Source organism: Fundulus heteroclitus, chromosome 2, assembly GCF_011125445.2.
Source record: "Fundulus heteroclitus isolate FHET01 chromosome 2, MU-UCD_Fhet_4.1, whole genome shotgun sequence".
Classification (NCBI taxonomy): domain Eukaryota; kingdom Metazoa; phylum Chordata; class Actinopteri; order Cyprinodontiformes; family Fundulidae; genus Fundulus; species Fundulus heteroclitus.
The window spans coordinates 29,499,715-29,626,262 of NC_046362.1; the positions used below are offsets into that span (position 1 = coordinate 29,499,715).

At 38.8% G+C, this 126,548-nt stretch overlaps 1 protein-coding gene across 1 annotated transcript; it reads right to left on the reverse strand.

The window, feature by feature from the left end:
- Positions 1-14,820: 14,820 nt before the first annotated feature.
- On the reverse strand, positions 14,821-91,566 carry syt9b (synaptotagmin IXb). The gene is made up of 8 exons (XM_012867638.3): positions 90,952-91,566; positions 63,085-63,260; positions 61,436-61,653; positions 58,933-59,473; positions 28,080-28,200; positions 26,446-26,617; positions 26,229-26,358; positions 14,821-15,716 (listed from the first exon to the last, which is right to left on the reverse strand). The coding sequence occupies exons 1-8, from the start codon at positions 91,097-91,099 to the stop codon at positions 15,633-15,635; spliced, it is 1,590 nt and encodes a 529-aa protein (XP_012723092.2). The 5' UTR covers positions 91,100-91,566; the 3' UTR covers positions 14,821-15,632.
- Between the last annotated feature and the right edge of the window lie 34,982 nt (positions 91,567-126,548).

The window sequence follows — 126,548 nt, forward strand, 5'->3', positions numbered from 1 at the left end:
ATACATTATGTTTTTTCTTTTATCAGATAATGATGAAAGTTGACCTTTAAATGCATAAAATAATGTAAAAAACACTATTAGGTTCCTGCAACATAAAAGTGGCAGGAGAATGTCTGTTATCTTTTTTGACTGCAGATGTTTGAAGCTTCCGTGTTTCTGTTTGGTGCCGGTTCCTTTTGAACATAAGACGCCGTTTGGCCTTTTTTTCCCACAGAGATCACAAACAAGTCAGTAACTCATTGCTCACTGACAGGAAGAAGAAAATAGATCTCGATAGTGGTACCATTAGCATGCCTGAGCAATTACAGTATGTGAATCAGTGTGTGCGTACACATGTTTGTGTGCATCGCAGCTGATGCTCAGAGTCCCACTGGGGGATGAAGTACTTGCACACTAAGTGACCTCGTTTGCAGCTCTTTCAACTCACTCCTGCTTCACATTTTCTCACTGGTGGGATAATCCGAGTACCACCTCCAAGCCCCTTTTTATCCTGGTTTTCTGAGAGAAAAAACCCCACAGACTCTGTGGGATAACAATCTCCATCTAGACGAGAACGTAAAAATGGAGCATCATCTTCCTATCCTCCTGTATTTAGCTCGTCGTCAGGGCAGGCTATGTTTGTTCGTTCATAATTAGTAGCTTCTTCCATGTTTTCAAAGGAAAATTTTAGTTACTTTTCAGAGTACTGAATGTGTATCTTGCCAAAATATAGCAGTCAGAGCAGTCTCATTTTGTAGAATAGAGGACGGTCTCACGGACTAGTTGACTTAACTGCTACTATCAGCAGTATAATAATTTGGTGCAGTTCCACCGACCCTACTTGTTTTGGCTCGCCCAACTCGGCTCCTCCCCGCTCGGTATAGCTTCGCCCGTTTTGACCGGCCTAGGAATGCCTGGAAGAGGGAATCGCCTCTTGAGGGTGGCTGTTTTCAGTCATGGAGTTACAATTTACAGCTTTATATGATATATTTTGCCTCAGCCATGACGGGAGTGAGGAATTAATAGAATGCTTTAGACAAAACTTAGAGAAAATTTGAGAAAACTTGATAAATCCACGTATCTGATATAGCACGTTTGTATAGAAAGCTGACGTATCCTTTTCTTTTCCTTCAGGCGTATTTTGGTTTGTCCCACTCTGTTCATATTGGTTCTTAATATTAATGCTGTCGCTTTTCAGTTATCCTGTACGGAAGTGTTTTACTGCTAGATGAGAAAAATTAATTTAGGAGCAGTATCTTGTTAAAATGTGATAATGTTCTCATTTTAACGAGATATGTATCTCGTTCAAACATGATACTAACTTGAAACAGCTATCATAGTTAACAACTACATACACCTGCAATGCTATGGTACCGTCTGTGGCTTTGTTTACACGATGAAAACAGAAAGTTTACGATGTGTATGTACTGTCCATTCACACACGACAAGGTTTAACTGTTGCTTAACTTTCATCTATAGCTGTGGGTATATTCAGAAGAGTTTGCAGTCAAAACAGTTCTCCATTAGCCACCATTGATTTCTTCTTCTGGGGATTTTAACATGGATTTTCAATGATCACAGCACTACTAGTGGTGCGGCATGGGAATTACACAGATTAAGTGCTGTGTCCGTGTATACAGGGCCTATGACTGGAAATGTACCTATACCTTTATGAATTTTAAGGAAATTTGCTGACAAAATTATATAGTGAAAAGGATAAGCAGCTTGACTTTTTTGTTTTTTTTTTAAAACATGTCATGTATTTAGTCATACATTCTGCCGTAAGATTAATAAAGATTAGTTTAAAACACTCTATTTGAGTTGTTTTTTTCTCTCTTTGATATAACTATAATTTCATTGTGCTTGTAGATTGACATTTCAGCTACAGCAAGCATGTATGATGAGAGCTTGGCCACCTACATTACCACCTATGGTGACAAAATTGCCACCCAGAGATTTTGCTCTGAGTACCAAGGAAAGGGTGAGAGAGATGTGCAGCGACAGACATTGCTTCAAAAACTCAAAAGAAAGATGAGAATTTACAAAGGTTCAGAGGAAGATAGACAAGAAGAAGCTGATGCAATGCATAAACACCCAAAATCATATTTAATGAATAACAAACTGGCTGTGAGAAAGACAAGATGGGTTGAGTTAGGATGGATTCATGAAAGAAAGCAGCTGTGCAGGAAAAATGAAGAAGGAACAGGGAGAGTGAATTTGCCAAAGGAAGCAAAAAAAACAAAAAACAGATTTTTTAAGTGTTGCAAAGGAACTATTCTTTCCGAACGGGAGACCTAAAAAGGGAAACTGGAGGATTGCACTTTTTGATATTTCAGGTTTTCAGAAAGATAAAATTTTAGAAGAAGACATGACAGTGGGAAAACATTATTCCTTGCTCAAAATGGGAATGCTAAGATTTCATCTTTGCACAAAGGAAAGAATCAATAACCACAGAAATCATCAATATTCCAGATGAAAATGTGGAGAACGATAAACTTGAAGATGACAATGATTTCTCTCAGACATCTAACTCCTCTGAGGTTATGATAGGCCGTTACACTGGGTAACCTCTGGCATGGCAACTCGATGACACCCATTTTATCAAGTGATAAAGGGGCATCTGTGAGTTTAATTCTGCCATCAACATCCCCAAATGTAGTGAATCCAGTCAACCTGTCTGTCACAAACCGCAACCATGCACCATCTACATTTACTCCCGCTGAGGAGCTGGCATCTGCTATTTTGCTCCCAGCTTCTGTGTTGTCTGCTTGGTCAAGTGATGAAGAAAACGCTGAGATTCCTAGTAATCCACCATATACCCTTAACTTGGCAAATCCAAACAATCATTGGGTTACAACTGACACTGTGCAAGCTACTTCCACTGTCAGAGAGCAGCCCCCCCCCCCCCCCCCCCCCCCCCAGGCTACACAGACCTAGTGGGAGTCCTTCATCCAGTGAAGCTCACAGCAACAAAGAGCTGTCAGGGTTTGATATTGTTAATGTCAACATTAAACTTCATAGGATAAAGCTAATGGATGAACTAATAACACAGTTCAAAGATCCCAGCTTGCTCACCTGCTCTTTGAAATGTATTATGATTGATGAAACTGGAGCAGATGCAGATGGGGTCTCCAGAGATGCGTATTCTGCTTTCTGCACCGTGTTTTTTAAGATGTCTCACTCATTGGCAGGAGGAAGAATGGAAATCAGTTGGAAGAATCCTTGTGAAAGGTTTTCAGGACCATGGACATTTCCCCGTCCGCCATGCAACGACTTTTACAGTGGCTTTAGTTTTTGGGAAGCACTCACCTGACATTCTATTTGAGTCACTTCTCTTGTACATCTGTTCAGAAGAGAGGCATCTTTGCTAGAGGATCTTCTTGGTGAAGAACATGAGGATCTGTTTGATCCATTAGATCCTATGGAAACAAAAAGTATCCCAAAAAGAGAAAACTTGAAAGCTATGCTTTTAAATAGTGCCCATAAGCTAGTCAGTTAACAGTAAAAATATAAAATGTCAGAGGTGGCAAGAACAACATTTGCACATGCCTTTAAAAGCCAACAGAAGATTCAAGAAATATATGAAAACATGAAACCCACAGCAATAACGGTTCTGAAGTTACTGGATGCAAGTCCAACAACACAAGCTGAAAGCCAGAGTATAAGGTACTTACAGCAGTATGTCGGTTTCTGTGATTTACCACTGGCTCAGATGTACTTTGTGTTAACAAAATTCAAGTTCTCGTCACATCTTTAAATGAAGTAGTACAACGACCAGTTGCACATACACGCGGTTCAGTCCTGGAGCGACCTTGGGCATACTTGTCTTTCCCAGAGCTGCGTATAGAGTTCAATAATATATCGAGCAGCAACAGCTGTTATGTCATGGACATTGCATATGATTGCAGATAAAGTTCCTGTTAGAATCTTTTCATGGAAAAAGGTGCAATTTGTTCTAGAAAATCTAAACTGTTTTGGTGCAGGTTATACCACTTTGTAACATATTTCAGAAGAAAGCTTACCATTTGAATCAGAAAAATAAAGGGATTTTGTCGGGCACATATGGCAGTGAGCCACAATAGAATCAGCTTTTCTTTTTGCTGACAAAAAAGATTTAGAGCAAAAATACTGGTTCGAAATATTACTCCAACATTGTGAAAGAGAAGTTTTCACAATGTCAAATTATTGCTGTTGATATGACATTTCTTTAAGTTTAACATTTTGAAGCATATTTGTTAAACTACACTTATTTTAATTTTCTTTCCACAGAGCATTGTTTTTCTTTTTTATTCTTCTAGGTTGATTGTAAAATATATAAATGCATTGAGCACAATAGTTCCCTGATTTATAACAAAGACTTTTGTCAGTTGTATGTGAAAGGACTTTCTCATGTTCAATTTTGAGATCCCTGTATCCCCCTTTTAAATACAAGCACATCATGTTCTAGTTAGTTCATCTTATGGAGGTAGAGAACTTCCTTTCCAAAGAATATTTCAGAGCACTTGTTAAAGGTACTTTTGATGTATGTTCTTTTGCGAGTTGATGTAACATTGCGTAATACTGTTGTGTTTGTAAGGAAAAAATGAGTCCGTTTGATCACAAAAAATAACACTTTGTTTTGTAATGGATTTTTAGATTGTTCATTAAAAACTGGCATGTTTAACATAAGCATAGGCACTTTATTTTTCAACTAACTAACCGTTACTAAGTTGGGTCTCAGTGTTCAGTTATAGAGAACTATGAGAGTCTTGCTGTTGAATGTATATATTTAATATGAGGAGCAGTGCACGGTGTTTGTTTATAGAACATATGTAATTTAAATATTTTGTGTCCTGTATGATAGATTACAAGGTAAATGTGAATTTAAATATCTTGTTACTGTTCTAATATATGTACCAGCATATATTTGCTGTCATACACAACAAGAATCCCACAAAATATAAACACCTAGCAGCAAAATTCTCAAAGTTATGTACATCATGATGAAACCTATAGGTACATGGGAGTCGAAGAAAACAGGGGTCTGTTTCTTTTTTCCCCTCCATCTGTATTTCTTTGACCGCATGTCCTTTATTGGTTGTGGGGTCTGCAGCTTCCTATTTTTGACTGTATGGGAAAGTGACAGGGTTATTCTGGACAGGCTCACAAGGTCATTTGCTCCACAAACTTTTCTAATTTTTTACAAGCAAATATCACAAGTCTCACAGTCTCTTAAAATAAGTATAACTCAATTGCTTCATCTAGTGTGGATGGTGCATAAAGAAGGTTTTCTGCCATCAGAAGGCATGATAGTTCGAACACAGTCTCATCACATGTGAATGGTCCTCTCTGAAGACACTGGGCTTTGCAAGAAGTCACCAGCAAAGTAATCGGGATCCTTCAGTTTTTGAAAGAGGTTCATCCAGTACTGTGCATTATGTTTCCTTACGAAAGCCCATCAGCTTTCTATGGGTGCTGGATCCTACAATGAAGCACTTTTCAGAATAGCTGTCATCATGATCAATACGTAAAAATCTTTGAATGTCTTTGATTGTACCATTCTCTGTCCCCCATGTCTGTATGAATTCTGGCTGCGGTACTTCCACCAGCCAGGAGCTTTGCCACATGCACCTTACCAGCAGGAGGCCCCAAGTATTATTGATCAGTTCTGATAATAACTTTCGAATGTACAGCAATGATGATGGATTATCAGTTTTTGCTTTTCTGTTTATTAAAGCATATAAGTAGCTGACTGGGTTGATCACTGGAGCTGATGTAAACAGCAGTCATTCAACTTGCTCGTGAATGCTAATCACAACATTAGAAAGTACTGTATTCATCACTTTGTTTTGACAATAAAATGTGAATAAATTCAGCTATATCTATCCTAACCTTTCATTGTGTAGAAGACAGATACACTTAATTAGCCTTACAAGTGTCAGTTTAGATTTAATTTACTTAAACTCCCTTAAAACTCACAAAAGTATAGGTACATTTGCAGTCATAGGCCCTGTTTACGCACAGTACTTAAGCGGTGTAATTTCCATGCAGCACCAGTAGTAGCGCTGTGATCCTTGAAATTCCATGTTTGTTGCCTGCAAACTCTTCTGAATATATACCCACAGCTATAGCTGAAAGTCACCTAAAGCAACAGTTAAACCTTGTCGTGTGTGGATGAACAGTAAAAACTCAAACTTTCTGATTCCGTCGTGTAAACAGAGCCATAGACGGCACCACAGCACTGCAGGTGTATCCAGTAATCGATCTAATTTCAAGTACGCTACGTGCTTAAAATGCATGACTTACCTTGTCGCTTTTCAGTGCAGAAATACATTTCTCCAACAAATGACAACTTTTTAAAAATCAAGGGCATCCCTGTGACTCTCCATCTTCTCCGCTCTTTAGAAGAAATGACCAAAAACAGATGATTAACTTACCTCGGCTTTGTGTACTATACAGAAGGCTGAATGAAAAAACCAGGCCAACCTGGAGCTCTCACTTTGATTGGTTGAATTTGTTGCCCTGACAACACTACATCACTCTACCCCTTCTGCTAACAGCTGGGCTGTTGTACAACTTGTAAGGAGTGATTTAGATGTTGTACACGTTGAGCAACAGATTTTAAAATTTGTGTGCATCGGCCTAATTTAGGTTTAGTTTAACAAAAATACAAATAATTATTAGTTTGCATGCTTGTTTTGCTTTGAATAAATACATGTTTTCTTTCATATCTGTTGCATCTTTTCATTAACTTTACATTCAGTGATTGTATGATTTTTTTTTTCTGCTGGTGAAAGTTTTACACTAAAGCCTAAATTGACTGAGTTTTTCACCATCCATCCACCCACCCACTCATCTTTTGTCTATACCCACTTATGTGTGCAGGGTCACGGGGGACTTTCTCCAACAATCACTGGGTGAGAGGCGGGTACACCCTGGCCAGGTCACCAAGCCATCACAGGACAGGCAACTATGTACACACACACACACACACACACTTAAATCTAAGAACAATGTAGTTTTTCTCATACAAATAAATATTTTTCTCTGCAATTTATTTTCTATGCAATCTATAAAAAAATATGTTATCATTTGCAGCAAAAACAGGCACTCTCCACAGGAGGATAATTTATTGTACCTTTTATGAGATTAATTTCAGTATATTTAAATAGCATCAATTCAAAATATCATTTCAAGGCAGAATAACTAAATAAGCTGGTAAAGCCAGCTTTGAGGTTGTTTGCTTCATCCCTATTTTTGTCTGTATCAAATTTACCACCAGCTTTCAGAAGACAGTAAATAATTTACTCCAACACAAACAGATCTTAGAGAATCTGATACCTTTTGACCTGGTTGTGTATTTCATAAATGCACACAGAAAATACTTGTTGTAACCAAGCCTAAACTGAGATGTCCTTCTAACAGTTGCATCATTTTAAGCAACAAATCTGTCTTTGTGAGGCATTTCTAATTGAGACAAACACACAACTCTGATTTGGATGTTTTGGTGGTGTAACAGTTAATTGGATTTGAATATGTTTGAGCAAAGCTTGCAAGATACAAAAAAAAAACATATTTTGCGTGTACAAAAAATGACATCTGCTAAAGTAACAGGGTTAAACATGAAATTGGTAGAGTTGCTACAAAATATTTAAGGTTTAAGGGTTTTTTTTAGGCGTCAGAAATTGCCGTCCATATTCAGTGTAGCTGTCAACTTGACTTCTGCACGAGAATTTTACCAAACCAGGATTTCCTCCACTACTTTCTAATGAACATGTTGAACACAAAATGTTGTGCTATCCCAATGTTCCCATTCACAACATAAATTAACTCTAGGTTTTGATGTTTGGTTGGCCAATGAAAGCTCTTAACCCTTTATTAAACAAGCAAACAGACCATGTGATTTTTAGCTGTATGCATGCACAAACACAAGTGGTCCTTTGTCTCATAAAATTATATCCAGTATGTTACATAAATCCAAGTTTTGATCAAATGTTATTTATAATCATGCATAGAATCATATTCCTCATGTTAGTAAATGGTCGACTCGAACTACACACGTCTCTTAGGAAATGAAGATGTTATTTATTGAAATAGGAACCGGGAGATGATCGGCTCAGAGCATCCGTGTGTGGGAGAGGATTCAAATTGAGCCCTTGTGGAACACCTACATGTCTGCATAAGCAGAATGAACAACAAACCAAAGCTCAACCAGAACAGTTAATGATAAGGGTCTCAACATTCCTGTATGCTCTGCTTTTTTTTATACAATTTGCAATGTTTTCAAAATGACCCATTTTATGTGAGAACAGGTTTCAACAAAATACCAGTAAAATAGCATACGCTTCATCACGGAGTTACACTTTTGTTCATAAGAGGGGATTATTTTTTTCCTCTTGGTTGTTCCATTGAGTTCAGTAACGACAATTTGTGAGAAAATGCAGGCCTAAGAATCATTGCCTAATTCAAAAGCTCTTACAACAAAAGGGAAGCCAAACACGGCCTTTTAGTGCTATAAGTCAATTTGTCTTAATGAAGTATGTGAAACATTTTATAAACATCTCAGGCATCGTTAATTATAATGGAGGTCTTAGTTCTCCATCCTCTGGTTTTGACCAGCTCCCTTATCGCTCTATTTTTGTTGGGTCAATTAATTCTTACCAAAAAAATACCCCTGAACCAAAGGGATAAGCCAGTGGTATGTCTGTACACAACTGATAGTTAAGCAGAAAACCCATTTTAAATTGTATCTTTTTTTACTGCAGCCTGTGATCAAAGCACGATCTACACATTTTAATTTCATGAGCCTTTTCCAGGAACCTGGGTGGCTCTCTGAGGCCCTTCTTTACTCTCCATTTAACACTCCATTTACCAGAGTAAAAACAAATTATCTGTGCACAAATTTACACCAGGAAATGGCCCAGATAGGGACGTAGTATTACCCTGAACCTCCAGGGTGTGACGTTCTGAAAAGAAGGTGCCAACAATTCCAATTAGTTGAAATGTAGTCACCTCAATTTATAATTTCCTACAAATATTTTTTTTTTTTATGATGGGTTTTACTGTGTAATTTTTAAATAACGGACTTCTTTTCTAGATCCTCTGTGGACACAAAGTCAACTCTATTTGTGGGTTTTAAACTATTTATATTGGAATATTTGGCAGTTTTGATGTCTGAAGCCACAAATAGAAAAACAGAACCCCCAGGAATCAGCTTCAAACAGATTTTAAGTTTGAACGAAAAGCAAAACTGCCCGTGTGTTTGTGCACTGCACAATACTGCTTCAGGATTAGCATCTCTGGTCGGTCACAAGGACAGTTTAAGTGACACCAGCACCACAAACAGGACTCTCCCGAACACTCTGAAAAACTTCTTCTCTTGCTTTGAGCAAAGAGGCCCAGTGAGAAAGAGGAAGAGGAGCCATTACAGCTCTGATACAACACCAGGTCACATCCACCCTGCAGAGATTCCAGGATGAGAAGGAGTGGAGGAGTAACAGTAACAAGCAAGCTGACATGGATTAATCTGAGCAGGCTTACTCTTAGTGAAGATAACATCCCTGGGGAGGAGCGGGCCAAGTCTAGAGTGTGAGCTGGAGAACTTAGGTGGGGTCAGAGGGCCGGTAGGCCTTTACCAGGAGAGTTTGAGTTGCCGATCGTGGAACTGGAGATTAGGAGGGTTATTGTCAGCAAACTGCAGGTGAGGAGCCAGGTGAGTCTATCAGGAGACGTCAAAACATGGAAAGCGGGTTAGAAAGCAGAACAGAATATAGAGCCTGAGTAGTGTAGCTGATGATACTGATGAACAGGTGCGTGGGGGAATCCAGTACCTGACAGCTGCTCCACCCTCTGGTGAACACCTGGAAGAACACAAAACAACACAATCCTCGACCCTGACAATCTGCTGGGTTTCCTTAGATAACTTTTGACCAATTTCTCTCCATGATTTGATTGAATTCACTTTGTAAAGTGCCTTGAGATGGCATATGTTGTGAATTGGCGCTATATAAATAAAATTGATTTGAAGTGAACCCTCAACATCAGAAAACTTTTTGAAAGATTTTGTCATTATCCCAGTGTGTGTGTGTGTTTGTGTAAGTGTGATGTCTCTCTGTATCAGAATATCTTTGTTGTTGGGCGTTGTTCTAGCCCCTGATGGGGATCTTCTCATTAACCTGCTGGAATTATAAGCAGACGGCTGTTCTTTGCTTGGTAAACAACCTGCTCTACTCGGTTAGAGGCGAAGTGTGAGTATGTGGCATTTCATGGCTTAGAAAACTTGTTAGTTCTTTCCTAGTTCTCCCTTTGAGAGTAACAAACAACCCACGGTCAGTCTCTACAGCTCCTTCATCTCCAGTGTTTACCTGCCTCACTATGTCTCAAGCCTTTATTGCTGACACTTAAACAACTTTTGAATAAAACTTCCAATTCATTTGGGTTGCTTATGTCATATCAGAATTATCTCTGTATCTTTTAATAAAACTCATTCTGCTCTGAGCACTCATAGCATCCATATTAAACAACCACAGACTAACAGCACAAAATACCAACTGAGCAACAGACAAGTTTCCTGATGGTACTTTGCAGCTTCTCAAAATTCCTTTTATAAATAATTCAGAGGGATAAATTAGGTGGACATCATACTCATCCTGACGGTGCTTAAGAGTTAAATAATTTCTGCTGTCCGCTGTTGAGTTGAATGATTTAAAAAGTGCATTTAGGCTATGTCTGAATACCCTTAACAATAGCTCCTAGCTCCTGTCCCATAACCTTTCATTGGGTCAAAAGTTGTGTTATAACTTTAAAAAGGTAAGAATCTTAAGACAGTTGGCATGTCTGCATTATGTGGAAGAAAATGAACATTCATTTGATATATATATATATATATATATATATATATATATATATATATATATATATATATGCTCAAAAAGATAAAGGGAACACATAAACAACACAATGTAACACTAAGTCAGTCACACTTCTGTGAAATCAAACTGTCCACTTAAGAAGCAACACTGATTGACAATCACTTTCACCTGCTGTTGTGCAAATGGAATAGACAAGAGGTGGAAATTAGAGGCAATTAGCAGACAATGAAGGTGTGGTTCTGCAGGTGGTGACACCACAGATCACTTCTCAGGTCCTATGCTTTCTGGTTGATGTTTTGGTCACTTTTGAATGTTGACGGTGATTTCACTCCAGTGGTAGCAGGAGGCAGAGTCTACAACCCATACAAGTGGCTCAGGTAGTGCTGCTCATCCAGAATGGTGCATCAATGCCAGCTGTGGCAAGAAGGTTTTCTGTGTCTGTCAACGTAGTGTCCGGAGCATGGAGGGGCTACCAGGAGACAGAACAGTACATCAGGAGACGTGGAGGCCATAGGAGGGCAAAAACCCTGCAGCAGGACCGCTACCTCCACCTCTGTGCAAGGAGGAACAGGAGGAGCACTGCCAGAGCCCTGCAGAAGGACCTCCAGCAGGCCACAAATGTGCATGTTTGCTCAAACGTATGTGAGTCAGTAATGGTGTGGGGAGGCATTTCTTTGGGGGGGGGGCACAGCCCTCTATGTGCTTGCCAGAGGTAGTCTGACTGCCATTAGGTACAGAGAGGAGATCCTCAGACCCATTGTTAGACCATATGCTGGTGCGGTTGGCCCTGGGTTCCTCCTAATGTAGACATGGTAGACCTCATGTAGCTGGAGTGTTTCAGCAGTTCCGGCAACATGAAGGTATTGATGCTATGGACCGGCCCGCCCCATCACCTGAGGGATGTCCTGGGAGGAGATTCCTTTAGGAGACCATCCGCCACCTCATCAGGAGCATGCCCAGGCGTTGTAAGGAGGTCATACAGGCACGTGGAGGCCACACACGCTACTGAGCCTCATTTTGACTTAAGGACATTACATCAAAGTTGTATCCACCTGTAGTGTGTTTTTCCACTTTAATTTTGAGTGTGGCTCCAAATCCAGACCTCAGTGGGTTAATAATTTTGATTTCCATTGATCATTTTTGTGTGATTTTGTTATCAGCACATTCAACTATGTAAAGAACAAAGTATTTTATACAAATATTTCATTCATTCAGTGTGTTATTTTTGTGTTCCCTTTATTTTTTGAGCAGTGCATATATAAAATGTAATTGCTGCCATTATTTTCTGTCTAAAAAGTAGTATTTCTCCAAAGAACAACATGGGAAAATTTCTTAAAGGGCTCATTTATTGTCGTAAACTGTGATTTCATTTTGCTGCAGTTTTTTCGTCAAGGCCATTTCACAAGCCCCACATAGCAGACAATGAAAGCGCTATTACAGGTCAAACTCCAAAGTGTCACCTCAGCAAACTGAAGAGCAAACCCATTTATGTCTTTGAGCACAAATCATTTCTATGGACTAAAAAGATGATTCACATGAAAAATAAAAATACAAATAGAAAAATGCATGTGTGATTTCTTTTTGTACTTTTTCCTGTATTCTTTTTCATACTTTACATTGTCTCACAAAAAGTTGTTTTTATAGGTTCCAACTCTCTCAGGGTGACCTTTCTATTTAAAGTCACTGAAATGCTCTCGTCATGCAGCAACATGAGCATTCAGTCTTTATTTTTCTTTTTTTTCTCAGGTTTGCTGACCTGCTCTGCAAATGATGTATTGACTTTTTAGTGATTCTCCAGATTTTACCACAGTAAAATTGTGCACTGTAAGAAGTAATGTGGTATAATTGCACAAATAACAGACAGTTGTTGTTCTAGCTCATAGTAAAAAGGAAATAGTTTTTTGGTAATGAAAATTGTGCATACATTTTTTGGTGAGCTCACGTATTTCAAAGAGGTGTCTACTTCCTTTCTGGGCCCTGAACTACAAAGCAGGATTAGTGATTTAACGAGGTCAGTTTGGGATTTTCAGCATCACAAAGCCGGTTCACTTCTTACCTGGGTCAGTCACCATGGAAACATGTACTGGAAACTCAGCCTTCCTTGGATTCAAATTCCAGATTAAAGATGAAGACCATGAAAGCACCATCTCTCATCCAAATAATGCTCCTAGGTCTCGTTTTTTTCCCCTCCTAAATGAGCGACAGGGGACACTGATTAACAACCCGTTCTACTATGTCGCTGACCAGATTCTAGAAGTTTAAGTGACATGATATCATGCTCAGATAAGTGTTTTTTTTGTTGTTTTTTTAGAATTTTTTTGGGCAGTGTACAGTACAAGAAGGGAAATAAAATATTTTAAATATACTTATATATGTTTTAGGGCTGGACAATAATTCAATAACAATATATATCGATCGATAGACATACTGTATATTGATGATACAAAAAAGGGTCAATAAAAAGTTACGTTTTCATTCCTTTTACATTCTAGCCGTGTAGGTTAATACTACAGTCATTACATCCGCCCAACCAATCACAAACACAGACCCAGGAACTAAGTTCCGCCCCCTTCAGAGAGCTCAGAGAGCACCTGTTCTTTTTTGCTTTTTAAAAACTTGCAGTTTAGGTAAAAAGTTGGTTGACTAAAGGGTTGAGTTTGATTTCAGTGTTTGTGTGTTCTGTGTCTAAAACAAGGACACTAAGAATGAGCTCTTGATCCAGTATAACTAAGAATCTTTTTAGGCACAAAAATTTAGCCCCATGGAAAAAGCATTTTTTCCATGTGCTAAATGCCGGATATGGCACTTGTATTTATAATGATACTGTCACTTTAAGACTGTTGGTAGAGCAGAGTGTGGGGAATTAGTGAGATGGATTTTTTTATTATTATTATTTTCTGGCTGGAATTTAGAAGCAGAATCTATCTAAAATATAACACAGAAGCCCTTTTGTTGTATTTAGAAGAGAAGGAAAATGGGAAGGAAGGGGAATCGTATTAAAAGTGTATAACCATAACCTTCATGCAAGTCATAAAACCTGCTTGAGGTGAAAGATTAACAATTTTGAACACTTTATGCATAATTATGTCTGCATTATTTTTGCAAAAATGTTGGCACATGACTAGGTTAAAATAAAGCAAAATGGCACAGTGAGCAATATGCAGCACTTTGTACAGCTGACAAACTGACTGCGCTTCTCCACAGTAAGGTAAAAACTGATGATGAAGGTGCATGAAGGTAAATTTTAAGGGAACATCCTGGTATAGATGTACTAATAGCAGTTGCATTGTGATCAGTACCTCTGATTTACTCCTTATATTCCCTCACAGGGCCCTAAGATCCACTGACCAGCTGCCTTCAGTTGTTCCAAATACTAGGTAATATTTGCTTTTAGTTTCTATTTTTCCATGTTCTATTTTGTTTCTACGTTTTATTCCTACTTGCTTTTATTCTGTTTTTCCCCTGTATTTTAATCATGGAAAGCATTTTGCATTGTCTCTGTACTGCAATGTGCTATACAAATAAATTTGCCTTGCCTTGCCTTGCTATGAGGAAACCTGGGGGAGATTGGGCTTTTTCAGTTTTAGCTCCCAAATTTTGAAATATTAGACAGGCGCTGTCACTTCCTGTCTTTGACTCTTTTTTTTGTCTCTGTTCTGTTTTCTAAAAGTTTTATGTCATTCATTTATCTCTTCCATTGATCTTATAGGGAGTTTGGACAAACTCAGTTTTTGGAACTGCTTTATGAATTAATTTGACTGGGCTTGGAATACAGCAGACAGAAACGGTTAGGTAAGTACAAAAATGTCAGCAGTGGTGTTCTTCGCACTGAAGTGAGCTTTTTCCTCATATGCCACAATTCAGAGACATTAGTCTTAAAGCTCCTGCAGACTGTGGGGGGATATAGAACCAGTGTAAACAGGTTCTTATTTTTGACACAAAAAGATCAAGTAAGATGACTATGGACTTTGCTCCAGAGGAACAACTGAGGACAACTTTAAAAATTTTATTTGCTTTATTTTGACAACATCCTGTTAACAAAGAAAGACAATTTAACATGCACAAAATAAAACACTACTATTTGTCTCTGCCAATTTGCTCAGTCTTTTAGCAAAACATCTTCATAAGAATTGCTCTGCAGGAAGGTCTTCCTTTTACTGAGGTAAAAGCAAAGTTTGCAGTAAAATCCCCTTTGTTCATTTCAGCCATTGTAGTACAAATAACATACAGGGCATGTTAAACTTTGACAACGTCTCACAACAGATAAAGAAGGATAAAGAAATACAAAACTTCAGTTATCTAAACAACTCTTATTAAATTCTAACTTTTTTTTAAAATAAAGCAGACAGTTTGTCTGAAATACCCAGCCACTCACACAAATCAACAGTTGAAGCGCAAACACATTTGCCTAAAAAGAAATTATTTTAGTCAACAAACATCAATAAGCTAAGGAAAAGGAAGAAAAACAAAACACTAGATTCATTAATTAACTTTATCTTGTTAATACTATCAGTAACAGATTGGTAAGACAAATAAGAGCATTGTGGTGGTTCAGTTGGAATGTTAAGTGGTTCTCGGTTTGTGATGACACAAAGGATGTAGAGGAGTGGGATAAGCCTTTTCAGTAGTTTTAGCACATTAAAACTTACTTCAACCTAATAAATCAGTTTTAGTACCGGCCTACCGCTGATGATGCTACTGTTAGTCACGCCGTAATGTCTGGATTATCAGGATTATCATCTGATCACTAGTCCCACATTTTCCATCCTGTGACATTGGATCTTTTTGTGCTTGTGCATGTGGTCATGGTGACGGTGGCGGTGGTGTCTTCAGGGAGTTGGTGGATCCTCCTTGGCTTCCAATCACTGTCGCTCCTTGTCCGACCCACTGGAGTGCAAGAAAGAAAAACAGATCTTTGAAGGATGTGAAACTTTTGAAGTGATATGACAAAAATGCATTCAGATCACTTGGGTGAGTATGTTAGAATGTAAAAAGGCTTCCTCCATATTTTAATAAGACACTTAGGCTTTCATGCTATTGTTTATACTAAAGAGCAGACTCCCCATATCTTACACATTTGCTTGAACAAAGAGTCGGCCCACTGCATAAGCAAACTAAACGTCTATTTAGCAGAGGTGGGTAGAGTAGCCAAAAATTGAACTCAAGTAAGATCAGAACTACTTTAATAATTGTTGTACGCAGGTACAAAGTAGTCAGCCAAGAAATTACTTAAGTAAGTAAAAAAAGAATTCAGTTAGAAGGCTACTCAAGTACTGAGTAACTAATCATAACAGCTGATCGTTTTAATAATTAAAACTTGTGTAATTGGACAGACAAAAATTTAAGGTTATGTGCAAATTCTGGTAATTTAAAGACAAAAAGGAAAACATTAAAGAATAACATAATTGCAAAATAAATTCAGGCAGAATTAAAACTTGAAAGCAACACTTACAACAGTTAATGTATATACGGTAAGTATTTTCAATGACAAAATTTACTGTTTACTGTACGTTCGTTTGACCTCCAAATGGCTCAATGAGCTCAGAAGACAGAAAATAACAAAGCTTGTGTACAAATAAAAAGTCTCACTTTAACATAAACTTTAGGTTTGCCTCTATGGTGCATTTTGGTTAAACAAGTACTGTATATTATTTATTCATAAAGTTACTCGCAGTAGGTAGAGTAGGTAGAAATTTTACTCAAGTAGCAATACTTGAGAAATAATATGACTCAAGTAAAAGTAAAAAGTACAGTGCAGTAAAACTACTCCTAAAAGTACATATTCAAAAAGTTACTCAAGTAAATATAACTGAGTAAATGCAACAAGTTACTACCCACATCTGCTACTTAGTATAGCAGAGTAATGTAGGGAGCCATCAACAGAGCTTGGCCTCTAAGACATACAATACAGTTGGCTAATATTGTTTATCATTTAATTTATTTTGGTAATATAATTATTTTCTGTGTCATGATAAGGACATCCTTCTAATGAAAATCATTAGAATAATTTAAGCCCAAAATTATTCAAATGCATGGCAGATATTTTAGATTTTGAATTATTGTAATTTGACCAATAAGTTCATTCTTGATTTTCTAATTTTGCATGTTTGCACTGCCATTTTGACAACTTATCTTTGGTGATGAACGCTATGTTAATTTACCAGGAAGGTCCCCTTTTCCATCACCCTAATCTTTAGCTCCCTCCACAGAATCTCTAGCAGTATGTTGGCTGGGTCACTCCTTAACCTTAATGTTAATTCCAGTCAGAGGATACACCTAGATAAAATGTAAAGTTTACTTTGAATCTAAATTTGACAGTGATACAAATTAGGGATACAAGTTATCAGTTAATGAGTTTATCTAAAGTTGACTGATCTTATTGATCAACTAATGTTTAATTGATAAACAGTAATTTTCTTAAAAACCTGATCGTTCTCTTCTATCAGTTCTTTCATCCATTCACCCATCCATCCATCCATCCATTTTCTAACATGTCTAACCCTTGTGGGGTCACGAGGGGTGCTGGTGCTTATCTCCAGCTGTCAATGGGCAAGAGGCGGGGTCCACCCTTGACAGGTCGCCAGTCTATCGCAGGTGGGTCTTTCCATTTAATTCAATTTTATTTATTTAACACCAATTCACAACATGTCATCTCAAGGCACTGAACAAATTCAAATTCAATCATAGAGCAACAGTGGACAGTCGTCTGCATTTTTGATGGCTTTGCAAAAATGCCTCATGCTGACCCAGTATGAAGTGACAGTTGAGAGGAAAACTCCCCTTCAACAGAGAGGAAAACCTCCTGCAGAATCAGAACCAGGCTCAGTGTGAACCCTGGGTTGTCAGCATTTTGGAAAACTAATAAATCAGTCCAAATTCCTAGAAACAACAGCTGCACCATCCAAAGGGGGATGGATGCTGTCTCTCCGGACCAGACCAGGTTTTCCCCAGAAAGGGGGGCTTTTAGCTAGAAAAATCTAGTATTTCCTTTATAAATACATATTCTGGCAAAGTCTAATAACCTCACATCAAAAATGAAAGCGTTCTCATAATTTAGAATTAGTAGTTTATAAATAACATAGGTGTCAGTGCACCCACTGGGTGATGCCATGTTGTGTTGCTATTTCTGATTTTAGAAGCCAAAAGGGGACAAACTTGCCAGCCATACACGTTTTCCCTATCTGTCTATATGATACATATAGAACATGAAAAAGTGCTGTCGTGGAGTACCAGTCCTTTGCAAACAATAAAAGATAGGGCACTGTACTGGTAAAAAAAAAAAACTAAAATTTAGCGTTGATTTATATAATATGGACAAGGCTTTTAACTAGAAAAATCTAGTATTTCCTATATAAATACATATTCTGGCAAAGTCTAATAACCTCACATCAAAAATGAAAGCATTCTCATAATTTAGAATTAGTAGTTTATAAATACGTGTCAGTGCACCCAGTGGGTGATGCCATGTTGTGTTGCTATTTCTGATTTTAGAAGCCAAAAGGGGACAAACTTGCCAGCCATACACGTTTTCCCTATCTGTCTATATGATACATATAGAACATGAAAAAGTGCTGTCGTGGAGTACCAGTCCTTTGCAAACAATAAAAGATAGGGCACTGTACTGGTAAAAAAAACAACTAAAATTTAGCGTTGATTTATATAATATGGACAAAGAAGGATTCTTTGGGTCTAACAAGGCCCTTTATTGTGATGATCTGTCTTGGATGAACCCGGACACAGCACACACACACACAGAGCTGGTTTCGAGGGTTTATTGCAACAGCAGGAAGTGGATGATGAAAGCCAGAGTCAGTTTACCATACGAGGTTGTAGGATGCAGGAACTTGCAGGCGGGAACCAGGAACAGACTAAGGTGTGTAAATACAGCAGGATGAGCAGGTGGAGCGAGTCCCTGATAATCGCAGCCTGACAGGTGTTCCTAATTAGGGCTGCACTGGAGAAGGAGCCAGGAAATGTTTCAGAGGTCATCTGGGGATGTAGTTTTTGGGAGTATTTTTAGTTTTCTAAGAAGAACGGGTGTTTTAGAGAGAATATAATAGATTGTCTGATCCATACTCCATTCTGGAAGGTGGCAGTAATGCACCTATAAGTTGTTTGCCAACCGCCATTAAAAAAAGAGAAGAAGAAGAAGAAGGAGCCAGGAAGTGTTTAGAGTGCAGCCTTCAGGCTGCATCATGACACTTGTGGGAGAGAACTAATAGCTGTGGTTTGTGGTTTGTAGTGACAACTTGCTCAATGAGGTACTCACTGGCAGCATATAATCAAGAAAGCACTGTCCACCTTCTTACACTTTGTGGTTTACAAAACTAGTTTTTGAAGACTTTTTGAAGGTCTTTGAAGACTCTTAGAGGTGTTCCTAGATTTTAAGATAACAAAGGCTCCAATAAATATTCCTGGGGTAGCATAATGGTAGTTTATCTAGTAGACATTTATGTTAATAGGCACCAATTTGGCCTGTGTTTGGCACTACAGAGATTCACGTATGAAAATAAAATGTTTCCATATTTGTGAGCAATTAGGACAAAGGGAGTAGAAGTCCCACTTCCAAAGAAAACAAAGCCTAATGATGCCTTCATATCATCATTATGATTTTTGCAACAACTTGAAGAACTGACTCTATTTACATACACAACATTTTTTTCATGCAAAGCTAATTATCATCTGACTGTAAATCCTTTTAGTTTTACTTAGCCTGTAACTGTCATTTGAACTAATGTTTTGGTTTCTGTCTCTGTTTTCATAAATATAATTTCCAGCCACAACCCGGTGCTCGGAATAAACCTGACCCTGAAAAACATATATTAGCCACTTTCTCATCAGCAACCAGCAGAGGCTGTAGCATTTAGAGCTTGCTGCTTTGAACAGACACAGTATAAAGGTTTACTCTGGTTTTCCTTCAGTGCATCTTCACTCTAAGGTTCATCCTTAGAAGCTGAATATCTTTTGTGTTTATTGACTACATAAACATAAAGTCTGAAACTTTTCTAAAGATCATTTAATGCTCCATGCTGACCTCATCCATTTCACAAGAAAATAAAAACATGAAAAAGTTCTAAGCCATGAAAGCTGCTCTTCAGAATTGTTTTAGGATTTTGATCTGGTCCCGTCTGATCTGAATTTAACCTGCCGAGGAAAAGGCTGCGCACCCTGGTAATGGATTCCAACCTGAGCGAGCCCCCCGAGACCACAAAGCCAGAGAATGAAGCTCAAAGTTGGCCTGTGAACACACCAACTTCTCTTTGAGCACCGAGTCCCTGCAGTGAACCTCCTTGTGATTCAGCCACTCATTCATGTGACAAAAAGTGAACGAAACTGAGCTTCTCTGCTGTCTGTATATTCTTCACCCAGTAGAATCAGGACCGGTTGAATTTACTCAGGGGGATTCTGCGGTTTTCTTGGTAATGCTTTTGGTGGGTGCATGTGTTTACACAAGTGGCTGAAAAGATCAAGCTGATGAATTAATAATGTTCCCAGAGAGGAGTTCAAAGCTGCTGTTAATGGCCTAACAGACACACAGTATGTATGAGTTTGAAGGTGTATGTGATTTTATGCAATGCACTACATATAACATAGGCAATGGTATATATACACATCAGAGTGCCTTGCAAAAGCATTTGTACCTTGCATTTTCTTTGATTTTGCCACAGCAAACTTCAATACCTTTTAGGGGATTTTATGTAATCAACCAAAACCAGGTAGAACACGATTGTGAAGTGGAAGGAAAATGTTGTAGATATATCTAAACTTTTTTCAAACAAAAATTGGAACAGTACTGCATGTCATCTGTATTCAACCTTCTTTCCTGTACAACCCCGAAATAAGATCCAGTGCAAGTCAGTTTCTTTCAAAGTCACCTAATTTGCAAAAAGCATAGATTCATGTGGGACAGAAAACTGACCATCCCAGCCTGTGCAGGATGCATGTTCCAGCAGGAACAGGGAAGCTCGTTGAAGTTGATGGGAAGGTGAATGGAGCAAAATGCAGTATAATCCTCTAAGAAAACCTCTTAGAATGTGCCAATGACTTAAAATGGGGCAGATATTCACCTCCATCTAATTGAGAAATTTCGTTAAGACAGAGCAAAAGATATTTAGAGATTTTCCCTTTCCAGTCTATGGGGGAGTTTCCATATTTTGTACGAAAGGAAGAGCAAAGAGTTCATGCTTTATATGTACAAAGCTGGGAGAGACGTACCCTAAAATAACCGTAGCTGTGATAGCAGTGAAACGTGGTGTTGGTATTGACAGGGGGGTGGGGGGGGCATTACAGATGCACGCTTAAAAACTAACATGAAGAAACCATGAATCCTTTTATCTGCCACTTTCTCACAATATTATACACCATGAAATGCACTGAATTCTGTGTCAGTAATGTGACAAAATGTAAATATTCAAGGACTATAAATACTTTGGCAAGGCACTGTATGTATGTGTCGAACAGAAAGAGAACCTTTCTGCTCGCAGAGCTTGAAAAAATATCCAGATCATCCATTCACCACTCAAATCAAATCTGTGGGTAAACAGAGTGACAGCTAATGCCTCATCCTGAATGAAACAACGCTCACTAAACACTGATGTGTTAATCAGGGGAAGTGGGTGGATATTTAGAGTCCGGGGGTAAGGGAATCTTAAACAATGTTGTAAGGGGTTTAAAAAATAATACAAACAGGCACCCTGTTGTTTGTAAAGCAAAAAAATAGCTAATTTTTGTACTGAGTCTGACTTGAGGTTGATCAGTCTGAACTGTTAGTCACAGGGTGTATATGAAAGATGTTCTAGTCACTGTTTCTGATATGTAAAGCCTGTGTGGGCCAAAGTGGTGATTGGTGACCAATTGCCCTAAAACTGATGAGAGAATGACGAAAGTTCAACAATAGTACAGATTTAATCTACCAGCACAGACGGTTGATGTAGACACAATTTTTTTCTCTCATTTAAAGGATGACATTTTTCAGTGAATGTGGGCCTTTAACGAAGATGCAGGCATTTTAAATCTTCTTAAAATAAAAAGAATATTTGCTGACTTGGTACTACACGTACAAATTGCCCGCTATGTACCATGTTTATTGCTGTTTCATTGTAAAAAGGACTAAACACATTTAATGAGTCATTAAAAAACAGACTTCAGCAAAAGCATCCATTAAACTTGGCTTCATAACATGTATTTTTTAAACTATATCATTTTGTCCCAGGAGGCAAATGTTTGGACACTTATATTGTAAAGTTTTGGGCTCTAGAAGAAAATCCTCAAAACAAATGCAGAAATTGTAAAACATGCTGAAATACCTTTTACCATGGATGATTGTAGATGGCAATAAGTCGACAGTAGTAACATGCATATATGCAAAAAAATGCTCAGAATCTAACTGATTATTTTCAAGACAATTATTACTAATTATTGATCGTTTACAGTTTTCTCACATTAACGTTTTAAACAACTGACCAACGTTGATCTGCACTGGACAAAAAAAGCAACATTTGTGCAATGGTTGGTCCACAAAGCGATAGTGACTCTGGCTGAAATATTGACTCTGTCACATTCTTTCCCAAATATCTATTTGTCAAATTAACACAAAGGTACCAAAACTATAAAGCAGGCTTTATTTAGAAGCACAATTTGTCTAATTTTCTGCTCCTTCTGCTGCTTTGGTTTTGTACTGTGTGTATTTATTACATTCACATGATTTAACACGCTACATGCAGACGAACACCCACCTATCAAGTGCATCAAACTTAGGCAATTTTGAACTATTTTTTAATTAGGTTACAGTTTTCCATGCTTCAGTGAGAGTGAGACAAAATATATCCACACAAAGATTCAGATTCGGGCTCTCCATGAAAATGAAAGAGCACCATGAAATGGAGGTTTTAATGCACTTCTGCAGATTGTAAAAGACCATATGTATAAGATTTAAAAATGTATTTATCTGGCTTAAATGTATTAAGAATTAAAAATTATTTTATTTAGTGTTTTTTTTATTTGTTTGTCAGGTCACCAGCACTGCAGCTGGATTTTGTTTTTATGGCAAAATTACCAGCAGCTTTCAGTTAGATGGCATTTTTTAACACGACCTGTGTGACCCAAACAGCTTTGGTATCTCAGAATTTAGTACCACTGGCACAGAAATAGTTGTAGACTTTGCTGTAAATCAGGACTGGGCAATTCCAATCCTAATGGGAAGGTTTTTCTTTTCTGAGATGGTTTTTCTCTGAGCACTTTTTGGTGATAAGGTATAGTGGACGTTTTTTTTTTGGCTTCGAGTTCCCAGGGTATGACCTTATCTATTAGTTGTCCCACATGCCAATTATTGTGACGCGCTCACGTAACACCAGTGTGCCTGCACGCTCCTTGTTAGTTTACTCTTGCTGGCTGCGCACGCGCACTTCTAGTGTTTATGTATCCAGTTAGCTTCGGTTTCAGCCGTTCATTTTAGCTCCGCTGCTCTCATTGTACTTTGAAAATGGCTGAAAGTCACAAAAAGCAACCTGTTTTCAAGTTTATGAGAAGGAGAGAAAGGCCTCAGAAGAAAGAAATAAGGTTGTTTTTGGGGAGATTTTTTTTTTATGTGATCCCCCTGAGGAGCAGAAGAGCAGGTTAGATGGTCTTGTGCATATGCAGTTATTCAAAAAGGGACTTTGGTGTTTCTTACTTACATTTCCGGAAATAAATTGTCCACTCTACCTTCAACTGAGGAGTTTAGTGACCCATTTCATTTAGGTGTACATCGATACACATTTCAAATGTACTGTCCCTTAAGGATCAGAATTGCTCACCTCTGCCCTACTGTAAATGCATGCATTACACCTCATTTAAATCAAGGCACACTATGTCAGCCCAAAGAGGAAGCATTTGCTTCATAGATTTATTTCAGGTCTTATGTTTGTAGTTTTAGAAATATACTGAGACATGAACACTGACTTTCCACACATTTAGCATCTGCATAAATCTTTGTGAATTTACCCATGAGCTTTGTAAATCTTGACTTTGTAAAAGTTATTGCCAACATGTGCATGTGGATGCCAGGCACATGCAATGAATGAAGCGTCTAAATCTTTCTGGTCAGTTGTTGGGTTTTTACTGCAAAATGCGTTGTTGCAAAATGGGCTGATGGTTAATGGGAACTGCTTCCCAGCACTTTGCTGCTCTTTTAATGGAAAACAAGCTCAACTTTCCCCAGGAAAATACCGTAGTTGGTCTTTGGTGTTATAGTGTTCATATATCTGTGTCCCATGGATCAAAAAGTAATGCAACTTTAAAACTTTCATTCTCGCAAACTGGATTTCAAATAGTAATGTTAGAAATGCTTCTTAAGTAAATGTTTTAAATATTTTAAATGCACACAGTAATTATAAATGTTCCAACTGCATGAAGCTGTTAGGGCTTGCATTTTTCAAAGACATGATTGCTGGGCCTTAGCATCATTTTGCAGCAGACACATGACCCGTCAGACATCTAGATGGTGGAACGGTGTAAACAGGTTATAATCATTAAATCTGTCATTTTTTCAGAAAACGATGCCATGATTGTTGTGAATACAATTTGAAAGTTCATTAGGAGAAGAATAACATTCCATGAGTCCCTCACCTTTCTCATAATGAGCAGACCTGCTGTGGATGAATAAAAGACCAGCTAATGATGCCCGGAGAGGGTTTGCATCAAGAGACTTTGTTAAACAAGGCCAAATGACCCATAAGTTGTCATAATAGCGAGGCACATTGTAGCGCAGCAAGTCGAACATACCAGGGAGCCTTTAATGGATCTGAGCTAAGGCTTTAAATTCTTTAGTAAGAAGAATTTCAGAGATGATGCTGCCTGATGGAGAGCATCACATTCACTAGGACAGCGATCCGTTTTGGGGTGTTTTAGCTTCTGACCCCTTCAGCTGAATACCAATATATTAAGCTTTGACAATTCAACATGAATTTACATGAATCAGTCCAGCATCTGTTTTAGCATGCCCTGTTTTTTTTAATGAGTGTGGGCTGGGAAGTCAGAAATAGAAACGGCTCTGTGAATGTATCTCTCTCTCTCTCTCTCTCTCTCTCTCTCTCTCTCTCTCTCTCTCTCTCTCTCTCTCTCTCTCTCTCTCTCTCTCTCTCTCTCTCTCTCTCTCTCTCTCTCAAAAAACAGAGCCCCAGTTGTGGCAAATACAGCAAAAAAATAAATAAATAAAGTATACATGAGGGTTATGCAGTTTGCTTGCTATGGACTCGATTTTTATCCTATTTGGGTTTTTGTTTAACTCTTAATCAAAATGGAAAATACACAATCAGCGAATAATGAATGTGTTAATTCAGAAATTATACATCAAATTGACTTCTGTAATGAAATGCCTCTGCTATCAATTCACAATGTTAATAAAATCATTACAATATGGATGATATTAATATTATTATTAATGGAAAATCAGTTTTATAACATTTGTGATTATTACTAACGCAGAATAATTACTCAGTTGAGACAATATCTCACTGTTAGTGCTTCAATACATGAATTTTTCAGTCGTGGAAATGGAATTGTCACTTTATGGCACTGACAATGAATGCTTCTTTTAATCAATGCAATGATTTCCTCTTGTATCATCCTGAGTAAAATGTCTGAATTCATCAACAAAATAAATCCCTTAACATAAAACATGGATTGCCATCTGCAATTGGTCATGTCCAATAATGATTAATACCTCAAATAGGTGTAGATGATTACTGTAAGCAGGGATTCTTACTCAATCAGGCTTTTATGTATCAATACCATGACATCAATCAGAGGCTACAGGCTGCTTGACATAAAATCAATGAGATTTGAAGACCATTGGTCATGCTAAAAACAATGTTAAATTATAAAAATTCATACAAGTTAAAGCTCAAACGAAACGAAAAGGTTTAAAATACTGGACTCTAAAAATTGTTGTCATAGCGGGAACATTTGAGGGAGATTATGTACTTGGTGCACAGCTAGGTTTAACACCGTAAAGTTTTAATTACTCACTGAGGATTTTGTGACGTCAAAGAACACAGAGTGGAGAAAAAAAGGTTTTGGAAACGCAAGAGGCAGAATATGGGGAACAGGAGTAAAATTAGCCATACATATTATAACATTTTAAAGAGAAAGTCAAGTCTTTTTGAACCTTTTTTTTCTACAGTAGTAGTGTTATCTATCTTTCAGTTTATTAATGACAAAATCCTTCTGTTTAGTACTGATTAGAATGCTTGCCAAAACATTTATGTTAGTGTCAATAAACTGCCATTTTACTATTGCCATGATGCACAAACAGGGCTATGCTGTAGTTGTAGTCTAAACTTCGTGATCATTTTTGGTACAGAAAAGTCATTTTAGAGCATCTAAAGATGTTTTTGCATCAAAGGCCTGAGAAGGTCCTACCTCGATGAGAGGGTGCCAGTGTGCAATAGGTTTTCTGGGATACGATAGCATCTCATTCCAGTGGTCTCGCCCCAGGGTTTCAGCTTCATTACCAACCCTGCACACTCCAATCACTTCATTGTGTCCAACCCTGTGGGATAGGAAGGAAAAACACAGTGAGATTTCACAGTTTTGTTTTTAGTGAATGTGACTGAAAGAGAGCTCTAAATGTACAAACCGATCATAATCCATGACTGCAATAAGCAGGCTGATTTGGTCGATATTCTCGGGAGGAACATCAAACACAATGGCTTCATTGTACACCGGATTCAGTGTATTACGCTTGGTTGAAGTCTTTCTTTTCTTTAGCCTCCTTCCTTCACACATCAAGGACACTTTCACATATGGATCTGGAAAGAGATTACATAAAACATAATACTATATTTTAGATGAAGGGGTTTTACAGTGTAGGCATTTATCTCTATTACTTAAAAAAAGAGTACTGACTGATAGGTTACTATTAATATTGTTTTTTTTTAAGTAATTTAATCAATGCTATGAATAGTTCCTTGCAAAGTATTCATATCACCTGAATCCTTTTATGTTTTGTCACATTATAGTCACAACCTGCAGTGTGATCAATCAACACAAAGAAGTGAAGACCTGTGAGGGGAAGGCAAATAAATGAACATAATATATGGATTTCAAAATGTTTGGAAAATGAAAACCTAAAAAGTGTGGTTTGTACTGTACAAGTATCCAGCCTACTTCACTTTAATATCTATATAAAAATTCACTGCATGTGCTTTCAAAAGTCACTTTGAAAGCACACGGCTTTCAAAGAACAATAATCATTGGCCCCTTTTCCAGGGATATGAAATTAGGTGTATCTGCAAAGGTGTTTTGTCGTTCAGGCTGTGCGTCCACATGGGTGTGATCTTTTGGGAGAATCTACCTGTCAATGATCATTTTCGAAACCAGGTCTCAGAGTGGATACATTTCAAAATGGAGGTTTCATTTCCCCATGTGTACACACAAGCCACATCTTTTCTTAAACAATGACGTCATAGCTTTGCCTATTTCTCTATCCTGCGTGCGTCTCACTCTCACAAATAACAACAAAGATGGCACCAACCATCGTTAGTAGAGTCTTCCTTTCTAAAGAGCCCCCTCTAAACAGCCTGTCCACAAATGTCCACAAATACAGAAACATGACATATTAAACAAGACTATACTGAGGCAGACTGACCCTGACCACATAGATAGAGCGACAATGACGGGCTGTAATCAAAGCACGTTTATGTGTTGGAATAACCTAATCAAAGTCCATATACAAATCTATCTGGGAATCTGAGACACGACTTGAAAATGTCTATTAACAGACTATTCTATTATCCATCCAGTCTGACCTAGCTTGAGCTGTTTTGCAGAAGAACGGGAAACGTTTGTCTTTAAATGTGCAAGACTGGAAGATGTAGATGCTGCAGATGCAATTCCAACAAAAGATAGTTCCATAAAGTATTGTCTAACAAAACCTTTTTTTCAGATATTTATTTGTTAAATATGTAAAAAAAATAAAAAAAATAAAAAATCCATGTATAGTTTTTCTTCCACTTCACAATTACGCATAATTTTGTGTTACCATTTCACATAACATCCCAGTGAAATGTCTGTAATGTGACAAAATGTGGAAACGTTCAAAGGGGATTAACATCAAATCCTTGTATGTATGGTGTATTTAAAGCATGCTGAAATTTACTAAACTCAGGCTGGAAAAATGAACATGACTTTCCTTATTGTCTACAGTAAATTGACATCAGTTATTCTACACCAGCTCTCAAAGGAAAAACTAAACTATGGTTCAGGGCCCACCTGAGGCTCCAGTGATGTCCATGGCTTTTAGATTTCTGGCTTTGATTATGGTGATGGTGAGTCTGCCAGCCGTGGGGAGATAGCACAGCGAGAACATCAGCTCTCCGAGATCCACGTTATCCTATAAAGAAACATATTAAGATTTTATATTAGCACAACCTTCGCTGCTTGCATACAAAGGCTACATTCCTATATCAAAGTTTAATTCTTTTTGAAAGTCGTTACTGCAGACACAGATGGTGCATACTTCAATTTTGCATTTGAAGATTGAAATCTTGATGCAATAACATTTGATCGCTGACAGAATATATAACATAAAACATGTCTAAAGCTTAAATCTTATTACGGATGAAATTGATTGGGTTGAGGGTGAATCTTTGGTAATTAAATTAAATTAAGGTTGAGGTGAATTCAAATAAAAGCTATTTCTAACATGATGAAGTGATGACACGTGTTTACACCTCAGGCATGGATCACACCTAATACACCTTGGATTGAATACCTTGGAGACCTTTCATAATCGCACCTTCCTTGTGTGTCTTTGGCTTCTTTTTTATTTTTTTTATTTTAAAGTTAAATTGTCCTCTCATCATCTCAGGGTTCACTACTGTTGCTGTAACTCTAAACAAGCCTGTGCTCGAACTTGTTGACTCCATCGCGTTTTAACTACTCCTGTTTTCCTACGAGAGCATTCACAGCTAATCTACATTCACACACATGCCAGGCCCCCTATTCCCAATTAGCACTTCTGAAAATAACGTGTGATGGTGTGAAGGTGAGCTGTGCATTCATAAGGCACGAATACTGCCAAGTTCTAGTTTCACACTTTCATAAACATATTGGGCTCATACCGAGCTGCTTCATTTTCTGAAAGAAAATTTTACCACCTTTAAAATTGACATTGTAGAGATGTTTTCATCCTATTGATGTACTTTATAACAGTTCCTTTTGAATAAACCTATTCAAAGTAAAACATATGAATGGTTTATTGTAACATTTTTTCTTTTAATATAACAAGTGTCATATTTAATCAAAATCAGGTTAATACAACTATCCAGTAAAATATTTTACAATGCTCAAGATGAATTTTGGTGATTCCTTTTGGTGATTGGATTTATGACTTGAATAAACAGCTTACAAGCTCCTTAGCAACAGAATAAGGCTTTACAAATCAGCGAAGGATGTGAAATATTTCTGCCGGATCTTGGTACAGTTTTCTGCAGTACATTGAGACCGTAGGGTCTTAATGTAGTGATGATCTCGGCACTAGTGCTGGTCTGATTACTATCATACACACCTGTGAAGCTCCGCCCCGTCCTCATCTACGCTCATCAGATCCACCTGCTCCATCAGCTATATAACCTGCCCTGAGACCAGACACTAGTGCCAGATTATTTCGAGCTATTGGTAAAACTAATCCAGCGTTCTGTTCCGGACTTCCTGCTCGCCTGTTTCCTGACCTGTTCTGCCTCCTGATTCTCTGAGCTTGCCTAACCCGTCGGATCTGAAAGCCTGCCTGTTACAGGACCTAGATCTGTGCCGACTCTGCTTTGGATTTCCCTCTGGATTCTCTCTGGACCTCGGATCATCCGGTTTGGACACTGTACCTCACCTAGGATTACGGATTTTGGAAATTCCCCCTGAATATCCTGCTTGTCATAGTTATCACGGTTTTAACCCTTTGCCTGACCAAATAATAGAAACACTTTTCGGGGTATGGCTTTCATTGCTGCTAAAACAAAAATGGTCTCACTGCGCCGCTGCGGGAAAGCAATCATGACAGGATCAGATGTACTGCATAGTCAGTATGCACTGCATTACCTCCATACACACATCCAAATCACATTCCGGCGTTTGGTTTACAAGCTGAGAATAAAAGAAACAAATAACTTTTCAGTAACTGCTTAAATGCAAAAGATATTTGATTGGCAATCAAAAAGAATGCCTGGCATTATGTTTAGGAAGGAGGAGGAAGAGAAAGAAGACTCAGCAGTTATTCACAAGGTTTATAATCATGTAAAAATATAGTCGCAATGGACTAATAGAAAATTAGGCTTCAGGGCCATGACGTTATTGGCCATAGAAAACACACATTTTGGCTTCTGTGTGCTTAATTCCTGCTAAATGCGGGTATGTGCACAAAGCTCCAGTTTAAACTTATTGCAGAATTTGCTAAGCTTAGCAGTGGGTAACCTTGGTTTGTATCGTCACAGGGTGCTTTAAATCACAGTGGCTTTTACTCATTAAAGAGTTGCATGGAACTTTATAGAGGTGCTCCGAAGATTTTGAGGAAACATCCAAATGCAGATGTAATATCCACGGTGATAGCATTGCAGTGGGGTGGTGAGAAATTCAACAGGGAAAAGCCTTCACAGCAACTCAGCTCCATTCACATGTTCATGGAGGTACTAAGACTGGCAGTGATTTAAAAACTGTGTTAAAAGTATAGCCGTTTTAGATTTCTAGTGTCTTTTTATATGAACAGACTCAATAAATAACAAAATCAAGAAATAACAAAAAAGTTGACATAGAAAGCTATTCTGTACATCCACACTGTTGCATTCTGTGCTAGAAACCACAAACAATGAAATCATTTTCACACGTCCTTCCCACATCTGTCTTGATTTGTCTGGTTTCAAACTTAAAATTTAAGATAAGGAAGTTGACTGAAAGTAAATGGATAACTTGTCAACACTGCAACTATTTTGTTGAATGCTCTAGTCTAGCACTACTTTAGCCATGATTGGGATCTTCTGTTGAATTTTATTCCTAGTCATATAAACACTGTTACCCCATTATGGGGCTGTGTGGATCTCATGTTGCTTTTCATTGGAATCCCACAGATAGTGTAGATTTGTTGACACACATAGTAAATGGGTTTAGAAATATAGAGCTGCTTCTTGTGCTGATTAAGTTTAACTGCCATTATTTGAGAGAAACAAACACACTCACACACGCACATAAAAAATGTTCTGAGTCTTCCACTCAATACTGCTTAAAATCAAATTAATTAAAATGAGTTAATTCATCATGGATGACAGCATCTGCACGCCCGGGAACACAGAGAATATGCTCACACTTACATGCATTCACACAAACAATCATCAGCCAAGATCTCTGACACTGAGTGATGAGTGGATTCATTACAAGTGTTGCTGAGGAAGAATCCACCTCTGACGCTCTGTCATCACTGTTGCTCTGAGCGCCGACTGGTAATCATGTACGGCTGGCTTATGATGCCTCAGAGGTGTAGCACACATGAATCCTGGCAGAGGCACAAGAATTTGCAACCTGATCCACGCAGGCAGGCAAGCAAAGAGATGCAGGACAAATAAGCCCCTTTAGCACTCCAAAGATAATGTGATCTCCTTCCTCCTTCATTCTCTTGCACACAGAGACTATAGAGCTAGGTTTACAGAATATAGAGTGTCGGTCACTACTGTTATGAGCACTCAAATCAAGCCTGCGGTTAGGATTATGGTCACTTGTGCTCTTCCAATGATATTAGCCCGTATCTCTAAAGCACCCCAATAAAGAAGAGAGAGTAGGGGCAGTCCATCTTCTGCAATTATAAGACAAACATCTCCTTTCCCTCAGGAGCTGCCAGGTTTTATATACAAGCTTCTTGCAGAGTTAGATCAACTCCATCAATGGTCTGAGTCTGGTCTCATTAATCCTCCCCTCCTGCTGTAGAAATGTATCTCTGTATATTGACGCAGATATTATGAATAACATTGGGTTTATCTGTGTCTTTCAAAAATACCTGTGTGCTATAATATTCCTTATAAATAGGAATTATTTCAGTAACGCCTCCCAACCCCTGCTAAGAGAAAAAGTTGAGATAGGAGTTTTCTTTTAGCCAGTTTTCCAACATAAAACAATTCTCGTTTTTGCTGTACAGAGCTAGATGCCTGGAGATAAAAGGGACAAAATAAACCTGTAGCCTCACAACATAGGAATTGCTTGTTTACTGGAACAAACAGCAAAGTGTTGTCAAGAAGGTTCTCAATCAACTTAATGAGAGTGGCAGGAAGACCACAGAGAGGTAAAAATGCAGAAGCCATAAGTGTTTATTTCGAATGTTTATTTTCTTCAATGTGGCAGCAGGGTTGAATAAAGTAGAATATAAAAGTTGTGCTATGGTTTTTATTTTTAGTCACAGTAATGAACGATTGGGGGACCAGGGGCCTCACATATAAAGGCCCCTGGTGTATGATTTTTAACTGTACACATGGTGTAAAGATAGATGAAAAGGTGTGCGTGCATGGCTTCAAGTGGGGGAGTGGTGACCTAGAGGTTCTGAGTTCAACTCCTACAGACTGCTAGCCTCGTGAGACCATCCTGATCTCGCGAGGTTTCAAGGTTTCACTCGCAGATCAGTCTGGATACTCTCCGTTAAAGAAAATTTGGAGCCGTTCACCAAACGAACGTCCAATCAGCGTTGGCTTTGAGGCGGGTTGAGGTGTGACGCAACGGGAAGCGCGACAGTTCAGTCTAAAGAACATGGCGGCTTCAGCCGATGAAACTAGCGTTAGCGTGGCTATCGAGCAAGTTTTATCGGAATTACAGAGTATTTCTCTGCTGAGCTAACGAGCCTTTACTTGCAGCAGCAAGAGTAGCTTGGCTTGTGGTTGTGTTTTCGTCGTCGCTCGTAACAGAGCGACGACGAATCTGATTGGTTTATTTGGCCCGTCTATCACCAACATAGGCCAATCAGCTGACCAGTATTTTCGCGCCTTCCCAAAATTACTTCAACGGAAGGTTTCCAGATGGATATGCGGAGCAAATCTATCTGGCGGAGTCAGGTAAACAGACTGCCACTCTGGGTCCCTGAGCAAGACCCTTAACCCCAGATTGCTCCCTGGGCATCGCACACTAGCTCACCAAGGGGATGAGTTAAATGCAGAGAACAAGTTTCTTTGGAATGTATGTTGCAATCACAATAAAGATTATTATTTCATTTTGTCATTCCAATCAACACTGAATAGAAACCACAGAAGGGAAATCACGCTTCACCCTTGACATGCCTCAATTTAAATATGCAAATAAACATTGATATTCCCGGTACATGTGATTTGTGATCCCTTCTGCATGATCAGAAATCAGATCAGTGCAACAAAAGGAGACTTCTGGATGTCCTCAAATGCATGTAGAAATACAGAGGAGACTAGTGCAATTAACCCTCAAATGACTGGTACCCCTGGCAGAATTAAATTAACATTTTAATAAGTCAACCGAAATGTTGGGTGAGGTACTCTTCAATATATATATATATATATATATATATATATATATATATATATATATATATATATATATATATATATATATATGTATATGTATATATATGTATAAATATATATCCACTGGTATGTTGAAAATGTATCTTTGAGTAAAGATTCTCGATTAGTCATTATTTTGGGACAGAAAATCTGCTTGGTCTCTAAATACATGCTCTTGGGTTTTTTTTTACAATATAAATGAAAATAAGAAGAGGGCCATTCTTTTACGTTTTTCTTTTCTGCACCTTCTTGTGCATGCTTTGTTAAACACTTTGCTAAAATTGTCTACATACGGCTGTATAATTTGCTCATTATGTATGTATATATTTTTTTCACATCTGTAAGAGTTTTTGAGCATACCCTCTTAGTGTCGCCAGCTGTAGAAATTGGCATAACTGAGTTCTTGCTTGGAAAAGGGTGTATACAATGTTTGTGTGTGTACCCGGTACATAACACGCCGGGAAACATTTAAACACATAAAAGCCTGCAACCTTTCCTCAGCGGTGTGCAACCTTAATTACATTTGATTAGAAACCACCCCCTAATCTTGTTGAACAAGTCACCGTATGCAAGTTTCATAGCATGTAGATTAATAAGTGATGGAGCTATTTCTACATGTGCAGACTTTATGCGTCAGTTACTAAATTTAAAGATAATTTTCTTTCCAGATAGAATCCTTTTTCCTCCTGCAGAGTGCAATGAGAGAAAAAAATACTGTCCCAACAGGGAACCTGTGTAGGATGATAACCACTAATGAATGCATGTTCAACCTAAACCTAACTCCAACACCTTCACAGGTAATTAAACCATCAATGTATTTATTTTCCTTGTAATTATTTTTCATAATCAATCATGGAGATAATTTTTCACAAACATGCTAAAATATAATAATTTATTTACATTATTATGTATTTTCTTAAGACAGTTGAAGTTAGGGCTGGACAATAATTATATATATATATATATATATATATATATATATATATATATATATCAATAGACATATATCGATGATACAAAAAAGGGTCAATAAAAAGTTACGTTTTCATTCCTTTTGCATTCTAGCCATGTAGGTTAATACTACAGTCATTACATCCTCCCAACCAACCACAAACGCACACCCAGGAACTAAACTCCGCCCCCTTTAGAGGGTTCAGAGAGCATGCGTTCTTTTTTACTTTTTAAAAAACTGGTAAAAAGTTGGTTAAATAAAGGGTTGAGTTTGAATTCAGTGTTTGTGTCTTTATCTAAAAATAGGTGGCTAAGAAACAGCATAAAATAGTCAGGGCTGCACTTAAAATATATGTTTTGAATTTGTAGATAATTATCGATATCGATCAATATGATTTCTATTTTATCGACATTCTTTTTTTCTATATCCATCCCTATTTAAAGTTACACAGAATGTTTTAATTGTGTTCCAGTTGACTTAGTTTTGAACAATTTGTCAGATTATGACACCTGATTAATCCAAAACAGCTCTGAGTGACTTTTTGCTGGTAGATAATATGCATTAAATTCACATATCCCCATTTATTTAAACCAGACTACATTTAGATGATACAAAATTGTTTAAAACAATTGATTTCATTTCTGAACTCACACATGGTCGGTATGAAATGTCCCAGAGCACATGGAGTTTGAAGAAATCCAAACTACTAAAACATAAAATGGTGAATGATTAAAATCAGTTAAATCTGCTTTGGAAAAACTGACTTGAAATAGCAAAAAGAGGGATGACAGAGGAACTAAACGCCACTGATCATTTTCTGCAAAACCTCAATTCAAATTCTCTATTTGGTATTTCATTTTGGCAATTATGAGAAAAACTTAAAGGAGCATAGCCTAAGTTCTAGGATTTTTGCAGATGTCTGATCCCTTTTGGCGACAAGTTGAAACGACACCAATGTTGTGCACGTGCATGGGAGAAGAGGAAAAGCATATGTCGCTGCAACTGCACAGCTTTTGTTTAGAGGCGTAATGTCTTCTGGTGTAAGAAAGTTACAAAAATCGTAACGGCCCACGTTCTCTCGCTAATGCATCGATTATGGCGTAGACTCAACAAAGTAGCCGGGTGAACGAGAACGCGCAGTACATCAAACGCATGTGCACGCCCAGAGGATTTGGCCTGAATCATTCTCTCATAAACTTGTTAATCCAGCCTATACAGGCAACTAAATAAAGGGAAACTCATTTTACACGTCAAGCAATTGTAAGGGCATGTATGGGAAAGAAAAGAAATAACATTTACCTTCAACACTTGCACTATGCACCTTTAAGCACAAGGTGCTGTCATTTACAGAATGGGTGGGGCAGATCAAGGGGGAAATGTGCCAACTTGTAATTGGACCAGTTACATCCTTTTTGATAATTATGGATTTCTGTTGGGCTAGAAAAGTCTCAGCTCTGGGCTTGGATCTTAAAACGGTTATGGTATTTTGTAAACCAGAACCATGGATTAAAAGAATATAAGAACTGTCATACATTATCAGATTCAAAAGCATATAGTCTCTTAATAGGTAATGTGGAATAGTTGGTCATTAATTTAATGTTACAAGCAACGAGTTAATAAGTTACAATACTTTCTAATTTATGATACAAGCAACATTTTTCATATGCCTACTTCCAGTTGAATATATTTCCTCTCACGATGATGGATCCTGAGGAAGTCAGTAATGTGTAAGTATTCCGAAAGGATGCTCTGTTTGTGTCATTTGCTCTGTAGGGTACAAGCTAAAAAAGTTAATGTTGGAAGATTCTGAGTACAGCAGTCACTCGGGTCAATTGTTAAAACTTTAAATGGGTTTAAAGATCTTGTTCTCTCTGAGGTTGTCAACAGTACAGTGGATGTATCTGCCTGAATGAACATGCTGGAAGTAAATAAATCACTGCCTTGACTGCACTTTAGCAGTAATAAATACACCATGGCAGAATCAGGCTAAGCTAAAGGATCCTTCCTAACTGCCTGTGAAGAATAGCGAGACTGTCATTTTGTTCAAACTGCCAGTTTTTTGCAGTGTAAAGAAACTAAATAGTTGTTCTTAAAACGTTTTACTGGCCCAGTTTTATGTATTATGTAGAAAGGCTCTCTCTCATGCAAACTTAATTATTTAGGAGTGTACACAAGTTTGAGAGTAGGTAATAGTAAGGTGATCTCTGAAGGGTCGCAATCACTTTTTGGATTCTGTAATTCAGTTTGCATACATGCTTTAAATGTTTCTCTGTATGCTCAAAGCACTTGAAAAATCTATATAGTAGTGTCATGAAAATTACCCAGCAAACTGTGTACTTGTCATCAAAGACTTTTCCTGCAGTTTGGCATGGTAGCCAAAGGCTTGGCAATTATTCACCTGCAACTAAACAGTTTGCCATTGTCATTGCAATGGCTGAAAATAGAAAAATGAATACATGTGGCCTGCCTCTTGTCTTGTCAGGAGAGAGAAAGACTTCAAGCTTTGGCTAAATGCGGGTGTATAAATGATGCATCTTAAAAAGGTTTAGGTATGTGAATGAAAAGAACAGCTGTCATGGTGTGTAACATCTGATTATATTTTTTTCCCAGAAAGAATTTAGGTCATTCTAAAGCTGAATATTATTTCCTAGTCTTACCAACACACCAACGCTTCCCACCAGTATCAGGCACTTAATCCAAGTGGGGGTTAAAATAGTTCACCGCAACATAGAATAGTCCTATGAAAACAGGAAATCACAAAGATTAGTAAGGATGAAGTAAGGAAGCCATTGAAAAGGATGAAGACTAGAAAGGTAGCTGGTCCTCAAGGTATACCTGTGGAGATACAGAAGTGTCTAGAAGAGACAGCAGTATTGGGCTGTTTGATGAGAGCTTAGAGAGCGAGAAGATACCTGAGGAATGGAACAGAAGTGTGCTGGTACCGGATTTCAAGAACATGGGAGCTGTGGATATTGGTGGCAACTACAGAGGAATGAAATTGATCAGTCGTACAATGAAGTTATGGAAAAGAGTAGTGGGAGCTAGACTGTCGTCACAAATGAACATCTGTGAGCAGCAGCATGGTTTCATGCCAAGAAAAAGTACTACAGATACAGTATTTGCTTTGATGTTGACGGAAGACAGAGGGGATCAGAAGGAGTTGCATTGTGCTCTAGTAAATCCAGAGAATGTTTATGACAGGGTGCCGATAGAGGAGACATGGTATTGTATGAGGAAGTCTGGAGTAGCAGAGAAGTGTGTTGAAGTGGTGCAGGACATGTCTGAGAGCTGTAAGACAGTGGTGAGGTAGGTGTGACAGATGAGTTCAGGGTGGAAGTGGGGCTACATCAAGCAGCTGCCCTCTTGTTTACTGTGGTGATGGACCGGTGAAGTTAAACGGGAATCTCCATGGAGGTTTACAGTTGACATTTAGAGGAAAATCTAGAAAGATGGAGGTTTACCCTAGAAAAGAGGGGAATTAAGTTTAGCCATTTAGCAGAACAGAAGAAATTTGTGACACGCCACGGCAAAAGTGGGAACAAGTCGGCAGAGCACAAACGGGAAATATGTGAAAAAATTTAATTCCTAGCAGAGTAGACTATTAAGATGGATAGCCCATGATTCATATTTTAAAAACACATATAATATAAAACATTCGGCGAGTGGGCCAGGGGTCCGAAGACATATTGGGAACTGATTAAAAAAGGGAAGGTAATAAGCTTTGAAGAAGTAAAGAGAAAATTTGGCCTTAACAATAAAATTATCTTTAGGTATTTGCAGGTAAGGGACGTTATTGAGGAATCAATAAAAAAGATCAACTTTGAACAATTAGAGTAAGGGATAATTAAGATGTTTATTGGAGCAAATTAATCAAATTTGGGCAAAACAGTAATTTCAAAATTGTATTCAGGAGTGGAGAACTTGAAAGGAAGCAACACATTATATGTAAAAGAACGATGGGAAAAAGAGACAGGAGGGAGGTGGACGGAGGAGACATGGGAGGAGATATTTAGGCAACATTGGAAAACATCAAGTTCCCCCTCGTGGAGAGAATTTGGCTGAAAGAGAATATAATACCAAGACACAAGATGTTGGAGAAGTTGTGAAAAAGAAAGATTCAGCCACTTTCATATATTTTGGGATCGCATTCGTATTGCTACATATTGGCTTCAATACGGTGGCCCTGAGGTGCAAAGCGCTACAACTTTAAGGAAAGCACTCCAACATTAATGAAAGCGCTACAACAATAAGGAAAGCACTCCAACATTAACAAAAATATTACAACATTAACAAAAGCACTTCAACAAAAGCACTTCAACATTCAAAATTGCTGATTGGACTACAGCTCGAAAGTTATTCTGGCTTTACTGTGTTTTTTAAAAACATGAATGTTCTCGGTGATCCAAACCGTAAGATGCAGTCTAAAACGCCACTTAGTCTGTTTATAAGTTTCGCTTTTATTAATTATGCTTTTATTTTTTTTTAAACTACGTGCGCTGTGTTTCTGTACCTCAACGCTCTGGTCTGCTCCTCTCCCCTCCCTTCCCTCGGACCCAGGGGCTTTTATCAGCGGCAGCCTTATCACTACGTAATGTCTTTCCACTCCTACCAAAATGTCCTAATTAAAATCAATAGGAAAGTCCGTAGCTGTGTTTCATGCTATTTTCTTTTTAACGACACAGAACCAGTGGCGCTTCGGTGGGCGTGCTGCCTTGGCTTGAATTCAGGTGCGCAAAATTACGTTACATATAATTTAGGTGTGCACTTTTAAGGGTCATTTCAAGAAACTTGTAACATCAGGAGTGAAAGGTTGACAACCTCAGAGGATAAATATATTTTCAGGATTATGTTGGTGGCTGGTAAGAAAGCTATAATTCGGAATTGGCTGAAAACAATAAAAAAAAAAAGTGAGTTTAAAAAAAAAGAAAAAAATCAATTTCTGAGAAAATAGGGATTTTTTTTATTGCAAAATATGCTAGCTTTAAATTATTGTTTCAAAGGTTTTAAAACAGTAAACTTTGTTTAAATTCTGGATGTTTCCAGCTTAAAATCCTCCCACGGCTCATTTCTATACCGCGTTTGTGTGACTCCGCGAAGGCTTTTGTTATGTGTGTCAGCCAACAAGATGCGTGCTTGAAAAAAGCAGAGGGGTGCACATTAGGGCTGTTGTAAACGAATATTTTAGTAATCGAGTAATCTATCGATTATTCTTACGATTAATCGAGTAATCAGATAAAAAAAATTATAAAATGAACTATTGGCAAATCTGCAATAACACCAGTTAGTCCAGATCAGTCCAATATCTCCTTTTTGAGCATCCCTAACAGTTAAATGTTTGTAGTTTAGAAAGTTTACTTGTAACAGTAGTTTGCTTTAACCTGAAGAAAAGTTATACTAAGATATTAAATTATATTCAAATAATAAAGTGGCAGGCTCACAAATATGCTTATAAAAATGTCTATACTCCAGCTTTTAGTTTATGTATTTATCTTCAGTGAGTAATACACATACACGTAAAAGAACTAAGTAAACAACTCATTTAACTCTTTAACATTTTATTGATAATAACAACGCAATAACATTAAACCTCCAGTAAAGTTTCAAATCAGTAGTACAGCAAATCTCTTGCTTTTTTGTTCTAAAGTTCAAACAGAAAAGATAAATAAAGAAAATACTTGATTTAAAAATAAAACAAGTTTAGACAAAATAGTAAATACTGCATTTTATACAATATATTTTAAGTCTAAGGTGCAACAAATTCCTTGCTTTTTTCAGTGCTAACACAAAAGAGTAAAAAAATATTCATTAGCTTTAAATAGAAAAGTTAAGGCAAACCAGAGAATACTGCCTTTTATACATTCAAATTATAAGTTTCAAATCTGAGGTAGAACAGATTTCCTGCTTTCTTAACTGCAAAAACAGAGGAGAAATAAAAAAAGAATTAATAGAAAAGATTACTAAGGCAAAATAGTAAACACTGGCTTTACAAAAACAACTTGAACCTCAACAAAATCAACTTGGATGTTCTTAAAGATGGAATAAAAAAATATCTTAAATCCAACATATACTGAATGTTATTCAATATGCATTTCTTAAATGCTCCAACACACAGGTGTGCATGTGTTTAACTGTTAAAGAAGCCTTAAAGAAGACTATGGTTGCTGTGAAGGAAAGTGAGCATGTCGACATGTTGTGAACTGAGGCTTGCCCTGCGCTTCGATGCGATGTTCCCTGCTGCGGAAAAAAGCCGTTCTGATGGTGTTGATGTTGCTGGTATACACAGAAAGAACTTTGCAAGTTTTGACAGTGTTGGGTACCGTGCTGCATTTGATTTCCACCATAGAAGTGGGTTCTCCCTCTTGGACAGTGTATGCTCTCCAAAGTACATCAAGACTTCCTTTTGAACATCTTGGTTCAAATGCTGTTCCTCATCCTCCTCATCACTTGTGCTGGATTCTGAAGAACCCAGTAGATTGCTGAAAAATGTGTTGGTGTTCTGCTGATGCTCTACAGGCTTGTCTTGGGCATCAGTGGAGACCTCATTTTCACCTGAATTTTTCTGTCTCATTTTCTTTTTGACATCAAGGACCAATGTTTGAACCATGCTTTGGATCTTAAAGGCTTCATCTGGGGGCAAGAACTTAAGTTTCTTAAATCTGGGATCTAAAGCAGCAGTAAGTACAACAGTATTTGAGGATTGAGGCTGACACATAAATAGTCCTTCCCATCTTGTTGTGATCTGTGCCATCACTTCAGCTTGGTATGACTGAGCTGGTGCAGTCTCAAAAACTTGGGTCTGTATGGACTTCTTGAGGCTTTGCACAAGTTGTGGAAGTGCAGAAAGAGTAACGTAGTCTTGCCCACTCAGAAACACCGTTGCTTCTTCAAATGGCTGAAGAGCCTTGCTTATCTCCTCTATAATATTCCACTGCTCTGGCTTAAGATCAAGGTAGTGTTTTCCTCGTGGTGTCAATGCTGGGTCAGATAGTGCAGCAGTTATCGGCCATCTTTGCTCCAGCAGCCTACACAGCATGTGGAAAGTACTGTTCCAACGAGTGCTTACATCTTGTATGAGCATGTGTGATGCTGTGCCCATTTGCTGTTGCTTATCCTTCAGCTTTGTGCAAGCCAGTTCACTTTTTTTAAAATGTTCAACAAGACATCTTGCAGCTGCCACACACTTTGAGATGCTCTGGTTGCTCTTCAGAGCATTCTGTACCACCAAGTTCAGGGTGTGCCCTGCACATCGCACAGATGCCCACTTATGCTTTTCTGCCAAAATCTTCACTGCTGCTACAATATTGGCACCATTGTCGTGGACGACAGCTCTGACTTTCTCAGGTGGAACATCAAACTTTGCAATAACCTCCTCAAGCCACTCTGCAATGTTTGCTGCTGTGTGTCTTTCTTCAAGTGGCATTGTTGTCAGGGTGTGGGACTTCATTTTCCAGTCCTCTCCAAGAAAGTGGCATGTCACTCCAAGATATGCCTCTGTGGCAACACTTGTCCAAATGTCTGCTGTGAGAGCAATGCTGTCTGTCTCTTTTAGGATGTTTTTCAATTTGTCTTTGATTTCTTCATACTTTTTCTCCATCATTTTTACAAAGTAGGTTCTGGAAGGAGGGGTATAATTTGGATTGAAGGTGGAGATCATCTTCTGGAATCCTTCATCTTCCACCACGGACAGCGGTCGCATGTCTGTGATGATCATATTTAAAATGCTGTTTGTGAACTCAGCTGCTTGAACAACCGAACATCCTGGAACCCTTTGAACAAAGCTGTCCAACGTATGACTCTTCGGTTCACTGAAAAGAAGCACAATGTAATGATTATTTGTTTATTCCTTGTTATGAATTAAATATATTTCAAGTGCACTAATTTGGATATTATAACATTTAATATTATTAAGTTGGAATCTGCACTGACAGCTCATCTGCCATGATAGCAGCTTTAGTTTCAGTTTTATTTTATTTATGGATTTAAGGCTTTCATTTATGTGTGAGTTTTGAGGATGCTTTAATTAAAAGCATTATTTTTAACCATCACAGAAAAATCTAAATGCAGTGAAATGGTTTTTTATGTATTGGAAAACAGAATGTAATCTATATGTTAGGAAAAAAATAAACTCTTACTCAAAATGTAAAGGTTTGAGTTTGTACAGAGTTCTGCAGCCTTAACTAGTCATGATAAAATGCAAAAATGTTGCTATTTTTATTAAAACGATGCTATTATTTATTCTTGATTGCTTAGGTATAAACAAATATAGAATTACTACAAAAAATATTAATCAAAATTTCTAATTCATACATAACAGTAGCGAGAAGAAAAGATTGTAACTTTTCAGGTTGGAAAGACACCATTAAATAAATGCTTTTCAGCTTATGCCTGTAATCTGTTGCTGCGTATTTTTATTAACAAACTTACATTAAGTCCTGCATAATTTCTCTCAGTTCCACCCTCACATACAATTTACACTACACCCGGTTAAGTAACCGCTATGTTTAAGCGGTAGATGTAACGTTAGCAAAATAATGTGCCTCAATTTACATCTATAACATGGCAGATTATCACACAACGTAGTTAGCAAAGAGAACATAAACGTTACCTGTTGGCAACCGTGTACGAGTTGGATGCATGTAGCGGGTGTTTTCTCTTCAGATGCTGCAACATTGATGTCGTGCTGTTGTGGTACGCCAATTCTGCTTTGCAGTGGATGCATTGCGCTGTGTTGTCCTTTCTGTTTAGTCTAAAATGTTCCCAAACTTTTGACATTTTTTGTCGCTTTCGGGGTTCTCCTTCTGAGCATTCTCCGGTTCCCTCCATAGCTACAAACTTAGCACAGGCGCTAACGGAAGTGGTAGCGTTGTGCAACACAAAAACCCTCCGGCTAGACCAGTGTGCTGCGTATTTAACAGCATTGCTTATTACAATACAATAAATTTAGCGAAGCTTCGAGGCAGATAAATTTCCTCGAGGATTTTTTGTAATCGAGTTACTCGAGTTACTCGATGAATCGTTTCAGCCCTAGTGCACATGCAGCTATATATACCTGTTTAAAAAAGAAAATTAGTTTCTGTGTGTGACTGGCAGCTTTGATTTGCCCCAACTCTGCTGCCTTCCCCAGCCAACCTGATTGAACACACCTGCTCACAATCACCTCCTCCTCCTGTGTGTATTTAGTCAGTCTGTTCCCTTCCTTCCATGCCAGTTCGTCTTTGTTTCTACCAGGAAGTGTTCCAGCTTTTCTTTCCAGCCTCTAGGGACTTTTTGGACCCGTGTTGTTATCGACTCTGCCTCAGCCCAGTGTTTTCTGATACCTCTGCCCTCTTGACTGATTCCCTGTATACCGACCTTTGGACATAACCTGGTGAAGATTGTCAGTCATCCAGGTCATGATCAATCCAAAAAAAAAGAGGTTAAAAAACTAAAACAACTGGACTTCTGTTCTGAAGCTGGAGATGTTTCACTTCCCATCCAGGAAGCTTTCTCAGTTCAAAGTGTTTGGAGTGGTGTGGAGATCCAAGCTTTATAGACCTGCCGACGAGGCCTCGTTAAAGCTTAGATTCGCATGTAGATTAACCTGGAACTGATCGCCCCTTAGACTTGGATCTCCGCACTACTCCAGACATTTTGAATTGAGAACTGCAATTAAACCACAAATTTTTTGGAAACTGTCATTTGAGTCCTGCCTGCTCAGTTTCTTGTCACACTGTGACTTGTGAAGAAGACGGACCAAGCTGAGCGGATCTCTTAGAGCGGAACTGTGGCATACACGTTGACCAGGATGCGGGACTCGTTTCATATTCTGTATCAGGAGAGCTGAAAAGGAACAACCTGATGAAGCAACTCCATAACATTGCCGAACATTCAAAAGAGAGTGGCAGAACATGGGACTCATCGGACATGGGGTGAGTTTGACAAGTTTTAAAAAAATATATATTATGATGTATCGTACTGAAATTAAAGCCGTGTATCATTCAACCTTCCATTTTTCATATCCAAACATTAGTTAAGTGTCAGATTATATTTTAATGTAACACAAGACGTAAAAATATATATTCTTCTGTTTCAACCATAGACATAGCTTAATAGTACGGAAAACGTGCAGTATGGGTGTGAACATCCCGATTCATACCTGAATTCTCAGCATACTCCATTGATCACCAACCCCTAAACTATGGTCTTTGAGCTAAAAACGCATAATATTATCTTAAGAAGAACTCAAAAAAAAAAAAAAAAACGCTAACATAAATATTGTAATGCAGAGCTGTAAATTATCTTTACATGAACAAAATAGTGCTGTAAATTGACCTGGACCATCTACTGACATGGTCCAGGTCTTGAAGGGTTGGGAGATGTTCCTGCAAGGTATGCAATGTAATTCAAATTAACAGCTTTTCTTAACAAAACAGTGATTCTAAAGAAACTCTAAGGCCTGTTTTCATACTAATCTTTGCAGAGTGCCAACATTCAAATTGTCATATCTTCTTAAATTTTTTTTGTTGATATCTAAAAGTTTGACATCACCGGAAAGCTTAGATTCTTTCAGAATCTGTAAATGAATTAAAACGGCCCCGGTGAGACTTGTTCTTGGTTTTGCTGTGACCGGTCACATTTTTGTGAATGAGGGGAACCAAAGTGTAGCTGCTAGGTTAAATGGAGCAAAGATGGGGCAAATAAGGTGGAAGATTTAAAGTATTAAGGACCAACAGTCCAGAGCAATGGCAAATGTAGAAAAGCGATGAAAAAATTTGTTCAAGATTGGAACAGCTGGAGAAAAGTGTCAGGTGTGTTGTTTGATAAAACAGGATCAGCGAGAATGAATGGACATGACACAAGCAATGTTGTATGGTTCAGAGGCAGGGGCACTAATAAAGTATTGAGGTACTCTCTGGGAGTGATGAGAATAGGTAGGATCAGAAATGAGCACATCAGAGGGACAGCTCATGGTAGATGTATTGGAGATAAAGCCAGAAAAGAAACTGAGATGGTTTGGACATATACGGATAGGGAGTACATCAATTGAAGGATGCTGAGGCTGGAACTGCCAGGCATGAGGCTTAGAGGAAGAAAGCAGAGACTTATGGATGGAGTTAAAGAGGACATGAAGGTAGTTGGTATGAGAGCAGAAGATGGGGTTAGATGGAGACAGATGACTTGCTGCTCCCAGAAAAGTAGAAGCCAAAAGAACAAGAATAAATTTGCAGACATGAGCCAAGATTCATGAAAACTATCGACTGAAGCTTGTGTGGAAGGATATGCAGAACATTTGACCCAGATCATAAACCACACAAGCAATGTTATGAAACACTGAGAAAATGCAAACTTCCAAAGTTCTCAAATGTTTCTGCCGTTTAGCAAATAAAACTGATGTTGTTATGACCAAAAGCAGGAAAAGTTTGTCTGAGTTAATGTCAAACAGGAATAAAAAGGAGTTTAGAAGTCCTTTTTTAATACTAAATTTAATACATTGCTACAAAAGGCAACAGAAAATCCAAATCCATCCAACTAGAAAGTCCTGTTTGCTTTTCTGTTTTAATTCAGTAAACAAATGCATGAATTACATGTATTACTCCTGAAAACCAGGGAAATAAATGAAAGGAAATTAGACAGAGCTTTTGTTTCAGCCACAACCAAGTTGGTGGAAAGTGCTTTTTAGTTTTATACTTGCTTAATTGAAATTCTTTTTTTTTTTAATCACAACTACTACATCTTTCCCATCCACTATTCTGTTGATGAGTGAACAGAAGTTTGTTGTCTCTATTAAATAAATAACTTAACCTATTTGGATTTTTTTGTACCACGTTTTACTTTTTTCACAACAAGGAAACGAGGTTTTAATGGCTTGAGAGAGAGGTAGACTACATTTTACAGCAGTAATAGTTTCAGTAAATGATGTGATTTGATTTAATAATAAGATATTTATTTCACATCATCTCCAGTTTCACCTTCCAGCACAGTTTATATGACAACGCATTTTTGGGTGTGACACTACATAAAAATAGATGGCATTTTTGAGTTCTTGTTTTATTTACACAATACATAAATTCCACAATAAAAATGTTTTGCCTGTAATTTGAGGAGAAAATGATGATATGTCTAAACTAAACACAAATGTGTAGAACAGCTGTTTTACACATGTGGTTTAAAACTGGAAACTCTTTTGGTTTATGAGGTCTCTTACAATTCAAGACGAAGCTTGTACTAGAAAAAATATGTAAGTATCATTTAGTGTCATTGGTCAATGTTTTATTTAAAATATTACTTTTACAATTTGCATCTGAAATGACTCTCAGAGCAAAAGCTCAGATTTTACAAGAATTATGCATGGATTTTCTTCAACTTAATACTTATAGAGCATCTTTATTATAAGAACACTGCCTTAGTTTTAGATTTTTAATTTCAGAACTTTGCAGGCAATGATAAAGTTATATTCCTGCTTGTTAATTGCATGCTGATTTATGTTTAAATGAGATCCAGTTGATGCGGATGTTCTCACCAACTGCTCACTTTAGAGCTGCAAACTGTGATAATATTACAGTTGCTTCAAATCTCACACGTTAGGTTTTTGTCCTTAAAATGTTTTACAATGTTTTCTAAAATGAAAATGAAGATAAAGGACCAGAATTAGGAGTATTATACAATCTCATCAATGAATCAACTGCCCCTATTCACTCCAGCAGTTGTATTCTTCACCTATCAGTGAGTACAAATTACTTAGCAAGTGTTTAATAATAGCAGGAAAAAAAAGAAAAAAGGATTCTCCTCTGCAGAATTAGCATTGCTCACAGAGATAACTGCTCATGTTGACCCCATTTATTAAGGTCCTTATTAGAGGCCAACAATCGTGGAGTCAATAAAATTGACCCGTCCTGCAGGATTTCTCTGTCTATGACTTCTGCACTACGTTTTTATCACAAATGAATAAATGGCTCAAAAGGCTGGCAAGAAAAAAAGCAAGAAAGATCAAGCTGATGTTATTAACTTAACTGAATGCCCTAACCCATCCTAGTTGTTTACATACTGGAATTGTAAAATAAAGATAATATGCATCATGTCCTCTAGAGAAATGTTAGTTTGAAACTTTTGTTTTTTATTTTTTTGAAAAAGGTGTATACGCTACTACCTCTGTGTATGTTGGGTTTCATAAACAGAGGAACGAAATTCCAAAAATTCTAAATTTTACATCAACATTTTACTTTTTGAAATGGCAATAGTGGTTCAGTAGTAATTCTAGACTGCCGTTTTTACATCAGTTCCATAGATCTCCAAGACATTATGAAAGGCAACATCTTATATTAAAGCTATAGTTGGTAATCCTGTTCAGAAACATTTTTGTTATACTTGTTAAAAATCACCCTTCTATCCTGAAAGTTGTCAATTCATTATGTATTCACAAAAGGTTAAAAAAAAATCATTCTATGTGGGACTGCAGGCCTGTAATAACTCTAACCACTCACTGCCGTTCGGTCCAAAGGGCATTGATTTTTCAGTTTTGCTATATGTTATATACTCTGAACGCAACGTCACTCAGAAACAGCCGCCCTCGCTTCATCAATCCAGATGCCTAGGACACGCAAAACAGTTTTTTTTTAATGAATGGAAAACTTCTGCTATTTTCTTTTATACAACACAATATTACATGCTTCAAGGGCTGAAGCACTTGATGGCTATAGAAAAACAATAAGCTATTTGGGAACTGATTGACCGGTCCCAGCATAATTTATGTTCAATGATACCAGGTTGAGGCGGTGAGGGGGGGCGGAAACTATTCCTGTCAGTTCTGCGCTGAGCGCGAGGGATAAACATTGTGGAGAAAATGCAGAAATACAGACTGTAAAGCGCTCTTTTTAAAGGAGGAAGAGGAATGAGGGGTCTCTGCTGAAGCCCCCAATGCTGAAAAACCCTAAACGCTCCCCTTTAAAAGTACGCACCGACATTACCGTGTGACTAAATTGAGTATGTGCACCTGGATTCAAGCGCGAGGTGACGCAGCAGCCCCACATCGTGCCAAATCCACACAAGACTCTGGCGCTCTTTATTTTCTTGGTGCTCCAAAAGAGGAATGTCCCGTTTGGCACACATCATGACTTTGTTCAACACCATCTTCACATGCTGATGGTTTCTCGACAAATGTGACATTTTCAACATCTTATATTTGTATTGTTCATGGAAATATAACAACGCTAACTCAAGCACACACACATAACTGAAGCACACAACAACACAAGAACTTCATGCGACTAGTCTCCAAGGTTAACCCCCTGCATAAATGCTGTCTCTTCATTTGTGCTTTTCTCGTGCAAGGTTTTTTGAGAACTGGAACGGGAAGCTTGCAGTTTTCATGTTTGAAAACGGCAAGCATAAATTTAATTTTATTCAGCTTAATTAAATTTTATTTTTTGATAATTTTTTCGACTTTAAGTGACATGCCTAAAAAGAGGGGAAATTTTTTTTTTACAAAGGAAAGCCACTTCATTGGGTGGGCCCTGATACAAAGTGGGTGGGCCCTGATACAAAGTGGGTGGGCCTGCCCCCCCCCCCCCCCCCCCCCCTCCATGGCTACGCTGCTGAACAAGACGTGTACTTATATCACTGGAGAGATCAAGTTATAGAGCTGTGAATGATTTAATAAATCGATGAGGATTATTTTCTAAGTGGCGGATATGTGTGGCTTCCCGAAGAATATTTAATTAAAGTTTCACTAATTAACAGCATGTGGATTAACACTGAGGTGTTACTTCGGCAACATCATTTCCATAATGACTTACCATAAACTTGAGGTTGCAGTTTATTAAAACTCACATAAGACGTGCACCAATTCTCACCCACAACCACAGCATGTTCAGACACAGCGGGGTATGCTGTACTGTTACTGAGTGACAGAACTCCTCAGAGTATCACTTACTTCTGAAAGATTAAACTTGTTGCTTTTCTTCTGTAGATCTAATCTCAAAATATGTCTGCATGATAGTCTAGTGAACGCGGTCAAGAATGGTTGGAAGCTTTTTCTGTCAGAAGTAACATACATGCACGCATACATATTGGAGAGTGGACTAATCAGGGTCGCAGCCTGATATCCCAAGGGGGGTAACCTAGTTCTGCTTAGGGACTGAGAAAGAGTGGCAGAAGAAACTTAATATTTTTGTCTTCAGACCTCCCTTACAGATGAAAACTGTCAAAACTCTTGGCTAAATTTCCAACTCTGTTCAAAAACACAGCAACAATAATCATCAGCAACACTCAGCATCAGCTTTAAAATTTTGTCAAGAGCTACTTTTAAAGTTAATTCAAATACTTAATCTCCAAAATTAAGGGGGAGGCACGGTTTCTATTACAGAAACAAGTTTTTACATCAGCGCTCAGGAGCAACTAATAAGAGCTACTTTTCTGCTTGTACGTGATTATCGAGATGTTGTGTATATGTGCGATTCAACCAGTTCGTGAATCTGCTGTTGCTCTGTGCTCTAAGATTTATCACTGGTTGTAGCCACCTCATGCACCACTGTGTACTTAATGCAAAAGCTGTCTTGTCTTCCTTGAATGTAAGGTGATATACACATTGGATGACTCTGGTTTCCAAGGCTCTTTATGCACGTTTCTTTGAAGCACTGAAAGCCATTATGCCTCGCGATCAAACGACATTTTGTGTTTCTCTGCATCTGGTGTTCGAACTGAGAGGAGAAATAAAGCTTTCAGTTTTTCTGCCACCTCTGCTTGGAATGCCCTCCAATCTGAACTGAAACTGTCAGAACTGGTTTCACTGAAAGCCTCCCGCTCTACATTAAGAAACCGCGAGTGGAAATCCATGGAACAGTGGCTGTGTTTTAAATCTTAAATTGCTACTGCTTCGAATTTCATGTTATTACTGTAACAGTACTTGCTTGCACTATACTTTAATGGTTATTTTGTTATTGTCTGTCTTGGCCACTATGACATGTGCTCCTATCTTTCTTGGCAGACCCTTTTGAAAGTGGTCTTTATCTTATTGGGTCATTTATCTGGTTAAAAAAAAAGATTTGATGATATTTCATGAATAAACATAATAATGGCACAGATGTACATTGTATATGGTGACTCAGAATTGTGAAGCACTCGCTCAAGTGTTTTTTTTTTTACGGTCAGTGGCCAACACTCCAAGACACAGTGTCCAGTGGTAGTTTTCAAACCTGTTTTATTCAGAAGGGTCGATGAATACTGATAAAACTATCCAAAGTTGGAGTCCAGTAATTAGTCCCATCTCTGTGCACTTCAGCGCACCACATCAAATTTGTGTTAAAGGTGTCAGGCTGTTAAAAGCTTACATGTTTTAATTCAAGAGATCGTTAAGGCCATTTTCAAATCAGTGAATTCACTTTGAATTTATCAGCTTTTTTATGTCTGAATAATTCATAAACCTAAGAAAAGTGGGTAGACTTTTTTTTAAAACATTAAACCAGATAAAATATTCTTCTGAAAATGGCCAGGTGCTGGACCGAAAACAAGCAAACAGTAGGCAAAATCCAAAGAAAAATCTTGGAAGCCCTTTAGAAAGTCTAAAGAAGTGTTATTTAATAAAGTTTATAGCTACAACGTTTTTCATCAAAATGATAAATTTTTCAAAAATAATACAGCCACAGAACATCTAGAGTGGAGCAGTATACTAATTTTACTGAAAATGTAATATAGTGTATAAATAATTGTTTTAGAAATTTTGACAGGTCCAAAATATACAAATATTTACCTCTGGTTAGGATGCAAATGTTGAAACGACAGGATTCTGCGCCATAAAAATAGTAGGTTGAATTCAAGTTAGATTAAGGTGACCAGATGTCTGAAATCAAATCTGGGGACATTTCTTGCTCGTGGATGAAAAGCAATAGATCTCATCAAGATGAAATTGGGAAATTTATTTACATATTTAAACAACAAAAATCAATTGTAAAAGCCAGGAATGTGCCTTTCCACACTTTTTAGTACATTCTAAGATTAATAAAATGAATAAATATTGTTATTAATAGAAACTAGAACCGTCTCTGGGTTGGGGGAAAGTGGTGGGGTGGGAGTGGAGGGGTCAAGGGTGGTTAGCAGGGCTTTCCAATTTTGTGGGGACCAAAGAGCTCTTCCACCCCCTAAGGGGAGAAGGACATTAGGAAAAGAAAAAACAAAAGAGTAAATACAAACATTTTATTCTATGCCTGTGACTGTCTGTGGAGACAGAGTTCCCCCACCTCTTCAAAAAAGTGCAACAAATACTCATTCTGTTCACATCTACATACCTATGGGAAATTGTTTTTATCTGCATTAACATCGAAAACAAGTAGCGGTCAAGGCTGCAGGTAAAGGATGATATATGTTTCTTACTGTCAACTGACCGCATCAGGGGACTGTGTATCTCAAAGAAGCAGATTCATTTCTCCCACTAATGGGCTATAAGCACAGCTCCACTACTTCCTGAACTTCAGCATCTCCTTTGTTTCCTGTCTTTCATTACTGGACAAGCTGATTTATCCAGGTGTGTCTGTCTGGTTACTGAGGTCAGACACACCTAGATTAATCAGTCTGTCCAGTAATGAAAGGCGATAAACAAAGGAGCTGCTGAAGTTCAGGAAGAAGTGGAGTTGTGCTTAGAGCCCATTCGGGACAAGAGAATCGGTTGCGGTGATGTGATGTGAAAAAGGCACAGACTTGGAACTCCCCTTGATATGAATGCAAGTGATTTGTGTGTGTGTGTAGTGCAGCATGAGCATGTATAAACTTACATAAAGTGTGTATAACCACATTATGTGTATGGTAGTAGTTGATGTGCAAGTATATTGTTTGCTCCTATAAGGTGAGTTAACTCCGGTCAGTGAGTCAGCTAACATGAGATCATTTCTGGTTCCTTCAAGGCCCTATGTGTCTGAAGAGCCATTAGCCACGGTAATCAGGCATTGTGGCCTGAGAGGTCTGAATAAAATAAGAGGAGAAGAGGATATATTATGTGCAGAACTGACATTTTTAAAAGACAAGAAGAAATTACAACTAAACTGCCTCTTCATTCTGCCACAGCTAGGGAAGTGCAGTGAAACTCAGAAAGAGGTTATATCCTCGGGCAATTGGACTACTGAATTCAAACCTGAGTATAAAACCAGTCTGTTTTACATAGCATACTTTGCACACTCTTGTATCAGTCTTACACTATTCTAAAACAGAGACATTATATAATCAAAATCACCTCCAAAAACATTAGAATGTACAAGATGGAAACTAATTATTATTATTATAATTATTTTATTATCTTATCTGACTACTAAAAATGTAATTACCACAATATTTGGAGCTACAAGCAAAAACAACATAATACATGACCATTAAACTGGTGGTTATCTCTTTCTCCATCATTCTAAGATCATGCAGATCTTGTCTCATTCAGTTTTCCTGTTACTGACTAATTTTTTCACAAACTTTCATATATCCAAACTGAGCAGTAAAAAAGCACACCTAAGCCTGAAAGTCTATGCTCATAAATCACAACCATAAATCAGCAAAACAACTTGTAATAACTCTACTTATAATAACTATCCTAAAATATAAACTGAAGGTCACCAATTAGTTCTAAAATATCTTTAGGCGAACCATTGTTGATTCCCTGGAGAACCAGCGTACCAGATTAGCGCCTTACAAAAAGTTTTCAATCATTCTGTAACATTTTATCTGAATGCCTTTTACTCATGCGAGCAGCAACTCGTGGTCTTGTCTTACTTTTTGTTGATTATTTTTTAACCTGGACACAAACCAAACATTTATCACAGGATCAGCCCGATCCAAATAAAATGAATCGATTAACACACTTACCATAACACAGCAGCTCCCCATCAGTTGCCACCAGTTGTGACAACGAACTTCCACTTCTTTTTATTTGTCTGTTTTAAAAGTAGTGCACTCTTCTTCTTCTTTGTGTTTTAATGGCAGTTGACATCCAAAAGCATCATTACCACCATCTAGTGGTGCGCTCTGTTCCTCATCTTCATATTATCAGCAGCTCAACCAGCTACCGTAACACCTGTTTCTGCGTGCAACAGCTCTACTGTAATAACAGTCTACACGCAACATTTTCCCCCTCATTCATAAAACGGTAAAATCGGGGACATTTCCGGAGACAGCTTCTGCCGGGGACAGGCGGTCCAAAAGGGGGACTGTCCACGGAAATCGGGGATGTCTGGTCACCCAAAGTTAGATGGAGCCCAGGCATTGCCAGATCATAGTAGCTAAGTGATAGCGTTGAGAAATAGTCTCTTCTCAGCGTTACATTTCTCAGATTCAAGTGGGCCAAAAAAGAAACAGTATGAGGGTGAACACCAGTGAAGCTTTTGAGCGTTGGTGTTGACTTAAGGAAGCAAAGATGCTCAGAAGCCACGCAGAGGTTGCCACTTTCCTTCTGGACAGGTAAGTTAAACGTTTGCTAATACTAACCATTATGGTACCAGACCTGGTAGCCAACAGGGTAACATTACAGTTGAAAGCTGGAACAATAAGGGGCGAGTGCGCCACCTATTGGCTTGGAGGAGTTAAACTTGTAGCTGTCTGCTTTAAAAATATAGTGAACAATCTTTTTTTAGCTTTGAGTTCCAGGGAGATCACCTTATCTATTGGTTGTCCCACATGCCAATCATGGCAATCATTGTGTCATGCTCAGATAACAGCAATATGTTAACGCCAATGTGCATGCATGCTCCCTGCTAGGCTCTGCTTTCTGTGCATGCCTACTAACACTAGTAGTGTTTATGTATCCATTTAGCTTCGATGTTAGCCGTTCATTGTAGCTCCGCTGCTCTCATTGTATACTTTGAAAATGGCTGAGTCGCAAGAAGCAAACTGTCTTACAAGTTTATCAGAGGGAGAGAAAGGCCTCAGTAGAAAGGAAATAAGACCAGATTGTATTTGGGAGTTTTTTTGGAATAATTACAATAGTAATTCTTAGTTTTCAGAAAGAAGACAGGTCTTTTACATCTGACTGATGTCATGTATGTGATGGATACATGCATGATTAATAGGAGATTATATTTAGGGGTTCTGAATCCTATGATTTTTGCACAGGCGACAGAATCTGCATATTTCACGTATTAGATGTCTCAAAAGAGGGCCTAACCCAATTTACACTGACCTCCTTTAGCTAGGGATGCGGTTTGAATCAGGAGGGGATGAAAACAACATTTGTGAACAAACAAGATGCGTCTGTAAGCAGGGAGGTGGGGGTATTTTCCCACAGGGTTTTTGCATTAGTTACCATGGCACAAACAGGTTGGAGCTTGTTTAGTGCTTACCCAGCTAATGATCATTGTGTTGCTTTCAACTTAATTAGTTGACGAGGAAGCAGCTGTGCTGTCTGTGGAAATCCTCATCCACAAATATCTGGCTAACAAGTGGCCTCAGTGACAAGGAGCCAGATGTATTTCCTTAGCAGATTTTTGCAGAAAATATGCATCCATATGGATTCTTTTTGTTCGGTTGATAAAGGACTGCATGGATTTTTTTTTTTTTGTGCAGAAGCCATGGAAAGATATCAGTTGTGGAAGTGCAAAAACCAGCACATTAGAGATGTCATTTTACTTCAAACAAAAGTGAAATACTCATGAAAGAAGTGGAGAGAATTAACCGTTTTGTTTGATGGTGTCGGCTATGCCATTACAAAGAGGACAAATGGAAAGCCCAACAATCAAGACTGAATAATGGCAATTTGCTGAGAGCTTGTCCCTCCCACTCGCTGTAATGATAGTTCATTTCTGTCCCAGTTTTTATGGGCTAATCAGTTTTGCCTGCATCTACATTTATCAGTGATTTAATGCAACACACATCAAGCAAGCTCAGTGACATAAATCAAACACACCCACACACTATGTGTATTGTTTCTGCTAAATGTAAAGTGCTGAGAGAAGACTTCGTTGAGTTCTGAGTAAAACTTTTACAGTTTACAAGTGGATCTAAGGGAATTCAATGAGGGACACTAAGCCCTGATAAATACTGACTAGCTACAATGAATACACACTATTGCGCTCTAAAAATTTTTTTTGCATTTATAACAATGCTGTTCATTGCTTTTAGTAGATAAAAAATCTAAGTTTAAAAAAATTGTTATTTAGAAATGAGCATTTCCAACGAGACATAAAGAAAACTGTTAGAAAACACCATACAACTAAAGGGAAAATGAATCCACCCCCATGTAATTTAGCTGGATTTGTTTTTGTCCATGCTTTTGAATTATGGTCTCGACATGCACCCTAAACTAAAGAAAATACTTCATCAGCTACTGTTTCTGATCATACATCATGCTTCAGTCAAACAATAAGTAAAGATAAAAATGTCTGGAAAAAAGATAATGTCCTGTGTGTGTGTGTGAAGTGGCTCTAGCAATAAATAAAAACTAAAGAAGAAGCAGGAGAGGAGGTGGATTCTCATGTGGAAGGTAACATGAAAGACCATGTCTGAATGAGAACAATCAGATAATGGATATTAGTATTATTAGTAATCAAAGCATTTCCTTTAATGTCCTTTAAAGCACTTTATATTGCCTTGAGTATGAAGAATGCCAATTAAATAAACTCGCCTTGCCCGTAGCAACTTATCTGAGAAGTAACTTTACATATGCAACAGAAGACTATAATTGTTGTTTTTTTTTTAAATAAGAACCTTATTAACAGTGACAGAGATAAAAAAAAGAAGAAATATCAGATGCTAACAAATGTCCACTTGTTCTTGTTTGCATGTTTGCTTATGTGTTAGCAGTACTGCAGAACAGCGGGTAAAACCGGGAAGTTTGAAAAGTGACGCTTTTATGATAGTTCAGTAATGAGACAACTACTAAAATGCTCCCATTGCCATTGCAGCACTTCATTCTTAACTTCAAATTTAGCTTTTTTTTGGCATGGTGTGTTTAAAGAATTTTTGAGGGTCTCTTCTTGGAATGTTCTTTCTTAGTTTTTCCACAAATGTCTTTGATTTGTGTCAGTGTGTTTATATGTGCCGTCTGATCCAGTTTCTTACCAAATTTCATTATGGTCGTATAATAAAAATGAAAACTCTAGATTCTTGATCTTACAGACAATGTAGTATTTAAAGAAAAATATTTATCATTTGGTCTCTTTTGTCTCTATAGTTTCTTAAAATGCAATAACCTACTCTGATCTAAGGCTTGCATGACTTCAGACAAACAAGAAACCTAAACATATCCACCAGATATTTTAGGTTATGTATGTATAATTATTATACCCATATATGTTTTATATGTTTAGGGCAGTTTAAACCGGAGTGCTGGTAGAAAGTATGTGAAAGGTGTTGTTGCTGACTAAAAACATTCTTTCGTATTGTTCAGGTGTGGTTTGTTTAATGAGCTGATGCCCTGGATAATTCACCCCTCAACATTTGCCTTAAGTGACTCTGGCTGGTATGTTTTTTTTTGTTTTGTTTTTTTTTGTCATTCAAATGAGATGAAAAATGGATGCGGGAGTTGCTAACCTTCGGAAAGCGCCAGCTCTTGTAAACAACCGCGGTGTTTCCTAGCAACATTGGGTTTGTGTATTGCGTGCAGTACAAATCCTGTCAGGAATCTGATCAGAAATGCCGTGCTAATAAATTTGGAGATCACTAATGCCGGGAATGCCTACAACTCATTGCAATTTATTCTCATTTAGTCCCTTTCTCTAGCATACGCGTGTAACACTTTCTATGTAGACTGCTGCATTTTTTGCTACATATAACTTGTTGTTTTACTATACCACTGAATGTATCACTGATATCAATTATTGACAAGGAGATAAAGAATGTGTGGAATTATGTTTTTTAACTAATTTACTACATCTTCTTTTAATTAGTTCTTAGATTGTTTTTAGTCTCCTTTCTTTTTCCGCCCCTAGATTTTTGAGAGGTGAATACAAAAGTGATACTGAAAAGCGGATGTATAAAAGCTGTGGCCTCTTTTCAGGGGCTTTCTCACTGCATTTCCTTTTCTCCTGCTGTTTTGTCCAATTTCTCTCTAACCCTTTCTTTCTCTTCTTCTAATATTCCTCTGCCTCTTCTCTTTGACCTCAGAACCTTCTCGTCTGGGTTGTGCAAGTAAGTGTCCCAGCTAATCCAGGAGCCCTTCTGTCCTGTTTTTAGATGTTAAGGCTGGATGGAAATGCATAAAAACCACAAATTGTCCCTATCTGAGCATAGGGACATAGAAATCAAAACAGTGTGTTCTGGCTGAGCTGAAGATCAAAATGTGCATACTGCAATATCAGCTAAGCAGAAAGAAGATGCCACAGACATATCTACCTAAAGGTGTGTATCTTTTTGGAAACACAAGACCAATATACATGAGTATGTGATGGGGGTATAGGAACATGTCAGGAAAATGTCAACATGTTGGGAGGGTATACTTTGCCGGTTTACTGTTTAACAGGATTTCTGTGAGAGGGTTGTACTCGAAGGAAATACACTTAAAAGAACCGTGAACATCATTTTCAAAGGCATTTGGTCATAAGCCGAAATAGAGACTTAATTGTTTAAAAATGACAAGAAAAACATTTGGTTATCCTTGAAAGACTATGTAGAAGATACACTAAATACATTTGTTTTTAACTGTATATCCAAATAATTTGTCATTTTAAATTGCAATATTCAATAGGAAACAGCTAATATTGAAGTTGTCCATTTTGGCCTACGGGGTTTAAAAATTATCCTCATATCAGCAAATGGAGCTCTTTTGATCACCATGTACAAGCAGCGAAAACACAGAAACACTGATTGGTTTAGCGGTGCATATTGTTGGCTTCTCATCTTTGTTTATTGTTTACAAACAGAAAATCTCTGTTGCAGCTAATAGATCCTCGGCCCTGACTTGGATCTATCTGATCCGAGCATCTGTCCTTCTAAATGACCCATTATGCATCCCACTCATACATTTTTTTTGTTCAAAAATAGCTACATATGCAGAAGAATCTGTTTTAATCTTCTCCAAATTTCCCGATGATATGATGTTGTGTGGGACATTAAGAGTCATTCAGTTTTATCATCAAACACTGGTTATAAAAAAATAACATATCAAACTGATCTACCCTAAGCTGAAATCTTTCTTAATGAAGAGGGCAAACCGTGAGGGGTTTCCTGGCAGGACAATCTTCCTTTCACTCCTATGGATTTTTCTAAGTGAATAAGGTAATATAGAAAGCTTTGCTGTATCTCTGTCAAGCCAACCCCAGTCTTATGTCAGCAAAGATCTGGGTCACTACCCCCAAGTGTTTCCCACTGCTTTCATTAAACATTAACTGCGTCTAAGTATATTTCTGTGTCCTCGCCTCTGAAAACCACAGATGAGCTCCACTTTGAGAGAAAATAAGATGCAAGGCAGCTGATATATTTCGCCATTTGCTTCTATAAAAGGAATGTATGGAAGCTTTTGCCCTTTTTAACAGTTTGAACTGTTTGTTCCCATCTAAAAACAAATTGAGATTTAGATTTTTTACAATAGCTTAAGCTCAGCAGAAATGTGAAATGTAATCACCTGAAAATGTGTTTGTATTTGATTATATGTCAAACATAAAACAACTGAGATATAGATAAGGCAAGGACAAAAACTGATATGGTAACAGAATTTAGAGAAAAACACTGAAGTTCTCACCGAGGTCACGTATTGTATATCCCGGCAAAGTTTTGTTTCCCGGGGAAAGTCAGCCAGTTCCAGGAAGTTGTCCACCACCACTTGGCCAATCAAATCGTGCCGTGAGAACCTGTCAAAGTCATAGACACTGAAGTGCAGCTTGCGGCTCGACAGCTCAGCATATGCCACTGGAAACAGAAACACCTCATCAAACACTGGGTTGAGAGTCTTGCGGTGCACCTTGGTCTGGTGCTTGGTTTTGCGGTCAGGCAGAAGGTAGATCTTGACGTAAGGGTCCGAGGTCCCTGAGAAGTCCTTGGCAGGCAAGTCCTGGGCCTTGTGGATCTTTACAATAAGCTGCTCCAGGTCAAAGTCAAACTTTAGGATGAAGTGAAGACGCCCCCAGCTGTCAGTCCGATGACCGTCTTCAGCATCTACTGACCGTTGCTTGTACAGCTCTGGTTTTATTCGGCCCAAACCGGACAGAGAGTCCTGGCGCTGGAACTGAGCTGGATTGAAGTCAGGATTAGACAGGTTCATCTGACGACGAATTGAGTTGTGCCTGTGAAAACATGTTAATCATATGAAGCATAATTTCTGAGATATTTAACAATGTAGATTCTTTAAGTAACCAGTGGATACAGAACCTAAACATAATGTTCTTAAATTTTCAAGCCTTCGTGACATAAAAAAAACTCATATCATGATAAGTAATTTTAGAATTTTTTCCACGTTTTATGTGGCAATTATCCGGTAAAATTCAATGGACGAACGTATCAAACATAAATGCAGCATGACAGTCCCAATTGCAGAATTCCCACTGAATTGGTGTTGTGAATGTTTACAAAGTAATGATCTATTTGAAGAGTTTCAGTCAGGCTTCAGAGCTCATCATAGCATTGACCTGTTAGATCTCAGTGCTGCATTGATCACAATATTCTCCTAGAAAGACTTGAACATACTGTAGGGATTAAGTGGAAAGCATTAAACTGGTTTAAATCTTATCTGTTTGACAGATTCCAGTTTGTTCATGTCAATAATAAATCTTCTTCAAACTCTAGGGTCACTTGTGGAGTACCACAGGGTTCAGTCCTTTGGCTATATATATGCTTCAGCTTGGTAATGTTTTCAGACAGCATGGGATTATTTTCCACTGTTCTGCTGATGACACTCAGCTATATTTACTATATTTATCCATAAATCCTGATGAATCCAATCAATTAATTCAACCACAGGTATGCCTGAATGACATCAAAACCTGGCTTACTTTGAATTGACTGCTTTTAAATTCTGGCAAGACAGAAGTTATAATGTTTGGACCAGAGCCCTTAAAAAAACCTTTCAAATCAATCACTTAATTTGAACAGCATTAAATTGGCCTCTGGCAATAAAGTAAAAAACCTTGGTGTTATTTTTTTACCATGACATATCATTTAAATCCTATATTAGAAAGGTTTCCACGGTTTCTTTTTTTTCACCTCCGGAATTTTGCCAAACTTTGAAAATCAACCAGAGACATCATGTTTCTCCAATTTTAGCTTCCATTCATTGGCTTCCTGTTAAATCAAGAATATAATTCAAAATTCTCCTTCTCGCATATAAAGCCGTTAATAATCAAGCTCCATCATACATCAGAGAGCTGATTATCCCACTTTGTGTCTTCTCTAACCCCCAGTTGGTCATGACCATTCACATTGAGCCTGGTTCTGCTGGGTTTTTCCTTCCTGTTAAAGTGGAGTTTTCCTCTCCACTGTCACTTCATGCATGCCCAGTATGAGGGATTGCTGCAAAGCCATCAATAATGCAGATGACTGTCCACTGTGACTCTACGCTCTTTCAGGAAGGAGTGAATGCTGCTTGTCAAGACTTGATGCAATCTACTGGGTTTCCTTAGATAGGATTTTTTTTTCAAAAGTGACATAATTTAAACTGAATGTTTCTCTGTGATTGAGAAAAAAAGATAAGACAGAAACTAGCTAGGGGAGGTTGTCAAATGGCCTGCAAAAACATGAAAGGAGCTGCATGAATTTGTTGGTACGGTTGTGTTCTACATGTGCCAATAGTGAGGGAGGCACCCAAAAAGGCTGTTGACAAGGTACATCCTTACACTCTGACAGCTTTCCAGAATTTTTACAAGGTAGAATAGACAAAATGTGATTCCTACAAGAGAAAAGAGAATACTGGAACTAAATCAAATTATACTTTAACAGAATACTAGTTTAAGGGTGTTCACATGTATGCAAACTGGTTAATGCTGCACCACAGCTTTTTCCCAATGGTATTGTACATGATATGTCTAATTAAAGTTTGATGACCATTTTTATATGATCTATCAAAGTCTTATTCCTTTTTAAGACAAATGTGTTTATTTCCACTGAAAGCAGTTTTTGATTTAAGGCAACTATTGAGGCAAGATCATTCTATAACTACTATGTTTTTAAGGGAACACGGGGCATTTAATTGTACTCAACCCCTCAAAACACCATATATGGGAGGAAATTATCAGGAACTAATTTGTACAAACCGCACAGACGATGTGGGCTCAGTAATCTGCCTCTGAACCCTGTCCCTGGCCAGAGTGTGGACCTGGTTTTTCTCCACTTTAGTCTGGGTCTCCAGCGGGATGTCAGGCGACGTGTGGCTAATCTTCAGGGCTGACTCAGGCACAGCCACAGCCGAAGGGGGACCCGATGGCTCCTTCACACAACCATCCTCGCTGTACTCCCTTTCCTCCCCGTCCACCTACATAGCACCCAGCAATATTTATGTTACTACAAATAGTTTTGTGGAAATTTTACATTGGAATAACATTTTTGAATCAGAAAAATATTGCCGTTGTCCCCCTATCTTTATGTTGTTACAATGACGGAGACCTGTGACATAGTTAATCTATTTAAGGACACCGCATTACTCAGCTGCACATAATGTACACAGTACCATTACTCAAGCAAAATGGAAACTTATTTGTCATGTGTATGTGAACTATAAATATCTAAATCTCTTTTTGGAAAAATGTATCATGAAAAAAGCTAAACTCTGAAAATTGTGACCATTCTAAGTTCCTTTTCTAAAAGTGCTTGCTTTATGTAAATAATAATAATAATAATGTATACTGATGAATTCTCCTGCAATGCAATTAATCCATCTGCCCAAGAACAACTTTTACCTAAAAATCTCCTAGACAATATTTTGTTGAACCCACATTTCCTAAAATTATATTGATAAGTGTTTTGCTGTATCTCCCTACCTGCTTAGCATCTCTGGACACTGACATATCTGCTTATTTGTCCTTGTAAAAAAAAAGTAGCTTAAACTCAGCAGGATTGGATACCAAAAGTCTTGACTCGGCGTCTCAATTGGATTTACTGTAGGTCTGGACTAAGTAGACCATTCTAGCACATGAATAATGCTCTGACTGTATGTTTACTGATGTTTCCCTGCTGGAAGGGGAAACTCCAACACAGTCTCAAGTTCATTGCACCCTCTAAAAGCTGTTGTTTTTTTTGTTTTTTTTTTTAAGGATTGCCCTGTATTAAGCTCTATCCATTATTTATATAACCCTCACCAACTACCCTGCCTCTACATAGGAATGAAGACATCCCCACAGAATAATTCTGCAACCAACATGTTTTATGGTGGTTTTATCATGTGCTAAAGGGGATCTATAGTATTTGACTCCTGCCATGCAAACTTTTTCACAACTTGACCCCTAACCTTCCTGCTGGGTTCCTTGGTCTTCATGCACTACTTGTTCACTAATGTTCTCCAACAAACCTATGGAGTCCTTCACAGAATAGCTGGTTTATTACTGAGATTAAATAACACAAACAAGTTAACTCAATTTGCAATTGTTTGAATTGGATTGTATTTATTTATTTATTTTTTTTTTGCTTCCAGTTCACGTAATGCACAGCTTCAATAACATTAACTGAAGTTTGTGGCTACAACATGTGGAAATGTAAGAAAAGGTTTGAGGGATGTACTGTAAATATCCTTGCAAGGCACCGTATGATAAAAGCAATATTATTTTTTTATACTTTGGGATGAGTATTCTTTATTTGTATTTATTGGTTACCTTTTTCTGGTTTAGGCTTTTTAATTTTGAGTCTGTATCCATTATAAGTTGCATTACTGAAATTAAAAATGATTTCATCAGACAAAAATTTTCCCTACCTCCGTGAGGACAGGTTGTTGATCTCCTCCCAAGAAGTGTGCCCCCTTGAGGACATCTGGGAGGAAACGGCCACTCAGTGGCACCCAGCACAACTTCCATGAGACAAAGAGGGAGACGCTAAAGAGCGCCAGACCACAGGTGGTCACCAGCAGGGACAGCAGACTCACCGATACATCTGCAGAGAAAGGGCAGGTGTTCAGTGAACAGGCAGCAAGAGCTCTGGCAGTGACAAATGCTGGCACAGACAAACCTACAGCAGAGTTTCTGGGAGGGTAGGCTGTATTTGTTTAGACTGCTAAATGAGAACACAAAGAGTGAAGTAGTTATTTTTTCTTCCTCTCTGCAGTGAAAGCAACTATGATCCAGCATGTCCACAAATGCAGACCACAGACGCAGTATGTTAGATCCACGGTTTACTTCTATAAAGATCAAAATACCCTTTTTCAGCAAAGAATAATAATTAAAAACCTGGTCGATTCCATCTTTATAGTAGGGATCTAATAATTATTCTCTAAATTACATTTGAAGTCAGCAAGTATGTGTCCCTTCCTTATTCATTTCAAGCTTTGTTAAACATGAGCAGATTAGATCACACCTAACACACCACACAGGGCAGGAGTATGTTGAAGATTATTTTAAGAGCCATCACGATAATCTGGGTGTCCTGGAGATTGTCGGAAGGTGAAGATTGGGGCATAAAACGAGCTGATTATCTTGCCCTTTAAACTTGCCGTATGTTACTTTGAGGTATGCATATTTCAAGAATCAAGAATCTTTTATTGTCACCATGTGTTACCATGGTGAAACCTCCTTTGAGGCTGACACCTGCTTAGGTACACAGATGACATGACACACAGACACAACAGATTTAGTATTTGCAAGAGTGTGTATTTTTTACATTAAAGCATGCAATTTGTATCAAAGTCCAAGAAGTCTGATATCAGTTTACTTACAAACGATATGAACCCCTGTGATGTTACATGAATTAATCCCTCCTTCAATGAGTTTGAAGTAATTAAGCAATTTTTGTGCAGTGATCTTAAGGCTCCATTTAAAGAAATGGGCAGTTCTATTTTCCTGACAATAAGAGTGTGCAAACAAGGCAATAACATTAGTGTGGTATTTAAACTTATTATTAATGATTTGATTAAGTTTACATTAATCAAATCATAATCAAATACATTACATTAATCAAATACATTTTTGTGCCACTACAGCCCGATATGCAAAAAAGCTTGCTTCTACTATGGATTCATGCAACAGTTGTAACAAGTCTCCCTCTCCAGCAACAGTGCTAATGTGCAGAACTGCAAGCTATGTGACACCCACCTATTATATCAATATTGGTATAATCAAATTAAGATATCAGAATCTGTGGCGGTAGGGGGAGTGAAAGCCTGTTCATTAGAGAGCCGGGTGTTTGTGTCTTAGAGAGGCTCCATAGTTGAGCGATTCTAAACTCAGTCTGTCACTCTGGGTCCCTGACTTTGACCTTCGACTACTGAACGTGACTGCAACCTAAGCGACAAATTAAACAAAGAGACAATGTTCCCTTTTGTAGGACTATAAAGGGATTTTTGTTTTCCAATTCTCCAGATGTGCACAGCTTTTTTTTTTGTTTCCCTTTTGCTTGTTCCACAATTTTTGGTAGCCCTGGTAACAATGTGTAAGCCTTAAAATACAAAAAAAAAACTCTACATTAGATGTATTCCAAATAAAATTACATTATTTTACATTTTCCAGTTTGATGTGCTACTAAGGTATAAGTGAATGATTATGGAGCTTGACTAGATATAACTAGATATCTTTGTGCAGTAAATATTTCACATCATTCTTGATGTTGCATGTTTTAAATGTACTAGTTAAACAGCTGAGTTTACCTATTCATATTCTGTACCTAATTTATCCTGTTTGAGGTGGAAGGAAATATCCAGATATATCAAAGCAAACAACAAACAAGAGCTGGGATTCTCCCTGGGCTGGTTTTCAGTCCACTTCAGTTTTAACAAATTGGAGTCATATTAAATTCCAAAACATGCTAAAAAAATTGAAAACAACCAGAAACAATGAATGCCGTGTAAATGTTTCTGCATATGTGCGCACTCGGTGAAGTATTTCTTAGGATCCCTACCTCATTTGGATTGTGGATCATGTTACAGAAGATTGGTAACAACTGAGTGAAATCACATGAATATAAGTTTGGACTAAAGACAAAAAAATAGAGCAGTGCTGAAGAAAGGTGTTAGTGGAAAACTGTGGTTCATGTTAGGTTTGTATTCAAAAACACTTTGCAATAAATAGCTTTTTTATTTGAAAAAAAAAGCTTAGCCCTACTTCACATCCTTTCCACTCAGGAGGCTGTGCAACAGATCCAAAAGTGAATTTATGAAGATTGATGGATATGTGAGATCATCAGACATGAGTTATGTTATCCATTAGCAGAGAAGAGGTTTTTCCTCTTTAACAGCTGGGCTAATAGCGCAGTGTAGAGTCGGACAGATGATGCTCACAGGTACATCTTTCTTGGGAAGCAGCCTTTCAGTAAGTCATCTAAAAACCATGGCTGGGGCAGCCTGCTGAGGTAAGATGCATTTCAGAGGACAGGTTTCAGAGATGAGAGCGCTCGCTGCATGTCTCTGGATGGTCTTCTTTGCTGCGAGTCATTCCAAATTATATTTGACAGACTGAGGCAATGTCTGAAATGTTGAACAGCGTCAATATCCGGGTTCCACCAAGCACCAACAATGTTTAATGGAGGATCATTTTGGGTCCACATTCAGCCTGGGAAAGTCTGGAAAAGTATGTAATTTGTTAAGAAAAATGAGTTTCAAAAGTTTTGACTTCTTTCAAACACAAAAGTCTGAATAAATGTAATTTATATCACATATAGATTACATCATTTATCTTTAAATTTGCCATATGACAACTATTTGAGTTTTTGTTGAATTTACTGATATTTGTCCTATTTGGGTAGCTCATATTAATTTACACACATTCAAAAAAATTAAGAAAATTGTCCAAAAAGTTGGAGAATAAAGTTTCTATCTTTTTTAAATATTCTTCTTCAACATTTTGAATAAAGGTAATATTTGTTTAAATCACTCCAGAAGCCAATAAGCAGAGCCACACCACTTTACCACACTGCTCAGTTGAGAGCCAACTTTAGCTACTTTTAATCTGAAAAATATTATTTCAATAAAATCCAACTAAGTATATTGTTTGTGCTCAAACGTCCAGAATGCTATGAAAACATTTTTTCTTTTTCCATTTCTACGATGACCTGGAAAATATAAAAACCTTTCCCAGACTTTTTAAGACCTACATACATACTACTAATAATGTGGCCTAATGTTTTAGACATATTTTTAGAGAGTTAAGAAGATTGCTGCGTTGTAGAAGACAGACCAACTTGCATATACTGATCAAAGAGAGCTTTTAATAGATAAAAGCCATGAGATCAACATCCAACAACACTGATATTTGTGGTCATTTTAATTAAAAAAATTGCAGAAATTCTTTGAATACCAAGCCAATGGTTGGTTTTTTAAAAAGTTCTATACAAACAACAATTATTATTATTATTATTATTATTAGAAAAATTCATTTAAATCCCATTGTTTTGTACAAAACTTTAGAGGTCCTAAGTGGGGCTGTCACGATTCATCAAATAATTTGAGGACCTCCATTCGTAAAATTCATTAAGGGAAAATTATTTGCCCCAAAGCTTTTTTAAAATTATGTTTATCGAACATACTTTCATTGGTCAACATGGCGGCAATAATGTAAGGATCATACAATTGTGCGAAAACAAAGAGGGGTGCAGCCAGGAGTAGACCGTGAGTTTGTGAAGTTGTCCTGTAAAGTAACTATGAACCTGAAGGAGCGGCGAACAAAGCCTCTGGCTGCAGATTGAAAATATTGAGAAGAACAAAGCGGAGCTCTGTCACTGCAGAGTGAAAATAGCGTTGAAGGGATCCACGATTTGTTGAACATGTTGGTCTAAATATGTTGTAATTTTTCTAATAACTTAAAAATTGCTATATGTGATACATAAAAACTAATAATTACTTCAAAAATTTTAGATCCTTTGTAATATTTTTACACATAGAAGTCGCCATTTTTCACCTGCGCAATGCATGCTGGGTTGATGACACAGTTAGGTCCTACCGTGAAATGGAACCTAAAGAGTCAACAGAGGAAGGCTAACATTACCCAAGTTGTTTTTTTTTGGTTCTTTTATTGTATTTGTCTGGTGTAAATTTAGACAATGCCACACTGCGTCAATGTTGGCTGTAATTTCAAAACAAAAACCGACAGCAAAACTGAGGTTCGTCTTCATCGTTTCCCACATGAAAAAATGAAAAGCGCAATGGGAAAAAGCCATTGGAAGAACACAACTTCCGAAGGACCAACGTTTGTGCTCTCAACATTTCACTCCAGAAGACTTTGAGTCATTTGTATGAACAAATGATGGATGGGTGTTACCTTAGCAAGCTAGAACCTACTACCGTGGCAACTATTTTTATCCATGAAGTGCCTAAACCCCACCGCCTTGCGAGTGAAAGACGGTGGGAGAAACATCAGAGACAGGCAACACCGGAAGCCTTTTTAAATAATGCAGGTAGTACCAAATGTGAAATTATTGACCCGTCACCGGACCGATAAGCATATCCTAAACAGGTGTTAACGGACTGAAGACCGGACTGATCAGATCGTAAGCAAGTGTTATTGGACCGGACATAGAGCACTACCTCGTTCTTTAGGTCACGAAAGAACGAGTAGTGGGTCGTGACCAAAAGAACGAGATCCTGGATACAAGCAGCCAAAATGAGTTTTCTCCGTAGTGTGTCTGGGCTCTCCCTTAGAGATAGGGTGAGGAGCTCAATCATCCGGGGAGGACTCAGAGTAGAGCCGCTGCTTCTCTACGCCGAGAGGAGCCAGTTGAGGTGGCCCGGGCATCTGGTCAGGATGCCTCCCTGGTGAGGTGTTCCGGGCACGTCCCACTTCTTCTTCTTTTGTAACCTGAACTATAAAGTACTTTTAACATATCAATGTTTGGTCTATTTTTTTTAGCAGCAGATGCATCATTATTATTCAAAAAGGGAATTGAATCATTTGTTTAATTGCATTTTTCATTTATGTCTATTACTCATAAAATTAATTTGTATGGGATTTTAATTGTGTAGCTGTGTGACCTTTACTGCTGCTTGGCCAGGACTGAAAAAGAGGTTCCTTTGTCTCAATGGGACTTTCGTGGTTAGATAAATAAATAATAAGAAAGTACTAAAGAGAAAATTTTGCAGAATGTGCCAATTTTTTTATCCGGTTACTCGTTTAATCATCCAAACAATTGCTACAATACTCAAGACTCATTTGTGACAGGCCTAGTCCAAGAAAAAAATATGCTAATGGTTCGTTGTTTGCACGTTTCACTATGCTGTCCAGGCCAATGCAATGATTCCAAATCAAACCACATTAGTGACTGGGAAAGATGTAGATATTAGGACAGTCAAATGGTCTCCATAGCAACTACCACTGGCTTTGTCAGCAAAGCAGGTGGCTGCAAACATGGAGCAAATGTGCCAGGTACTCTTTTATGCTCATTTAATTCATATTTTTGTCAGTGTAGTACACTGACTGTTGTGGGGGGGAAAAAAACTTTTTAGCATGTGTTTTACAAAACATAACCAAGCCTAAAAAAGGAAGACCTACTAAAAAACCTACAATGTTGCTCTGCAGCTGAATAAAATGTGGCGCAACCTTTAAAGCTATATTCTTTGTCGGCTACACCAACAAAAACACAGAGCTTCCAATTGTGCAAAACCGTGCTCTATTTATGGAAGTTGTACTTTATTTTTCTATGATTAATATTATACCGACTGAGGGAAATGCCAATGCAGGATACTTACTTAATGTGCTGAGGTTCAAAAGAGCCTTGACTGAAATCTAATTTTATGTGATCGTCAGACGGTTACAGGTAAACTAGAGGCTGTACTGTCTGAACTAAATGTCTGTCATATTGTCTATAATTGATGGCCATCGTTACCTCGGTGCATGTGAAGGATGATCAAAAGCACTTCACCTTTCTTTTGGTTTCTCATATGAAGCAGATTGTAACAGTGCAGAACATAAGGCAGGGATTGGTGCATACCTAAAATTGCATTAATTACTATAAAATCTGGCTCTTGGGTCAATAGGACATCATAATACCCACTGTTGTGTTTTCTTAAGTCTCCTTAACCGGGATGTCTTAAAGCTTTCAACTGCCAACACAAAAGTTGAGTGATTGAGAATTGTAACCCCATCTATAATAGGAATAATAATACATTAGATTTGTAATGCACTTTATATTCATACAAATCCCAAAGTGTTACATAGTAAAACAGGTAAGTGATAAGTAAAAACACATGGAGAGCATGATAAAATAAACAAAGACAATAAGTAAAAGGGCAAGAGTTCAATTAAAAGCTCTCCTAAAAAGGTGGATTTTAAGGCAACGTTTAAAAGCATCCACAGTCTGTGGGATCCTAAGGTCCTCCTCTGTTACTGGTTAAAGTATACAAAACATTTAACTAGGGTATAACCGTGCTAGTGACTGTTTTATCCATCTATGACTGATGTTTGCATCCTCTTTAGCAGTATTGGTGAAAATGTAGAATTACCAGTCACTATTGAATGTCATTATTGAATGTCATTTGATTGCTAGTGATCATTTTAAGACCTTTGCTTGTTGCCCAATGACCGACGGAGATATGTAGGCAGCAGGCCTCTTATGATCTGGCACGAATAAGCGGGTATAGAAAATGGATTAAATGGACTTTCATGATCCACATTGGGATCTTGATCCAAACATGGGAAACTGTTCCTCAACAAATCCCTGTTGAGAAATCTCTGTTTGAATAACTAGTGTTAACTTATGAGGTTCATTAAAGGGGAAGGGGGTGGTGGGTCTTTAAAAAAGACTGCAAAACATTTAGAAAAAGCTCAAATAAAATATTACATGGCTGTTTAACATTACATATCCCAATCTGTAAGGTTTAACATGATAGTGGCCCACATTTTACAGCTATAACAGCTTCTGCTATTCTGAGAAGGCTTCCCACAATTTTTAGGACAGTGCTTGTGGACGCATTATTCCTGAAGTGCATTTGTGAAATCAGACACTGATGATGGATGAGACGGCCTGCCTCGCAGTCTTCTTTCTAATTCATCCAAAATGTGTTCTATTAGGTTGGAGTCAGGACTCTCTGCAGGCCAGTCAAGATTCGACACTTAGCTCACTAAAGCCCCATTTACACTACCCTTGTTAAAGCGATCCGAGCCGAGACCAGTCCGAGCTTGGATCAGTTAACCAAGCCGAGCCTCGTTCTGATGACCATTTACACATCACGCTATCCCTGTTCCTTGGTTGCTCCTCGCCTCCTAGTGACGATCTGTGGTACTACTGTTCTCTGGGATTGAAGGCGGGCCAAAGCAAATCAAAATGGCGGTGCCCGTAACATTCAGGAAGTTATGGTTGGACAGAGTCGGCTTTTGGGACGTGCATAAGACAAACGGACGTCTAATAAGGATTTACAGACGCAGGAAACAACAACAGACACTGAGGTTCATCACACTGCTAAGCAGAATCATCTCTGGAAATCGTGTGGCATGGTAAGGAAGCTAGTATTATTATGAATGTCTGAAATTTGTCTGAATGGAGAGTGAATCGGGTTGTGCAGCCAGACACGCCGGAAAAAACGCGGACAGTCAGCTGACTGTAAGGGCATGACGCGGTCTGCTCATGCGTTCTTCGTTATCAGATAACCGGGATAAAAAAAAAAAACAGTCCGAGACCACACCTGGAACTGGTCTGCATTTAGCGCGGTCCGGTTATGTCTAGCTCGGTTCAGTTCAGTCTGCTTACTATTTACACTCGACAGTTATCTCGGTTACCGAGCTTGGACTGGTCTCGGCTCGGTTAAAAAAGTGTAGTTAAATGGGGTATAAGCCATGACTTTTTGCCCTGGTGAGCTGTCACACTGGAGCAAGAAGGAACCATTCCCATGCTTGTCTTACAAAGTTAGGAGCATGGATTGTCCAAAACATGCTGGGATGCTGAAGCTTTAAAATGTAATTTCACATGACTCAGGGGCTGGGACCAACTACTTAAAAAAAAAAAAACACACCATAATCCCCTTTAACAGCGCAAAGAAATACTATGACTGGACTTCTCTCACTACTGGCATTCTATCATGGTACCACCCTGAAAATTAGGAGCTCCTGATGGCAGCCAATTATTTCACAAATGTTTTTAAGAGCAGTCTGCATGTCTAAGAGTCATGTTTTATGCACATGTGGCCGTAGAGGGGATTGGAACACAGACGCATGGAAATACATTCATTTCAATCTGAAAAACTCACACAGAAAGAAAAGGCAATTAGAAGAATTTTATTGATACAATATTTTAAGAGTTTGGCGCTCAGACCTCGGCAGGAAAAATTCACGCTGAATTATACTTGAATATGCATTAGCAGGCGTATGAGAATAGGGATATTTCCCCCCAGGTCTGAAACTGGTGGTGGAGTGGAGATAAGCAAAGTTTGTTCAGTCCATATGATGATCTGTTTGAGCTAGATGTCCAACTTGATAAACACAGGTTTGCATGAACTGTCCATGATGAGCAAGCATGAAGCGACTGTGGAGAGAAAAAACTCCCCCTTGGGAAGAAACCTCTGGCAGAACCAGGCTCAGCATGGCGGTCTTCTGCCGGACCGTTTTAAGGAGTGACCTGGAATTCCATGAGAGTCCAGGAGGAATTACACTCTGATAGGGACGAGGTAGAAGGAGGACCGTAGGAAAGCCAGGTGGAGCTTGGTACGATGGTGGAGAAGGGGATGGAGGTGGGTTGAAACCGGTCGACAGAGTCCAAACCGGACACGTGCCAGCCACTGCTTGCTCGCTGAGCAGAAGGCCGAGACGAGGATGTGGAGTTCTTTTAAGATGAACCCAGGATGCTGATTGGCTTCGAGGAGGAGCAGTTCAAAGCTGATAGGCCTTGTGTCGGAGGCGGATGAGTCCCTGATTGATGGAGGTAGGCAATAGAGTTTCTTCAGTCTGAATTTTCGCTTAAGCTGCATTTTCAAATCCCCGCATAGTCTACACTGTGAGTTCTCTTGTATCCAACGTTACAGCTGTTGTTACTGAGACAGTAATGAAATTACTTCCTGCTTTTGTTATTCTCTTATGGACATCCCACAAAACATCACTGTTGATACCTCTTTGATATTTTTTGCCTCGACTTTAGGTAAACCCGCACAGAATCTATTAGTAAGAGTCGGTGAACTTTTGAAAGCCTTTTCTAAACCCCTCGGGTGTTTCTTCCTTTCAAGTCCTTTTGCAGGGTGCAATCAAGACAGCAAGGCCTCCACTCCATTGAGTTAATTGGATTCTGTTAATCAGTAAGCTCACTCGTCACTGAAGGAAGTCAACAATTATAATTAAAAAAGGTCAGAGGTTTGATGAGTAACTGTATGCAGCAGGGCTGGTTCTATTTAGCTGACAATAAACATTGAAATAATGATAACAGGAAGAAGGTTTCTGATAACCAAACAATAGTGATCAATAATCAGCACAATCTATAATTGAAACACGGAATTATTTTGTTGGTTTTCAGTTGATTGGATTCAGAAGAGCATCATTTTACTTTCGGGTAGTCCAGTGACAAATTAAAACTGCTATTAGCATGTTTAATTTATTTATTGGGGAAATTTTACTTAGCAGTGAATTAAAACCATTATGCATGATTAGGATAAAACAGAATGTCTCACTAACTACAAGACCACCAGTGAAAAAGACCAGGGGCAGAATTTTATTACCCAGAGTAGCAAATGGACTGCTGCACTAAAGGTGTTTTTTTTTTTTTTTTTTTTTTTTTTTTTTTTTTTTTTTTTTTTTTTTTAGCCCCTGACGCTAATAAAACTTTAAAACTCCAATGTGAACTGACACAGCAATGGCTGCCTTTATTGATTTCAACTAAATCTCCCTTTGATGAGGCACTGAGTAGACAAACAGTGGGCTTTAGCCTGGGTGATGATTGCCTGAGATTTATTTGAACTGAGAATTGTGACGCACACACAAAAAAGAAGAAAAAAAAAACATGTCTATCTTTGGTGGTTCAATATTGCGGCAAGCTCCACATGTTTAATTCTTAAAATAAAAGCCCCAACACCAACTACTTCTTCATTAGTTTTTATGAAGTTTTTATTTTTAATTAATTTTTTTTCCTTCTTATAATAATCAATGGGTTACCAAAACTTCAACTGGAGATTTGGCGAAATCAAATAATTTAAAGGGGATATTTCATGCTTTTCACTTCTTCCTTTTCACATTGAAATTGTTCAGTTGTGTTTATAAAGTGGAACTGGAATGCTTAGGTCTGAATTCCTTGTTAATTTGCCTTCATGTTCCCTTTGTTTAACCTATGTTCTGTGGTGTGTCTGAGAGCAACTCGCTTTGGTGCTGTCTCTTTAAATCTAAAAGGACCCATTTTAACCTCGCCCTCTTCCAGGATACAGAGGGTTCAACTCCATCCCATTCGGCTATTTTTGTAGAATGGTGTGGGACGGTGTAATGAACAACCAAACATTTTCGCCTGTCCACTTGTACCTTTGGCATCCTTCAGCTTGGACTAAAAATGGAGGGTTTGTAAAATTGGTAAGTCAGAAGTCAATGACCTTGTTTAGCTGCTCCACAGAAACTAGTGACGTAATTGTTCAAAAATCATAACAGAAAATAGAAAAACATAAACGGCTTAATAAATGTGACTACAAAAACAACATAAATATAGACTACAGAACTACTTAAAATGTTCTGCATTCCTAGAGACACCAAGTACATAACAAAATTGAATCAAGAACTAAAAAAGTTGATTTTACATATGTTCCCTTTAAAATAATAACAACTCACAGCTATTTCCCATAATGTGTCAATTAGTCTGCCAGTTATGCAAACATTAGACAAATAACATGGTAAAATTATATAATGGTTTGCTCATACCCAAAGTGATACAACTAAACGAGAGTGCCGACACTCCCATAGACCTCTATAGAAAGAAGGACTGTCTCGTGGGTCATGCAACTGCAAATAGTTTCAAACAGCGATTGTTCCCGCATTGAATGCAGTTCATTATCAGTGTTACGGGCCATTTTCTCCGGATAATTGATGAACTTACATTTGTTGTCATTGGGAAGCTTTAGCTGACTGGCCCATACTAAAAAATGTCAATGGTGACATTTTATGTACCCAGTTTTAGTTAATTAATCACGTTAATCGGCTGCTTGTTTTTAAATTGCAGCAAGCTAACTGTATGCAGGGCGGGTCAGAACAGATTGAAACGGGTCTATTTCAGTCAGTCTAATACAGCTTTTTAAAATATTGGGCGCAGTTCGAAATATAAGTGTTTATAATTTTCTTATTTTTTCAGATGTCTGAGCTTAAAATGAATTCCAGTGAGACTAATTGTGAAGAGAATGGAGGGTCAAACTCACAGGGAGACATAGGACAAAATGATTCTTCAGAAGGAAAGTTTCTACATGTTGATGTGTCCACAATCTTTAAATTATTTTAATTCAAGTTAATAAACAATCTGCCCTGCGACAGACTGGCGACCTGTCCAGCGTGTACCCCGCCTCTCGCCCATTGAATACAGGAGATAGGCACAAGCACCCATAGAGACCGCATGAGGGACAAGCATGACGGAAAATGGATGGATGGATAATAAACAATCTCAACTAAAAAAAATATCAGATTGAAATGGTTAATTTACCTTGATTTATAGATTATTTTACAGACCATCCATCAGACACGGCAGCATAAATGGGGATATTACCAATAAAGAAAACTGATTGGGAAGATTAGCAATTGTTTAATATTAAACACACAAGGCTGACTTGAATGAGCTGCTGATGTTATACAGGATGCCATTTTCTGTCCTACAAAATAAGAGCTGAATCAATATTTTTTGTTTGTTTGAACAACACTTTAAAGGCATACTATGCAACATTTTTCAGTTAATTAATATGTTCCATACCGTTTTGGATGATTAAATGAGTCATTTGAGGTTGAACTAAGGTTTTCTCGGCCGCCCTGGTGGTCTGTGGGGGAAATACCGCACTTGCAATTGCAGGAGCAGTCGGCCCGCACTCACAGGCTCAGTAGTCTCGTGTGCATCGCGAGAGTTGGTCTTGCTTTACGGCGAGAACTGCTACACTCCCGCAGTGAAAGGTGTGCTCGTTGGTAGCGCAGTGGCGATATTTGTGCAGTTATCATGGCGGTGCAAAGTTTGTCTCCCCCTCCGCTCCGCTGCGCAAAGTTTGTCAACCCCCCCCCATCCCGCTCCGCACCTCACAGCGGCGCAAAGCTAGTCTTCCCCCAGCTCCGCCGGTCGTCCCAAATTCCTAGGGGAAACACTGCATTGGAATGGTTTCTCTCTCTCTGTGTGCATGTTCATACCTTCACTGTGTTAGTCATTGTTTGTACTGCAGTTTTTTCCACTTTTGTATTCGTTGTGTTAGCCTGTCTGCTAAGCTCAAAACAACCGCGCCTGACTTGACGGACAAACCAGGAGAACAGCTGTGCATATTTACGACAGTGCACTTTTACTTTCGCCCTCTGGGGGGAGCCTCGCTGGAAAATCAACGCCGGTTGCATAGTATACCTTTAACACCATAACCTTCACAAAGCTGGTATTTACTGCAGGACAGGAAATGCATTTGTTTTATATTATATTAGCTTTCTAACAAAGCTGGTTATTTTTCTTTGCACTTCCTGACATGAAGGGAGAATGTCTTCTAACAAAGTTGTTCCTTTCTCTAGAGTATCCGTGGCATTTGAGAGCTCGCTGAAGGATGCACCGGACCTTGTTGGGAAAAGCTTCTCGGTTTTCTGGACCAGCTTGAAGGCTTCATGTGATGGCTCAACATTTTTTCAACATTTTTCCAGCCTTTTATTTGATCTTGCTGGATGTTGGATATACATTTTGTTGTGGCCCACTCCAAAAGCCACCATATTGCTAGATTTGGACTGCCCATGTCAGGGATGATGTTTACTACAAAAAGTCCTATGGAAGCTGCTCTTTTTAGGATGATTTGCTTGTAATTTGCCCAGTTAATGACTGAAATGGTAAGCCACCACTTGCTTCCATCCTGCCATCATAAAAACATGCACGTGTTGCTGCTCTCCTCTGTGCCCAGGCAATGCCACATCCAAAAAGCTTCCCTGTTCCTGGGTGCAGCCCTATGCATTTCATCCACAGTTAAGACACCTGGTTCCAGCTCAATGTGTTGCAGTCTTCTCTGCTGGTTTCTGGTGTCATGGAGAGGGAAACTTGTGTCCCGAAGAAACTTGGCACCTGTTGAGCACGCTGAAAAAACGGATAATCTGTTTTTTGTGCATTTGCTCCATCTATCATTTCTGTGTTAAGTTCTCCTTCTATGCTTCTTAATGTGATGTTTTTTGGCTTTCTTATTCCTGCCTCAGTTTTTTCACTTCATGTCCCTCATTTGTATTATAAAAGGCCATGTATAGTAAAATTTTTTGTTATTTGTTTTTGTACAATTGACACATGTCTGTTTTATCACCTAATATGACTTTCACCTGAAACTGTTTTATTTAAATGAACAATTTAATGAATCACTAATATACAATAATTTTAAGGTTATGTGCACCATGGACTCAGCTATATATACATGTGGTAGGGCTGGACGATAATTCAATAACAATATATATCGATCGATAGACATGTGGCGCGATAGGAAAAAAACGGGTCGATAAAAGTTCGATAGAGACAGTTTTCCTTCCTTCCTTTCAGCCTATCATATTAGTTGATGCTACAGTCACTACTTTCTTCTCGACCAATAGTAATCGTGGACCCAGGCATGCCGTCACAAGGCCACGCCCTCTCAAACCACAACACAGAGCATGTGAATATGTTGCAGCAAGGAGCGGCGGAGGAAACGGTCCCAAAACGGGGTTTTACTAGTTCACCAGTCTGAAAGAAATAAACCAGTGATTTGTAAAACTTGCAAGGAACCGGTAAAAACAAAGTCTGGTAACGCAACCAACTTGTTTCATCATGTAAGCCGCTCACACCCGCAGCAGCGCGGAGCTATGCAGCCCCGCCACCGCTCCGCGTCTTCTTAGGAATCTTCTGGAAGTTCTTCCAAAACAAAGCAGGTATAGCAGCTAAACTGGGCTTCCTTCTTTGTGATAAAATGACAAAGTGTCCAAGCGGCGTAAGGACATCACGCATGCAGTAACATGCTTCATAGTGATGGACATGCTGCTGTTGTCTGCAGTTGAAAAACCTGGCTTCAAACAACTACTTACCCTTCTTGATCCACAATATAAACTTCTGAGCCGCAGGTTTTTCTCTAACAGCGCTCCCTGAATTGTGCAACTAATGCAGGGAATCAGTGCAGAATGAGCTGCAGTCTGTGTCTTCACACGCGCCAATCTCGGACCTTAGCCCTGCGTCAGCCTCTCAATTATGAAACCTGAGAAGTAACTAGTGTACTATTCCCACCTAAATAGGCTATTTTATTTATTTATTTGGTATATTTCGTCCGTCCGTTCGTCTTCTTCCGCTTATCCGGGGTCGGGTCGCGGGGGTAGCAGCTTCAGTAGGGAGGCCCAGACGTCCCTCTCCCCAGCCACTTGGGCCAGCTCCTCAGGAGGAATCCCAAGGCGTTCCCAGGCCAGCCGGGAGACATAGTCCCTCCAGCGTGTCCTGGGTCTTCCCCTGGGCCTCCTCCCGGTGGGACGTGCCCGGAACACCTCACCAGGGAGGCGTCCAGGAGGCATCCTGACCAGATGCCCGAGCCACCTCAACTGGCTCCTCTCGACGTGGAGGAGCAGCGGCTTTACTCTGAGTCCTCCCCGGATGACTGAGCTCCTCACCCTATCTCTAAGGGAGAGCCCAGACACACTACGGAGAAAACTCATTTCAGCCGCTTGTATCCGGGATCTCGTTCTTTCGGTCACGACCCAAAGCTCGTGACCATAGATGAGGGTAGGAACGTAGATCGACCGGTAAATCGAGAGCTTCGCCTTTTGGCTCAGCTCTCTCTTCACCACAACGGATCGGTACAGCGCCCGCTTCACAGCAGACGCTGCACCAATCCGCCTGTCGATCTCCCGCTCCATCCTCCCCTCATTCGTGAACAAGACCCCAAGATACTTGAACTCCTCCACTAGGGGCAGGACATTCTCCCCAACCCGGAGAAGGCACTCTACCATTTTCCGGTTCAAGACCATGGTCTCGGATTTGGAGGCACTGATTTTCATCCCGGCCGCTTCGCACTCGGCTGCGAACCGCTCCAGTGAGAGCTGTAGATCACGCCCTGATGAAGCCAATAGGACCACGTCATCCGCGAATAGCAGAGACGCAATCCTAAGGCCACCAAAACGGATCCCCTCAACACCTTGGCTGCGCCTAGAAATTACTGCTGGCAATGCGGACCAGACTCTGACACCGGTCGTACAGAGACCTGACAGCCCTTATTAAAGGGTCCGGTACTCCATACTCCCGGAGTACCCCCCACAGGATCCCCCGGGGGACACGGTCGAATGCCTTCTCCAGATCCACAAAACACATGTAGACTGGTTGGGCAAACTCCCATGCCCCCTCAAGAATCCTGCTGAGGGTATAGAGCTGGTCCAGTGTTCCACGGCCAGGACGAAAACCACACTGCTCTTCCTGAATCCGAGATTCGACTATCCGACGGACCCTCCTTTCCAGAACCCCTGAATAGACCTTACCAGGGAGGCTTAAGAGTGTGATTCCCCTGTAGTTGGAACACACCCTCCGGTCCCCCTTTTTAAATAGGGGGACCACCACCCCAGTCTGCCAATCCAGAGGAACTGCCCCCGATGTCCACGCAATGTTGCAGAGCCGCGTTAACCAACACAGCCCCACAACATCCAGAGCCTTAAGGTACTCAGGGCGAATCTCATCCACCCCCGGGGCCTTGCCACCGAGGAGCTTTTTAACAACCTCGGCAACCTCAGCCCCAGAGATGGGAGAACCCGACCCAGAGTCCTCAGGCTCTGCTTCCTCAATGGAAGACGTGTTGGTGGGATTAAGGAGGTCTTCGAAGTATTCCGCCCACCGACGCACAACGTCCCGAGTCGAGGTCAGCAGCACACCACCCCCACTGTAAACAGTGTTGGTACTGCACTGCTTCCCCCTCCTGAGACGCCGGATAGTGGACCAGAATCGCTTCGAAGCCGTACGGAAGTCTTTCTCCATGGCCTCTCCGAACTCTTCCCACGCCCAAGTTTTTGCCTCGCCGACCAGCCGAGCCGCCTGCCGCTTCGACTGCCGGTACACATCAGCTGCTTCCGGAGTCCCACAGGCCAAAAAAGCCCGGTAGGACTCCTTCTTCAGCTTGACGGCTTCCCTCACCGCTGGTGTCCACCAGCGGGTTCGAGGGTTGCCGCCGCGACATGCACCGACAGCCTTGTGGCCACAGCTCCAACTAGCCGCCTCAACAATAGAGGCGTGGAACATGGTCCATTCGGACTCAATGTCCCCCGCCTCCCTCGGGACGTGTTTAAAGTTCTCCCGGAGGTGGGAGTTAAAGCTCCGCCTCACAGGGGACTCTGCCAGACGTTCCCAGCAAACCATCACAGTGCGTTTGGGCCTGCCCGGTCGGACCGGCTTCCTCCCCCGCCATCGGAGCCAACTCACCACCAGGTAGTGGTCGGTGGAGAGCTCCGCCCCTCTCTTCACCCGAGTGTCCAAGACATACGGCCGCAGGTCAGATGAAACGACAACAAAGTCGATCATTGAACTGCGACCTAGGGTGTCCTGGTGCCAAGAGCACATATGGACACTCTTATGCTTGAACATGGTGTTTGTGATGGACAATCCATGACGAGTACAGAAGTCCAACAACAAAACACCACTCGAGTTCAGATCAGGTGGGCCATTCCTCCCAACCACGCCCCTCCAGGTCCCACTGTCATTGCCCACGTGAGCGTTGAAGTCCCCCAGCAAAATGAGGGAGTCCCCAGGAGGGGCACTCTCCAGTACCCCTTCCAAGGACTCCAAAAAGGGTGGGTAATCTGAACTGCTGTTTGGTGCATAAGCGCAAACAACAGTCAGAACCCGTCCCCCCACACGGATGCGGAGGGAGGCCACCCTCTCGTTCACCGGGGAAAACCCCAACGTGCAGGCACCGAGATGGGGGGCAACCAGTATGCCAACCCCAGTTCGGCGCCTCTCACCATGGGCAACTCCAGAGTGGTTATTTTACTGGTCACTTTAGTTTATTCTTTGTCAGTATTTAATAACATAACTCAGGTCTCTTAAGTTATTTTTCTTTAAAAAAATTCTGTTATAGTTAAAAAAGTTGGTTAAATAAAGATTTATTGGAATTCTGTGTTTGTGTCTTTATTAAAATTAAATCATTTAGCAATATCATAAAATGTACAGGCAGAGCTGCACATAAAATATGGTTTTAAATATTTTCAATAATTATCGATATCGATCAATATGCATTTTTTTTTATCGATAAGCTTTTTTTCTATATCGTCCAGCCCTAACATGTGGTACTCAGTTCACATTATGAAATGAAATATACAACAATAATGTCTTCCACATAAAACAATTCTTCACAGGTCATCAGTCAAATCTATAGCCTCATATTTTCCTCCAAGTTATTCAAAACTTTTAAAAGAAATAATAATAATTTAGATCAGCTCATTTTCCATCTGATGCAAGATAAAACAGACTGACATCTGCTAAATATTGGGTGTTTTTTTTTTTGTTGGAAATCCTGAAAACAGTGATATTTATCCTTTGCTGAAGGGTGTAGAACTGATGGTAAGCTGTAGCACGACAAAGCTGGAGGACAAGGTCTACCATTTCCAGCATGCAGAGAACAACTGAAAGGGCTTTAAAGCTGGTAATATTACTCCTATTATGTGCAGAACTTTATTCTAAACCATTGTAGACATGTTATATTGATCAGTGTATTGCATAAACACCTATTATTACAGGTAATTTCCACTGTGATATTTGGAACACAGATAAATGTCCCTGGCGCTCCTTAAAAAAATACTTTAAATAAAATGCAGTCAGTGAAGTAATCAGAGAAAATTACTGGTCAATAATTAAAAGCACTAGCTTATATCTTTTAATTTAGGCCCACATAATACTGTTTTTTAGTAGGGACATCCCAATCCAATCCCAAGTTTTGGATGGGAGTCTCGATCGAGACATTATTATATGATGTCAAAACTCAACTCCTAGTACTTGTTGGTGTACTGTTTTAGGTGTTATGCCACCCAAGTAGAGTTTCTGCATATTTTGCAGCTAATTTTTGAAATCAGCCAATTTTGTATACACTGTAAAGATTATATGATATGTTGTAAAATATGATTTAGCTGATTTAGAGAAATCTGGGTTTCCTCAATTGTCTAACTGATGGAAAAACCAGAGACGGAGAGAGTAAGAGAGAGAGAGACTGCTGTTTTTGAACAGCAATAAGGGCCCCAAAAAATCCTGCCGGCACAGCTACTTACTGCTGTCTTAACGTCAAATGACATCCTCACAAAGCCGTGCTCTGTTGAAATCCCTGTTGTCTGGGAGGGGGCTCCTTTGTATCAGTCGTCATTCTGATGAAGAGGGAGGCAAGAAGGAGATGCCAGGTTGTGCAGCACAACACACTCCTTGTACACCTTCCTTGGATGATAACTCCGCCACAGGCATTTTTGGATGCCGATGGCACATTCAGCATGCACGGGTGAGAGTGGTAATAAAGCCAACCCCCTCTGCAATCTGGGAGTATAGGAAGGGACTTTGGAGCCAGCCAGGGAGAGGAACGTGATGGTAAGAAAACTCTTAAATATCGTGAGGACTTTGATTTAAGTTGTCTTATAGGGATTTTTTTTATTTGTTCAAAAAGTTATTTTGTATAGTTATGGCTCACCAGCAGAAGTATAAATACAAGTGTGGTTTTGAATGATGATGATAAAGTCGACTTATGATCTATAAAGTCTGATATGGAGTGAAATTGAATATCTGAGAGAACGTGTGCAGTCCAGTTTTAATTAGATCATGTTTAGCAAACTGTTTTAAAATGTTGTGTTATTTTATTACATTGATGCTGTGGCAGCTTTACTCAACATTATCATACAGTAAGAAGTTTTTACCTGGCCATGCCGTCTGCCAAACCTTCTGTTTGTCTGGTTTTCTGTTTTTGAATTCCCTGCCTGGGAAGTGTTTTGATTTCGTTAAATGGGGGTTTACTTGTTTCTTCACCTGGCTCAAAATCAGACCTTTACTCGTTTTACAGCTCAGTTTATTAAACAGGCCATCATGAATTAAAAATGGCTTTCCTTAGAGTGAGTGAAAGCGAGAATGGTTGGCACCAAAAAAGAAAGATAGAAAAATAGTCTAAGGCCTAACCTGAGTATTGAAATGTATATAGAGATTCTGAAAACTGGAGAACTCAAGGAATTTTGATGCCACGAAGCACCCAAACTATTTGTTTTGACTTAAGACTTAATTGTTTTGACAGTTAAAATCAATTCAAGTGGAATTGCAAAATTTGCTTTAAAATGAAAATATTTCAAACATAAATCTATCAATATGTGACTACATGCTTGGCAGCTTTTCAGACACAGTTCAGATAACCATGCATGTATTTCCCCACACTTAAGTGCAATTTGGAGTGACCACTTCCCCTGTAGGAAGAAACTGTAGTAATCAGGAGAAAACCCTCGCATGCATAGAGATAACATGTACACTCCACACAGGAAGGTGCTGGCCTGGATTTGAACCCAGGATTTCTTGCCTCAAGGCAACGATGCTAAAAGCAACTCCAACATACATTCCATACAACTTCTAATATCTGCAAAATGCCTCAACCTCCAGGTTACATAGTTATTGCAAGCAAATAGAGCAGAGAAACCCAATGATTATGACAGAATCATTGTTTTCTGCTGAGCCTTGTGCCCACTATAGTTGGCAGTTGAGTTGCAGCCTGTGGCTGTTTCATTAAACACCTCTGTGTACAGTTGACTTTGCTCTCCACTCAGCCAGTTCAATAAACAAATACAGTAAATACCTGTCAGCTGTGGGACGATAACAGGCCATGGGACTGAGATAAATGGATACAGCACTGTTAGAGTACGTGAATGGCAATAATTTCTGAGAAACACATCTAGTACAGCTTAAAGATAAAGGAAGAGTTGTACATGTATGTTCACAGATAGCTTGGAAAGAGAAGAGTCGTTAACTTTATTGGGTTCACTCAAGAACAACACCAGAGGCTTGAAGATTTCTAAACTAAATATCCAATAAAGTCATGTTGCCGAGCAACGATACCTCCAAGATGCAATCAAGGGTGTAATGAAACCAAACCTGTTTCTCTCCACATTTAATCAATCTCCCAACTAGGGGACCGAGGGATTAATGTGCTTTTGTCTCTCAACATTCACATTTCAATATAGCTCCTTTGAGTATGATTTGGTTAATGCAGCTTTAGCGTTTGAAACAAAATAGAAACTTTAAAAAAAAAAAATCAGGTCCTAATTGGTTCTAGAGGCTGCCAACTACAAGTTTGATTAGACAAGCTATTCCAACTTTATAATAGTGTTTATGATACCTTTTTAGGCTTACAGTTTAGGTTGTTACAGTATGTGATAATCAAGACTGAACATGGGCTGGAGAACAACTCTACATTCTCCTCAATTATCTCAATGGCTTTGAAAATCTTGCGTGTTGTGGAGATTAATAAAAACAAAAGGCAGTACTTTTCCAATCATGTAGGTCCTTTCCGCTGACGCCACATGGGCACTCGGGAAAATAACACTGACATCATGTGACTCCAGCCCTCGGCCTCCAGCTGCACAGCAGCGTAGCACTGTTGCCTTGCAGCAAAGATATCCTGCACTCTGAAACCCATTGTTTTTAACGGCATGGGCCGCGCACGGGCGCAAAAGCGCTGCGTGTTGAGCAAAGCGCAAGCGTAGCGTACCGCTTTGTGAGCTCCGTGTACACCGCGATCAAAGTTCAACTATGTTTAACGTTGACCACGGCACGCAGCGAAATATACACACACAGCCAACAGAAACTGTGCCATCCTACCGTCAGCTGGAAAGACCAAAGAGCAAAATCAGAAAGGATTCCCTGGTCATAATCTCCCAGGACCTAAAGTGGGAGCTGAACATCAACTCCCTCACCAAGAAAGCACAGACGAGGATGTACTTCCTGCGGCAGCTGAAGAAATTCAACCTGCCAAGGACAATGATGGTGCACTTCTACTCCTCCATCATTGAGTCCATCCTCACCTCCTCCATCACCATCTGGTACGCTGGTGCCACCGCTAAGGACAAGGGCAGACTGCAGCGTGTCATCCGGTCTGCAGAGAAGGTGATTGGCTACAATCTTCCATCTTTCCAGGACCTGCACGCCTCCAGGACTCTGAGACGTGCAGGGAAGATTGTGGCTGATGCCTCGCACCCCAGTCACAGACTATTTCAGACACTTCTCTCTGGCAGGAGGCTGCAGTCCATCAGGACCAGAACCTCACGCCACAAGAACAGTTTTTTCCCATCTGCTACCAGCCTTATGAACAAGGCCAAGAACCACCCGTGAAACTGGACCCTGCCTCTCTCCCCCATTCAGGACTTACAAGCTTCTGCGTTACATTAACGCACAGTTTACTGAGTGTATACAGCTTCTGTGTATATATATATATATATATATATATATATATATATATATATATATATATATATATATATATATATATATTTTATTTTATTTTGTCTGCACCATCAACACCAAGTCAAATTCCTTGTAAGTGCACACCTACTTGGCAATAAACTTGATTCTGATTCTGAACTGTTTGACACAAGTCTGAGATTGTATCTCTGTTGAAACGGATCTCTTTAACAAGTCTCAACTCCCTAAGCGAATCCCTGGACCTGAGCATTTGGTGCACCCACACCCTCTTCTTCCTGACTGCTCTTTTTCTCCTTACTAGCAGGACTAGTGGTAGCATTAGCTCCTTAGCATGGGCAGACACATATATGCTGCTGACAACTAAACAATTGACCCGGACACAGGCAGTGCGGATCCAGCCCTGCTATGCGCTGAACACCGCAGCACGCACAGCGCAAACCGCGTCTGGTCTGAAAGGCCCATGATGATATCTCCGCTGCCCGCAGCCTGGTAAGCTCGCACTGCTGAGACAGAAGCACGGAGGTTGAAGTCTAAACGGCTCGTCTCCGCTGTCTCTTTCTCAAACACACAGCTTTAAAGCAGACAGCAGAGAGGCTCAGCCTTATTTTATTATTAGATGTGTTATCCAGATATTTATCAATTACTCCTTAAAAATATACAAGAAAATCTTGCATATACAATTATAGAAACATTTGTATTTTTTAAGTATGTTTTATTTCTTGTGAGGTATTTTCTAGTCTGCTCTTGAAATGTCTTATCTCACCTCCACACAAAGAAACTGTAGAAATGTTTTTGAAAGCCACCATATAATTTTCTTTGCATATTATAATCCTGAATCGAGCTGCACCGGTGGTCAGAGATAATCAGAGACATTGATTTTGGGAAATAAGTAACAGATTAGTCAATGAATCTTTATTTGATTTTATTCAAAGAAAAGTTTAGAAAGATCATAAATGGAAACAACAGGAAAGGTCTTGACTAAATGTTTTTCTGCTATAGAAATTCCACAGGTTGTATATCAGCAGCAGAAGCAAAGAAAGAACCATATTTATAGCATACAAGAAATGTTATCTATTTTAATCTGTAAATGTTCCAGTCCTCTAGTGACATGCTAAAAATATGCAGTTATTGTGAAACTACAAATAAGGCCAACGCTTAGTGAGTGTGTCACCAATATTAGCACCCACAGCAGGCGGGCGCCATCATGAAGTTCCATAAAGTAACAAGCACCCACATAAAAATAGTGGCACAGTAGGAAAACTGTTTTACAAAAATCACCACAGCAAAGACATATTCCCCCTTCAAAGGGCACAATGAAACTGAATAAAACGTTCTCCTAGTTTTAACAGTTTTATAAATGGAGATGTTCTGCTATGTTTACAACACAACATTGCTGGAGAGGTGAGAATGGAGGAAACTGATTTTATGGACAGGTGGGGTTTCTGTATTATGTAGAGGGGCAACAGTGGCACAGGAGGTAGGAGTTTGTCCTGTAACCGGCGACTTGCCAGTTGAAACCCCCTGCTCTGTCCGTCTCAGTCGTTGTTTCCTTGAGCAAGACACCTCACCCGCTTTGTCTGTCGGTGGTCAGAGGCCCCCGGTGGCGCCAATTTTATGGCTTCCTCACTTCTGTCAGTCTGCCCCTCGGCAGCTATGGTTACAATGTAGCTCACCACCGTCAGCATGTGAACTGATTGTAGCGTGAAGCGCTTTGGGGTCTTCGAACTCAATAAAATGCTTTACAAGGACAGGGCCGTTTTCCATGTATAGGAAGAGGAGGACAGTATGATTGAGGGATTGATTGATAAATCAGAATATCATGAAAAAGTTGATTTATTTCAATAACTTGATTTAAAATCGGAAGCTCGCAGATTCATTACATACATGGCAATATATTTCACGCATTTATTTCTGTCTTTTGATGAAAACCCAACATTCGGAAAAAATATTTTTTTAATACATGTCTGCCTAAAAAGTCAACGAAACACGGAGAAGCAGCATTTATGCTCCACTTATCTGGAACAAACTCCCAGAAGACCATAAAAGTGCCTGAGTTCAAGATTTAAAACTATTTTTTTTAGGATTGCCTTTGACTGTTCTAGTTAAACTGTTAACAGACACATCATTAGTTAGATTTAGAGTCCAACTGTTTTAAAATCAATACTAGTTTTTTTTTCAAGTTTCCTACATTTTATTTTAACTGTTTTTTTTTTTGCTTGTTTTATTCTGTTTTTATTGTCCTATGCTTTAATTACTTTTCAATGTCCTTGTACTGAAATGTGCTATACAAATAAACCCAGTGAACCAGGAAACATGGGGGCAGGGGGGCGGGGGGGCGGGTGCAAGGTTTGGTCTGGGCTTCTAGTTAAAAGCTAAATAAACTAACTGAATGCTAAGCTAATCGCTAACTTGAAAATCAAAACAAGGACCGCAAAAACTCACTGTTCAAATTTGCTACGGAGGCACAAGACGGATCTGCTACTGATGTGTCAGTTTATCCAAGTGACGTCACAAAAACGTTTGAACCAATGGCAATTCTGATTCAACACTCAATGCAAGACACCCACTGAACCTTAGGATGACGCCACACTGACAGACACAAAAGCCGGATTTTAACAAATATGCAGTAAAATGTAATAATAATAAAAAGAATCACCAGGATATGTGGACAGCCCTATAAAACAACTACGTTAATAAGAAAAAAAAAAGTTGATTTGGGCTGAGTTACTCTTTGAGTTACTGCCATGTTATGGCCTACATAACAATGGGTGAAAGTGCTTACTTACTTGCTGATTACTAGTCCAGTAATCAGCAAGTAAATCAAGGAGAATAAGCCAAATAGGATCATTGCTGAAGAAGCTGGATGTTCAGACTGCTCAACCTGAGCCCATTAACTGAAAGGTGAGTGGAAGAGAAATGTTCGGTAGTGCAAGGCCAACTGGAAATTGAATACCCAAAGCCTTAAAAAGATTATAAAACAAAGCCAATTTAAGAGTGGGATTAAAACGGCATTATGGGCTTTATTAACCACCACGCACACACACACACCTGTATCCATGACATGGCTACAGCTGCTGCATTCCTTGTGTTAACCCACTCCTGGTTCTCAGAGGTCCCAGAATCTGGAGTTAGAATGAAGAGACACAGAATCCAAGTTGCCCGAGGTCCAGTGTTAGGTTTCCACAGTAAGTGATGATTTAAGATGCCATGTCATCTGCTGGCATTGGTCTACTGAGGCACCGCAGCCATCTACCAGGAAGCTTTTCAGTACTTCATGCTTCCCTCTGCTGACAAGCTTTATGGAGATGCTGATTTGCAAGAGATGCAGGACTTGGCACATGCGCACACTGCCCAAGTAGCAATCCCTGCTTTATTGACCATGGTATCACTAGCTACGTTTACATGGACAAAAGTAATCGGCGTAAAGGGCTGATTGTTAATATATTGATAAAAATGTCATGTCAACGAACCAATCCGAATATTTTGATCAGATTAAACTCAATCGGAATGAAATTGTATTCAGATAAAAAAAAAACTAAAGAAAAGAGAGGGGTGGTTTATGCTGATTGATAATCCAATCAACATGCATGTAAACACTTGTCAGGATCAAGTTATTCAGAATGTTGCGCCCGACGTAAACGTGACGTATTTCCGTGTTGAGTGGCGGAAATACGTCGGGGAGCAAAACTGTCAGAGCTCTCGATACAACCTTTCTACTCAAACCATTAAAAGAGATCGAAATTGTTATTTACTGAGTAATGTTTAAACTGCAACTAGAACCTCGAGCAAGTCCAGCCTGGGCTCTCGGAAGACAAACAAACTTCTGTAATACTGCTTTGTTTGCTATTTTTTATTGTTCAGCACAGACGGAAGTTCTTCTGTGCACGTAAACATGGCTACTGTCCTGGGCAGGCCAGCTAACAGGCCTGACCTAAACGCCATCTGTGAGAATCTGTACAGTATTTTCAAGAGGAAGACCAGCAATGAGTTCATGACCTCCATACCAAGCTGTATTGATACAGTATGTCATCCAAAAGGACCCTGGACAAGCACTGATTAAGTATCCTGTAGTTTTGGTTTTGATTAGCTTTTAGCCGTTATCATTACAAAGGCACAAGCAGAAAATTTGCCACCTCTTGTGGTTTCTTTTTTTCTGTGAACCACTTGTTTGGGCCTCAGCTGGAGCAGGTTCATATTGAGACTCTTAAACCAAAAACTTTGAGTACCACTGCTGATCTGCAGCCTCTCCCATGATGATCAGAGGGAGAATTGGTTGTTGGGAATCAAACCGCGTGTGTGCGTACATTTATAGTTGCCTGCGAGAGGAAGTGGGTCACAGTGTCTCTGGGGAACAGATCTGGTAACATGAACCTTCTCTCCAGCACACATGTTTAATAATGGATTGTAAAAAATTTTAAAGGCTTTGCTTGTTACAATTTAATAGGGGGGAGATTGTAAAATTAACAAAAGTTCAGGCACACACTGGACCGTATAAAGAAATGTATTGTAACGTGTATTTTCATAGCCTTGATGCAAGGGAAAAGAATGGAGCGGTTAAACTGGATTTTAGATAAAATAACATAAAATGTTTATCTTCATTTTAGCTGCAAAATATTGTAACAATTTTACAATACATTTTATTATTTGCAATAATTTTCTTATACAATCATGCCTGATTTTATCCTAGCAGTATTTGTACCACAGACCGATTTTTACCAATATTTCATGCGCCTCAGTAACATTTTAGGACTATATTCTAACAAAGATTTGCAAATAATAAATAAGTGTCTAAATACTGACCTAAAGATTACAAAAAAACATTGACAGCTTGAAAGCAAAACATAAAGACCAAAGAATTACACTTGGTGCAGAAGAGGCAGCCTTACAAAGCAATTTTTGTTGCTATAAAATGCTAGAATGCTAGAATGCTATAAAAGTTCAGAACATTTGAAAAATATCTCTTTACATCTTTAAAACTTGGAAGTTGTAAATTAGTGAATATCACCTGTATGTAGGAAGGTTTTACAAAAATATGATGTTGTACTTTTGAACTGATACAACTGATCATAGTTTAAGTATAAAAGCTATTATTGTAAAAAGATATACAGTCATATTCAATAAATTACAATTCAATTTATTTATTTTTCAGTTCACCAACAAAACACATTATATAGAACAATTATAACAGACCAAAGTCTTAAAGCTGCAGGTGGAAAATCCACAAATGGAAACGCAAAATGTTAAATAATATAACACCAGACCATTAAAAAAAAATATTTTAACACAGAAATGTGGGCCTAATGAAGCAATGTTTAATACCTGCTAAGAGCTTATTTTCAAAAGGTACAGTTAATCTGACAAAGGAGCCTCATCTGAATGTATATTTTTAATTTATTGAATATGACTGACAATAGAAAACTGGGATAGTACAGCTTTATGTCTTGCCCCATCCCTGGTTTATACAATATATTTTTTATTGACTCCTGGAGGTTTACATTGCAGATCTTTATTTTTATTTTTTTTCCAGAGCCTCAGCTACACAGTGCAGGGAGTTGTGATTAATAATGGGTGGGGCTGCTTCTCTCTCTCTCTCTCTCTCTTTTCCTTTTCCAGTCTGCCTGACAAACCAAACCAGCACTTTCATCCTGCCTCTGTGAAGAGACAGGCTAGACACACTCATGGATCTGAAATGCTTTTTGGGTCCTGTGGTGCCAATGGATATGAGCAACAAGTTAACCGTGGACGCTTCTGCATTAAAAAAACAGTTTGGTGTGTGTGTTTTTCACTTTTACGTGAGGAAGTCAGTGGTTTCCCTCTGGCCACCAATGCACAAAGACATTCAATCAATAAAGTACTATTCTACCATTCAGTTTTTACGTTACAGTGTAAAAGTCTGAGGGATAACAAGTGTCAATCCCTTTGAATTTAGAACACATAGTGTAAAAAAGTCCCTCTTATTAGTAATGCATCACAGCGGATGAAAACTAAAAAGCCCCACTCTGCTTTGGACATCTTTTTAAATAGCTCCTAACAAACCAAAACCCATTTTGTGAGCCACAAAATATCGCCTTGGATCACGACTAAAAAGTATCCACCTTGAAAGGCGGTAGCCTACATCACAGAGCCTGACCTGAGTCCGTGTAGCGCGGTCTGGCCAGGTCCCTGAAGTAGTAGATGAAATCCAGGCAGTTGTCGTCCTGCACTTCTCCCTTGGAGCACAGGTCGGAGAGCAGTTCCAGCGCCTTTCGACAAATCTCATCCTCTCGTTCTGCAGGCATTGCCTTCCAGCATCCTTCTGACTGCTCCGCTGATCCTCTTTGCCACACACACGCACACCCACTCGGCCAAACGATCGCTCTGTCTCACCAAAGCCTCCGCCGGCGTAAATACGCACGACAGAAGAACAGAAAGATCACCAAATAGCTCCTGCGCGCTGCGCGCATCCGCCAAATACGCTAAAAGTCGATTGAACCGAAGTTGAAGTGAGTCTGGAGTGAAAGCGGAATGTTTAAGGTTAGACTGAAGAAGTTTTCATCAGTTTAAAAAACCCGTTGATGTTAAGTAGTTAACAAAAAGTCCAAGCAGCGTGGTTCGCTCCTTTTCCTTTTTGGTTTCTTTATTGTGCCCGTCGCTCGTTGATGCTTCTGAATCACGCGTTCTCCAGGCTTCAACCGCGCCAGTCAAGGTCCCTCCTGAATGAATGCGCTGCTTTCACCGCGCTCAGTTATTTCTCAATGCACCGAGATACAAAAAGGCAGACAGGAAGTTCAGCCTCCATCACTCCCACCCTCCTCATCCTTCATCCCCCCCCCCCCCTCCCACCAAGCAAAGAGACATGTCCTCAGAGAAAAAGAGAAGAGATCAGCGCACTTAGTGTTAAAAACCTCTAATTCCTTCCTCTTTGCATTCACCACTCATATATTTCATTTATTTATTTGTGAGGGGTCTTCAGCCTTTTTAATCCAAGGAGGCATTTTTGCCCTCAGTCCAGCTAAATAGAACTTGTTTTGCGTCTCATTTGTTGCATTTACCTTTTGAAAAAAGACAAGTTAGAGTTGTTGATAAATGTTTACCACCAAAAATCTATTGTCACTGATTGAACTGCCATTTTTATTTCCGTGTTTTGATTAAAAAAAAAAAAAAAAAGTAAAAGCACAAAACATTTTTACAAAAACAAGATGGATGCAATTATTTGGATTCCTCCTGTTTTGTAACTTTTCTTATTTTCTTTCACAAAGAACTGAAAAGCTCCTAAAACCTACATTTGTAATTATATCTATATTTAAATATTTTTTTTTTGGGGGGGGGGGGAGCAACGATATTAAGAGCCATTCAGAGGTAGCAAACCCCTGATTATGGTGATTATGTCTAACAGCTTACAAAAACCTGCCATTTTGTTTATCAGAAATTTAAAACATTACAGTAAATAATAATAATATCCAGCAGACATTGACACCCGTCACAAGATGAGTCAGTGACTAAAGATCTTAGCTAAAGAAGAAGCTGGCTGTTCACAAACTGCTGTATCCAAGCATACTGAATCAATGGAAAGTTGAGTAGAGGCACAAAGTGTCATAAAAAGGTGCTCACACAGTAGGGAAAAGTGCAACCTTCAGGGGACTGCAAAGGCCGTTCAACAGATTGAGATTCATGAGCTGTAGACTGCAGCTTTAGTCGGTGTTTCAAAAGCCATCCCACACAGCTATATCCATGTGCATTGGCTAAAACTGTCACATTCGACGCATCAAGCCACTCCTGAACTGAAGGCGATCATCTTACCTGGGCTAAAACAAAAATGACTGGACTGTTGCTCGGTGAGGCTGAGTAAATTTTGTCTAAAAAAAGGCCCCAGAGTCTGGAGGAAGAGGAGAGGGGTGCAACGCTCAGGCTGCGTGATGTGGGGTGTATGAGTATGTGGAGTCATGACATCTGCTGGTGCTGGTCGTTGCTTCAAGTCCAAACTCAGCACAGCCATCTACCAGGAAATCACGTTGAAGTGCAGACTGCTTCGTTTAGAGGTCACGTTGAACAATGAGACAGCCAACGCAGTTTGGACACTCAGACTTAATATTTAACCAACATGTGAAAGAAAGCACGCCCCAAAACCGCAACAATTAATAGATTAGCAATGTAAAAGCCAACATCTATAAGGTTTTTTAAAAAAGATATACAGTAGAAACAGTTGTAAAAACACAAGTCTTACTATTAAGATTGAGATTTAGACAGTGCTGTTCAAGTTGTTTAAAAAAGGGAGCACATTTTAAGCTCTGCTGACAAGCTTTATGGAGACACTGATTTATTTTTCCAACATGACTTGGAACCATCCCACGCTTCCCCAAAAAACTTGTCTGACATCTTGTCATACCTGAACTGAATCTTGTGAGTACTATCAAGAGAAAGAACACTGCAAAAAGAGAACTAAAAGTAAGCAAAATTTTCTTGAAATATGTGCATTTGTCCTTGATTTAAGCAGCTAAATGAGATCATTTGTCAATAAAATGAGTATTTTTTTACCCCTAAAATAAGATAATTAGATATACTTGGAATAAGATGATGGAGATGGGTTGTTCCTATTTTAAGTGCAAAAATCTGCTCAAATCAAGGACAAATACATTAATTTGAACAATGTTTTATTTGCTTTTAGTTAATTTTTTTTTTCTGTGAAGAGAAACGCCCAAGCCAGTAGCTTTTAAAGAAACCTGGAGTTCCTTAATACCTCAGCAGATCTCCCGCATTGACAAAGAAATTGAAGCAAAACAAGCCCAGACCAGGTATTGAGTGGACTGTATACAGACAAACCTTTCAGTGTGCTAACATTTCTGTATAATAAAATAAATATATTATTGGTCTTATTCAACATTTTCTGAAAAACTGAATTTTGGGGTTCCTTAACTTGTAAACTTGAATTATTAAAATTAACAGATTGAACTATGAGCAAAATTAGCAAATGTGCTTTCCTTTTTTAAATATTGAATCCCTGAAATAAATGATCTTCTCAGTGATATTATAATTTATTGAGATGCACCTATTTTAAGTCAAAGAACTCAAGTCAGCATGTAAGCACATGGAAATGAAGTTATTTCGACACGCGCTCCTGGGAAGCAGATGTTAATATGTAATGGGGGGGGCAAACACCTGAGAAGGGCCGCATGCGTGAGCCTGACCTTTACTGAGCGAACTAATGAAGGGCAAGAACGACAGATAAATGTCACATTAAAGCCACAGTGAAGGAAGCTAAGAAAGGCCTCGCTCCTCCATCCTGGTCGCCTTCTGTGGGTTTTTGGCTCTGGTTAGATTATTAGAGGATCTTTAAACTAAGAAAAAATGCCACACAAGACAAGAAAAAAAACACAATGAGGCGCTATACTTGGTGTTCATTTATGTCTTACAAAAGTATTCATATCCCTAGAACATGTTCACATTTAGTCACTTTACAACCACAAACTTCAAATGTGTTGTGAGAAGATTTTAAAGGGAAAGTGGGCTGTATAGTCACGCCTCTTTTACAGATGAGAAGAACACAAGATAACAAGTCTGCAGCCTGCAAACACATTCCACTCAAACAGATTACAGTGCTGCCGTACCGGCTACCCTTTTCAGATTTTTATGTGTAAGAAAAAAATTTGAAAACAATATTCACTTCACAAAAGATCATTTTCAGCCCATTTCACGGTCAATTAAAGCTACTGTGCCACAGCTGGATGGTTAAAGACACAAATGCTGGGAACAGATTATTCTAGAGATCTTAATAGTAACCAAGTACCAAAAAAAAACAAAAATGTGACAATGAGACATAAGCATTATATAGCAGCAACAAGAAAAAAAGGAATCTCACCATGAACAACGGACAAATGTGTTAAAATCTGTTATTTTTGTGTTTGATTTCTGTGTGAAACATCCTAAACAGAAACAAAAACTGTCTTTTTAAAAGATTCCTGTTGACTAAAAGCCTCTGATTTAACCTGTTAAACTTGGACTGACAAGTTGGGCAGCCTGAGGCTTTCTCATAATGCTTCTGAAGCCGCCTCGTTTCATTTCTGTGGCATCAGAAGAGAAAGTTGCTGCTTATGATTCTGTTACACTGTTCTATAATATGCTTACTGCTGCATTGTTTTTGCTTGTTCACTCCATGCAAACAAATTGAGAAATAAATTCCTGGCAGGATTCCTGATGGTGGAGACTCTGAGATTTATTGTATTTCATAATCTTCTAGCTGCACACTGGGACAGTTGTAAGCACCTCTGCTTTACGGCAATAAGTTCTTCGGTTCGGATCTCAGCTGGGGCTTTTCTCCGTGAAGTTTGAAGTTTGTTCTACCTTTGTCTCTGTTTGTTTTGGTTTTTTTCCTGGGGTAGTCGTGTTTCGTCCTGTTGTTCAAGTTCATGCAGTTAACCGGACACATCGGTTTTCATCTGCTTTGTAGCCCTGACATAAATTGACATCCTCTCCCGTCAGGCCAGTACACCCACTTTTCATTTTTTGGTTTTCACATTTTGGGATGCACTTAGTTTTTTTTACAAACATTTTCAATTCCGACTCATTTTAGGATTGTGGAATCCACCTAGTGTTGTTTTCATACACCTGAGGCCAGATTGAAATAATTTTCTAAAGATAAAATGATATATCTTTTTTAATAAAAAAGATTTTCAATAAAATATTAAAAAAGATTAAAAACACGCTAGTAATTAGTTCGTGGCTATGATTTATTAAAAAGATTCTCTTCATTATTTAGGGCAAAAACAAACAAATTGTCTATTAGTCAGATAACAAATTTAATTGTTTGCTGTCAACAACTGAAAATACGTTACGCATCAACAACTGATTAAATGAATCTGCTTCACACCAGGTTTTCGTAATTTCAATTTGCATACAACTGAATTATTTTTCTGTATAGAATACAATGAAGGATACAGAAATTCAAGGTTTCAGGGAAAATGATAATAGAGACCTCATACAGGGCCCAGGAATGTGTTCATAGCATGAGACTTTTGCTCCTGTTATGAACACATCACAGTTGAAAATAATTAAACACTGAGAACAAACAAATCGGTTTGAACATAATGAATAAATAAACCTCTGCTCACCCCTAAACGTAATAAAGCCCCTTTTGATTTAGTTTCAAATTTCATGAGTCTGTCTGCATTCCCCATCTAGACCTATTATTTGCTCACAGCATTAATTAAACACACAACATTTTAGTTTACATAAATGAACAATTGTTTTTGCGCAGTTTTTCAAGACTAGCCTTATACTGAAAAATACTTCTTATCAAATGCCTGGTTAAATATTTCTTTGAAAAAATATGCAAAGGTATACACTGTTATCAAGACTGATGTAACATCTTGGTTCTCAAAGTGCTTAAAATTATCAGATAAAGAAAGCTCAAGCAGAGGAGGTTAGCAAAAAAAAAAAAAATAATATAATTTTGCATATCTTAAAGCAGCACCATGTAAGTTTTGACCCCAGTATTAGCTCAATTGGAGCTATGTTAAATGATTTCTTTAGGTCAAAATGTAGTCCTTGCCGCTTATAAATGCTCTGTGCAGGCTGCCATTCTCAAAAACTTGATTATGTAACTTGAGAGGGTCGAATCCATAGCTGAATGGGTCCCTCTTGATCACATGACCCATGAACCATAAATACCAACAAAACAACACAGATGTGGGACTTACCTAATCAGACATATATTTGTGGTTCTCTGATATAGGATTTAACTAGAGGGGTGAATGTGGCCTTGTCCTTTAAGTAACTCCATCACTTCTCAGTCTGTTGCTCCAAAGTGGTCTGCTATCAGATTCCAAAACACGGAGGGAGACTGTTTCATTTTGCAACAGTATAGTGTTGCCAGTGGACCTTCAGTGGCCTAGTGGCTAAAAGTTACACGGTTCTGCAATAAGTGTGCAAAGCTTAAGCTTTCTATTCCAGTGGGGCAGTTGAAAAACATACTCTTTTTGAATCAAAAAGACAAAATACAGAAGTATTGCTGCTGCTGTGATTAAATACGGTTGTTGTTTCATCAAAACAAAACCTTTTAGAGACCAAAAATAAGCTCTTTGAAATAAACCCATTTCCTTTAGATTATATTATTTGCTAAATGTACATTTGGAATTGTTATAATTGTTATAATTGATGACATTTTCAATTATTATTTTACTTTAGAAGCAATAACTTGATAACATTTTTGGGGGGTTCTGGACAAGAGGGTATAAATTGACTTTCATTTGGCTTACCTTCATACATTAACTTGGAAAAAAAGCTGCTGCTTGGTAAAATGTATATTACCTTCTTCTGACAAGAGGCATCTTCTGACAAGAGATGCATTAGCGGTTTAAAATTAACTGTCTGAATGCATATTGGGAAAAAAACTTTCCAAATGAAAACCTGATGATTGAACCCAGTTGCTTTCAAACATTTCAGCTATTTACGACTTTAGAAAATGCCCAGCCCTCTGTCTCTCTGATGGCTGATATGCATCCATTCTGCATCCATGTTCTCCTCTCTTTGTTCTCCGTTTATGTTCTTCAATCTCAGATGTAAGTGTGTGTGCATGGTTGCCTTTCTCATGTTTCTCTGTGTTGCCCTGTGGTGGACAGGTGACCTGTATAAGTTGTACCCTGCCTTATCCCAAATGACCCCTCTCACACACACACACACACACACACACACATGAGAATACGTGTTTATGGACAATGGATGGTTGGAGTACAACTATCCTTAATGCTGTTTAAAGGTCTACTGTGTTAACGGCTTTATCTTTGCAAGGCAACAGTGCTACCAACTGCTCCTCTGTACAGACACCACATAATAAGACAAATGAGGGGAGACAAAATAAATTAAGAAATCCAAATGTACTTATAAACAAAAATAAAGTCTTGAGTGAAGGAGAAAAGTTAAGTAATAGACAGTGAAAATTGACACTTTAATTAAAATGTCTCTATAGGAGAGATATGACAGAAGATGAGGAGGCGATCAGTCTGATCTTCTGGGAACAGTTGTTCCACAGTGTGGTTTGACCTAACGGAGAACGCAAAGCTACAGTCAAGCGTGCGTAGGGCAAAGTTCAGAAAGTCTATCTGAGCATCTAGAGCTGTGGCTTGGAACATGGGGAGTTAGAATATCAGTAATATATTTAACTGTCTAACCTGCAAGGCAAGTTTATTTATAAAGCACTTTTCAGTCACGACAATTCAAAGTGCTGTACATGAACAACAAAAAAGGAATGAAAAGAAAAGTATTACAGAATTACAGAGCGAGGAAAGCACATTGCAGTGAAATAGCAGCAGCAGACCAAGATATAAGACAAGTTGGACTACAAATTTCAACACAAACATTTAAAGGCAACTCTAAACAAATAGGTTTTTAACCTTGATTTGAAGGAACTCAGGGTTTCATCACTTTTACATGAACCTTATATTTCGTCAATAACATATTTTCAGTTCTAAAATTCACTGGAAACCATGAGAGAGAAGTTCAAATAGAAGCCATTTTACTCAGGGACTTTTCTGTTGTTTCACAGACGTCTTACTGTTGCCTTTGGATCAGCTCCAATTCATGTCGGCTGTCTGCTCAGGTATACCCAGACTGTAACAGTAGGCCAAACTGGAACAATGACAGTCTCAATACTCCTGGATAACACTGTACTAATCTTGTAGTCTCCTAAATTGCATTAGAAACAAGGCTGGACAACTGAAGCACATGGTTGTTCTACAAGGAGATGCTTTAATGACAGGTTTCTCACAGTTTTTAGTTGCTTTTTGAGGGGGAACCTGTGGAAACACCAGAGTATATGATCGAAAACCTAAAAAAAAAAAAAAAAAAAGAAATATCTATGACTTTATATTTAGTTAAGTAAATTTATAGTAAATTTAGCCAACCAAAATATAATATGGTTTAGTTAACTAAAGCTGGACCAAAACTAAGATTACTACAGATAACCAAATCCGACTTCAACCAAATGACATTTTAAACAAACTACTATGAACAAAGTTTAAATTTGTTGTCAGAATGAACACTGGATCAGCCTAACTTGTACATTAAGATAAGATAAGAAAAGACACAGACAATTAAACACAGTGTATAGTACTGAAAAAAACAAGCAAATCTAATCTAAAGTTAGTTCTAAAGAAACACAGAAAGTCTTTATCAGAAAGGTCAAAAAGAGTAAAATTAATACCAGAGAAATACAGTTTGTTCCAGATAAGTGGAGCACAGGAACTAAATTCTGTTTCTCCATGTTTGGTTCTGGTTCTGGGTTTGCAGAGCAGATTTGAGGCCGAAGACCTTAATGGTCTGAGGGGTTGATACACTGATAATAAGTCTGTGATATATTTAGGTGCTAAGCCATTCAGGGATTTATAGACTAATAGAAGAATTTTAAGTCTATTCTCTGAGATACAAGGAGCCAGTGTAAGGACTTTAGAACTGGGGTTATGTGCTCTACTTTATTAGTCTTAGTGAGGACACGTGTAGCAGCGTTCTGGATCAGCTGCAGCTGTCTGATTGACTTTTTAGGCAGACCTGTGAAAACACGTTGCAGTAATCAATTTGACTAAAAATAAACGCATGGATTAGTTTTTCCAGATCCTGCTGAGACATTAGTCCTTTAATCCTGGAAATGTTCTTCAGGTGATAGAAGGCTAGCTTTGTAATTGTCTTTAGATGCTTTTGGAGGTTCAGGTCTGAGTCCATCACTCCTCCCGCACATTTATTTTGTCAGAGGGTCTGTTTATTCATGGTGGTTTTTCATGTTTTTGTTAAGTTCTGTTTTCCCTCCTTTACTCTGTCATATCATTGCTCTCCCTCAGCTTAATCACAATGATGTCATCCACCTGTTGCTAATTACTTTCACCTGCCCCCCACCCCCCCACCCCCGTCTCCTCCCCTATTTAAACATCTGTTTTTTTTTCCCATTTCAGATAACATTAGTGATACCAAATGGCAGTGGGGCAAACAGTGCATTGTCGGGGTGGGTGGGATCTGGGGCAATACGTCAAGCCCCTTTCTGGACTCTTGCAGTCTAGATATTGTGGATGGCATCCCACAATCCTCTGTACTGACCTCACCACCCGTTCTCCTCTGTGCCGTGCAGCTCCCATAGCACACTGTCATGCTGAGACGGAAGATGCTTTCAGTTGTCGCTCTATTGAAGTTTATGAGCAGCCGAGTAGAAGGTCAAGTCCGTCTACCAGCCTGCTGGTAGATATTATTTACATGGGTCATCAAATCACATTTCATTAGCACATAGAGATATTACTCTTAATCCTCAGGGACCAAAGTAGATGTAAAGGTTCCCTTTCTGAAACAGTGGTTGTAAATGTTTATTTTCCAAGCTTCATTGACAGATTATGTTGCATGTAGGGATAAACCAATATGGAAGCTCTAAATGACGGTGTCACTGATCCACTGTTATCATGTGTTCGTTGTGAAGCATGTAAATCCACATTCATGTAGATTTGTGTTCTGCTTGTATTTATCTCCACCTACTGATGCAGCTCATGAGCTTTGACAAGCTGTACAGGGGTTTTAAATTGCTCATACCATAAAAACATTTAACAGCATAATGCCTAAAAAGTTGAGCCTGCTTTTGCTTCTTTAAATCTATTCAGTAGTTTAAATGGTGTGGGAGTGTGCGTGGGTGCCTCTGCTCCTCTGTTTTTTTTTTGTTTTTTGTTTTTTTTTATATTGATGCACATTATGTGTTCAAACTCTTTCCGAATCTCAGCATGGAGATGTACACATCAGTGCACCTGCATAGGCCGGCACTGTCCAGCTGTGTGTGTGTGTGTGTGTGTGTGTGTGTGTGCCCTGTGTGTGTTTGACTTAGCATCATTTGAGCGGATGCTGGCAGGACTTGTAGCCAGCAGCCCAGCTGGCTCAGGGGAACTGAAGTCTTCTGTTCAGCCTCCACACCAGTTGCTCTGTTCTCAAACGCTCCTCACCCAGAGCAGCACATCAACTCCCTACTGAGGTTACAGGGGGGTTAGGTTTCTAAAAGTGCAAACCTGTTCCTGCTAACGATATAAACCCAGACAAGTGTCTTGGTACCCTTTCACAATAAACATTTTTGTGAAAGAACATGAAAACAACATGGATTTAATATAAATTAGAAAGTATTTCAGAAGATGATGTACACTATGGACCTTTAATATATTGTCTGTCAACAAGTGGTCACTGTGCACCACAATGAGTAAAAGATTTGCATTTTCAAACAGTTTGAGACCTTCCTCAGTGTAGAGCCATAGTGGACAGTCTTGTTCATTGTCGATGGCTTTGCAGCAATCCCTCATACTGAGCATGCATGAAGTGACAGTGGAGAGGAAAATTCCCCTTTAACAGTGAGGAAAACCTCCAGCAGAGCAAGAAAGAGCAGAGACACAAAAAGCACATAAACACACATTGATCCAGGAATCCTTTCTATGGTATATGGAAATGGGCAGATGATTTTTTTCCCCCCAAGGATCATGTCACAGCTAAACAAAACACCAAGCAACATGCACCTACTATGAAGAGAAAAAAACAGAGAGGACATAAAGTTGAAATGACAACAAATAATGCAAAATTGGAGAACAGTAGGAGAACTCAGCAGAAATGGAATATTTGAGAATCTCTTATTGTCACAATTGTATTTTTTCTATTTTTTATTTTTATTGCTTATTGTGTTAATTTGCCTGTCTCTTTGCAGCTGATTAAGGGAAATGTCCCCACTCAGAGGCATACAAAGGATTGTTCTATTCTATTCTATTCTATTCTATTCTATCTTCCTGTTGGTGAACCATGACCTGACTGAGGTTGAGCTTTCTGATATTGGACAGTATAAGTCACTCGTTTCACTTCATTTAACCATGTGCAGATTCATTGTTTTCCTGCAGTTCCAGATGCAGCAAATCAGCCCCAAAATAAAACCCCAAATCTCCTTCATGTTTCACAGCATGTATGGGGCTCTTTTTTTTAAAGTTTTGCTTTTACCTTCGTAAATAGAGCTAATGTGATGTTGCAAAATGCTGAAAGTTTTACTCATCAGCTCAAAGAGCATCCTCTCAGAAACCTTTGGGTTGTCAACATGCATTTTGTCTTGCTTTTATGTGTTTTCTGTCAGCTTTTAACCCCTCCTGAGTTCTCATCCATTGAGCCCATTATGTTTCAAAATGTGATGAATGGTGCGATCAGACAGTGAAGTTGCAGTTCAGCTTGAGTGGTTTTGGAAACTGCCTTTGACATTTTGTTTCTACTATTTTTTTTTTTTCATTTTTTGTATCATCGCATTTATAGCTTTGAAGTTATATTTAGAGGGAAAAATTGGTGTGGTTGCGGAACCAGTTGCTAACCCAGAGCAAGTCACATGTAGAGCAGAGAGAACACAACAAGCCCAAAGGACACATCAATCTGAGGTTGCATTTTTCTCTCTTCATAACCTGGGGCGTTGGGTAGAGTTCCATGAATTTAGTTGTTTAGTAATATTGGCAGCTGTGGTGACAGGAGCCTGAGGCTGCTTTCAGATGGTCTGTTAGGCCTTTAGCTTCAACACGGATTTCTGTAATATTTTCCCCAAGCTTCTCAATCATTCCCTTAACTTTGCTTTCTCTAGTTTTGTGTTCAGTGTGATGCAGACAACAATACCAAACTACCCAGTAGCATGTTTGACCCAATTCAGTAACCAGTAATGCATTTAAATGTCTGATGAAAAGCTTGAAGACACTGGTCGTGCTCACTGATCAAACACATATGATCCAAGGACTAGCAGTCTTTGTACTGGTAACAACAAATATGTCTCTCATTAAATGTATTGCTGGAAAAACTAAATAATATATCTTCCTTTTTAATTTTTGTACTCTATCACATGATAAAAATAAATGCAGGTGTGAACCACTTTAAACTAAATCACCTCTCAGGAGGAGTGAAGCATTATAGCAATGAGCTGTAAGGGTAACAACAACTTTGTCCCTGTCTATAGAATGGATTACTTACAATGAAAATAAACATCTGAACAGACTATACAGCAACAAATTAACATTGTGAAAATACATCGTCTTAAATAAGTCAAAATGGGTGCAGAGCAAAAATGTATGTTATGTAGGTTTGGAAGTTCAGACTTAAATGCAGGCACAGGAAGGCAAGCCAAAAGCTGACGGTACCGCCGAGGCAGGAAACTAGGATCGAGGCAAACAAGAGTGCATTTCAAACCAGAGTGGATCAGACAGACAATAAACAACAAGGTGAACAGACTGACTGACAAAAGAAGACAAAAACATAGAACTATATATACACCCAAAGGCTGACAAGACACAAGACAAAATAAAAGTAGAAGGTAAAGCGGGCAAAGACACGAAGGCGGAAAAAAAAACCTGAAATCCAAACAGAGATTGCAAACAAAACTCCAAAATAGCACATTTGAAGCTACCCTACGCCAAGATGAAATAAAAAATAGATTTAATACCAAGAAGGCCAAATAAACATATCTGGGAAGTGAGAGATCCCAAAATGTTTTAGTTTTTGCTCAGATTTAGTTTTATTTTGTTCTGATTTTGATTAACCTGGGCTTCACAGCGGGGCAGTTGTTAGCAGTTTTGTCTCAAGGTGGGCTTTGGTTGGGTACCTATCTCACACCACAGTTGCAAATAAGCAACCAGCTGACCTACAAGTTCTGAACTGTTGATGGAAGCCGTAGTATCTGGAGAGGATCCCGGGATGTACAAGGAAAAAATGCAAACTCCATGCAGAAAAGACTGATGGGATTTGAACCCAGCTCCTGCAAGTTATGAGCCAATATAATGCCCCTCCACATAGCATTTTTAAAAAATTACTTTATAGTAACTTTCACAATCCCAATTAATCAATTGTTACAGCTAAAACATGCTCCTGCAAAACGTCTGAGGATAAAATCTGCAAACATAGTCACAGATAGACTGCAGCATCCTAAACTCCATGTAGACCAAACTCATTAAATGGAGCGAGATTCTTCAAATATAGATTTTGTATGTGACACATTTTTTAACACCAGACTATATCATCACATTCTTTAAGTGTATATGTGAGCCACTTTTTTATGCTAATCTCATTCTGATCTGAATTCCTTGTTGGTATAGTTTTGTTCATCTTATCTGTATTGGTTTAGTTTAGATTATTGTCAGTGTAAATTTACTGACATGTAATAATCTGGGCATTGCACCTTATGTGTATTATAAAACATGGAATGCAGAAAAAAAATGTTTTTTTTGTAAAGGTTATCATTGATTACCTCAAAACTTTATCTAAATAGAACTGCTTTTCCTTCAGTTTGTATAGCTTTTCCATTCTTTTGTTGTTTTACAAATAATTTCCAAATTCTTTTTATATTCTCCATGTATTCATCTAGTTGAACAACTCAGTGAAGGCCAGCTTTTAATGTCCCATATAAAAAAACTTCAAAACCTGAACTTTGTACCATGATTGCATCTCAGAAGAGTCATTTTGGGGGAAAATACTGTAAATGTTGGGTTTTGAAGTTGATAAAAGCTCGACTGATGGACTGCTAGGAAAAGGTTCAAGGGCCTTCTCAGACTACTCTATTCTCAGTGTAGAAGAAAAATTACGTGTATTTTTGCATTTCACTTCCTCAAATCTCACATCCTGCTGTCAAATGCCAAGACCTTCAAAAACTTGCTTGTTTGCTCTATTACTGTCCTCTTTTTTCCTCCTGCATTGGTTTTTTTCTCCTCCCTTCTTCAGGTTTAGCCAACGATTTTTAATTTGTTTTCTTGAAATGGATCCGACCTAATGGGAAATAAATCAGACTACAGCTGTATGTCTGTTGCCCAATAAATATAACGTAGCATATTTGCCCCCTCTAAATTAGCTATTTTTTATATTTAAGGGAATACAAAGTTGATCTTGGATGATTTTACACGGAAAACAAATGCAAAAGCATAGGTATAACTGTAGGGTGTTTTTGTGATCAGTTGTTCTGTGTCGTATGTAGCAGCACCCACCAGTTACCTCACATGAAACAGTTTTAGCAAAGGCCTTAAAGTTTACATAAAGGAAGATTGGTGATGCTCCTAAACAACTATAAAATCAGCAAAGGGCAGATCTCAGTAGATGGATGGGTTCCAAAAACATATAATTACTTAATTCAAAATCTAGAGTCAAGTACCTATTTTTCATCTCAATTTAAAAATGTATATTTTTCTGTTCTGACCTCCGGGTCTATGCTAAGTAAAGAGTTGCCATAGAAAGACCGAACGGGCCCGTTAAAACTAGTAAGAATCATAAAACTTCCAGCAAATAAGCCTTGTGCTTAAGCTTTAAGCTTAAATGGCTTTAGGTGAGAGGAATTGGCCATTAAACAGACAGTGCTGTCGTTATCTGTTAATATGGGTGCCCAATGAGAATTTCTTAGCGATTCTCCAATCTGAGATCACTCTAACTTCTGTCTACTGCAAAGTAAAGTGCTTACTACACAGTCCATAAAACTCCACTTACAAAGAACAATTGTGGCACTGGTTAAAGTCACTAATGATATTTTCATGGCCTCGGATAATGGACTTTTGCCTGTACTTGTCCTGTAAGATGTCAGGGCTGCATTTCACACAGACGTTCACAGTTTTCTCTTAGACAGGCTTGAATGCACTTGGCTGGTTTATATCCTACTTCTCTGACAGATTCCAGTTTTTTCTTATGAATGTTAAATCTTCAAACTCCTGGGTTATTTGTGGAGTACCACAGGGGTTCAGTGATAGGCTAGTTCTCGTTACTATATGCAGTGTATGGTTTCAATACGCAAATTATCAGACAGCATGGGATAAGTTCCCACTGTTATGCTATTGATACTCAGCTATATTTATCTATAAACCCTGATGAATCCAATCAGTTATGCAGACTACATGTCTTGATGACATAAAAACGTGGATAACTGTAAATTTTCTGTTCTGTCTCTTTTGTGTGTTGGTTAAAGGCGTTGCAGCAGCAATTTTAACTGACTGCAGATGGTCAAGATCCTTCTTTTTCAAACACATAAAAAGGCTTTAACAATAGTTAAGACCAGGTGAAATAAAAGCATGAATAATCATCAAATCTGACCAGTTAGAAAAATTGCAGGCATGTCTTGAAGACATAAAAACCTGAATGATTAAATTTTCTGCTTTTAAATTCCGACGAGAAAGAAGTTGTCATCATTGAATCAAACTCTTTGGAAAAAAACTATTTAGACCACCACTTAATCTGGATGGCATTACATTGGCATCTGGTACTAAAGTAAAAAACCATGGTGTTATTTTTTACCATTATATGCCGTTTAAATACCATATTAAACAGGTTTCTAGAATTTCCGTTTTTCATCTCTGAAATATTGCCAAAATAAGAAATATTATGTCCAGGAGTGAAGCTGAAAAACGAGCCCATGCATTTGCTACATCAAGACTGGACTCTTATAATTCTTCAGGAAGTCCTCAAAATGCAGTTAAAAGCCTTCAGCTGAGAGTTGATGAAAACTAAAAGAGGGGTCACATTTCTCCTGTTTTACCTTCCCTTCATTGGCTTCCTGTTAAATCAATAATGAAATTTAAAATTTTCCTCACATTTAAAACCCATACTACTCTAGCTCCATCATACATAAGAAATCCGATTGCTCAGTGTTCCTAACAGAGTGCTTTGCTCTCAGACTGTAGGTCTACTGGTGGTTCCTGGGGTTTCTAGGGTTACAATGGGAGTTATCAAACTCCTCTCCTGTGGAATACCCAGTTTTAGGCCTAGTCCACTTGTAGCTGTATATCTGGGAAGACATTATTATGGAGTTTGGCCTTTCATCCACATGAAAACTCTGTTTTACATCACTAAAAACTGTTATTTCTGAAAACTTTTGCCAAAGTGGAGATTTGAGAAAACACTGTTTTATGTATGTACATGGCAAAAGAGAATTTTGTATGAGTGTACAATATCATTAAAAACAGTCTAGGGGAGATGTTTATTTTTATAAAGACCCGGCTACATGTGTACTAAGCCTCAGTCCATAAGGCAGACACCCTTTCTACTTTTAAGACCAGGCTTAAAGGTGCCATTAAAATTTTTTAGGTTTTTGTAGGTGGTGGTTTTGTCAGGCCAATTGTCCCTCCTCAGTAAAAGGATCGGGTTCGGTAATATGCGGCTCTACCTAGTTGACTTCACTCTGATTGGCTACAACCATATTTGGAAAACGGCTCAGCCGCGCCTCCGCACCGCTTCCCCCCTCCATCCACACATCTCTTCACACTCCATCTTAAATCCATTATTATGGTATTGCTAGTGAAAGTATTTGTGTTGCAGGATGTCGGACAGGGGAGGCCAAGCTGACCAAAGGTCTTAACCTGGCGGTGCGATTTAACACAGTGGGACCAAAATACAAAGGGACATAGACCGCGGTGCAGTGGAGAGCTGGCTGCCTGCACAGTCGCGACACAGGAACACGTTGCCAATAAATCAGCTGATCAGGCGAAGCGACACCCAGTGCCTGCCTACCAAAAGTTGGTTTTAGCCAATCACAATATCAAACGAAGATGTCGTAAACAGGAGGCGCCATGAGAAGCGACAAGTTACGCTGGTCAAGGCAATCTTTGTTGTTTTTCTTTCAAAAAATAAATTGTGGGTTCTGACAAAACAAATGCGATAGCAGCAGCTATACGTGCGTGGTCTTTGCTTGCCATGTTAGTTTTGATTTGGCTGAGGGCTCGGCAGCTCTTGCTGTCATCACCGCTGTATGTCCCACCTTACGCAATAATACTGCAAGGTGATTGGCACGACCCCATTTGGTTCGGTCTCGGAGTGGAAAAAGATGGATTTTCAAGTGTTTGTGAATTCACAAATACTGTGAGAATTCAGCTTACAGGCAAAGTCTGTTTGGTCTTCAAGATCCGCAATTTTAGAACAACAAGGAAAAGCTTCTGTATTTCAATTAAAGGTGTAAAGTTATGGAATAAGTTACATGAAGATTTAAAACAAAGCAATAGTTTAACACAATTCAAAAGAAGGTACAAAGAGGTAATTTTCAATAGATATACACATGGGGACAGAAAGCAATAAGGTGTGTATTGAAGATAATAACTTGGTGTAAGGGTTTAGAAAGATAAACCAGCATAAAATGGGAAAATGTATAGGTAAATATTAGTAACTGTTACTTCAAACTGCCACTTTGATTTTGATTTTTTTTTTTTTCTAATGACAGTAGGACTCTAAAGTCTCAAGTGTTTAGGGGTAGGAGTTTATAAGTTCTCACTTCTTCCTACCCCGTTTTGAGCATGATATGTTAACTGAAACAAAAATCTGTATTTTCTCTTCTTTCTTATGCACTTCTTGTTACTGTGCACTATTTTATTTTTATATTTGTATCATGTTCGAATAAATAAATAAATAAAGTTACATAAAGACCACTTTCCCTAATTTTGCTACATTCTCCATCTACCCTTGAATTTTGCTTTACTCGCTGTTTTTTTTTTTAGCTTTTATCGTTATGTTCTGTCTGTTTTTTTTCTCTTTATGGCAGCTACATCTGGCCTGGCAGTCTGTTTAGTTGTGACACTATCTTGGACACGAGCATTGGCTGAGCTACTGCTGACAACAGCTTCACGTTCTCCTTCTATAGATGATACACTTGCCTCTGTCTTTCAGCATTTAAATCTGTCTCTCTTCCAGTCATAGTTAATGACGGAGCTTTTTCTGCCACTAACTGTATGTGCACTCTTTCAAAAGTGGCTCAGCCTTTACCTGCTTAGCTGTCTTTCTCTCGTAGATGAAGCCACTAAAGGAGAAAACGCCATTGCCATTTTACTTTGCTTTCACATAGAAAGTATCCCCTGTATTGGTACTTCTGTGTTCTTTTGCGCAAATGCTTTTTTCTCAAACGCCCACCCAGTCGTTTGGGGATGACCATTCACACTGAGCCTGGTTCTGCTGGAAGTCACATCCTGTTAAAAGGAAGTAGTATCCTCGGTGTAGTTATTTTGAATCAATACTGCTAGCTGTATTCATGACTTTATAGATGTACTGCATGCAGGGGTGCTGCCAGGAATTTAGAGCACCATGACAAATCATCAGAATCATCCCAAAAGCTCTTTAGCTTTCTGTCTGGGCTTCTTTATTTTTCACTCATGGAATATTAGCTGGGTTACCACATGTATCCAAATTAACAGTACTCATCATTTACAATTATAGAACGTTTCTTATACATTGGAAGCACATGAAAATCGTTGGAAGACTTTCCAGCCTATGCTAATTAACTATTGATTGCAAGTTGCCAGAGGTTCCTTTCACATCAGCAGGTGTTTCTCATAATTAACAAACTCAAGAAGTCTGACTGAGCTCTAACAACCATCTCAAACTACAGTTTATTGATTGGAATCTCAATAGGTTTTCTTGATTGTGTTTATTTTTTAAACCTACATTGTCCATGTTTTCTCCATAAATCAGTTATAGCAGGTTTTAACACTACAAAATAAATATAACTATTAATGCTATTTGAAAAAAATTGAAAAGGTAACCATTTGGAAGGCTATGTGTTCATTATACATACAATTGTGGTATTTTTTTTTTCAGTGTGTTTTTAAGCTAAAAGTTTGATTAAAATGGAAATATACGGTGAATCACTGTTAGTCTGGAGTTAAAAAGATGGATAACCTCCTGGACCACAACCTAATACCCTTTGTTAAATATCTTTAACAATCCATGCAAAATCCACGTTCTTTGCCCATGAATACATTTTGTTGTGTACTTGGAGTTGCATAAAGGTAGAAATGAGAAGGTATGAGTTGTATGTATGTATGTATGTATGTATGTATGTATGTATGTATGTATGTATGTATGTATGTATGTATGTATGTATGTATGTATGTATATTTTGTCTGAACTGCTGATAAAAAGAGGCTGCGCCCAAATTTCTACAGAATTCTACATTTGGCTTCGTTTCTCTCTAGACTGGTGCAATGTTCCGTACCTTGAAATGTGGGTCTGCTTGAAATAAATCCCTCCTCTGTTCAGCTAAGTACGTGTCAAACAGACTTCCCTGAGGCATTCTTACATCGGCAGGTTATCATTACCAATACATAGCATATTAAACGTATAGAGCTTTTGCTAACACCATGTTTCCCCTCCTCACTGACAAAAGGTACATGGTGAAAGATGTTAACCAGATGTGTGGAGCTGTGAATGTGTTTTTGAACAGATCATTTTCTAAAACTTTAGATGTGTAAGGACAGCTTGATAAATCCTTTTAGGGCTAAGAAATCAGACCCATTTTGACACCATTTTTAATAATAAACACAATTGAAAAAACCAACATTCTGTCTGTGACCTGTCCAGGTTGTACCCCGCCTCTCGCCAAATTACTCCAGGAGATAGGCATCCCCCACGATCCTGCACAAATAAGCGGGCATAAGCAATGGATGGATGGAACATTCTGTCTGTCTCATCTGTTCTATCATCAGCCCTGTTTGGACAGTTGAGAGCATTTCCTACAAATGATTTAAAAAAAAAAAAAAAAGCAGATTGATCCTCTTCCTCGTTGGAGCTGTCCAAGACACTTCCCAGATCAGAAATCATTAGGAATATGATGCCTCTTGCAGAAACACAATCAGAGCATCGTCTGTGCGTTGCGTACTCACTGATGTTATTTGCCATCTTCTGTTCCTCGGTGTGTAATAGAGCAGAGTGCTGTGTACCACATTAATGCTGTTGGTCTGCCATGCAGCATTAAATTATTAACAAGTAAAATAGAAAAACACCAAATAAAAACAAGCAGACTGTTGAACTCTGGACAGATCTTCGAATTATGTTGCTTTTACCCATTAGGACATGTTGTCTGTTAGAGGTAGGAATGATTGCTAAGGGTCTGAATCAGCGTTAGTATGAACTGAAACTGGAATTTGAAGACATGTGTGAAACTTAGGATGGTCGCAATAAAATTAACTATACCCTTTTAGCTTACATATGATTTAAGAGGAGAATTAGCAACCAGGAGCACAATTATTAGGAAGTATGACCATCTATATAAAAGCAGGATTTTTCACAGTTTGTGTTCAACATACATGGGTGTTTTAACATGAAGCCAAGATGGAAAAATATCAGATATAACCTTAATAAAGCAATTTTTTTTTTTTTACAAAACAATAAAAAGTCTATTGTTCACCGGTGAGAAGGTTTAGATACAAGAGAAGGAAGTGCCGACCTTACAAGCAGTGGAAGACCTCAACAAGTTCACCCTGTGGCATCTTCCAGCCCGTTTCCCATGGCGAGGGGAGAGAAGCCGGCACACCACACGTATTACTGGATGAATAAGAAATAGCTTTAATTTACAATTAGGTAATTCTGAGTCAGCTTTCAGGTTTTACTGCAAACTTCAGCCTGGTTATCCTGCTTCCACATGCTCTCTGTGCTCCACACGCACCAGGCTCCAACTCTGCACTTGGCTCTGCTGATTCACTTTGCATCACATGTGGTGGGGGAGAATAGAGCTGTGTCACCTGTAGCAAACCTTGTTTAATGAACTAGGCTGGCCGACAGAGCCTGACCGGCTGGTCATTTATATGAATTGAGTTTACACTGACGTGATCGTCCTCATATTAGGCAATAGTGTTCAAATAATCACACAGGCTCCAATACCACAGGAGAACAATAAAGTGTCATTTTCTGTTTTAACCCACTAACTGAACAATGAGGTAAAGGCGCTCTTCTTAAAGTTTTTTCAAAAGTTAAACATCTCTATTTCTACAACTAGATGGCTGCAAATGAAAAGGAGACGACTGGATCTGCTGTTCCTTTTTACTTTATTTTTGTTCGGGTCCTCTCTGGCAATGTGGCAATAAGAATTGTTGTCTTAATGCCAAAAAGAGCCCAACAGATTTTACTTTCACAAGCGGAGCCTTGCTGCTTTCGCCATAGTGCTCCACTTGATTTATATATGCCAGAAGCTTTATTACAATCTATGCAGGGAATGGAATGGAATGGACAGTGAAACAAGAAGGTAGAAGAGGAAAAAAAGGGAGAAAAGGTAAAAGAGAAAGAGGAGAGAAAAAGGGAGAGAACGAAACAACATCCTCAGTTTGCTTCTTCACCTGCAAAGAGAGATGTAAAAAGAACAGGTGACGGCACCCCGAAAACGGGTACCCAGCCCCCGGACCCGGTAGGTGAACCCTAAAATCAAGATGGGGGGGGGGGGCACCACAACCCGTCCTACCCAGTTCTTGATTCAGTCCTAACCCTACATCCCGGGCCCAGATCAGACAACCCATCCACCCGGAGATGGGGCCTATATGAACCGAACGGGCCAACCAACCAGAACCCCAACCCCTCCTCACCCTGAAGTGTTACCTCCTCCACGACCTCCCCCTCCATACCATCAGTTTATTAAGGTTACAACCTTCATCTAATGAGCTTTGACAAAAAAATACAACTACAACTGTCGTCGTCTCCGTCGTCCCGTACAGTGGCTGATATTGGACGACGGACAGACTGTCCTTGGGTCAGTTCTCTGCTATCTTATTGTTTCCTTCCATTAAGCTCTTTTAGTTTTTCTGCATATTAGACCATGAGCACTTTCAGTAACCATTAAAGTCTCTTTGTTTCAATTCTGCATTCTGCTAATTTGCATACCAGCCGTGTTGCCTCTGCTGCTACTGAAGCTTTTTTTCTGTATCGGTCTGTTCCGTAGTTATGTTATGTCCATCATGCGTCAAGCCTTTATTTTTTAACAGTCCAGATGTGTATTGGTAATTGTCACTCTCTTAAGTTTCTAATGAAAGCAATACATTATATTCATATGTATGTGCTCAAACACCCTACAGAATTTTTCTGAATTTCCTGGATGTGCTCCAGCGCATCTGGATAGTTTCTCCAGGGACTGGTGCAGACTGAGAATTGAGAGGCTCTTTTTTATGCCTGAGAGAAAATTTCTAATGTAATTTAGACAGGAATTGAATTAGATTTTCCTATTAGCCATTCCCTGACTCAACCAAGACATCTCCTTTGAATCATCCTTAATACAATAAAATTATCTCAGGATCTTTTCAGCCAGTTGTCTTCCTTTCACGCTTCCTTTTAGCCCGGCTCTCCTTTGGGGTATTCTTCTTCTCCTGAATATATTGCTCGATTTCAAGTCTTACCCTCTGTGTTGATATATCTTTTTGCATATTTCTAAGGGCAATATTTACTATATGATTTTGCTACTTAAAGATCACAAATTAAGCCCCTCTTACTTCCTACTAAGAAAGGAGCATTTGATGGCACATAGAATAGGCTGTGCTGCCTAACTGCTCATAATTTAAACAAATATTATAAGCAGCCTTTCTAGACGTCTTCATTTATAAATGATCAATGAGCGTTGACAGTTTCCTGTTCACTTAGTCAGAAAACCTGTACTGAATCTGGTTTATTTTCTCCCACCAATGACACTGCTCACATTGGATTGCATTTTCTTTTAAAAACTACAAGTCAGAATGAAATCATTTGGCCACTTTGATGTTTTAGAGTGTGAGGAAATTGCTTTGCTGAAGCACATTGAGTGAAAACAAAATGCTCCTTATCTGGAAGGCACAGTGTAAATCTAAACTGAAGATTTCATTTTTTTTATTTGATTCCATATTTCTTCAGTTGCAGATAGATTTCTTTCCTTTCTCCCATAGCAAGCTTCTGCAGCTGCAACCTACTTATTGAGATTTTTCGTAGACTGCTTCTGTATGAACTGCTGCAACAGGCCGTTCTTGTATTGACATAATGAACCTGCAAACACACCTGTAATCTGGAGGTTTTAGGCTTTTCCTATGTAAGAAACAGAAGCACGAAATGTCCCTATCTGCACTGGTGAAACTAATTGTTTAAACAATTCTTTCAGCATGTTTTACCAATTAAGCTGAAATAGAAAAAAGGGAATGACTCTATACCGGATGGAAAGAAGCGCTAAGGCAAGGCTGTTAAAGAAAGTCAGGTGAGATACAGCTGTAACAGACACGCAGCCAGAGAGGAAATCCACTCAGTTTCAATCACTACAGAACCCTGCAGCGGAGATGGCGACTCAAGTTGCACCTAAGTTGAAAAATAAAAAAATAAATAAAACTTCTGATTTGACTTGGATGTGCACTGTAAAAAAAAAAAAAATGAGACCTGACTTGGGCTCCTGGTCTGAGACTTTGGTCTTGCTAGTTTTTATCTCATATACTGAAGGGGGAAGAGAAGCTGGCATGTGAGCAACAGACTGCAGCTGCTGCACAACTTTTAAAAGTGAAAGAATGCACTTGACTGGAGAGTGACGCTGATGGATTATGGGCTGTTAATGGCTCAGAACAATCTGCTCATGTTTGTTGCCCGCAGCTATGTATTAATGAGCACATGAGTGTTCCTCAGTGAAGCAAGTATTAAATGACTTTGGATCGTTTAGAAAAAAAATATAGACTTCACTTACCTCCGATATTCTCTCGCTCTTAAGCTGGCTGCAACATTACAGGGAAATTTCTGGCTGAAAAAAAATATCAAAACAAAGGCACTTCCTGTCCTTCATTCAGAAGTCCATCACTCATTTGCAAGTGTTTACTTAACACACTTTGCCTTTTATGTTGTAATTTATGCAACTGTAATTCTTACCATCTTCACTATTTCGAGTTGGGAACAGAGTTTTTAAATGTGAATTTAGAACATAGTTTTAGCTCAGGATGAAGAGAAAAAAAAACGATTTAGTGCAATATATAATAAATGAGTGGAAAATATGGACACAGAGGAGAAACAGGTTTTAACTTAATCATTAAAAAGACAAAAAGCACGGTGAGTCATTCAGAAATTCAACATTAACAGATTTTAATGTCTTGCTGTTATGTTTCATGCAGGGTAAATGCCTGTTTATATTTCTCAAAGGGTAAATGTTACAATTCATTAATCATTCTAGAGTCTCTAAAAGTAGAATGGGAGGCAGATCCTTTAGCTATCAGGCTCCTCTCCTGTGGAACCAACTCCCAGTTTTGGTCCGTGAGGCAGACACCCTGTCTACTTTTAAGACTAATCTTAAAACTTTCCTTTTTGACAAAGCTTATAACTAGAGTGGCTCATGTTACTCTGAGCTACCTGTATAGTTTTACTGCTATAGGCTTAGGCTACTGGAGGACATCAGGATCTAATTTTCTCACTCTATAGAGTTCTACTGTTCTTCAATTATGCATTACGTGTTGTCATTTCTGCTTTTAACTTTCTGTTCTCTCTCTTTTCTCTTCATAGTAGGTACACCTGGTCTGACGTTCTGTTAACTGTGACATCATCCAGAGAAGACGGCTCACCCGCTATTACCATCTAATGTAGAACAGATTACTAGATCAATGTGTGCTTCTGTGCTTTTTTGTCTCTCATGTTGTGTCTCTGCTCTGTCTTCTGTAACCCCCAGTTGGTCGAGGCAGATGACCGTTCATACTGAGCCCGGTTGTGCCAGAGGTTTTTCCTTCCTGTTAAAAGGGAGTTTTTCTTCCCACTGTCGCTTCATGCTTGCTCAGTATGAGGGATTGCTGCAAAGCCATGTACAATGCAGACGACTCTCCCTGTGGCTCTACGCTTCTCCAGGAGTGAATGCTGCTTGTCGGGACTTTGATGCAATCAACTGGTTCCCTTATATAGGAAATTTTTGACCAATCTGTATAATATGATTGAACTTGACTTTGTGCCTTGAGATGACATGTTTCATGAATTGGCGCTATATAAATAAAATTGAATTGAATTGAATCAAATTAGAACCATATCAATCTGCCTTTGAGTAATAATTGAATAATAGTTATGAAATGCTCATTGGTAATTTAGGCATAAGGGGAAACAGGAACAATAGCCTGCGAGCTGCAATAATGCAGAGTTAGCGGTGCTGTAGCCTAACACCTGCTTGTTTCAGCTTTTGGAGACTTGAGGCTTGACTTAGACCTGCAACTCAAAGAGGAGACTTGGACACAGCAATCTTCCTTGAGTTGCATTGCCTGCTAGTTGTGTTCACTTTATGCTCGAAAGAATAAGAGCATTTGCTTATTAGCAGGGAGTGGTTTCCTGTATATCCACAGTGGAATGAACGTGCGCTTCCAGCTCATCACTGAGTGCTGCGATGAGCAAGATGCAGCACCATGATATGACTTGTGCAGCTCTTTGTATTCAACAAATGTTGCTGTATGCCTCTGTTTACTTTCTGTTGCTATTTATACATCACTGATGAGAAACATAAATCAGCAGACAAGCATCCTCAGAATGAAGGACTGCACACAAGATCGACTAAAGGTTGTTGCCTAATTTGATTTTCTACTTATAAATATAATGTACTTCCTCTTGAAACAAGTGGAAGCAACTACAAGGTTATTTTTTTTTTCAGAGTGTGCTAAAGGCCCGTGAAAGAACACTACAATTTGAAAATAAAATAATACAGCAGCCTGGTTAAAAAAAATTCCCTGAGAAATAAAGAAATTAAGGAAGGAGAAGCATTCCTTCAACTTTATACACACTCAGGGTTTATTGTACACAAATTCTGAATACACTACAGACACTCTTGTTAATGGGATTTTAGATTTCAATGGATCCTTCCTGGTTAAATAGAAATCAGGCACTATAGCACACCAAATCTGCACCAGTCAATAAATATTTACATTAAAATGACCCTCTATAGATCATATTTCAAAATTAAATTTATATTACCTTTATTTTCCTATATTACATTGAACTCTGTAAAAGGGGTTTGACCCAAAACAGAATGTTCACAATACAAACTAGTATAATTTATCATCAGGTTATATTTTAGGAACCCTGTGGAAGAAGCCAATAATACATTTGGCTCAATGAACTTGACAAGAACAACAGCAACAACAAGAGAGATTTTGGTCATTGAGATGTTTGTGCTCACAAAGTGGAGGGCATCATGATCATAGAAAAAAGAGAGAAGAGTTGGGCAGATGTGGGTTAGCTGCTTATACGGGTTGGTTGGAGTTGCACTGCTCTCCTTTTGTGGGTCGAATTCTGACTTCTCTTTAGCCAGTCATTGGCATTTTTGGACTGAATTCAACCCTGGTTTGTCATGCTCAGACCTCACAGAACCCAATATTCAAGCCGGACACGGTTTCTTGAGTTTCAAAAAAGATTTATTAAAATATAATAATGTCTTAATGCGGGCAGCCAAAGAACTCAGTAAGGGCGGAGAGGGCTGAGCCTGGAGACAGGTCAGTGAATGGGGCTGGGGTCATACAGGGTGAAAGCAGGCAGGAGATGTTCTGACAGGTCCAAAGGGCTTGGCAAGGTTCTTGGTCATGAGGCAGTCTGGTTCACGTCCAGACGTTTAGAGAGTCGATGAGGTGTCTGACGAGAGCAAAGCAAGAACAGGAAATGATAACCCTGGTCAAGAAACAGGCTTGGAAGGAAAAGTCTGGTGGAACATCCCATGGTAAGGCTTTCAAATTATCTAGCAACAGGTGGAGCCCCAGAATATAAAGACATATATTCTATAAAAAAAAATGCATATTGATAAAATAGAAATCATATTGACAGATATCGATAATTATCAACAAATTCAAAACATATACTTTAGGTGCAGCCCTGGCCATTTTATGCTATTGCTTGCGACCTATTTTAGATAAACACATAAACTCTGAATTCAAACTCAACCCTTTATTCAACCAACTTTTTACCAAAACCTGCAGTTTTGGTAAAATGTTGGTTGAATAAGAGGAAAAAGAGGTGTGCTCTTTGAACTCTTTTAGGGGGCGGAGCTTGGTGACAGAGCAATCCTGGGTCTGCGTTTGTGATTGGTTGGGAGGATATGATGACTTTAATATTAACCTACATGGCTAGAATGCAAAAGGAAGGAAAACTATTATTCTACTGAACTTTTTATTAACCTTTTCTTCTATCATCGATATACGCCTATCGATCGATATATATTGTTATTGAATTATTGTCCAGGTGAAAATGGTCTGGCTGACTGAGCTGCTGCAAAGAGAATGATGACAGGTGTAGCAGATCCCACATATTCAAGTAGCAGAGGGAGGGGAGTGAGAAAGCAGGCAGGATGCATGACGTGGTTACGCTCATAGCCTTTTTACAGCTCTACGTTCACGTCTTTTAACGTTAACACGTTATATATGTACACTGTAATCATCAAGGGAAATGAAAATACATCAAGGAAACAGAAAAACAACTCTGACACCAAAACAAGAGAAAAAGACCACTTTGAAATAATAAAACCTAACACCCCCACTCACTCTTAGCTCACTGGGCTTGAAACAGAATTAAACAAAGTTTTATACTTTAGTAAAAATTATAAGTATGACCCTACTCCTTACCATACAAGCTCTGTTTTGGTGCAAGTGGATAATTAAATTAAACTGCCTACTGATTCTCTGTATTTTCTTGGTTTCTTCATCTTTTCAGCAGGGTCGTGCATCTGATTTCACTATAAGGCACTGTTTCTGCTATGATTCAAATCAAATGAATAGCTTTAATTTGGAGATTCATCAAGACATCTCCTCTGAACATTTCTGTACTATGCGCGTATCACTTTTGCTTTTGCGAAAACACACAGGAAATGTGCCAGAGGAGTCATCTGTAAAGGATTGTGCACATCTGTGCTCTTCTTGTATTTTGCATCGGACCCTTTAAGTCAGTATGAACTAGTTCTAATGGTTTCTTTGCCTTTCTGTCTGGTTCTCTATTTCTGGTCTGTATGCATTTTCCCCATATACACACACCTCACATGTCTTATCTGACTTCATCACACTTCCTTTTAGCTCTATGCCTCTCACTACACCTTGAAACTTTTGTACATCTTCATAAGTGCAGTGACCCAATATTTAATGCCAAGGTTGCTTATCATGAAACTCTTTGTTATGATCAACACTACGGCAAATAATAGAGATTTCCCCGTTTTCATGAATGTCTAACCTGCGACCATCTGTGGCGTCAATGTCAATATCAAATTTATTTCTACAGCACATTTAACAGCACCACAATGTTGAGCAACGTGCTTTACATATATGTAAAAAATAAAGTAAAATCAGACGATAGCCATAAAACCAACAAACACAATAAAAATTGGATGAAAAGAAAGCAATATGTAAGACATCACAGTCTAACTGCTTTAAATATGACTGATTTATTTCTTGAAAGTGCTGATCGATCCTCCGTTTGTTGCTCTTGCCACTGAGAAGATATTGTGTGGGTACAAAGGCCTATAGAGCGCGTCCCTCGGCTGCGCTGTGTTGTTTTGCTTTGTTGTCCAGTAGGGGTTTTGTGGTTGTCCATCTTTTCTGTGCCATTCCCATACACTTGGTCCCGTCAGCTAATTCCACATTCTGCGACTTGTGGCTTGAACCTTTGATTGAAACGTTGAAACTTTCTGATGTATTTCACAAAGTGGGATGCTGCCCCTGCATCCACCATGATACCTCTCATCTTTGCCCTGTTTGGTTGTTTCTCATTCTGTGTGTGTTCAGCTTTGAAGATATGATCTTGGTTTCCTTCTTGTTCCTCCGCAAGTTTTCTGACTTCGTCTTGACTCCCTTTTTTTTCCCCCTGCACAGTAATTCCTTGTGTGTGTTACTTTTGCAGTAGTTACTCCACACCCTTTGTACACATTATCTAGCATTGTGTCCTTTTCTGGCACTTTTCTTACATATCACAAAGGATTTTTTTTCTTTTACTTGTGTGTGACTTAGTACAACCTCCTCTTTTCTTTGCACATGTTTTCATTACATTGTCAGGAGACTCAGCTGTTTTCATTATTTTAGTTTCTTCAAAGACTTTAATTATCTCTTAAACTCTGCAAATGTATAAGCCATAGCTTGTGTTACGTGGACAGCAAGTTTTATACCACCACCACCACCACCACTATCAGCCCATTCTTCCTGCTCTCACCTGTATTTCTCAGAGCTGTAATATGGTTCTCTATTCATATAACATACTCTGTGATGCTCTCTGTTTTTGCGGGTTTGGTGATTACTATGCACCAACATTACGTCTAACTCACAAGACAAGACAGGAATCGATATTGAGTTCACAAGAATGACACAACGTTTGAAGAACACTTTCAAGAAATCCCAGTTGGGTTTGATCGTGTGTGCTGTGGTTGTGATGAAGCTCAACGTACCGCTAGACATCCAGCCATCATCTGTTGTCGTAGTGATGCTTTCTGCCTCCTTCAGCATCTTAACAGCTTTACCCAACCACTCCACATAGAGATCATTATGTGAGCAAAATGCAAGAAGTCACAATAGAAAAATGGCAACAAAAAATGCCCATGTCTCTTGTTACTGCTGCAGCTCTCGTATATATGCATGTGGAAGCTAAGATGCAAAGTTATTTTTCAGTTTTGTCTGTCCTTTCAGAATTGTGCTGCTGATTGAAGCACAGAGCTGTGGTGGTGCTGACGGTGTTTTTTAACTATGGTAGTGTTAGCAGTAGGCTACGGTGATGTTTTTTATTTTTTTACGTTCTGTTTATTGTCTGTCACTCTTTGCCCAAAATGTTGTCAGCCAAATGAGTTAAGAGTAGGTGGGACATTTTCCATCACAGCTCCTTACAGCAACTGGCTGGTGCTCACGAGTTAACGGTCACCTCAACGAGAAATACCATGATGTTTTAATATCACAAGTTCCCAAACAACGAGATCTCATTATACACCTAATGATTGCTAAATTTAAAACATTGTAATCTAAGCTGAAGCTGTTGTTGAATACTGTTTGCTACTGCTTTATGGATTTTAACCTGGTTTTTAGGTTTTATTACATCTCTGTAATTTTTTGGTTGTATACAGATTTTGTTTTGCACTATGCTCACCATTATTGTGAATGTGGAAATGGCTTTTCAAATAATTGATTGATTGATTGATTGATTGATTGATTGATTGATTGATTGATTGATTGATTGATTGATTGATTGATTGATTGATTGATTGATTGATTGATTGATGCCCTTTGACTGGTTTTCATTTACATTAATATTTTTGTTGTCTAACAGTAGACCCTATTTTTACTGAATTACTTAAAGTAGAACTCTAAAAACTCAAATGGAACCTATTTATTTTCCCTCAGACCTAAATGAAAGATTTGGCTCATCTTCCATAGTAGCATGAAAAAGACAGACTTCCTCTCTTCCCATTTAGATCCAGCTGTGAAAATAACTTTTTTTCTCCTCTCTTTGTGACAGAAAGGTATTTCATTGTTAACACTGTGATTTGCAACTCAGCAAAAAAGCTGGAAAGGTCACCCAATAAAGCTCATGGTTGTGGGTTGCTATTCATGTGATACACATGGCTTTTGTGAATTCGTAGAGTTGAGCTGTGACCTTACCATTTCTACAGTACTGCACACATATTCAGTGTTAACTCTCCTTCCCTAGTCTCTATGGCAACTTAGGAACTTCATCCAGGATGATGAGATCCATTCTTTTCTCAAACCTGTCGTTTAAACACCAATGAAAATCCAAAATCTCTCTGCTTCTACACGTTCTCCTCATTTATGATCTGATCAGTAAGTATGTCACTGTTTCAATTTCGGACGAGGCATCCCCTTTGTTTCACTCTAGGAATGTGTTTACTTCACAGCACAAAATGTCTCCAGCTTTAACAGTTGTTTGACACAATCTTGTTCACTTCCAACGCATTTCTGAAATCTCAGCGCTGTTAGAACCTCTGCTGCAGAGAGGTGACTGCTCAAGGTGTATTTTTTTCCTCAAGCTTTCTCACATTTAGAGAACTGTGAAATAAAACAACCTTGGAAGATGCATTATAACTTAAAGTGGATAACGAATAAAAGAGATAAGACCAGACGTGACGGAAACAGTTGTTTTGCTTACTCCAGATTCTTAATATCTGAAGTGAGCAAAATAGTTTTAAAGTTATTAGTTGTGGGGTTGATCGCGTGAGAATTTGTGAGCACTGAAGCCAGGTGTTCTTTTAGAAATGTTAGGAAATTATCTGGGAATTTTAGCACCACACTTTGACAAAAAAAGGATGATGCAGCAAGCAAAAAAAAAAATCCTCCAGACAGTGCTGGATTTAAGGCCTCTCACTAAGGTAGAAAATGCCAAAGTTCATGTTTGGGAGAACAGACCTATGCAAATAACAGCACAGGACATCACTGACATGAGAAATTATTTTTTCTTTTTTTAATAAAGGTCATTTTCTTTCAGCAGAGCAAATAGCTAAGATAATCACAGTCCTTTAAACAGGATTTTCTTTTTTTTGACTAGAGTCTGATGATGGTATCCTCTCAGGACAGTTTCCCCATGAGTATTAAAGAGCACGCTTAATCATGGTTTAGTACCACAAAACCTACAAATCTCTGCAGTACTAAATAATTCACAATTGACCTTCTCACTATTTTTCAAAGTGAATTAAGTAATTTTAATTGCACTTTTCCCACACAAAAAAAAGCTTTTGAAAGCAGGCCACCATAAAACATAGAGCCACTGCCATATTTAGAACAGTAACCTGACATCTGGAACTACAGAACGTGTTTCAGATTTTTTTAAACAACATATGCATTCTGAAAAAAATATGTTGAACAGATGTTCTTCCATTCAGCATGTGTAGGGTTAGCACAAATGGACCTTTTAGGGCAAAATGCCCATCATTAATTCATCTGTCCCTCTCATATTTCAGCTTCATTATTACAGAGTAGCCGAAAATGATGGTGCCAGTCTCCAATGGGAAGGCAGAGTCCATCATAGACAGGTCACACATCCATCAAAGGCCAAACTACATGTTGTGAGAAAACTGTACACTGACATAAAGAGTTTTAATGGCATGACAGATGGCATCCTTGAAATAACATATTCAGAGCTGGGTCTCTTCGGTGCTGTTAAATTGTCACAAAAACGGACAAACTAGATAGAGACAAGTGAGACTTTTTGCTGCTTCCATCCACTATACAATTCTCACAACCACTCCAAGGCAAGTTATAAAATATTATATTGACACAGATGTTTGGATTAATGGGAGGGCTTGTGAACACATGTGCCAATCAAAGTGAGAGTAGGAGTCTGCCTTAAAGCAGCCAAATTCTCGGTTTTATGCAGTGGTAAGAGCACTACTGACAAGCAGATGGAAGGCCTTAGGTTCAAGTCCTGGTCCGAATGTGTTGTGTAGGGAAGGAGAAAGACCAAGGTGCAGAACTGGACGTGGCAAACGAGCAGAGGAGCATGGTCTCTAAATTATCATTGGCCGATTATCATTTTTATCATCAAAATTATAATTTTTTAATGGTGAATTGTTGCACTGAAATGCACTGGAGTCCTGTTTACCGTGTACCCCACCTCTCAGTCAATGCTCACCTGAGATAGGCACCAGCCCTCTGTGACCCTGCTTGGATATGCAGGTATTGGCAATCAATGGGTGGACAAAATAGTTTGGTGGTCTGTTAGGTATCCAAACTATTGCTCTAAGACATCATAGCAAGGAGCCTATCCTCCTCACTGCTGGATATTCACTGTATGAATCCACATTTTTTTCTTTTAGGGATTTTTCACAGCTCTAGTGGCTCGCTTTTAATCACAGTAGGCTGACAGGAAGGGGGGTGAGACATGCAGCAAAGGACCGCGAGTCGGAGTCGAACCCGGGTCGACTGCATCAAAGGACTAAGGCCTCTGTACATGGGTCGCACTGCCCACTGTGCCACCAGCGCGCCCCATGAATCCACATTCTAACTTGAGACTTTCCAGTCACTACAATTGTCTTGGATGTGCATTGTTTTAAGTGCTGATGTCTAAGTTTGGTTTTCAATAAACAACATCATCACTCTTCTGTAACTTTGGAGCAGATGCTTGGCTGTCATTTGCTTGCTTTGTGTGCTTTACTTTTGGACTTACAAAAAAAAGAAATTATTAATGTCTTTTGGTTTAGACGAACATCAAATGAATCATCCATATGTTTAATTTCCTGCCAGTCGCTTGTATGCCTTTGCTTCTCATTATCAGCATGAACCTTCTTTGACTTACCGCATTGTGAGTTTATTCTTTGAATATGGATTAATTGATTTTGTTGACCACTTACAGACAGTGCAACAATACAGAGGATCCTGTTATATCATTATCTAAAACAAATTGCCAGTAAACATTCCCTAATTAACAGAACCATCAGACACTAGCAAATTCATCTTTCAACCCACTGAATATAAGTCAGAGTTATATCCCGTTTTTGCACCTTTGTGTTTACTAGTTGCTAACCTTGGTTGCCATGTGGAGCTGGGCAACTGGTGTAAAGATAATTTATTAGTTGTTTTTCCTTCATTGAAAACAGCTGTGTGTGGCTGATAGAAACAGGGCAAATAAGAGCTTAGAGCCGGAACCTTTACAGAACAGCTAGATTTAATCATATCTGAATGCTTACTGAGGAGTGCCAAGATAAAATAAAATGCAGTCGTTTTCAATAAATTAGAATATGCATTTCTAAGAGGCTTGTTTGTCAGATTAAAAGTACCTTTTGAAAAAAAAACACCTTTAAGGGTTAGGGTTACACATACTTTTCATTAAGGCCCCATTTCTGCATGAAATATTTAGCTTTTTTTGGTCTGATGCAATATTCTAATCCTAAATGCTGTGTTTTGACTAGCTAGAGGTGAAAGAAAATCATGAATAACAATAATAAAGGCTTTAAAATATCATCCGTTTGTATTAATGTATATATTTGTTTACCTTACTGAACTGACTTACCGAAATTAACAAACAATATTCTAATTTATTCAATATGACTGTAAAAATAACATCAATAAACGTTATTCAATGGGGAGATTTTGGTATTTTTAAACTAACATGTAAAGAAATTCTGGATTTAAAGGTAAACCAAAGTAGTAGGAAATATAGAGAATGTGAAGATGCTGAACCTCCTATTCAGGAAGAAGCTTTTCCCAGGTCACTGGAGGTGAGGCCCACACCCATGCAACACAAAAAATATGAGAAAACAAGTGTGAAAGCAATAATAGCCTTCTTAGAATCAACAATAATCTAGCGCGTAGGTTCTTAAATAGAGACAAGTAAACTAAGGGTTACAAAAGGAAAATCAAGGAGAGAATTTGCCAACTTCACAGAGAAAACCCCTTCCATTATTTACCCTAAAAGGCAACATTCTCATACACATAACTGTGATGTTATACGTTATTCAGCAGTCAGTCACTGCTACTCATACTTTTGCAAAGGTGAACATAATTTAATATTACAGAACTGGTTTATATCACTGGAAAACAGTTGTGATTTGGATATAGGCGATGAGGAATCTGACCAGGGCAGAACAGCATAGGGGCACTACCAGACAAAATAATCAAAAATAACCCAAGCAGGACAAAAAAAGTATTTTTTCTGTTTTTTTTTTTTCAGAAAACACAAAAAAGTTAACAAGATACTGAACATATATTATACATTGGCATCTACTGACATCACTCACACCCCCTTTGACTGGTTTCATTCTAACCATACTGTTCTCATCCATCCACTGTCACAACCGACCTGCCCCAGGACTCTGGCCTGGGACCCCTACTTTTCATTATTTACGTTCTTCCCATCTGCAATATCTTCTGGAAATTCAACATCCATTTTGACACCCGGTGCTATCTTTCATGTCAGCCAATTCTCACTTTGTTCACTTCCACAACTTCCTGAAAACAAAAACTGAGATCCTCCTCAAAGGAGACAAATCTATATTATCCAAAGCTGACAGTGTCACCCTTTCACGTGATGGTTCTATAGATTCTGGGTGTCATCATTGACAGCGCTCTGTTCTTTACCCACATCAATAATATCACCCATTCTGCCTATTTTCATCAACGCAACATTAATCGCCTTCGTCTCTCCCTCTCCCCTCACTTTGCATCAATTCTTGTCTGTAGCCTTGTCGCCTCCCGCATTGATTATTGTAACTTCTCTTTGGCCTTCCTCAAAAATCCGTCCATTAGCTATAAGTGGTCAAAATTCAGCTGCTCGCATTATTACCAAAAAATCCTCATTTCATTACATCACCCCGGTCTTACAGCGGCGCCACTGACTGCTGGTTAGATCCAGAATAGAATTCAAAATCCTTCAGTACATGTTCAACCACCTTGAACATGCCTTGGTAACTAAAGCAATAATAACTATTCCCTTTGTTCGTAATAAAGCAGATGGAAACATTCTTATCCATCATATCAGTTCATTTGTCAACTGTACCCTCTATGGCAGTGCTTCCCATGCAGAGTTCTCTGAGAAAGACAGCTTGAAATAGACTTTGCCCTCACTACTAAACCGAAGAGCCTGCAAGTCATGCACGTTGGTTTTATTTATGTAATGCCAATAAAGATTTTTAACACGGAAAAATCAAAACTGGAACTACTTTTAAATTGCTTTACTATCTTTTGAGAGACACCTGTAAAAAAATATTTTAGAAGAGAGCCTGTGTTTAGTTGTGTGTGTGTGTGTGTGTGTGTGTGTGTGTGTGTGTGTGTGTGTGTGTGTGTGTGTGTGTGTGTGTGTGTGTGTGTGTGTGTGTAAGCATATAGAAGGAAGGACTCATCCAGGACACCATATGTGGAGATGGTTCCTTAAATAAAATTGTCATATATTTGAGATCAATTAATAAACTGTTTCTCCCTCACAGTTTTCACCCAGAAGCAGAAAACCTCAATTTATCCAGTTTACAGAAGGTAAAATGGAAAAAAAAAACTTTAAAAAAACAACAACACTCTTTTGGGATTCATGCTTATTGGTTAGCAACATTTTACAGGTTAGTCTGAAAATCTGTTGTGTGTAGTTACTAACCAAATAAAATATACTTTT

Coding starts and splice junctions, on each gene's coding strand:
- syt9b (XM_012867638.3), bottom strand. CDS start 91,099: ATGCCTGCAGAACGAGAGGATGAGATTTGTCGAAAGGCGCTGGAACTG. Junction 28,201..58,932: donor ATATACAATACGTGACCTCG/GTGAGAACTTCA, acceptor GTTTCTTTATAG/GATAACGTGGATCTCGGAGA. Junction 26,618..28,079: donor GGACATCACTGGAGCCTCAG/GTGGGCCCTGAA, acceptor ATCTCTTTCCAG/ATCCATATGTGAAAGTGTCC.